At 42.1% G+C, this 120720-nt stretch overlaps 2 protein-coding genes across 3 annotated transcripts; both read right to left on the reverse strand.

Annotated features, from left to right (window-relative positions):
• Positions 1 to 9764: 9764 nt before the first annotated feature.
• On the reverse strand, positions 9765 to 24195 carry LOC310932629 (protein kinase C and casein kinase substrate in neurons protein 3). 2 transcript variants are annotated; one of them, XM_083895959.1, is made up of 10 exons: positions 24018 to 24195; positions 21179 to 21246; positions 15579 to 15735; positions 14721 to 14956; positions 14477 to 14632; positions 13851 to 14026; positions 13007 to 13127; positions 12836 to 12906; positions 12645 to 12724; positions 9765 to 11507 (listed from the first exon to the last, which is right to left on the reverse strand). In XM_083895959.1, exons 2-10 carry the CDS (start codon positions 21236 to 21238, stop codon positions 11398 to 11400), a joined length of 1167 nt encoding a protein of 388 aa, XP_083752085.1. In that variant the 5' UTR covers positions 21239 to 21246; positions 24018 to 24195; the 3' UTR covers positions 9765 to 11397. The 2 variants fall into 2 exon arrangements, with proteins under 2 accessions (XP_083752085.1, XP_083752084.1); XM_083895958.1 differs by lacking the exon at positions 24018 to 24195 and adding an exon at positions 23539 to 23787.
• Positions 24196 to 32868: 8673 nt separating this feature from the next.
• shank1 (SH3 and multiple ankyrin repeat domains 1) lies at positions 32869 to 89794 on the reverse strand (the record flags this gene model as incomplete). Its single annotated transcript, XM_083896853.1, has 26 exons — positions 32869 to 32956; positions 35246 to 36136; positions 36409 to 36420; positions 36658 to 40168; positions 40760 to 40883; positions 41269 to 41384; positions 41569 to 41625; positions 41720 to 41746; positions 44703 to 44783; positions 44880 to 45015; positions 45295 to 45419; positions 45550 to 45632; positions 61565 to 61640; positions 63058 to 63171; positions 64293 to 64441; positions 65065 to 65186; positions 67490 to 67659; positions 67849 to 67915; positions 68862 to 68939; positions 69161 to 69277; positions 71696 to 71863; positions 72489 to 72643; positions 75083 to 75191; positions 75395 to 75466; positions 77895 to 78098; positions 89294 to 89794. The coding sequence occupies 26 exons, from the start codon at positions 89792 to 89794 to the stop codon at positions 32869 to 32871; spliced, it is 7353 nt and encodes a 2450-aa protein (XP_083752979.1).
• Between the last annotated feature and the right edge of the window lie 30926 nt (positions 89795 to 120720).

Genomic DNA, 120720 nt, shown 5'->3' on the forward strand with positions numbered 1-120720 from the left:
TCCGTATACATCAACATTTAAGCTTCATTCAAACTTCAAAGTGTTCACAAAAAGTGTCACTTTCATCCCTTCAATTCAGCTCTTTCATTAATGACCTTCACATATTTGTTGTAATTACAGTTAAAAATGCATGACATTTTCAGCCTTTTTCAGAATTTTACATTAATGTGTATTGTGTGGAAGGTTCAGAGTGGATAACACCACACGAGCGTAGCATTGAATGTCACAAATGACATGTATTTCCACCACAATGTAGAAAAACTCTCTAGTTTCACACAACGTGACTACCAAAGCACAGTGACTCTCAGAGTGAGAGAAGTACCAACCAACTTCTCCATAGAGTGCAATATAAACAAACTTCTCCCACTCTTGGGCAAAAAAATCCCCAATTTTAAAACCATTCTTGACTCTATCTTCACAAAACTCAGCATCTTCAGCCAAGTTTTGCGACACTTGCGGTGAAAACATTTTATCAACACAACACTGCTCTTTGCTTTACATTGAGTAATTAGGAAGGTGCATCAGTGGTACTCTCTGTGTATTATGAATGGACCTGCACTGTATCTCAACAGGTGCCGTTGCTATAGCAACCATTGCCTGCAAAGTGCCACACATCTCATTCAGATCAGCAGATTAGACTGCACACAGGTAAACACACACACACACACACAGTGACAGAAGGCAGAAGTTTTCTTCTCTAGTTGTCTTTCGTATTGGTAGTATTACTTCTTTATCATAGTTACTAGCATATTTTTCATTTTTATTAACTTTTTTAGGATTGCATTTAAAGGTGCATTATGTAATAAAACTAGGGCATTGGTTCTCAAAGTGCGGCCAATGGCGGCCCACAGAAACATTTCTGGTGGCCCGCAATGAATTACAGTTGATAGTTTTAATCCAGGAGCTACAAAGCTTGTTAAATGTTTATTGGACAATACTGGATACAGACCAATAAGTGTAAACAAAAATACTGGGTATTTACCTGGTTTCTATATGGTGAATTTTATTGTATTATTGGGTTATAAGCTGGTAATAAGCAGGTAGCTACAGCCCCCAATTACTAGCTATTTACCCAGTAAAAAGATGGCAACAGAAATGTGTTACTTGGTATTAACCTGTAATTAGAAGGTAAGAACAATGGCCAAAATACTGGGTAATTACCCAGTAAATTATAAAGCGTTATTATATTAATAACTTTGGCGGCCCTCAGTCCAATGTTGGGTTCCTAAATTGGCCCTCAGCTATCAAAACTTTGAGAACCCCTGATCTAGAGCAACTAGCCACAAAATCCTCCTAATATGTCACAGACTCAGGAATAATATTCATATAACAAACTGAACTCACCAACAACAACAGTACAGACAAAATATTTGCATTAAAAACGTTTTTTTGCAGACTGCAAATCATGTTTATGTTTTGAAATCATGTTTTGGCATGTGGCCCACCTATCACCGTCTACCAATCATTGCAGTCAGTAGAGTCTCAGCTGCCGAGCAACCACGGGTTGCCAGTTACGTCAGAAAAACAAAACCTAAAAGACTTTGGTATTTTGAATTTGAATGTAGTTACCGTTTTTGGCCACATTCTTACATATGGCACCTTTAATGTCCAGCCAATTGAACTACTCTGAACAAAATTTCTCTGGTACTTATCTTGATGGATGATTAAGATGAGACGAGGTCTCTGTGTCCTCTGACCGTATGATGTACTGTATTGTATTTTGTTTGACTAAATATTTAGTCAGTTATGGTTAGTTCATGGCTCTGAAAGGTAGTTTAGAAGAAAAATGTCTGACTCGCTGTGTTGAGATTCTGTTTTGAAAAGGAAGTCCTGCTCATTTCTTACTTATTTTTAATGTTTGGTCATTCCTCGTGTTGTATCTCCAACATTTGTCATGTCTCATCCGTCCTGTCTCTTTGTGCTACAGGAGCCAGGAGACTAATCTAATCATTTAGGGGCCTGCTCTTGTGTAGTAAATATTTTTCTTGGCATATCACTTGGTTTGTGAGTGAGTGAGTGAGTGAGTGAGTGTGTGTTTGTTTGTGTGTGCACTGTTTTGAATATTTTATATTCCATCACATACTGATTTCTTACCACAGTCCTCCACAGGAGAGCAACAGCGGCCCCAGACCAGTTTTTGTTTTTTGTTTTTCTGTTCTACAGTGACACACTATGCTCTATATTTCATGTCACTCTGACTAAACTGCTCTGCTGTTTAGATGTCCACTTTAAAGCTTGATGCACTCCTTGTGTATGGATTTGGCAGCCATGCCAGCAATGCACTTTGCCTTGAGAGAGAAATTAAACCCCCAAGGTTTTTCTCTGATAGATTAAATAGGGAGGGGAGCTGAGAGGGCCGGGCTCCTGGGAGGGGCATTACCCAAATATAGAGAACCTGCCAAATGCCAACAGGGTGTGGGCGAGGAGGTTGGCCTTTCTGCTGTGCGTCTCTGTACATGTGGGTGTGTGTTGGCATGCATCTCAATGATCTCTACGATGTGGGTTAAACAATATATGTGCTCATTCTTGTTTGTGTTTGTTTATGTTAATCGTGTGCACGTTATAACTTGGACTCACTTGTGCCATTTCACAGCAGAGACAAAGACAGTGAATCATCACCGGAGCGATCAGAGTCAGACGATCTTCAAACATGGACAGAAAAGTAATAAAATAAGTGTGTTAGTTAAAGGTGTTCTTGTGCTAGAGATTTATTATATTCAGACGTAAAATGACCATGATCTGTCGTCAGACGTTAAGCAAACATGAAATACTCGGGTCACTAATAGCAACAGAGCAGACAGTAAATTTTCATTTGCAGTCACAAACTCGGTTTATGCTGTTGTTTGGTGTTTTGATCTGCCGGCCTCTTTCCAGCCAATAACTCAGTAACACTCAGTGTATAAGTTTATCATCATGTCTAAGTGCAGCATCTTATTTATGTATTATGGAAAATCTGGCAACCACACCTTGCAATGTTTTCAAGTGGGATTGGAGTAACTATTGTAAACACTAAAGGTTGCTGTTGTACCTATTTTACATAATGTCACCTTTATCTACAACAAAAAGAAATCCATCTGTCTGTCTTCTACTGCTTTATCCTCCTCATGAGGGGCCCTGGTGCCAATCCCTGACATTGGGCAAAAGGTGGACAGGTCGCCAGTCCATCACAGGGCCTGAGAAATACAAAGTAAATTATTTTTTAAAAAGTGTGCAGAAGTGAAACATGAAAAACATGAAAATACAAAGTTGAAACGCAGATAACGGGCAATTTTCAATACACATCATAATATACAGTTAATCTCGTGTTCATTTTATTTGGCATTAAAGCAGACCGGAAGTTCCAATTAACGCTGTTTTTTAGTGTGTCTCTGCGTCCTTACCTTGTTTAAGAAGCCATGAAGGTTCTAAACAAACAGTTCAGCCATTGCTGAGAACGCTGTGTTGTATTGTAATCTCAGGCTCAGTGAGATCTCTGAAAACGGTTACGAAAACACCGGTTCACCGGAACAGCGGACTGTCCTGCTCCGGGGCACTAGTCCGGGCACATCCGGTTGTGTACATTGAACCGCAGAAGAAGAATAACGTCCGTTGTGGAGGTGTTTCACTAGCGACAGTGTCTTCTGACTCTGGGTCTGACTCTTGGTCAAAGTCATAAGTCGTGACGAAGCTATTTTTAAACATTGTTAAAACAATGTTTTGATAATGAGTAGCAGTGCATCCACAATTCCAGAGGGGGGAGCTGCGCTTCTGAGAGCGGGTGTGCTGAATATGTCACTTCCGGGTACTGGCCAATCACAAGACTCTGTCTTCTGGGTGTGAGAGTTGAGTCTCAAATCTCGCAGCTGGGAAACACCGTCAGAAAAGAGGATTTCTATCGGCTCGTTTACAGCAACTAGGAGGTTTTTGACCATAAAAACAAGTTAATGTATGTAAGTAGACCTCCATAACTAACATATATGTGCAACAGGACCACTCTATGTGAGCTTTAAACTTTGTCCTCTCTGTCTTTCACACACGTTCAGGGTGAGTGAAGTGAAAAAACAAACAACAAGCAGCACGCACGATGCCATTACAGGGAGGAGGACGAGGACGACTCGGAATGGGATTTAGAGACACAGCGCAGAGCCAGTGGAAGGTTTTGTTTGCTATGTCTCACATGTTTGGTTACTCAAACTAATGAGCAGCAATTAGACAGCAGCCAATTAACTCTGGCCATCAGACTGAGACCGAGGGAAATGGAAAGAAGAGGAACAAGGAAGTGAGTGAGGAGAGACAGGAGCTGAAGACGGGGAGGGAAGTAGATGGGTAAATGACCTGGGAATCACAAGTGCTCTTATCTGTCAGAGATATTCATGTGCGTGTTTGCATGCAAATGAGCTCTGTGTGTATATACTTGTATTTGTTAGCCCTTAAGGTGCTTTTTGAGCATAAACTCTGACTTTGTCAGGTCCAGTAGTCTTCATGGAGACCAACACCTGGTCCTATATTATTATGTTTAGGGATTTGAATTGTGGTAAGCTTTGTTATGCTGTTCAAATGAATTAAAGTCAATGCAGTGAAGTATAGCTGTGCAAAATATGTGTGAGTGTGTGTGTACTCCAGGTATTACTCATGGTGTGGGGACCTAAATCTGTATAAACTACAGTCAAATTATGGGAACAGACATTATCTACAAAAAGCAGGTGTTGTCATGTTGTCTGGTCAGGATTAGGATTAGGATTAGGATTAGACTAGGTTAAGGTTAAGGTTAAGGTTAAGGTTAAGGTTAAGGTTAAGGTTAAGGTTAAGGTTAAGGTTAGGATTAGGCCAGTAGTAGTTAGTTGGGTAAGTAAGTCCCCAGGAAACTAATCTAAGTCCTCTGAAATCATGGAAACCAGCGCGAGTGTGTGCATGCATGCATGTGTGCGGTGTGTGTGTGTGTGTGTGTCTGTCTGTGTGTGTGTGTGTGTGTGTTCCAGCAGGGGAAGCTGTGTATGCTCATGTCACAGAAGTGCTCTACATGACCATCTGGCCCTCACTGTCAGATTGAATGCCGAACTTACATTAACTCTCTCGCTGCCAGCATCAGCATCTCCTGTACATGCCCCCCAAGATACAACACACACGTGACTCACATTGTTGACCTGTGTCATTACACTGATCGTATTCCGATAGGACCCTTCAGACATTTTCAGAGCCCAGAATCAGAGATATAAATGATTAATGATACATTGATGGAGATGCTGTGTGTTTCTGAATCTCCTCTGGCAGGTTGTTCGCTGACCAGACTTTATATCTGCCTCTGGCTGCAGATAAGAAAGCAAATGGTTAATTTCTCATTCTGACTGCTGATGCAGTCTTCCAGCTGAACCCCTTGGAGGGTCTTTCTCTCTCGTTCTCTCTCTTCCTCACACACATGCACTCGTACAAAAATGCACTCTTCTGTAGTGCTTGCCATTCTTCTGAGTAGCCTGCTGCCCCTCTTTAATTAGGCTAATTGAAATGCGAGAATAACCATTTCCTTGATTGCTCATTATTTTTGGGCAGTTTAAGATAAAAAGCTTGCTTACACATGCCGGTGCCAAGAGAGGCCAAGATGCATCTCTGCCTGGATGACTCTGTTGTCTTATGCAGAACCAGGCGGCCTCATATCCACCCGCTTACTGCGCCCTTTTCTGCTCTTGTGACTTCTTGAACCTTTGGCATCCGAACCGCGAGCTTACCTTTGCCCCCGCCTGCCAGTGGCCATAGTGTTGTTTAAGCAAGAGAGCCAAGTGGGATTTTCCAGAGGTCTTTGAGACCAATGGTGAGAGAGGGTTTTACGCTTCAGTGCACTTGGCAGGTCTACAGGTGGCTGGATGGCTTTTCCTGTGTCCGTGGCCACTCTGTAAGCCCCCGAGCGGGCCCGCTGTTGGCCCTTAGCTGTGACAGGAGCCTCCCCAGGGCAGCCTGAGCTTATGAAGAGCAAGAGGGAGAGAGACATGGCAAACGTAGCAAGTGAGAGAGAGGGAGAGAAAGAGATTTAAGGCAGAAAGGGAAAACGACCACAGCACATCTGGTACAGGGAACTGAGGAGAGTGTGTGCGTGCGTGCGTGTGCATGTCTTGAATAGGTTAGGTGGACCTGACCAAACAAACCTATCTTTGTGAGGACATTTTGGCTCATCCACACTACTTTAAAAGGCAGGGGATTGAAATGAGGATTAAAAGACCTGGTTTTAGGGTTAAGGTTAGGGTAAGGGGTTAGGGAATGCATTATGTCTGTGAGTGTCCACACAAAGACTGTGTGTGTGTGTGTGTGTGTGTGTGTGTGTGTGTGTGTGTGTGTGTGTGTGTGTGTGTGTGTGTGTGTGTGTGTGTGTGTGTGTGTGTGTGTGTGTGTGTGTGTGAGTGTGTGTGTATGTACATGTGTCTAGAGGAGGCTGTGAGGACCAGTTTTCATGCAAACCTATCCTTCTGAGGACCCTTTAAAACCCTTTAAAGGGTTTTACGGGGGGTTAAGACTTGGTTTTATGGTTAAAATTAGGTTTGGGTTTGAGCTAGGTTAGGGTTAAGCATTTAATTATGATGGTTAAGATGAGAGTATGGTGCTAAGGAATAAGGAACGTCTGAGTGTCCACACAAATAATGTAGCGCCAACGTCTTTGAGTGTTTGTGAGTGAGACAGCCGGAGAAAATGTTCATATGTTTTGTTTCTCCTTGACAAGGAGGTGAGTCATTCCAAGAACACACTCATGTACACACATGCTCACTCACTCACACACACACACACACACACACACACACACACACACACACACACACACACAGTTCTAGTCTAGTCTGCATGGGGGCAGGTCACATGCTCGTCATTACCCCACAGTAGCGGCTGCAGCAGTGTGCAGTAATATTCGCCTCACGATGTTTCTTCAAACATTTATCATATGTACACATTGTACGCATATGGAGTCATTTGCCTTGGAGGAGCTGTGTGATTTCCTCATTAACTTCTCCAAACGTAATGAGTCATTGAACCGAGTTCTGTGCCGCTGTTAATTATGGCCCCCGTTCGACAGCGCTCTCCATGGCAACCTAAAGTTCTGCCTGTCACCGCATGAGAGATGAGGGAATAAAGACGTTTTCCCCGTTATGCTGTCAAACCAGTGTGAACAGATGCATTTTCTCCTACACATGCTTTCTGAGGGCTGGGGCTTGCTGTTCTGTCAGCACCCTCTGCTGGACATTTCAATCTCAAGCCTGCTTTGCTCACGATCAGGATTCAGAACATGTAGACTTGACCCGAGCAGTGACTGAGCAACATCAGCATAAACATGAACATGTTCGGGTTCATGAATGACAACAAAGAGGAGTCGTGCGGTGATTAAAGCCGAGACCTTGTTGACATCAGAGTTCCATTAAAGTGAACGCTGTAGTTTAATTATCATGCAAATGAGCTGTTTCTATAGTCATTACTTCAGTGTATGTGTTACAGTTTGAAGTGATGTGTAAAGTTAAGGGTGAGGTTTGGTTTGGGGCAGTCTGCACTTTGCTCTGAAAGTATTGATGTAGCCTGTGAGTGATGAAGTCAAAGTCACAATGAATGTTAGCTGAGAAGCCCTGGAGTAAAGGAGGCTGAGTAAAGTTCCTTTCTTTCATTATTGCGGTTTATTTGTTTCCTTTTAAGGCAACAGAAGCCTTTTCCTGTAATGAGACCGAAAAGATGCAGGTCAACTTCCTCCTATTGTGAGTCTGAGGGGATTTAGAGGGTGAAGCTGCGCATGAAATGTATGCTTTTATTGCAATACGTAATAATGAGGGACAAGTCAATGTTGATAGGCTCCTCTCCCAAATATAATAAAGAAATACTGTTTTTGAAGATGAGTGCACGCATACTCACTCTGGATGGCAATGCATTTAATGATCTTTTTCTTAAAGGGTTCTGTGGAGCAACGCCAAGATAATATACAGTCGACACCTTAACAGCGCTGGCAGAACACTCCACTGTGGGAAACAAACACTCGGGTCATGGACTCGGTTTGTCATCCCTCATAAATGTGCTCCTCTGCCTGTTGAAAACGAGATGAAGGATGACTCTTGAAAAAGTGACTTTTTTCCCTCACTTGCCAGTGGAACAGTGCCTGTGGCCTTTGTGCCACTTTCTTCCACCCAAGTGCATTTTGAGGTGTCGTGAGAGGTTTATTCATAGGTGAAAACCTTTTGATAGATTGTTGTGGTGGAAACTGCCTCTTTATTATTTCGTAAGGTGCGGCTATCACTCAGTGTAAGCGAAACCATCTCCGAAAGGACGTGTTGTCCTTTCTTTTGCACATTTAATTCTATTCTAAGCAGCACGAGTTTCCTCCCTCTCACTCACTCATTGTCTACTGCTTTGTCCTCCACGTGAGGACGAGTCAATTAGTGATGGGACAATATACAATATTATCACACATAAAAAACACTTAAATAAATGAAGCGTGGTCAGTTTCTATTATCATGTGATCATGAGTGGAGAGAAAACAGTAATATTAAACGCCTTCATACATTACATCCTATTTAAAATAACTTTTTTTCACTAAAAGATAAATGTAGGTGCGATGTTAGTGACATTAAAACATATTTCTTCAGTCGTCACAGTAACATCGTGAACCACTATTATTTTGTTCAGGATAATGATGATGGGAAACTGTTATATTGTCTCAGGCTTAGAATCAATCCCAGCTGAGATGGAGGAAAAGGCAGGGTTAACTCTGCACAGGTCACCAGTCCATCACAGGGCCGACACATAGAGACGAACAAGCACTCACTCTCACACTCACAGTCAGTTTCACACCTCCAGTCAATCACCAAAAGTATCCACAAGCCTCACACACAACTGTGATTTGTGAGGCAACAATGTTACCCACTTGCAATTGTGATAAACTTCTCTTAACCTTATTGTATTTATATGATTTCTATGCAGTCCTGTATGACACCACCAGCTTTGTTGTTTTTGTATGTCAACTGTGCTCACTGGTTAGAACAGTGTGACTGAAAGTCTTTTATATAATCAAGCTGTCAGTGTTGCTAATATATTCATCTGGAGCAATAAACTTTAAGTTCAATTAATTAGGATTCCACTCCAGTTTTAAGAGCCAGGGTCATGCTATAAATTTGTTCCAATAAAGTGATTTGTTTTTCAATAATTATACATTTATGGTCATTACAGCCTGACCATAGAGCATACAACAACTCTCATGGTGGCTTAACTTTGCGCAGTACTTCTGTTTTATGAAGTTTCATCTAACTAACTAATCTAACTAATCCACTATATGTTCCGTCCATGATGAAACGCCATCACAGGGAAGATTTTCTCCGTTCGACATCGACATCATCATCATCTTCTCCATTACTGCTGTGGAAAACAGCAGAGAATTCCCGCATACTGGAGAGTGTAGCATGTGTGAGGAGAATGTAAAACGGCGAGAACACTGAGATTTATCGTTGCAGTCATTAAACACGACTGTGGGCTGCTCTGCATGGCTGCTTTGTGGCGGCATCATCGAGCGAGAGAGCTGCATTTGACTTGGACACAGCTCCGTTGACACGAACATAAGAGCTTAAAGTGAGTGTTTTGTGTGCGTGTGTGTGTGTACAGTGTGTGCGTGTACAGTGTGTGCGTGTCGCCTCTATACATATAAATATCCAGAGGCAGAACATGATGACATGGTGATTCAACAACTCGCTCTTTGTCTCTTTCAAATAAACACACACATGCATTATCATTCTTTCCGCCACAAATCCAATAACAGTCATTCCAATGGTGGTTCACTTTAGAATTGTATTTTCTGAAGACAAACACGGACCATTTGCTAAAAAGTGTTTCTCGTGGGGCATATGCATCGTTTTTACATGACAAACACATACACGGATACAGAAGAAGACGAAGGGCAAAGGCAAATCCAGCATTTTCTTACTTTGGTAAAGCAACACATGATTAGATATGACACACACACACAGACAAACAGACGCACACGGACAGGAAAACTATTTGTTCCCCAGTGTGTATCTTTAAGGAACAGCCTGACGAGGAGAGAAATGTGAATGTTTGTTGTCACACATGGGAATCTGATGAAAAGAAGTGATCAGTTTCATCTCTAAACATTTAGAGAACATGTTTAAACCTGGACCTTTTGGATGTGGAAGCAGTTGGTCTACCGTGCTTTTGTTAGCTCCAAAAATAAATCGATTGATGAATATAAAGCATTTTTTTTATTCGAAGGAGTTGTCCTTAGGGGGCCACCATTCAGGTGGGGTCGGGTCAAATGTGCTTTATCTCTTTTATTTTTAGCTCTGCTTCACTCCACCGTCTCTCAATTGGCAACGTCTGTTCCTTCTTTATCTGCTTAATTCTCCCCTTTGTTCACCCACTGTGCCACAACGTCCTGCTTGTTGCTAAGAATGAAGTGTGCGGTGGCATTTTTAGAGCTCTCTTAATGAAATCAGCTGCCTGCTACAGACGACATCAAGGCCACGAGAGCAGTGGGAGCGAGGCCAAATAACAGCTGCGGGGCAGGAAATCCAAAACAATGCATCGACATATCCAATCAGGCTCCACCGAGCTGAAAGCAAACACAGAGGTGAGTGATAACTCTTCACTTGCCTCTGTGATTACCCCCCCCTTTCACCCCTTTCACATACAAGTAGTCAAGTAATTCATAATTGATCAGGACAAACGACAAACTACGACAGCATTTGAGCTCCTGGAATGTGTGTTGATGCTGTTTGGGAATCGGTGACCCCTCACTGCACTGGACACACAAAGATAACGTCGATCTTTTTTGCTTTACTGAGACTGAGAAAGCAAATAAACACATTCCTCTACATTTGCAGCCTGTTCCTACAGAAACACAGGCACATTAAGCTGCATCAATCATGCTCCCTCTCCTCGCTTCAGATTAATTATGATCACAGTCGTGGCATCACTTTCTTCATATGCTGTGAGGCCTTTTTGTGAGAATCTTAATAGAAATATGATGAGGTGCAAAAAAAAAAAAAGAAAAAAAAAAAAAAAGGAATAATAAAAACAGCTAAAGTAGCAGTCCTGTAATGCAATTTCAGCACCATAATGGTTAGTTATAATGTACCTTAAAAACCCAGCATATGTAACGTAACGTGTTTTTATATCAAAGCATTGCTTAATCACGTGGCTTCAATACAAGTGGTCAATGCACACTGTATATATTAAGATATTTGTCAGTTATCCTTCAAGAGATTTCACAACCTGGGCACCGTGTGAGCAAATCTCTATAAGATGAAATATCCGCCTGTACATGCGCGGTCACCTCCTAACAGACCACGTCTTTGACTAACAGCTGCTCGGTGGCTTTATGTGTCCAGGACTGTGACTTCCACAGTGAAATAAACCATGTGATGTTTCATTCTCGGTGCACACGTGACAAATTTACACCACCTCCACGTAGTTGGCTGGGTAAAGCCCCTCCCACCCTCCATCCTTCATGCCCCGACACCAGCCTTGATCGTCCTCGTCCTCGATCTTCAAAAACTCCTCACCTGCAGTGACACACATTTCATCATCCTTGTGATTATCATTATTATTATTATTTTATTTATTTATTATTATTATTTTTTAAATAAGAGCTGCAACCAATGTTTTTTTGACAAAACTAAATTCTTTCTTGGTACGTACTGAATTTACTGGTGCCAAACCATGCATTTAAACCAACTATAGACAGATATTCGGTTTCTAATCAATTCGAGGTCAGAAAACCTTCTCTTATTTGCGAAGAAAAAATATAAGTGTTCTGCTGGATTGCAGTTTCAGAGACTTCAATTGACTTCAATATACTGTGTTGTGCAGCTGAATTTGCCGTTTTGGCATCGCTTTAATAACATTAATAATCATTAGATAACCAGCAAATACAGGAAATATGTGTTAAAGGTGCATTATGTAATAAATCTAAAGCAACTGGCCCTAAAATCCTCCTAATATGTCACAGAGACTCAGGAATAATATTCATATAACAAACTGAACAGTACAGACAAAATATTTGCATACTAAGTTTTTTTTGCAGACTGCAAATCTTGTTTATGTTTTAAAATCATGTTTTGGCATGTGGCGCCACCTATCGCCGTCTACCAATCATTGCAGTCAGTAGAGTCTCAGCTGCCGAGCAACCACGGGTTGCCAGTTACGTCAGAAAACGAAACCTAAAAGACCTCGGTATTTTGAATTTGAATGTAGTGACTGTTTTTTGGCCACATTCTTACATATGGCACCTTTAAGTTTTGAAATCACTTTTTCTTTCAGGAGAAAACAGCATCTATAGGCTAAAATGTATGACTGTGAAATCCCTTCCACATGAAAACACTACGACCCTGACTCTCTCTGCAGTGGAAATGTTGTAATATGTCATGGCTGCTGTCACAAAAGAACTATTACAGCAGTTTCCTTCATGACGTGCTTGAAAACACCTTTCAATAACAACATTCCATTTAAAATACCAAAAATCACAGAATTCTGCATCCGCAAGCCTTATAACAAAGTTAGATTTTTTTGCACAGTAATGTTTATTATATTATTGAATTATTGTCGTGCACTTATTTAAACAATGCTGTTTACTGTGTCTGACTAAATCTATACACACCGGTGCAGCTCAGTACATTCCACAAGTCCGACGTTGTGTTTACCTGCTTTAAAGGACAGCTCATCTGTCTCCTGGCCAACGTAATCATACAGAGCTCTGACTCTCACTCCTCCAATCATCACACTGACACCAAGAAAAAGAGAGAGACAGGAAGATCGACACAGCACGGCATCACATGAGTGAAACAAACATAGACACGTGTCATCTTTCTTTTATTTCCTACAGTAAACTCACCCCTTCTCTAGTGTTCCTTTCTTTTCCACATCCTTTTTCCCTTTTTTGTTCTTCTTATCAGGGATCCAATCCTATTGACATGAAATGAATAGGAAATGTTTAAATGCACCCAAAAAACAAGATACTTGACGACAAATGATGCAAAAAATCCAAAAAAAACAAAAAACAAACCTGGAAGTGAGGCCAGTCTGTGGGCATTCCAGGCCCGTGGGTGTTTTTCCACCAGCGAAGGTCCTCTTGCTCATCGATGGCCATCAGTGTGTTGTGCAGATCATTGTACACAGCTAACGCACTACGCCAGCAGGAGACATTCAAAACTGTATTTTAACCCTTTAACCATTTCAACTTTTAAAAAGGATGGTGACCTTTCCTACAAAGTAGCTACTGTAGAAGACGTTCTCTTGTGAGGTACAGTATATAGTCTGACAGGTTTATGTTGGGCATAATAAACACGTTGCACACGGATAAGCAGTGTATTGGGTGACAGCTGGATAATTAATGGTATGGCATACATTTCTCTAATGATCATACTGTAATAAAGCATTTTCAGTCCATGATGACAAGAGTATTGTCCGAGTATATTCTCTGCAAAACAAATTGCCCCTCTGAGATAAGTTACTGTATTCCATTCTTCTTCTCTACAAACCTCTACTTCAGTCACACGCAGCTTGTACTGCATCCAAGTCTTAACATTAAGCAGTTTATATAATATTTGCTCTCATTAACCCAAAATGGTTCCTGAAGATTTGATAAAATAATTAAACTGTTGTCTTGCTTCCTTTATCAGAATCGAAAGGAGTCAGTGAGAAACGCTGTGATAATCTGTGGAGAAAATGGCTTTTAATTAGCACTAAACTCACTCCAGCTATTGATTTTAACACCCTCGGCGCTAAAGACACAGCAAGACACGAGAGGCAAAGAAACCACAAATTTAAATTTGGTTCCAGTCACTTAACTAACAAACACACCAATCTCCACCTCGGCGTCTCGAGGATCCCGTGGCCGTGTGTCTCACCTCTCATTGTTGGTGATGTCCAGATGTGTGTGGATGGAGAGGAAGGCCTGTTTGAGGAAGACGATCCTTTTCCGCTCCTCTTCCTGGGACTGGTCAAAGATGGACTCCATCTCCTCCATGTAGCGAGGAGCATAGCGGTTCACCTCCTCGAGGACTTTCTCGTAGCGGGAACGAACCTGCGACACAGTAAAATATAGTTAATACCAGATATGGACACTATTACTCACTCAAAAAAGTGTTCTTTTTTTTGTTGTTTTTTTAAATGTTGTGTCACTGGCCAGTATAACCTAATTTAGTCCAATAAAACAAAACATTTAATATTCTATATATTTGAAAAGATGGAAAAAATTCAATAATTTCATAAAAAACAGTTCAAGCACATTAACTTTGGTGGATGTTTTCGAGACATCTGCAAATCACATGGTACCATAGGCTCCTGATCTTCCCCGCCATTGTCAACATTAGGCTACTAGATTTTTTTCACACCTCCAAATGCTGACCTGTGGAAAGTGTTTGGACTCGCTCTTCATTGCGCTTCTACTGGTAAAAACTGGACACCATTTATAATTGATGACTGATACTGTAGTTACAGAACAAATCACACTTCAGTGAAAAGTGTTAGCTACCTTCTCAGCCTCTTGTTGAGCGATCTCTCTCTCCTCCTGGATCTTCTTTTGTTTGTCGATGGAGACGTCTGGGTTTCCCTGAGCGTGTGAATCTCGCTCCCTGGCTATGTGCTCTTTACGGCTCACCTTATGGTACGCCCTCCTGGCTTTATCCAACTGAAGAAGAACCAAAATGACCTGTTACTATATCGTCATCAAACTGTGCACTCAAAAACAATACAGCAGAAAAACTGTGAAGACAGACCTTCTTAAGGCGTTTGGCCCACGGCTTCTGAGCTCGTGTGAAGCCCGTCTCGGTGTCCTGAGACTCCTTGAATCCTCCAAATAACTTCTTGTGGAAAGTGTCCTTCTGCCAGGTCCTGACCTTGTCTCCGTCCTCTGACACCAGCGAACGGCAGATGGAGGCGTGTAAGGAAGCCAGTCGATCAGCAGAGGACAAAAAACACTGCCAGGCCTTCAGAAGAGAGCCGTATAGAGGAGCTGATGGAGGAAGAAGAAAGAAAAACCATTTGATTCTTTTTTTACTTTGAAAATATGGCCATTAAATATTTATAATTTCTTATCACTATATGGACAAGAGGATTTGGTGATTCAGGTGTTTCAATCAGGCTTTAGGTTTGACCTTTGGACAATGTTATGCTTCCAATTTTGTGGTAACAGACAAGATTGTCCCCCAGTGCACAAAGCAAGGACTATAAAGACATGGTTTGACCAATTTGATGTGGAAGAACTTGACTGTTCCGCATAGAACCCCTGACCTCAACCACATCGACCACCTTTGGGATGAACTGGAACAGAGGTTGCGAGTCAGGTCTTCTCATCTATCATCAGTGCCTGACCTCATCGATGCTCTACAGAATGAACGGGCATATATCCCCATAGAAACACTTAAAAATCTTGAGGAACGTCTTCCAAGAAGTGTGGAAGCTGTTATCGCTGCAAAAGGACGACCAACTCCATATAAAAGTACTGAATACGTCATTACAGCCCTTGTTGGTGTAATGGTCAGGTGTCAAAATACTTTTGTCCATTATAGTGTATGTTTTATATTCGCTTTATGTCGTCACCGTAAGTGACCTGAGGTGGCGGTTACTGTACTTACTGGAGTCCACCACTGGCTTCCATTTGTTGCTCCATTCACTAAGTTGCTGGGCGTACTGTCTCTCCACCCGAGCTCTCTCTTGAAAACATGCCACTATGTCATTACAGGCCTGGAAAGCGTCTTCTGTCCGCTTCACCGTGCGCTGATAGTTCCCAGGCTGCCAGGACACAAAGAGAGAGAGAGAGAGCGAGAGAGAGAGAGAGAGAGGTGTGAGATCTCCTGTTCACACTAGATAAACAGCAGGAGGAGGACGGTGAAACCTCAAGCTATATGGACAGCGTGTTTAAATGGTGTTCGATACAAACTGTTAGTGTCTTCTTTTTGGATGCACCGTTGCGAATTAAAAACAGTACAGGCTACACACAGCTGCTCACAGTTTATTTCTGGCAGAGTAGAAACGGCATCTGCAACATTAACCGGTTTAGTACATGAAACTAAATATATAACCTTTTCAGTCAACATGACTCTCCCCTCTTCTACTATCTTACACTCAGTCATCATTATCATTCAATTTACTACCGTTACTACTACTACGATCATCTCTTCATCTCTGCTTCTAATAATATTCTATAATAATAATTCCTTTAAAGCAAGGCTATTCAACTTAAGGCCCGGGGGCCAGAACCGGCCCTTCAAGCAATTTGGACTGGCCCGTGGCCCATTAACCCATAAATGATGAGTTTACTTTTGGCAATCACTAGTACAGCTGTAATTGTAGGCAGCCTGTGTCCCAGAATATTTTGCACTATGAGCCAACTGTAGCAATTGTACCTGAATATTATCGGTACTGTTACTTATATTACTGCAAATATAGCCTTTTGTGGCCATTGCACCTTAATGTTGTTTATATTGTTACCTCTAATTTTGTAAGATCCAATTGTGACTGTTATACCCAAAAGTTGGTGGTACTGTAACTGTAACCTTGTTCTGTACCTGGATGTTGGTGGTTTTGTTACTTACCTTTTTTGCACAAAACTAGCAGCCATTTCAATAAATAAGTGCTAAATAATTTATAACATTTTGTATCTATTTGTATCCGTTTACTGTACATGCAACACAAAATAGGAGTACAGGGGTTGACCGGCCCACTGGCTGGACAGCCTTCTGAAAAGCTGGCCCTCCGGACATTTTAGTTGAATAGCCCTGCTTTAAGGGTTGCAGAAGGTGATGGAGCCAAAATTAAAAGCTTAGCTTTGCTTATTTTAGCTTAGCATATACATCCAAAATATTCAAGTTCAACTGTTCCTGTTTTAAAATCTCTTTCTTTGTTTTCATTAGCTTTCACCACAATGTGAATTGAACTAGTGTGTGTTGTGTTATTGTATGCTTTTATGTCTGTTGTATGCATGTACGACATATATATTTAGACTGTACAGCACTTTGGTGAAACTCTGTTGTTTTAATGTGCTTTATAAATAAAGGATTGGAATTTTTTTTACAGGCCATCCATTTTACAACCAGTGCATCTGAAGCAGTAAAAACTCATCTTTATGCTAAGCTAACTGTATTTCCTAAAATGTTGACTCAGCTCAGCTCCATGTGTCCTAAGTTGTGCCAGCTAACAAGTATATGCATAAAACCATGAGCTGGAATAAGAACAACTAAATGGAATGAAGCAGTTCCATATTAAACATATCTGTTTTATCTTATACAACTATCATTTCTACTTTGACAAAAAGAGACACTCCACTTTTAACAGTCATTGCTGGTCTGCGGATCATCCCCGGCTCAGTTTGTCATAACAAGGTCCAGGTTGCACCCACATCTCCTTTCACAGCTGTGACACTGCTGTAGCCGCCTTAAGGTCAACCCCCACGTGCCACAAGTGACACTTTACTGGCATCGAGTTTCCTGTGGTAAACTGTGACGGCGGCGGCGGCAGTGTGGGGTGTGGTGAGTGGACATGAGGACAAGGCCCCGACCATAAAAAAAAAGCCAGATGGAAGACAGGAGGGCAGCGACGGCAAGATCCTGAGTGTAATAACATATCTGAAGCAAGTGTGTTGTTTGTGGATGTGGAATCTGGAAATCTCTCTGCAATTTTCCTGGCAGCCGCCGTCAGCTCCGACTCAACACTCACTCCTACTCTCTTCTTCACTTTCTGTCAGACCTCTTGTTCATTAGCCTCTGACGGATTTGCGCAGCTGCTGCTGGTTGAATGAACCTGTTGTCACGTTGTGTTAAATCATCTGAGGTAATGCACTTATTGTAAATACTATAAAATGACTTTTATATCACGGATGACATTTTCCCTTCTTAAACACGTTAGCTGTGGAGCTCCAGTTACTGCACGTTGGCTCATTCAGATGGTTTAGGAACTCTAAACACCAGCTGTAATGTCACTCGTTACACCCACACGCTGTATGTCCACTTCATAATCCATGCAATGACTGTTGGCATACACTAAATAATTACACAGTGCATAGCGGTGCTTTTTTTATTCCCCTGAGTAACATCAACTGTCTTTCTCATGCACAGACCACAGTGACCTCCATGTTTGCATTTTTACTTACAACTGAAGGGCATTTGTCTCCAGTGCAACTCTTAATTAGTGGATAATGAAATGAAAGTGCACCGTAAAGGTCAGTCACTTAAGTCTTTACATGTGAAATGAAGATAGTAATGCTGGTGGCACTTGGACTAAATTAGCAGTTTTTTTCAAATGAATTCAATTTAAGCACAGATATTCCTTTTCTGACCTTTCTCTAAAGCATCCAGCTTCACGCTGTATGCATCATTTAAGGCATTTGACATTATGTATCTGCCTATTATTTCACACACAAGCATACACTGTATTAAGCTGGAAGCGTCACACATGGTAAGGTGCTTAAGAGTAAAAATGTAAGCTGTACGTATATACAATCATCCAAAAGAATCAAAGACATTTAATTTTGCAGAAATTAAATGTCGACTGGGGGTACTTCTCATCCGTGCCTCCCCTGCGCCTCCTTTTTTTCCTTCCTTTCAGCCTCTGTTGTGGTTTTTTCACTGAATCTCCTTGGTCCTCGTCTGAGAGTTAAATGGAAACAGCTGAGGAATCCACTTTGAGGCCAGAAGCAACGCTGCAAAGACTCAGCGGGCCAATCTCTGAGGCAGATGCTAATCTGCTACCAGAAAATCTAGTAAAAATGTGTCGTCAAAGAAAATGGCCAACGGGCCTCTGCTGAAAAATCCCATTTCCCGAGTGTAACTGAATATAGCGCTGTGTTCGTCCTCAGAACCATGAGTAGAACGTCTTTTATTTTATTATTTCTCATGCCATTAAGTGTAACATGTTCAGGATCAGGCAGCTTTTTATCAGTTTTCCATATAAAACATGTGTGATCTTGTGTTAATCAGGAATGATGGGCACTGTGGTGAGACTTACGCATTTTTTTTCCATTTAATACAACATGTTCTTCTTAGTCTTTGTTCTGGCTTTGTACATAAAAGTCTAGGCCAGAGTTTCCCAAATGTTTTATTTGAGCAAAGGCGACAAAGTACAACGACCAAATTCACAATATAAATGATTCATGACAAGAGCAAATTGCCTGCAAAACTATTCCTGCCACATAATATATGGCACTATTAAAGGTGCCATATGTAAGAATGTGGCCAAAAACAGTTACTACATTCAAATTCAAAATACCGAGGTCCCTTAAGTTTCGTTTTCTGACATAACTGGCAACCCGTGGTTGCTCGGCAGCTGAGACTCTTGGTGAGTTCAGTTTGTTAAATTAACATTATTCCTGAGTCTCTGTGACATATTAGGAGGATTTTATGGCCAGTTGCTTTAGATTTATTACAAAATGCACCTTTAATTTATATGTGCTACTTAATAAACCTTCAGGAAAAAACTATTCATGTAGCAACTCCCGGCTTAAATAAATCGAAATAAAAGTGCTAAGTAGAACCATATAAGGTTCTTCGGCTTGTCCTCATAGGAGAACCCTTTTTGGCTCCAGGTAGAACCTTTTTATACAGGTTCCACCAAGAACCCTTTTAAAACCCTTTATTCAGGAAAGGAGTTTTAAAGGGTTCTCTAGATCAAAATGGTTCTTACTGGAACCATTAGTGTCACCGAGAACCCTTGGAAAAACCCTTTCTTGGGGAAAGGATTTTTCAGAAGCAAATGGTTCCAGGTAGAACCTCAGCCCTTGAAGAAGGATCCTTTTGGAACCCTTATTTCAAAGAATGTATATATGGTTTTAAACACCATTTTATGAGACACTGTGCTGCACTAAACAACAAAGATGTCCCCATAGAAATGTTTGTCTTAGTAAGATAAGATAAAGCGTCCTGCAGTGATGGAGTCTCCTGCAGGATAAAAAAACAATGATGTTCTGTTACAGCAGCTTAAAACCATCCATTCAGTCGATTCTGTCAGAGCTGAATATCCATAAATATCCATATGTGTCCTCTACGGCAGCGTCATTGTTATCATCGCGACAAACAAAAAGAGCTACACTTTGCAGTATAATGACAGACAGGAAAAGGCCTGGAAACACATGCAGCACAACATGAGGCTGCCAAAATTACAGGAGGGGGAGAGATGAAAGTTGGGAGCGGCACATCGAGGCCAACGGGAGACAAAGCCCGCATTAAAGCGGTGGCACACTCAAAAACGAGACGCTCCGGCACTTTGGATGTCGGAGGTGTTTACAGCTATAAAACATGATGGCTAAACAGAACCGTGTCTCGTAAACAGAGCACAGTGATCCTGTGTGTTTGTTACTGCTGCTGCTCAACCGGAGCAGGGAGATTCAGGACCATTGAAAACAGGAACTGGTAGATTTATGAGCAAAAATAACTGCATATGAGTTTGTCTTGTTGCTGTTAGTGTAATTCATCCTGTGTTATCACGCTCAGTCAAATCTCAATGAGCAGCCAGCATTTGCTGTTTCGTTGAATTATATACAACTCTGTCCGTTATTGGATGTTGTTGTTTGTTTTTCTGTACACATTTGTTGAGCTTGATTGTGGTTGATTGTTTACTACCACACACGGCAGCCAGCTTCGCTTATCACAGAGATGGCAAATGGTGAACAAAGCAGGCAAAAGCCTGTTCATCAGTTACACCAACTATGCACTTTTCTGATGAATCTGCAAGATAAACTTCATGTTTGGTCGATTTTAAACAGGATAGGAGAAGAAATCTCATCGTTTTTCCTTTATGCAGCAGCAAAAAATAAAATAAATACCAAGTGGTGCAATATAGCAGAAACACGTTCAACATCCCAAGAGACGTGACCCCCCCCCCCCCCCCCCCCCCGCGCGTGCAGCGCTCTTTGTAAAACAACGGCAAACAATCAAATACCTAATGAGCCGAAGACGATGCCAAAAACCTTCTCTGAGTGCAGTTAAGCCCGAGTGAGGGAATCCAGCGTGTGCATTAGTCACGATTCACTTTTTTTTTTTAAAAAGAAAGCACAGCCTTGTTTACACTGATGTGAAAGCCCGAGCGACTAAACTGTGAAGTCTGTTTTGACTGGAAGGTCACAGAGACTGGAGCGATGGAGGCAGAAGCTATCTCGTGTATCTCAGCCTCCAGACTGAATTCAGAGAGATAACTTGACAAGGACAGACACACACTATAAATGTGCTAGAACACATATTCTTACCATCCAGAAGCTGCGATTGCTGGCATCTTCAGAGCTGGATTCTGCAGACAGCGTCGACATCCTGTTCTCTGTGTGAGACGGTAAAGAATATGTGATTTCAAACTGTTACAAATAAGCTCAAAACATGTTCACGGTCTGACTTTAATAGGGTAAATAAGTGACATTATTCTGAGAGTTCTGCTCTCACACTATAAAAGGGAACTGGTCGTCACTGCTTTAGACATTAACATTCTTCCTTGCAACATGCGGCATTTTGACCGCTGCCACGACTGAACACACTGACCTTTGTATAATTGGTTTAGATGTGAGGCTTTGTAGATACAATATGCACAGAAATGTCATCTTGTTTGCACATTTTGAAGCAGATGAAGCTTTAACAGCTTCCAACATTGCTTATGATCCTGCAACTCGTTCTTAGTTAACTTAGGAAACAAATATTATACACGTTCAGAGCCAAATCACTACCAGAAATCCTTGTGCATGGGAATCGGTGACGAGCCACACGTCCATAACAGGAAGTCACTTCCTCTAAAAGTCCCAGAGGGTTTATTTAGTCAGACATATCCCACAGTCCTGTCAGGTCAACTCAGCATCGTTCATTAATCAAATGGAAAAAAAAACAAAAAAACATAGAGAACAATCTTATGTAGACTCTCTTATGTGAATGTTTTTGGGTCATGGCTATTCAAATGATGTGTTATCTTACAGTTGGTTTTTATAATCTGTTTAATCTGTGTTCATGTGTAACAGCTGACGTGATATTTTCAATAAAGTACAACAATATGTGATAAGAAAAGCTCAGTATTCCCTGAGATAAATGTGCTCTTGTCTATCCTTGGATTTATAGTGATGTGTTTCAGTGAGTGCATCATTTCGTGGAGGCTTTTGTGAAGCCATTAAAAGTGGAAGGTGACGTGCCCAATAAATTTGAAAGCAGGAGGTGTACAGTAAACGCAGGCAGCATCAGCCAGGAAGGCCTGTCCTGTCCTGTGCCGCACGAGCAAGCTTTGAAACATGAGCGATCCTAAAATTAACAGGGGCTAAAGGTCAACACACATCCTATAATTCACACTCAATTTCTTCCCATGCTGGTGTAACTCTCTCTCTCTCTTCCTCTCTATCTCTGCTTTTATTCTTGTAAAAAAAAAAGTCACACCTGCACATTCTGTTCAACAACCAGCAGACACGCGCTCACATGGTACGAGGTCACAGCCATAACACGCATCTGTGACGACGACGATGACGCTCGCTCAAGAAAAAAGTCAACTTTTCCAGTTAAATATCTGAGCACACAGCAGTTTTGTGTTCTGAACTCAGGTCAGACAAAGCCCTCATGTCTTGTCTGTTCTTCCTCCCTGCAGCCATTTCTCCTCATGCTCCACACAATTAGATTCAATGATTTTTTTTTCCCCCTCCACATCCTGCTGTTCATGGGGCATCACATGCTCGTGCCTCTCCCCTCCGCTCGACTCTTCTTCAGTTTTTCTTTCGGCTGCTGCGTCTCTGAAACTGAAGCCTCGGAGATTACACAACACGGAGATTCACAGGAGGTCACAAAAATAATGAGCAGCCCCCTTTGACCCTTGACCTCGACTTCCTGTCCCGTTGCTGACTGACTTTCCATGGGGTGCAACTGTGAAAGAGTTTTCACTGTGGGGGATTGTGCTGCTCTGCTGTCCAACCTTATTAAGAATAGTGATTTTACTTGTGTGTATTCGGTAAACGAAAGCGTTTGCTTGTAAATTAATCATTTGGTCCATCGTCCACCTCTTTAAAGGTGCCATATGTAAAAATGTGGCCAAAAACGGTTACTGCATTAAAATTCAAAATACCAAGGTCTTTTAGGTTTCGTTTTCTGACGTAACTGGCAACCTGTGGTTGCTCGGCAGCAGAGACTCTACTGACTGCAATGATTGGTAGACGGCGGTAGGTGGCGCCACATGCCAAAACATGATTTCAAAACATAAACATGATTTGCAGTCTGCAAAAACAAATTTTTAATGCAAATATTTTGTCTGTACTGTTGTTGTTGGTGAGTTCAGTTTGTTATATGAACATTATTCCTGAGTCTCTGTGACATATTAGGAGGATTTTATGGCCAGTTGCTTTAGATTTATTACATAATACACCTTTAATTACGATTGCATACCATTTATAAGCAAGAGAATGTATTATCAACAGGAATCACACTGTTGACCACATGAGCCTTTTTTTAAAAATATGATTTTAAAACTCCTCTAAAAATGTCTTTGAGGAATAGCTGTTTAAAGAAAGTGGTCAAATAGAAAGTATATCATGTGGATTACATTCCATACTTAACCGCCCGGTAAGAAGAGCAGAATTCACACTGTACAACTCACCACCAACAAGCACAGATTTAACTCCACCATGGGTCCTCCAGACTTTTTATGACCTCCTGTACGTCAGACAGGAAATTTGCTCCCCTGGCTTAAAAGAAGAAGAAAAAAAGGTCTCCTAGTTGCATTAATCCAGACTTTCTAAAACTTTGAATTCACCCTTAAGAGAGAAAGCAACGAAATAACTATGAGCAGCTAAAGCTGTAGCTCATCTGGGTTAAGAGAGCCCATCTGGAGCTTCCAGCCAACCAAACTCTTTCACCCCTCTAACTCTGCTCATTCCCTGGCACGGTCACTCACTCCTCCCCCTGTCCCCGTTTCATCTGTCACACATAACTCAACGCACGCACACATGACAGAGAGGAAATATATAGTAACAAATGAAGACAGGACGCAGAAATAGGAGCTCAATCATTCCACCCGATCTCTGTGTGTAATGCAACCATTCAGCAAAAAAAAGGCACAGCCTTATGAGTTCTTACCTCTCTGTGTAGCTGGGGCCTCTCTCTCTCAACTTCAACACACTTTTCCCTCTTTGGTTTGGTTGAAACTCCCTTTTGAAATCAAATCTCTGCGTAGACTTGCAGTCTGCTTTTCCCCCTCCTGACTTCTTTGTACTCCTCTTCACCCTCTCCAACTTTGATTTTTCCACTCGTTTCCAAACAGCAATGCTCCTGCTCTTCCCCTTTCTTTGGCCCACTGTTTGTGTCAGATGAGTTGGCTTCTTTTTTTCTCTCTCTCTTCTCCTTCTCCTCCTCCCTCACAGCCTCCCTCCCTCCTACTCTCTGTCTACCCCCCTCTCTCTCTCTCTCCCCCTCTCTTACTGTCTCCCTCTGTTTAAAACAGCTGCAGGAAACTTTGTCTCTTGTTCATTGTACTTCACCACTTGTTGGAAATCGTCTCTGGCGTCTCTGCGTTCATTCACCTCCCTCAGAGTGGTGTTAACAACGCAGACCACACTGTTTTTTTTTATTATGTGTGTGTGTGTGTTTAGATGTAAACAATAACTGAGTCACCCAAGAGGAGTCTGCATGTGGATGTGTGTGTACGGCTTAATAGGCCCATTAGCTCTGTTTTACTATTTCACAAAGACACTCAGAGCAGCATGACCAGATAAGGGGAACTCCATCCCTCCATACTTCTCTTCAAACCCATTTTCCGTCCCCACAACATTCCCCCTGGGACAGTTTGGTACGTCTGCCTCCACAGCTGGAGGAAATATCCGGTGTGGGTATATATATGGTGTGTGTGTGTGTGTGTACAGTCAGTGTGTGCTGCTTTGAAGTAAGTAGGCCCCCCCGAAGAAGAGTTGCTCAAACACAACACACTGTACCCGGCTCTTGGTGACATAATACTTTACGCTATGCTGAACTTGTGCAACTTTTGTCATGTCAGAACACGCTATTGTAAATAATGCTACGCCCAAACTACTGCAGCAGCCTACGCTCAGAAAACAACAATCCTGTGTTGGTAATCCTGTAATCAAACGTTGGAAGGAGAGTAGACGGATATCATGGCAACGCTGGGAGATCCTGTCATTAAAATGCTAATAAAAATTTTTTAATAAAGTATAGGAAAGGGTCTCTGTTAGGTCATATGTTTTAAGAAAATAATACATTTGAATCCCTTTTGATCACAAAATGTTTCAGTAAATCGCCAAAGGAACTGGAACAGAATGGAATGAGTGGTTGGTGCCTAACTGTGTGCTCCATAATGATGATGTTTTCCTCCAGGTGATTCAGACATGATGTCAGTGTCAGTGCAGCTGAGTTTTGAAGAAGGGAGAGACATAAAAAATGACAGACACAACCTGTCAGTGTGGTTGAACAAAATACTGTTTCTAGAGCTGAAAACGATTAATCGATTTTTAAATTAATTGGCAACTGTTTTGATAATCAATTAATCCGTTCTAAGATTTTTTTTCATTATTAAAACACCATTTCAGATTGATTTAGCTTCTTAAAATGTAAATATTATCTTTGTTACTTTGCTCTACATAAACAAATAAATCATTAAAAGCGAATCATTTTGGTTTGTGGACAAAATAAGACATTGGAGAACGTTGTCATTTCCAAACACTGATCAATGTTTTTCAACATTTTATGGACCGAACGATTCATCGATTCATTGACAGATTAATCAAAACAGATACGAAAATAATTGTTAGTTGCAGCTCTGTTTCAATGAAGGAACATGGTTGCTCAGATAAGTACATTATGGTGTTTTCTTACCCAGACCACCAGGGATCCCCCAATAGTGTGTGGAGAAAAAAATATTTTAACAAATTAAATAAATCTAGCTCTCTTTAGATCTATCTTTATATATCTAAATAGTGTTGTGCTTGAGTTATTTGGTTTTATCTTTGGTCTGTGTTTGTCATTAAACTGGTTTACTTGTTTAATTCAAGTTCAGCATAGCCACAATTAACTAAAGTGCAAATGAATACTCTGCCACATGCCTTGTAGTGTGGTTGTTGGTGTAAATAACACAACTATAATTAATGCAATTTATGAATGACATTAGTATCAATAATAGCTACTAGCTACTCTGAGGTGGTGGAAGAAGATTCAGCTTCGGGCCCCATAAAGGCTGGGGCCGGCACTGCAAAGATAACTGTAACTTCCACTCCGACCCTGTAGGTGGCGATAGTCTATATTAGTATATAATAGAATATAATAGATGAGCCGACGTTCAGAAGAAGAAGAAGCGCCAACAGCAGCAGTTTCTGGTCAGCTCGGTCATTGCTGTCTCTGCTACACGTTCTGACACCAGCTCAACATGGCTGCTGTTAATGGTAAGATCATTTTATAACTTAAGCTCATGTGAAAACTAATAATGTACGATTATATCAGTCGAGTGTTGTCGGAAGAACCGCTTAAACTAATACAGGCACCGCTTCCGCTGAGCGAACCGGCGATTTTAGCGCAGAATACTGCTGTTTCATACACATAATGTACATTTACATGTCTGTCTATCGTCAATTTCACATAACTACTGTGAAACCAGAGTAGACTTTATGATATTTTAGGGCGTTTTTCTTGTGTGTCGTGTGCGCCGAATTAAACACGGTGACGTAAAACTGCGTCCCGTAACACGTGGTCACCAATAGCACTCATGTTGTCTGATTTTTGAATGTGGCGAATATAAAAACACAAACTTTCATAACCAGGTTTGGTTTGGGCTATTTACTCTCGTTTGTCTGAACTCTTAAACAATATTTTCTGCTGATAGTTCTGATAAACGGCAGCTTTCAAGGCCTGTCTCCACGTGGGAAGCCTCGAGACCCTGTTAGCTTGATAGCCTACATTGTAATGATCTACAGAAGAGCTATCGATTTGAATATTTTAGAGTGAAATAATTGTGTATCAGACACTTTCACTGTAGTCCGGATTTTAACTGCTTCTCTCCCCTGATGACTTGCACTGGGCTCTGAGTTAATGTGGAGATAAAGTGCACCTTTGGCCCTGACAAGCCAGAGTTTCTGAGGAGACTATTATCTAACTGTGGATGTGGGTTTTATTTTTCTGGAGATCATCACAGTAACGTGTGCTCTGTTTAATTTGTCATTTCAGGTCACTTCAAGTCTACATCACCACCTCAGAACTGGAAATGTGTGTTTAAGAAAGGTATGTTTTAAGTAGAGATTTTGAAATCTAGACAGCCAATGAGTAAAATATAGCCTTTTGATAACGGTGCAATTATACAACCCAAAAACATAATATATTACCTCTTGTCATAAGGCAGTGTTGTCTCCAACACTTGCTCTGCCATCCGTGAAGGCAGCCAAAGTGTCTTACTGAACTATGACCACTGGGTGGCAGTGAATACTCACAACTGGTCTCTACAAGAGCATAGCTGGCTACAGAGCTGTGAATGCAGAAATAAGGGCAGATTTAGTTCAGGATGTATTGGACTTTTTGCTGTGTAATTATTGAGGACATTGCTCTAGGTCTCATGCGTTACTTGTGGTATTGTACACGACATTGCATTTTCTTGATATAGAGATAAGAGAACAGATACTTAACCTGCTGTGAGTGAACTTCTGCTGTTGTGGATTTGAACGTGGCTTCTCTCCCCTGATGACCTGCACTGGGCTCTGAGTTAATGTGGCGAAAACGTGCATCTTTGGCCCTGACAAGCCAGAGTTTCTGAGGAGAATCTTAACTAATGATGGCAAATGTGACAATTATTGCAACACATTAACTTAATTTGCTTTTCTATTTCAGGTCTTGCAAAGGAAGTTACTCCTACAGTGACGTGAATTAAGGTTTGTATCATACTGTGTCTGTGTATTTTAGTAGCGGATTCTCTGACTGCTCATCTCTTGTGATGTATTGCACTGGGCTCAGAAATGCAGTGTTGATAGAAGTGCACCTCTGCCCTTGACAAGGCAGAGTCTGAACAGACGAGTGCCAAAATGTTTGGTCTATGATTATGCCAGCGAGTTGTTTGCCTCACGACTGTGTATTTGTTTTTTTTTTTTACAGGTGCTGATCCTGACATGTAATCCTTGTTCAGAAGATGATCAGCAAAACCCTCAAGGAGGGTTAGCCACAGATGATCAGTGAAAGGGCAAAGTGAGCTATCCAGCTGTGGAAAGATCACTTTCAGGGAGAAAGTGTGGTTAGGAAAACCCTGCTCCTCAGAGAGTGGACTCAGGCTGGAGTTGACCTCAAGAGCCACAACGTACCGATGTCTACAGGAGATGGATCACGACTAATGTGTCCTGCTGCGATGCAGTTCCTGATCCAGAGACCGATGCGTCTTATCAGAGCGAAAGAGGAAAAAGACAGAAGACGAAGACACTGCTCACCTCTGTGCTGTGTTGCATTGATGTAGTAGTTTGTGCCAAAGGAGCTGCCTATTCAGTGAATTACTAAACTTTTTCTATGTATTACTTAAGATTTTTAACAATCTTTGGAAATATTGACTTTTTAATGTAAGAATGTTTGAAACATTTTGTCTATGACATATTTTCATTAAAGTTGAATATAACTCATCGTTCCTACTCGGTCTGTTAGTGTCAAAACATGCATCAATGTTTTTGTGTGCTAATAAAACACGGTGGCCTCTAGAGCTGACCCAGTTCCTGATATAAATATCATTCTGGGGTAATGGAAAAACAAATTATGCAACCAGTTGATTGTATATTTATAAGAAAGAAGTATGAGTATTTCATCAAATAACTTCTTACTTAGAACTTTACAACTCAAATGAGGTTGACCTGAAGCCATGTTCAGGTTTAAACCTACTGTTAAGAACAAAAATCACTCTATAATGGCCCTATTAATTATACAATTTCTGATCTGTTGGGGTTATTAAATAAAGAATGCATTAGGTGTGGCAAATAAACAACTGGACACCTTTTGATAGATTTGGAATAAATATACAAAAGCCAAATTATCAAATCTTCATTACTGGGCACTGAATTTGAACCACATGGAAATTGTATTCCCCATCATTATTTGACACAGGATTGTTTTTATCCTGTTAGACTATTGTCTGTCATTTGAGCCATTACCAAAACATCATTCTGTGGTAAAAGGAAGAGCAGAGAAGGATATACAGTAGAAGATGTGTGAGCAGCCACCAGAAAACCAGTAAGTGTTGTAAACAAAGAAACGTTTTTTAAAAATTTTGAAAAATGTGTGCTTTTTGTTGAGAGTGAGGCTTCATATCCAGAAATCACAATACATGAATTACAACTTTGTTTCTTTATCTTTATTATAATTCTAACAATTTATCTCTTAAAACATTTGAAATTCATATATGATTATATGAATGTGTGTATATGCATATAACATATACATATATATTTATATTTATATATATATATATATATTCTATAAGTTACCTTTCATCTGTTCATATTCTCGTTTTTTTAAAAGATCTCTTAAAGGAAAGGAAATGCTTTCTATAAAGTTGGACCGATTTCTTATCTCCCGACAGCAATGACAAACTGTCAAAACTACTGAGTGCAATGAAAGAATTAAAACACAATTCTCCAGTTTCTCACCAGTGACCTCAACGAGAACATCAGCCAGAGATGATTTCATTAAGTCTTTTCCAAAGATATTAATCTGCCCTATTTTAATTAGCAGACCTTGTTTTTTTTTTTAGATACCTGATGGAAAACAAGCAAAATCGTGGCTGAGGCTTTAGTTTGAACAGGAAGCCACGTTCTGCTTGTTTTATTCTTTCAGACACATCGTCCCCCCCCCCGCCCCCTTTTTGGACTGATCCACTGAGGAGAAATGTATAAAGTCAAGTCTGCTAATGGAAACGGGGGTGATTACATTAAATGCTGGTAGTTAATGAAGAGCTGTGAGCATACTGGCACATGTCAGCGACTTCAGAAGGTGCTTTGTACAAACAAGAGGATGCAAATAGAGCGGAGCTGTTAATAGTGTCAGGTCATTAACAGTGGAAGAGGGCCGACGTAGAGTCAAGGTCGAACTGTATAGAAAGCAGAGCAGTTAAATAAATACACTTTACCCTTTTCATGTTAAACATTATTTGGAAGACAGAGATTCTTTAGAACTTTTGAGACTTTTTTTTTTCTTTTTTTTTAAACATCTTAAACCATAATTAGATGACCATTATTTTCATCGTCCTTATTGCTATTTTCCCCTCGCATTCAAATATAATCGTCCCTTAACCACCAGCACGGAAAACAAGATCCCCTTTAGTGACCATTTTCCATTCACATTTATAGTGTATATGTGTGTGTGTGTTTATGTGCAATTTGAGTGACGTGATCTATGAAAAGCCGTTTATCTTCTTGCAAAAATAGACTGCGGGGGGTGGGGGCAGGGGGGTTGGGGTGCGATGAAACTCCGCGTCCATTTCCTCTGATGTAAAATGCACGTTCGATATGTGTCCAAGGACTTGAAAGCAGCAGGAGAGGTGAAGTGTTGTTCAAGGTAGAGAGGTCATGAAAGAGCCCTTATATTTGATCTCAGCAACAGTGAGAAAAGCAGGATTGAGGATATAATGGGATGTAAACGTGGCATGAAAGCTGATGGGGAAACCAATGAATGGTTCTCAGAACACAGACATATTTTTTTTAATAAGTGACCAATGAAGAGGAGGTGGCTATATTCTCTAAAATTAAGAAGTGGAAGTGTTTTAAATAAAAGGGATAAAACATTTTCACTTATGTGTCTTGGGCATCCCCAGAGTAACAGTTGCTACATGTTTAGCATCTGCATAATACTAAGTAGGTTTTAAACAGAGTGAGAAAATCATCTTTTAGGCCATAAAGATCAACATATAAATAATAATTTAAAAAAATGATCTTCACAATTCGACGACAGCATGAGGAAATGTGCTTCACATTAAGTTGCAATGCTTCTCATCACATAGATAGAAGCAATGTTAGGGGTACAATCCCAAATAATTATGCATCTCTCGTTTCAAAAAAATACCTACATATACATTTTCTATTTGAATATATAACACATTTTTCGCGGCACATTCCGGATATGCATCGCTATCTCCCAGAAGCAGGGACACTCTCTGAAGCTGCAATAACAGTAAGGACGATGAGAGTAATGATGTCGAGTAACAATAAATCTCTTCATATCAGTATTCCAGTGTTCCCATTCCCATTTAAAAATTGTAAGAACAATCATAGTATTAAAATTCGATATAAGTGTTACCCTCAGATCCCCCATTGGCCAGGTGGCTTCTTGTGTCCTCCTGGATTTCGTGGAGAGAGGGAGAGAGAGGAGGGCACGCAGGAGGAGCAGGGGAGATTGAGTGGGAAAGAGCAAGAAAATGGCAGTTTTTCCTCTTCCCCTCCCCGCTCCTGTCCAGTCTCCCTCGCTCAGGTCTGAATGGGTGCACAGCAGTTGCCTTTACCTTTCCAGGTAAATAAAATCCTCTGGTAGATTCCCACTTCACGTTGTCCCAAGTGAAAGCACCGTCTATCTCCTTTAACACATCTCGGATCCAAACGTATATTACTGTGTCTATAATATATAAGGTGTCCCATGAACTCGTAGCACAAACACAGGAGTGCTTGTGTGTGTCTGTGTGTGCGTGTGTGAATCTACATGTTGGTGGATACATGCAGCATGTTTAGTAGCATCGTGTGTGTGTGTGTGCGTGCGTGTGTATCAGTGTTTTTTTTTTGTTATGTTGTTGGTCCGGGCACTTATTTTTGCTACAAATTTGTGATACAGTGACCAGTCTGTATGTATGTTATTATAAGACTTAGGATGATAAAGAGCGATAGAGAAAACGCACTAAACGACAGGACCTGCGACGACGACAGAGTCCTATACCAGTGGTGAGGTAAAAAAAAAAAACAAGACGCGACCTATCGCAACCTCCGCCTGAAACAACAGCAAAGGATACACAACTTAACTGCGCGCGTCCTCACCACCTCCAACAACACGGGGAAGCTGTCATGGTATTCTGCCTTATATCATTTTGTGTTCACCACACACACACACACACACACACACACACACACACACACACACACACACACACACACACACACACACACACACACACACACACACACACACACACACACACACACACACACACACACACACACACACACACACACACACACACACACACACACACACACACACACACACACACACACACACACACACACACACACACACACACACACACACACACACACGGCCTCACTCCTGCAGACAATCACTCTCATTCGCCCTCAAACACTCATCATCCTCGATGATCTTCAGACTCTTAAAAAGTAGCATCCACTCGGCTTCTAATTGATTGCACTCTATATATACTTGATGGGTTTCACTCTTAAGATTTTAAACTGCTTGTCTGATGGGGAGGGGGTGAGATGACTTTTCAACAAGATGGCTTCACAGCGAGGGACACCTTTATCTAAAACTGGTCAACAACAACAAAAAAAACTACGAAAAAAACGTGGCCTCTCTTTGTTCCTCCAGGTTTTGGTATAATCTCTGTTCCTTCAGTGTAAGAACTGCTGCAGCCATAGTGTCTCCATAAGCATATTTGGATGAAGGGGTGTTTTTGTTTGTTGATTGTGACCGTGCATGCATGTGGGGAAGTGTCGGGGTGTAAATCAGCCTGCCACAACCAGGGAGCGCCAGCCGGTTTATTTATGGATCATCAGCCCTTTTTTCTCATCCCTGTGTTTCCATCTCCCTTCGGGGGAACTGACTCCCTCTTTCTTGCTCTCTGTGTGAGATCTGTTCCACTCTCATTTGTCGTGTGAATCCACCATGGACAGCAGCAGTTGTGTCTTCCTCCCTCATTGCACCCAATCCCTCCTTCCCCTCTCTCTTTCAATCTCTGCGTTTTGCAACCTCAGCTCTGGCTCACGTCATCTCTCCTCCTCTCACTCTGTCCATCCCGAGGTGAGAGAACAGAAATAGGAAATGGGCTGCTGGACAGCCTGAGGAGAGAAGAACAAACAGCTGCCTTAATATACAGTACGTCCCACACATTCTGCCTTACATGATATAAGGAAACAAATATTAACTTGTCAAAAAGGTAATGGTATATTAACGTCTTCAATAGAGATTGCTGTTATTCTCCTTCTCTGGGTGTGGTTATTGTGGATTCTGTTTTGGTGTCCGCTCCATTTGAGTCATATTCATGACCTGTTGAATTTTCTGAAAGCTCTGAGTTCAGGGTGTCAAAGTTGTACAAAGTTCCACTTCAGTAACAAGCTGCATAAGAGTGGCAAAAAGTAGGTCAAGGAAGGAGACTCACTGAATTGACTTCCAAAGGAGGTCGTTTTTTTGGGCTATAAAGGACAGAGGACAGAGATGAGACTACAGATATTATTGATCCATCATCTCCAAAGTAGAGAGCACTACACCTTTGTTTGCACAATAGCTTAATGCACATGTGTCAAACTCAAGGCCCTGGGGCCAGATGTGGCCCGCCACGTCATTTTATGTGGCCCTCGAGTGATTAATTGGTCTTAATAATCTGTGTTAAAATAGGTCTATGCTGCTTTAAGGCGTGGGTTGACCATGAACTACATTTCCCACAATGCATGGCGATTGCGTTACCCGCAAAGTGACGGCACCGCCACTAGATCGCAGTGTATCATTGTATACGCATCATGCAACGAGTGAAATTGAATAAGTAATAAATACAGAAAGTTATTTAGCAATATGTTACAGACTAGATAGCTTTATTTTACATTATATTTGGTTAAATTTATTCTGTATGACAGTTACATCTGGCTCTTTGAGGGTAACAATACTGCTGATGTGGCCCTCAGTGTAAATTAGTTTGACACCCCTGGCTTAGTGGAATTAACTCTCACAGTTGCTGCTGTTGTGGTCTACTGTTGGTGCGTAAATGTGTGTGTATTTGACAATTAAAGTTAAACCTTGTGGTGCAAGAGTGACTTTTCCATCATCACTGATTTATGTTAAGATATGATAAATATTATTTTCACTGCGATGTTTTGTCGTGATCTCCTGTGGCTTCGGCAGCTGCAGAGCAGTGAAGAAATAATGCTGTGACAGGCCCCAGATTTTGCACTTAATTACTATAATTTCCATTAGCATCAGTGTCATGCTCATAGCATGTTTCAAATTATGAAAGTGGATTCATATCAGATTCAGTCATTAGAAGTATGTATGCAGGAATCATAAATATATTACGTTACATGTTTCATTTGCATTTCATCACAGTTAATTAAAGCGATGTAATTCAAATTAAAGCATATAGGATTCCTATCTGTAACTCATACCAGATGATGGCAGGATTATAGTTGTAGACATAAATATAAGGCTGCTTCAGTGAGACATTAGTGCTACACTGTGCATTATAATGTTGAGTTCTGTCCACAAAGTACAGGTTAAATAGGAGATGAAGCGATTTGTTCAGCTGCATTGTGAAACATTATAAACATATAAACTCACAGATGTAGATGTACACATTAAAGTAGACATATTATATCCTATTTAAGTTAAACTAGTTCCCTGGTGTCCTAATGAACATGTCTGTGACATGCTTTGGTCAAAAATACCTGTGAATGAAGCACCACAGCAGTTTAATCACCCTGCCAAAACAGCCCTGTTCAGAACGCTCTCTTTTGAGTGCCTTTCTCTTTAAATGCAAATGACACAGGAAACTACTCAGTGTCACTGAGGCTCCAGGAGCTAACAGCAGTTAGCATTTGGAAGAGCGATCATTTGCCGACTCTAGCCAGCACATTGCCGTCATATATAAAAGGTATTCACTGGACACTTAAATCCTCAGAGGCTGGAAATTTGTGAAGAACTCTGTGATGCACTGTGGAGCCAAGAATAGAACACTTTATGGACTTCTGCTCTTCTGGATACTATTGCCCTCACCTGCACTCTCGTGTTTTTTAGGGACAAAGCGGAGGAGAAATTCCAGGAATGCCTCATTGTGATGTAGAAATGAGTGAGGAAGTTAAGTTATCTCCTGTACTTAGACTGAAGCAGACCACAAAAACATGAGTGAGTCATCTTCTTTCACACTTTGCCTACTCATAGGGCTGCCAGAGTCCCAAATATATGTATTAAAATTATTAAAAAGTTGATTTTGCATAATATGTCTCCTTTAAATGATCATTTAAAGGAGACATATTTAAATGGCGACCTTGAGTGTCTTGAAAGGCGCCTTAAATAAAATGTATTATTATTATTATTATTATTGTTATCTGATGCTTCAGTGGTGAACTGTGCAGCCATACCTATCAATTATGTTCCTCAGGGCCCGTTCTATGTTCATGCGATGGCCCACTCGTGTCACACCCAAGTCCAGATAATCATCCTTGGTTAGAGAGGGCAGATGGGTGCCGTCAATCTCGTTGTCCAAGAAACGCTCTCTGTGCTCGCCCAGGTTCAGGTATCCTAGCCAGTCTGCAACATCATACTTGGTCCAGTAGGGCAGCGGCTTGGAGGCAAATGGCTTTGTCGGGGATGGGGGCGGTAGATGGGGGTAACTCAGGCAAGTAGGTGGAGGGAGAGGATGCAGTGGTGGAGACGAGGTCCCAGACAGGAAATGTGTTGGTGAGAGGGATCGTGAAACAACCAAAGTGGAGTTTGGAGGTGGTGGGGCACCAGAGGGAGCAAACAGAGGAGGAGATGGTGAGAAATAAGGATCACCTAGAGGGTTCCCAGGTGATGGAGGGGTAATTGAACCTTGAAGGTCGTACATGGCACTGTATAGGGGCGAGGTGGGGAGTAGTGGAAGGGAGGATGGACGTGGTGGACCCAGTTTGGGCCTCTCTGATGGGGAGATGAGGGGGCTTGGTGCTCGCCTGCGCTGGAGCATGTGTGATTCTGCCTTACGGGACTCACGACTAGGAATGAATTTGAATTCTAGGGCTTTGGTCCGGTAGACAGGTCTGTGTTTGGGGGAGGTCGGGTAAGGGGAATAAGATGTCGGGGACAGTGGCGAATGGCAACGTGGAGGCTGCGGGACAGCCGGGGGCTGCGGGGACGTGGATCGTCCCCAGCTGGGATACTGGGAGGTAGGCGTGGGGGATGGGGACAGTGATGGCTGTGATAACGAGATTGGCGATGGGGACAGGGATCGAGCTGAAGGCGGACTCAGAGCTGAGACCGAATCTTCTGAAAACCTGTAAACAGAGGGTAAGAAAGAGAAGTTGTTAGAAACGTATAACAGAAACCAGAACACACAACAAGATGAACAAATATGCATGAACACCAAGGAAAACATTGCACAGCTATTTCTGGAACCTCTGGATTAAACATTTTTTATACAATTTATTTATTAAGATTGTGTATTTTAACGGTTTCCTCTGCTTTCACAACAGGCTGTAAAGTGAAGCAGATATTAAAGGTTTACTTTCTTCCATAAAGAAAACTGATGCGGAAGTGGCACCATTACCTGTTTCTGCTTCTGAGAGAAACACATGGAAAAAGCCAGAGAAACAAAACAGGTTTACATAGTGTAGACACAACACATGACATAAGCAGACAGTACAGACTTTTCTCACAAAAAAGCTTCAGTGTTGGTTACAAATGACAGAAACACAGACGAGGAACACAGTTACAAAAATGTTGTGTATCAACTACAACAAATGCAGTGGCTCATGCTCTGACATTAAAAATTATGAAGCCAAAACCTGGACCATACCTATGTCTGCTCAGTGTTCTCTGGCTGCTCCAGCTGTCCTTGGTTCTTTGTTGCAGTTTGCTGCTCAGCTCATTAATGATGCTGGGCTTCATACTGGATGCAGGTGGGTAAACCTTCTTCCCCTCTAAAAGTGACCCAGACTGGCCGCCTCCATCACCGCTCATCGGACCCTCACTCCAGTGAGGCTTTATCTCAGGAGTGCGTGGCCGATCGAAATATGGTGACGTGGCTCGCACCATAGACTGAATGTCCCTCATACCGTATCCATCATGGCCACTTTCATCTTCCAGCACTCCCTCCTCGACCTCGTCATCCGTCTGCTCATCTCTTCGTCTGTGGGAGTGAAAGGACGGAGGAGCAGTACTGGTCTGTCTGTGCAACTCCCCAGCACGACCTCCGTCTCTGAACCTGTTGGCCTTCGGGTAGGTGGAGGCTGCTGCTGTGGCATTCTGCATCTCAAATGTCTGTCCGTCCAAGTAACTCATGTAAGAATCTAGGAAATCTCCTCCCCTTTCTGATTCCCCCACCCCACTTCCCCCTGCCATACGTCCTCTCTCCCCTCTATCCAGCCTGTCACGCACACCAGCTCCACTGTGAGCTAGGATGCTATCCAGGTGGTGGTCACTGCTGCTGCGGCTATCCAGCTCCTCAATCCCAGAGTCCACTACTGTCTCCTGGGACTCCCCTTTCTTGGTAGCAGGGGGAGGCCGCTGGTGCTCCCCTGTCCTTCGACTGCCTATGATGGTGGTGGAGGATGTCGTATGTGTGGCATGTGTTCGCTCGTGGTAGAGCTGAGTGGAGGTGCTTGTTGTGGTGGCAGCAGTGGTGGTTGTAGTGGCACAGCTAGTGGTCATGGCATGGGAGGCAGTGCTCCTATGAGGAGTAGAGGTGGCAGCAGTGGAGTAGTGCGCTGGGGGGCCGCGGTAGGCTGGCGGAGGTGCAACTGTGTGCAGGGGAGGAGTGGGAGAAGAGCGCCCAGGGGTGTGAGTGCTGTTGTAAAGGTGGTGGGAGTGGGACATAGAGAATGGTCTGTGGTAGGATCCAGATGGAGGTGGTGGTGAGACTGAGGGGGGAGCAGAAGATCCTGCTACAGAGGTGGGCTGCAGAGTAGAGGGTGAGGGAGGGGGAAGGGGATTGGGTGATGTTTGGGAGGGGGAAGGAGCTGACTGAGTCAGGTTAGCCACCTCGCTATCATAAGATGTGAGGCTGGAGGCGGTGGAGTCCCCTGCCTGGGGTGAGGGCAGGGGTGTATGAGCAGGAAACCCGCTTGCAAATAGTTCTTTTTGAGGAGGTGGAGGCGGGGGTGGTGGGGGCGGAGGTGGCGGCGGTGGAGCGGGTGGTGCCTGCTGTTGGCGGAAGTTGAGGCTGTTAGGGCGAATCCCATGCTGTGCGTATCCCCTGTCAAAGCTGTTGGCAAACTCCAGTGGAGGAGGAAGAGGCTCTGCATAGACAAACTCATCGTCCGCATCAACAGAGGGGGCAGGGGGAGGAAGAACCATTATGCCGGTGCTCCCAGTGGTTTTCAATGTCTGCTGAGCACTGGTAGGTGGAGGAGAGGGAGGGGTGAGGGACAAGATATAGGCATCACTTTGACTTTCCATCCTGAGAAATGACGGCCTGCGAGGCTCCTGAGACTGTGTCCCCTGCTGGGCAGAGCTATCAGCAGCCTGTTCTGCCCTCCTCATGTAACCCTCTCGCTCCTTGTCTCTCTCTCTTTCTCTCGACAGCTCCCTCTCCCGCTCCCTCGACCTCTCCCGCTCCCTCTCCTTGTAAGACGGTTGATACGGCTGAGACTGGTAGTGGTGCGTGTGGACCGTTTTATCCTCAGAGAAGCGAACTCTTAGCCCCTCACGAGCCCCTCCTCCTTCCCGCTCCCTCTCACCTCCACTGCCCTCCTCACCCCACACACTACTGCCAACCCCTCTGAGGATTCTGGGTGAGGGAGGGCGACCGACTGTGGGTGTAGTGGCAGCCAGAGAAGATGAAGTAACCAGGTAAGAAGAGCTGGAGGACTGAGCGACAGATGACACTGGCTGAGAGGTGACAGCAGATGAAGGAAACACCACACTCGACATCTGGCGGGTAAAGTGGTGATCTGCTCCCCTTCTATACCTGCTGTCATCTCTCAGAGCACGCTCTCTGGCAGCAAGGGCAAGGCCTAATGGTGATGAGGGGTCAAGTGCCTTGCCTGTTAGCGGGTGAATAAATGTTGTGTTAGTAGAGGGTGCTGACTGCCTGCCTACTGCGTACAAGTCAGTTGGAACAGACTTGGGCTGATAGTCTGGAGCAGGTGAGGAGTACTCGGGTAGACCAAAGGCTGGAGGCATACTGCGGGTGTGATGGATAAAAGTGTCCCCAGAGAACATGCCCTCGTCAATTGACTTGGATGGGCGCAGCCGTGTGGATGATCCATCGGCCTGTATGCTAACCTGTTGCTGTGACACCTGAGTCCTACTTAATCCAACCCCGTCACTCACTCCCCCAACACTCACATCCTCCTCAGCAGACATAAACAAGGAGGCGCTCTTCCTGCGGGCCTCATGAAATCGTTCTCTGTCTCGGCGAGCTGCACCAACAATGGCAGCCCCAAACTGACTGGTAAAGTCCAGGTTTTCCTGGGCTCGCATAGAAGGCATGGATGGGGGTGGTGGTGCTGGGATGGAGGGCGGGGCTGGGGGTTGAGGAGCAGGAGTGGAGGGAGGAGGACCATGAGGTGTTTTTGTGTCATCTGTCTCCCCTGATGCAGGAGCATCAGCCTCCACACTGCTGCCCTGGCTGCTGCGTCCACTGCTGCTGGTTGAGGGAGCCTTGACAATTATAGTGGGGATGGGGATGGAACTTTTCTCCACCGAGCCTTTGCCCCCCAGTGTTCCTTGGCTCAAACGCAGGTCCTCTACCTTAGATTGCTTCACCAGGGGGCCCTTGCCTCTCCGGGCACCTCCTTTAGAACCTCCTGCTCCAGCCCCACCTGCACTGCGGTCTGTTCGCTGGGGTTGACTCTGGGTAGTCTGTTGTTGCTGGGGTATTACTGTGGCAATACTAGAAGGGGGAACAGCAGTGCTGTAGCCTCTCCTAAGACCTGCTGCCTTTGCCCCTCCACCAACTCCTATACCAGCTGCAAGAGGCTCCCCAGTATAGGCAACCTTTCGCGAAGCAGTCCTGCTTTGAGCAGTGTGGGCAGCAGCATGTGCATATGAGGTTGTGTGATCCACCGCTCCAATACCAGGGCCGGTGGCAGGACCCCCCGCCCTCTCCCTGCCTCCATGGGTGAAGTGGACTGACTGGGAGTAGGGCTGGTAGTGTGCAGAGGTGGATGTGGACTGGGACACAGAGACAGAGGGCTGCTGAGATGACTTGGCTCTCCAACCGAGGGGCGGCGCAGAGGAGAATGGAGGGTCCGGTGGAGCAGTGGTGGGAGGTGGGGGGATATCATCTGGTCCAGGCACCGACAGACTGCGTGCAAACTTCATGGCTGGAGGATGCAGGAACTGCTTCTCCTCCTCAGGAACTCCTGCAGTACAGCAATCAGACATGGAGAAAAACACAGGGTTGAAACATGACCACATACAGAACATACAGATACAGAGGAAAGAGAATAATGAACAAGGAAACAAGAGTAGAGAGAAAATTAAGCCAGAAAAGAGGAAAGCTGAGGATAATCTTTGAGACTGTCTGTATAAATCTGCCTGCCCATCTCCCTGCCACAGAGTCTGTCCTCAGTGCTTATGTCTGTTAGTTTGCAGCCTACACAGTATGCCACAAACAAATAGCAACCGGACAGCATTAAACACAGCGTTTGTTGTAGTGGTCACCAGAGAGAGAGAGTTAATAAAGTTTCAAGCTATGAATAAAATAGGAAAATTAGTGGCACTTATAACAAACATTAATAGGGTGAGTATAAGACAAACAGATCCCTTACTTCCACAGTACAGATATTATACACATACAGTTATCTACAGATATAAAGTGCACACATTTTGGCCACAGACAAGACATTGTTGGCCACAGATATAAGAAGTCAGCACAGAGTTGACCACTACTGTTTCAGAGGACAGACAGACATACAGGTGGACAGAGAGCCAGAAAAAACAGACAGCCTCACCGATGGACTTCTGCCGCAGCATACCATGCGGTGGAGCGTGACCTGAGGTGTACTGTCCACGGTCGTAGCCGAGTCCCAAACCAGACGACATCATCCCCACCCCGGTCTGATCCCCGTAATTTGGCTGAAAAAAAAAGTGACAAAGAGGTCAGAGATCAATGAGCTAAGAGGGACTAAAGGTCACAGTTTGGTGTTCAGTACAATTCATTAATTAAATGCTGATGCCAAAAATAACATACAATTCAATGGTTTAAATAAGTGAACAAATTCACACAATGTGTTCTTGCTGACATGATCACCGTTAGCATTAGCATCATGTTAGCATTGTAAACTCTGCATGCTGCATGCTGCATACAAATTAAACCAGAAATTAACAAAATTAATCTGAAAAGGGGCATATTGTCTGTGCATAGAGACGTAGCCGAGTGTGATGCCAGACCTTGTTATCGCAGGAATACACATACAGTAACTCAGGACTCATTAATTGCAGCATGTTTCTCCATACGCACCTCATTGCCATAGAAACTTCGCCCTCTGTCTCTTTTTGGCCCCTGTCCCCGAGTCCCTGGCGCCTCATTGGTGCTGATTGTCTGCTGAGCTGCTGCAAGAATTTCATCTAGTTTATCTGAGAGGAAAAAAAATGAGGAGAGAAAGCGACAGAAAGAGGGAGACAAAGGGACATCCAACAATGAAACAGAAAAATGGACAGCAACAACGTGACAAAGAAAACTGCGTGGAGAGGGACACATCGACGAGGGTGGATGAGACCAAAAGGTAGAGCTCCACTGAAGAGACATGAGCTGCCTTACTTAAAGCCATCTGATAGACTGTCCTCTTCTTCTCTGTAACTTGTGAGGATTCGAATTCTGAAGGGAAAGAGACAGAGAGTAAGAAAGTGGCCCATTGTCAACAGATGTACTGTAAATACAATGCCTTAAGCAACAGTGTACCAGTGCATACCTGATTTTTTTTTCCAAGGGGTAGCAGCTGGAAGGAGGACAAAAGGAGACTTAAGTTTTGGCAGGAGTGAAAGTGCGATACAGAGTTGTTACACTGAATACTAATCATAATCCCTTGAGCCTGACAAACTGAGTCACCCCACCAGGCTTTTCGATCTTTGATGTAAAAAGAACGTACATCGTGCCCACGCTTTAAAGACAAGTGAAGCATGCACACTTGCAATACAGTAAATATGCTGTTACACACACACATACATCACGCTGCCTGCTGTTACTCGCTATGACACACTTGAAGACGAACACACACACACAAATGTTGAATTAGACTCCCACCTCGCTCCACTGTTAAATGATTACGATCCCGTCCATGATGAAGTGTGGACAGAGGAGACAAAGAAATACAGAGTTAGTGGTTAAACCAGTGAACAGTGAAAGGACAAGTCCATAAGGGAGTAAGGAGTGGAAACCGAAGGTGACCCTTAAGTGTGTTCATCCATTGGTGCGAGTGTGTGTGTGTGTCTGTGTTTGCTGAACAGGGATGGCTGCCATATTCATGCTCAAGCCACTGTATTTATTAAGCTTAATTGAACAGAGGTTAAATCTTAATGTTTGATGGCTAAATGAGCCGTGAAGGTGTTTGTAAATTGTGTTTATTTGAAGTGCAGAAATACTTTGAGCCACAGTTTTGCGAAAACACATGTACAAACTCTGGTAAATAATGAAATTTGTCATCTTAAATTCACCGCACAGTTGTTTCCATTTTAACGCCCTTGTTATCTTGCAGTGTGACTTCTAGGTGAACTGGGACACTGCACCAATCACAGAGGTGAGACAGTTTAACAGGCGTCACAGCTAAATGGATTCTAACGCATTTGAATAAGCATATGGCCGTGGCTGACATGGCTTCATCGCACACTGTGCTCCTCTCACCTTGATCCAGAAGGAGGCACAAGCAAAGACGACCTCAGTAATAAGGCTCCTGACTACAAATGAAGCCGGCGCTGCTCGAGAAAACTTGAGATATGAATTGAGAAATGCACTTCCCTTTTCAGGATCAACTCTCATTCTAATATTTATGTTTTAAAAAGAAACTTTTTAGATTTTGTAGATGTTTTTGGGCAACATCTACAGACATATATTCGGTAAGCTCGTATCTGCCTCATGGACACTTAAAGGTGCCATATGTAAGAATGTGGCCAAAAACGGTTACTACATTCAAATTCAAAATACCGAGGTCTTTTAGGTTTCGTTTTCTGACGTAACTGGCAACTCGTGGTTACTCGGCAGCTGAGACTCTACTGACTGCAATGATTGGTAGACGGCGGTAGGTGGCGCCACATGCCAAAACATGATTTCAAAACACAAACATGATTTGCAGTCTGCAAAAAAATTTTTTAAATGCAAATATTTTGGCTGTACTGTTGTTGTTGGTGAGTTCAGTTTGTTATATGAACATTATTCCGCAGTCTTTGTGACATATTAAGAGGATTTTATGGCCAGTTGCTTTAGATTTATTACATAATGCACCTTTAAGGACACACGTGTAAGCATGTCAATGCGTGATGTAAACTCTAAAATCCTCAGCACCTGCTGGAGTGAATCTGTGAGTAGTAAGAAAAAGTTTGGCCTGTCCAGTATCACTGAATATACAGAGTGTGTAATGAGCACTGGTTTATGTGTTTCAGTGGGGAGGTGGGTTCAGATTTCAGGAAAACTGGTACCTGGTGTTTCAGACTGGGTGCTCATGCTTTGTGCTGGTCAGGTGAGGGCACGCCACACAGATAAGGCAGGTGAGGGAGGAGATTGGGAGTAGGGATGAAGCAAAGGCCTGATCTCTGCACTCAATTCAGTCAGAGTCTGACTGTCAACAACAGGGTTGGCGTCTCACATTGCTTCGTAAGAGAAAAGTACTGAAACTGGTCCCAGCAGCCTCACATGTCCCTGGTACTCATACATCACCAACCGCTCATTGTGCATGCTTAGAACCAGAGAGCAGCGGCAGGTACAGCAGCAGCAAGCATCATAAATGTTTAGAAGATAAAAACCCAGTCATCAATAAAACACTGGCCGACATTATGATCTGCAAATGGGGGCGTTGGCCCTCAACATGCACTCTCCTCCCACTGTTTTGCCTCAAATAGAGATGGCATAAACATAGCCACACATAATGCTGTTCCCATAGCAACATACCCAGAACAAAGTTGTCTTTTTTTGTCTAAGAAAATTACTCATCTCAATAATTCTAACCTGGGTGTGATTTCTTCCAAGTGAATCAGGGATATTTTCAACAAAAGATATACGGACAAAACGGGGACACACGTTTGTAACTTAAGATACATTAAGACCCAACACGGTGCACTGATGTTTGTGGCACCTGGAAACTCTTATCGTTCCCCTGCAGCGGTTACCCTGGAAACAAATGTGTGAGTGTGTGTTGAGCAGTGGTAGTTCTGCTCTGTGGATGCTGGGGTTAAAGCTGAGGGTGGGCCGGGGGAGCAGTGGTGGGGTCCAGAGGGAGTAAGAGGGAGGAATGGCGGGCAGTGAGAGGGGGGGATCACAGGGGTGGATGGCGACACTTTTTCTGGGTGGGGTTACCTGTCGTGTGGGTGCTGGAAGTGACAGTGTGGAACCTCTGAAAGAACAGTGAAATGCATTGAGAGTGTCATCCATGGCGGAGGCCAATCTTCTTTCTTTCCCTTTCATTTCTGTCACTGAGTGAATATACTTTATCCCTCTCTACTTCCTTGCTGTCTAAATTTAGCCCGTGCTCAACTCTCCGTCTCACTTTCAGCATCCTTTACAACCCCTAGCACTCTGGTTTCACACTGTTTCTATCATTCTTTATCACCTCCATCTATTTCTACTCACTAACTTTTTTTTTCCCTCCTCTTCAGCTTTATGGCTCTCACCTTCATCTCCTCATTCGTTGCCATCCACCCCTCCCCCATTGTCAGGAAAAAGTTGATCTAAAGCCTGTTTCTCACCCATCTCCTCCAGTTCTGAAGTCATGGATTTGGATCGTAGGGCGATGGCCGGCGTGTTGAGCCTCTTACTCTGCTGGGGAACTGGAGAGGAGGAAACAGACGGTGTGCGGCATTGGTCAGTCGAGCTGTTCTGGATCGAGGCTCAGTTACAGCCAGCATTCAACAACGCAGACTTACTTTTCTTTCTCGAACCATCCTCCATGTCAGGGTTGCGGGTGACCATGACAACCTTGACCATGAGGCTGTTGCCACCTTGCCTGATCATGTTGACAACCTGCCGGTGACCAACTTTCACCACATTCTGACCGTTGACCTGTAACAGAGATGCAGAGTGACGACAGAGGCTGTGGTTTGGTTTGGTTTTAACCACCTTAAAACAATGGAAACATCTGAAACGATGGCACTTCCAGTCATCAAAGTGTTCCTGTGTCTGCTTGCAGGCCAAATTTACTCGAGGACAATAGTAAATAACACTGAATGAATACAAGGAAAGTGAGGTCATGAGCTCTTCAGACAGTTCTCTAAATGTAACAGAAACCTGGGAGAGATTTCAATTACACTCTGATGATGCAGTGGTAAATCGTGGCAGTACCTCTATCAGGAAATCCCCCATCCTGAGACCGGCTCTCCAGGCCACACCTCCCTCATCCACTGACTCCAAGTACTGCAGGGCAGGAAAGGCCGGAGTGGGAGTGAACTCCTCAATAGGAGTCTGAGCTGGAGACGCACCATGAAAATATGGCAGGAGAGAGTGAATTAGTAACGCACATAAGACAGTATTCCATTTATTAATCCATATGTAAGGAGTGTGACTGCATGCCAGGGGGTTTGCTTTATATTGTCTTACCTTTGGCTCCTCTCAGCACAAAGCCAAAGCCCTCGCTGTCTTTTTTCTGCAGAAGTACAGTCTTTTCCTTGATTATGTAGTCACTTGAATAGAAGGCACAGAGGAGACAGATAGAGAGATTTTTAAATGACAGAGAGAACATGTGACTGCAGGACTGCATTCACCTTTATTGGAGAGGATAGTTGGACGATTATGAAACAATACATTCTGTTCTTGTTAACTTTTTTTAATTCTACCACTACTCCTCTACTCTCCTCTGCTCTGTCCCCTTCTGATGACATCACATCCAATTCAAGGTCGTGCCGAAAGAAATGCAACGTTTTATTAGACTGAAACTAGAATGAACGGACCGATGGTGCAGACGGGTGTATGGATAGATAGAGTGACAGGAGGACAGAAAGAGAGACAGAAAAAGAGACTTATGAATAGATAGATAGACCGATAGATAAATTGTGTAACACAAAAAAACTAAGTAATTAAGGGAAAACATTTACATAATGAGCATGGCTATGGTACTATTTTTCACTCAATAATTGTGCAAATAAGTGTCCCATGTTCAAAGCTTTACTGATTTGATGACAATAAACTTCTAAAACGGAGACAATAAATACCATATGTTAAAAATAAATACAGAGCCAGTTTCTACCAGAACCTTAGTAAGAGATGCTTTAGATGCTTTATACAGCATGATGCCAAGACTGGTTGCCTCAGCAACCACGAGAACCGGACGCAGAGACACTTGCTTGGTAGGTCCACACCAGAGCCAGTAATGTAATGGTGGGCCATTAGTCACTGACAGCAGAGAACTGTGTGCTCACAGGTGGAGCCCATACTATATTACTACAGTGTGTATTCTCGTCTGTGCTCTGGCACAATTTCTACTTCACAACGTTTCAGGATACAATAGATGACAATGGTAAATAAATGTAAATTTCAGATTATACAAATGTTCATAATAACATTTGATAGACTTGGTGAGGATTAAACCAGTGACTCCAAATCTTTTCAACATGTGAACTCCTCTTGTTACATTTCACATCTCTGAGCTCCCAGCATGTCCCCTCCCTCCCCTCTGAACTTCTCTTAAGATTTTATCAAAGAAAACGATGAATCCAATAAAAAGGATTACACAAAATTCAATTTCAATTTTCCTTTTCCTCTCCCATGGGACAGATCCCTAAAGATCAACTGGACTAAACAACAGAACTGCACATTGCACAAGCTATAGCAACTGCAATAATAAAAGGTTTTAACTCATGCTCTAATTATATAATGTTTAACAATACAACAGCAACAACATGAGCAGCATGAGCAATGTTAGTTTTGATAAATGCTGATAACACTTTTGTACATAAGTGTGATTCTGATTGTTTACACTGTTGTATTGATACGTTTTAAATGTTTTAAAAGCTGATTTATGCAACTGCACAAGACAAAGGAACGTGATATTTAACGACAGTTTTTACACATTTTTAATCAAATCATGATTTTTCTAAAAGCAAACATCAAAGTCATGCCTGATTAGAAGATGACTGATATGTCAATAATAATGGACGTTTGATGACGTGGACATAAGAGTTATTATGCTACAAACTAACTTCTGCAGACACCGACTGTCGAGCATCTCTGCATCGAAGGCTGACAGGAAACAGTCAGGCTGACTAGAGATTGTACATATAATCAAATGTGTCTCTCTGTTGCAGTTTGTTTTTTCTTTGTGCTTCTTTTCTGTCTCTTTGTGGTTGATTTTGTGTCTTTGTACTTGTTTCGTTTCATGTCGTGTGTTGCTAGACCCAGTCTGTTTCAGTCCCTCCACTAACATGAGATAATCATACACTTCCCACATGGACACTTAACTACTTTTACCAGTTGAGGGAACAGCACCACCTCCACCAGAGACTGGTGTCGTTATTGTCGTTATGAATGAAAAGCCAGTCAAACAATCAGTCAGTGGGTGAGTCACAGAAGTATACATGTTATGACAGCTGTAACATGCTGATAAAACCCATCGTGCAACAAAACAGTTCCAGCCCACTCCATCTGTTCTCTCTTCCCTCTCTCCCCCCCACTTTTCCATCCTCATGGCTCCACCTATTCCACACATTTATCAATGTCGCCTTTCACTTCTTCAAACTTTTAATCACTCACTCATTGTTTTATCTAATCACATTTTCCTCATGAACTTTTTCATCCAGTCCACCGAGTGCATCGCACACTCTCCACAGACTCTGATTTCCCCCTCTGCCTCTGCCAAGGCTCCGTCTCTTTTGTTATTCTCATTCTGTCCATTTCTGCTGCTCGGTCCAGACCCCAAACACTCCTGAGGTGTCAAGTGGATAAATGAACATAGAGAATACTAACAAATATTATGGCAGGAGAGAGCAGTGAACACAGATAAATAGATTACTCTTCTGTGTCTCTGAGTGTCTTCTCGTCATTTGACTGCTATCTGAGTGTCCCTTTCTAAAAACTGTGTGCATTTCTCCATGAATTGAGCATTTGAATAGTTAACCTGAATCTATATAAAACCTACACCTGCTCTTTAAAAAAAGAAAAAAAAGGTATTTTTAAACATTACAAATTTTCCCAAACTCTAAATTGTTGGATCTGTATTAGTAAAATCAGATATGAGTTCATACACACGCACACACACAATTCACCCTGCAGGGCTGCTCAGTCCCTGCAGGCAACACCAGCAACAGGTCACTAGAATTCATTCATTTATTGAGCTGAATGAAAATCCAGCTTGTGACAAGGCAATAAACATCAGTTCAGGACCATCAGAAGCAACAACAACAAATCGTATTTTTTACGCTCTTTGCCGTCGGGCCTCACTTCTATGATCAGTAGTACAGAAACATGCTGTTGGAAGTTTTCCTGTTTGGTGCAATTTTTATGCAACATGAATACCTCAAAAATTGCCCCTGAAGAACTCTTACATCTATCACTAGGGGGAGATAATATGGTGTGCAGTAATGGGCTTGATTTTTTTCTGGTTACTTTAAACTAATGGTGCCTGATCATAACATAACTGCTTGTTAGGCAGCACTGTTAATCCATCAGGATCATGAAGCATTGGGAGTTAAAAGCACAGTGTTGCAGTGTTAAAATGATGAGGACCACAGCATAAATGCAGTATGACGACACACAACTGGAGCAAAATGGTGATTTTTCAATGTGACCAAACACTTCTAAAGTGTTTTCTTTTTTTATATAAAACTTGTGTGCTTCAGAGCTGCTGTTGTCCATCCCATATACTCTCAGCCTCATCTTTTTGCATCCCATCCAACCAGCACTAACTGCTAACTCAGGCTCTGCCAGTCTTCACAGATAACATCAACTTAGAGTTTGACACTAGCGCTGTCCCACTTCAGTGGCCAGATCCTATTAAGTCCAAATTTCGACACCAGATACAAAAGGGGATAATGAGGCTCCTCCACGTACAGCTGGGAAAAGAATGCAGCCTGCTCACAACCAGTGTACCATCACGGACACTCACTCGTCCCCAAATCCAGTTAGAGCACACAGTTTGTCCTCTGTAAAAATCAGGGAACGTCGCATGACGCGGTCATATCTGTATTCAGCGATTTATGAAGTCAGACATGAATGCACTCCTCCTGTAAGCAGCTGGTTAACACTGTTTGTTAGCCGCCAACAGAGTGCTGAGTAAATGTGTAAATACAACTTTGGGCATCAATGAATGCAAACCCAGTTTATTGCTTGTCTTGTATTTAGCCTGTTTTTTTTGTTGACAGTTTGTGGGCAATTTATCATCGCAAACTGGCATCAACTTTTTTGTTTTCTGTTCAGGCTCCAGCTTTGTGCACTGCATCCTTCAGAAGAGCGCCTGTGAACTGAAACACAGCGATACTGTCACACAGTGTTGCTTCCTTTTAAGTATCCGCAGCCCAGCACAGTCTCAGTGACAAGTGACTGAGCTGGTCAATCCAGCAGCGCGGTGTACAATGCGACTCACACTACGCAAGTGAGTAGCCAGTGAATTATTCTGCTTTGGTCAAGTAGGTGTCCACTGAGGTGTCAAAAGAAATCTGTAACCTGTCATGCATTCTGCATCATTACAACTCAGTTTTCTATCCACGGCTTCTATTCTCTCTTCCCATACACACATGTAAACACACGCAAATGTGACACATGTCAGAGGACAGAAGTATGCATGCAATTAACCAGCCAAACAGGAGGAGGACAAATTTGCTATTTGCTTGCCAGATCATTCTGTTTGGATCAAGCACAGCATCCACACACAATCAAAGATAAATGCACACAAACAAACATGTAATCAATCTGCACATCGACAATAACAGCAAGCATCACTTCTGCCAGTGCAGCATTGCTGGAGGACATTTGTTCTCAGAGCGATACAAAGCAGAGAGACAAGAAAGCGCCACACACACACACGCACATACCATCAAACACAGAACGGCTGCACTGCTCATACAGCTGGGGTGTGCAGCAGCAGCAGCAGAAGCTCCCGTCCGTCTTCACACACACATGCATCACACACACACACGCACACACATAAAATGACACTGACTCAAACTCATCCATCTGCAAGCATGCGTTGCAACATCTGTCAGTCTATGTCATCGATCCTGTCCTGTCATCCATGGTGTCCACATGCATCCCTCCCTCCCTCCACCACCCTCATCTCCCCTGGCAACTAAGGGAGAGAGGGAGGGGAGTATTAAAAGCCATGGCAGGTACCTGTAAATGAACCAGACGCTCCTATTCACAGGGCCGAGCGACGGCCAGGAAGAAGAGAGGGAGAGGGAGAGGGAGAGATCCTCTTCGCCGCATGCCCCCATCGCCATTTCCTCCCCTCCCTCTCCTCCTCCTCCTTCTCGTCTCCCAGCCAGACGGCAGCAAGCACAAGCCGCGAGAGAGGAGGAGGAGGAGGACGAGGAGAAGAGGAGGAAGAGGAGGAGGAGAGCGAGATGGAAGAAGGGAAAGGGAGAGGGCCGAGCTCTCCCAGCCCCTTCATACTTAAGACAGAGAGAGGAGGAATGGCAGAGAGAGTGTGTGAGAGAGAGAGAGAGAGAGAGAGAGAGAGAGAGAGAGAGAGAGAGAGAGAGAGAGAGAGAGAGAGAGAGAGAGAGAGAGAGAGAGAGAGAGAGAGAGAGAGAGAGAGAGAGAGAGAGAGATGGAGATGGTTTTCTGTGACTGCGACACAGAGAAAGGGAGAGCGAAGAGGAGCAGGGAGAGAGGGATGAGGTGGATTAAACGGAGAGAGAGAAATTGGGTAATTTGGAGAGAGAGAGAGGTGACAGGGTTTCCTTGAAGGGGGATTCATGCAAACACACACACACACACACACACAGTCCAAACATTTGTGCATTTATGCAGTCAACTCGCACTCCTTCTCCCCTTCACCCATTCATCGCCTCACTTCACCACTTCACCTATAGTTTACACTGTATACGTGTAGTATTGACTCTGCAAATCAATCACTGTCATGATTTCCATTCATAAAAACGGCAGATAAATCTCTGCGATACGGCAACTGGAATGATTTATTCAGCGGCGAATGATCGGAAGCTCTTAAAACTTGAGTATAATAATAATAACAATAACAACAATGTAATGGTGAAGTCTTAATATTACTATGACGATGTAATATTACATCGATTAGCTCTACATGGAAACATCAGCTGCATCTGGAGTCTCTGCTGCTGCTGGTTTTCTCCAGCTGTTATTGACCCCCGTGTGTCTTTAAATCACACTTAACTAATCTCACCCACCCAACCTCTTTTTTTCTTCCTTTACTTCCAACCTCTAGCAAACACGCACACAAATACACAAATACACAAATTCTCTCATTCATTCGCTGTCCCTCAACCCTCTCACATATTCCATCTACACACAAGCTGTAAACAAAGCATGAATGAGAGGGTAGACCAAGCAAAAAGGGGGTGGGGTGGGGGGGGGGGAGGTAGAGGAGGTAGAGGAGGAGGAGACGCATCGACGCAGACAGGAAGAGGCGAGAGGACAGAGAAACAGCTGGTGGGTAAGTGGCGGAAGGAGGAAGAGGAGAGTGAAAGAGAGAGGAGAGGGACAGATTCTCTCGAAAAGGCACTCACATCATCTCTAATTCAAAGCCTCCATCCACGAGTGTCGAAGTGGTCCTACGTCCTTCCTTCTAGGTTCCTCCGTCTCTCTCTCTCTCTTTCTCCCCACTGCCTCTCTCCTGTACTCGAGGACGATCACAACTCTTGTCCCCTCTCCTCCCTCTTCTCTGCCTTTTTGTTTCTGTGCCTGCATGTCAGGTTATACCGCTGTGAGTCTGCGAGTACAGTATGTCTGTGTGTGTGTGTGTGCGTGTGTGTGTGTGCGTGTGTGCAAGCATGTGTGATGAGGGGGAGAGAGAGGGTCATTTGTGTGTGTGTGTGTGTGTGTGTGTGTGTGTGTGTGTGTGTGTGTGTGTGTGTGTGTGTGTGTGTGTGTGTGTGTGTGCGAGAGTAAAAGATGTACGAGTTATGTTGCATATGCACAAGCAAGACGTGATGCACGCGTAACAAACCACTACAGCAGTGGTACTACAGCTCCACTGCTCTGCCACTCTCCCTCCAAAACCGCACGATCGCTCGTCCTTATTTGACCCACCGTTGGCCCAAAAATGGTCTCCTGTGGGCTGCCAGAGGAGCAGCAGCATGTACAGATTGTGTCGAGTCGCTTAATGCATCTGTGGCAAGGACAGAGAGAGCAGATGAACCACCCGTTCATCGCTTTTTATTCTTTTTTTATTCATAAAAGTGACGCCGAGTGTCATAATCTGGTTGAAATGCAGCTAAAACTGAAGCTGAACCAAAAAGTCTTACATGTCGTTAAGGTGTTATTTCATTATTAATCGTTATGAGTTGTCTTTTGCTGCAGTGTGTGGAGCCCACAGTAACCAATGAGTGACAACCTTCACTGACAATCACTACATTTAAACACAATAAAGTGGAAGATGACTCTGTCCATTTGAAATTAACCAATATTTAGGGCTAATGTGAGATTTATCAGAGAGTTCAGTCTACAATTCCGGCCAATAGAAATCACAGTCCAATTCGTAGACAATAAAAACAAACTGGTATATGACCAGTAGTCATAGTGGGCAAACATTATTCTGTTTTTTAAGAGGTGTTACTGAGCAAGTCACTTTTAGAGAGATTATTATAATCTTGCAGGGCATTTGTATTAGTGAATAATCTTGCATTTGAAACTACTTCCTTGTTGCCAAATGACAATAGTTTGGCCCAATCTGCATCACATTCGGTTGAAGTCCTTATATCATGTTACATGTGACAACAAGGGAGAAGTAAATCTTCAATAACAACAATGCTGCAGCATCAGTTGGATCAGAACTGGAAGAGGATATCTTCATTGAAAGACAAGATATTTATCCATGATGCAATGTTTCTGCTTTTATCTTCACTGGCTTTGGTAACTGTGATAGTCAGCAACAACAGACAGTCGGTTAATCCGATCCCCTGTCAAGTATTCCAATTTGAAAGAAGCTGCATTTTCCAAATAGTTTCAACAAAGCCTTCCCAGATGGTTCTGTATATATATATATATATATATATATAAAAAAAAGCATGTGATGCACCAGATTATGATAACTACAGCTGCTAATCTACGAAAATGCCATGACCTCACTTTAAGAGATACACCAGGTTTCCTGTGAGAACTATACTCTTGTCACCTTGATTAATATATTGTTTTATTTGATTTTCTTTTTTTTCTTATCATGGCTAATATCCAATTACAGCTAAGGTTTAACAAGAAAACATTGACATCTACAGCAGCTAAAAAACCTCAGAAATTTAGGCCATTTGTTAAGTGAAATAAATAGTTATACAAGACATAAAAGTGTCACACAATGAATGTCTTATCATTATCTGCCAGGTGTTACCTGACCTCTGATAAAGGTTTGTCTGTGATCCCTCCTCTTAAAAGAAGAGAAAAGTCTCAAAAACTAAAAACTAAATGTGACATACATTAACAAAAACTGAAAAATGGAATTTCAGAACAAATGTACAGGCAGTAGCAGCACAGTTGTTTGGAGCTTAATGTTAAATGAAACAGGACAACACACAAATACTTCTAATACATTTGGTCCAATTTTATACACATTAACAACCTTGGCTGTTGAAATGGAAAGGAAGTCATTCAACAGAGTATATTTTCCATGGGTTTGAAGTTTGCTTAGGTTATTGGACTCAGTTGATGTTAAACGGTGTAACCATGGTAATAGCAAGTGCTGAGAGATATAAAAAGTGAAGGTTAAATTGATGCCATATTGTCTGTTATGAGTTGAGCTGTGCAGTCAAAATCAGAGATTTGTTTGCAGCGACTCGGACAAGCCGGGCGATAGACCAGGCTTGTCCGGATGGGCCCGGTGGAATTCCCTCAACAGGTCTTTGTCGAGGATGAAGTGGCGTCTCTTCCGGACCGCACCCCTCCCAGTCGACGAGGTACTGGTGGCCACGACCCCTGCGTCGGCTGTCCAGGATGCGCCTGACGGTGTAGGCCTCTCCTCCGTCGATGAACCTGGGTGGAGGAGGAGGGTTGGAGGGCGGGACCAGGTCCGATTCCTCCACCGGTTTCAGGAGGGAGACGTGGAAGGTCGGGTGGATCTTTAAGGACCTGGGGAGTCTCAGGCGGGCGGCGGAGGCGATGACCATCCTCTCCACGACAAACGGACCAATGAACCGGGGCGCCAACTTCCGGGACTCGACCTGTAAGGGGAGGTCTTTAGAGGAAAGCCATACCTTTTGGCCGGGTCTGTAGTCGGGAGCCGGGGCGCGGTGGCGATTGGCCTGTCTCTGGCTTCGGTTGGAAGATCGTTGGAGAGAAGACCGGACCTGTCTCCAAACCGCGTGGCACCGTCGGAGGTAAGTCTGGACGGACGGGACGGCCACCTCTTCTTCCTGGAAGTCGAAGAGCGGCGGTTGATAGCCCAGAGTAGCCATGAAGGGGGAGACGCCCGTGGAAGCAGAGACCAGGGAGTTATGGGCGTATTCCACCCACGGCAGCATGGAGCTCCAGGAGGCGGGGTGACGGGCAGCGACACAGCGGAGGGCACTTTCCATGCTTTGGTTAGCACGTTCAGTTTGGCCGTTGGACTGTGGATGGTACCCTGAAGTGAGGCTGGAGGATGCTCCGATCGCCGAGCAGAATGCCTTCCAGACCTGGGAGGTGAATTGGGGGCCCCTGTCGGAAACGATGTCCAGTGGGAATCCGTGGAGCCGGAAGACGTGTTCGACCAAGAGTTCCCCCGTCTCGATGGCCGTAGGAAGCTTGGGGAGTGGCACATAGTGTACAGACTTCGAAAACCGGTCCACCACCGTCAGGACCGTGGTGTTGAGGCGAGACGGCGGTAGACCGGTCACGAAGTCCACTGCTATGTGGGACCAGGGGCGACGAGGAATGGAGAGTGGCTGGAGAAGACCTGCAGGAGGATGGTTAGAGGTCTTACCCCGGGCGCAGATGGGACAGGCACAGATGAACTCGGTCGTGTCCTGGATCATGGAGGGCCACCAAAACCGCTGACGGAGGAATTGGAGGGTGCGGTTGTTGCCGGGGTGACAGGTGAGCTTGGAGTTGTGTGCCCACTGTAGGACCTCCGAGCGAGCCGCACCGGGCACGAAGAGTCGATTGGCCGGACCGTTCCCCGGGTCCGGTTCCTCCCGTTGAGCCCGCCGAACCCTCTCCTCCACTGGCCAGGAAGCAGCCCCCACGATACAGGAAGGAGACATAATGGGCTCAGGGGATAGAGAAGGTGGATCAGGTGAGAATATTCTAGACAGTGCATCAGGTTTAACGTTCCGGGACCCAGGTCGAAAAGTGAGGGTAAACGAGAATCGCCCCAGAAACAGGGCCCAACGTGCCTGCCTAGAATTTAGGCGTTTAGCGTCTCTTAGGTAGGCTAAATTCTTATGATCGGTCCAGATAATAAAAGGAAGGGACGCACCTTCGAGCCAGTGTCTCCACTCTTGAAGGGCCAGAATGACCGCCAATAGCTCCCTGTTGCCCACGTCATAGTTGACTTCAGCAGGGGATAGGCGACGACTGAAGAAGGCGCATGGGTGAAGCTTCTGGTCGGTAGTGGAGCGTTGTGAGAGGACAGCTCCAACTCCAGTGTCGGAGGCGTCGACCTCAACGACGAACTGTAGAGAGGGGTCAGGGTGTGAAAGGATAGGTGCGGAAGTAAAGCGTACCTTGAGGTCTTGGAAGGCTGCGTCGGCTTGGCAGGACCAGAGGAAGGGTTGCCGGGGGGAGGTGAGTTGGGTGAGAGGGTTAGCCACCTTGCTGTAGTCTCTCACGAAACGACGGTAGAAGTTGGCGAACCCCAGGAACCGTTGTAACTGTTTGCGGTTGGTAGGTGTGGGCCAGTCCCTCACCGCGCTGATCTTGGCTGGGTCCGGTGATAATTTTCCTCGGTCGACTATGAACCCCAGGAAGGGTACCGAGGAAGCGTGGAAGGTGCATTTTTCCGCTTTAGCATAGAGTCTGTTCTCCAGCAGTCTTTGCAGCACCATGCGGACATGCTGGACGTGTTCCTCCTCGGATTCGGAAAATATGAGGATATCGTCCAAATACACAAAGAGAAATTTGTCGAGCATGTCACGCAGAACGTCATTAACTAGGTGCTGAAAGACTGCTGGAGCATTAGTTAGACCAAAGGGCATGACCATATACTCAAAATGTCCGACAGGGGTGTTGAAGGCCGTCTTCCACTCGTCCCCCTCCTTTATACGAACCAAGTGATATGCGTTGCGTAGGTCGAGTTTGGTGAAGATTCTAGCCTTACAAAGCGGACTGAATGCGGCGTCCATGAGTGGTAGGGCAAACTTATTATGTACGGTGATCTCGTTGAGACCCCGGTAGTCAATGCAAGGACGCAGGGAGCCATCCTTTTTCCCAACGAAGAAAAACCCCGCGCCGACAGGGGATGAAGAGGGGCGGATGAGACCAGCGGCCAGAGACTGGTTGATGTAGTCCTCCATGCAGGTACGTTCGGTCTGGGAAAGATTGTAGAGGCGTCAAGATGGTAGAGTAGCCCCCGGAAGGAGGTCGATGCCACAATCATAGGGACGATGAGGAGGAAGGGAGAGAGCCAAGTCTTTAGAGAAGATCTCTCCGAGGTCGTGGTAGGTGGCAGGAACTGAGGAGAGATCCGGCGGCTGGGGACTCGGGACAGGAACCATCGACGGAGCCGGCAGGGCGGAACGGAGACAGCGAGAATGGCACGGGACGCTCCAACTGGATAGCTGTCCAGACGACCAGTCGAACCGCGGGTTGTGGAGCGACAACCAAGGCAGGCCCAGCACGACCGGAGACGATGAAGACGGGATCAGGAAGAGTTGGATCAGTTCGTGGTGATTACCAGATAACACCAAGGCGATGGGTTAGGTTTGGTGGGTAACTGTTGCCAGGATTCTGCCGTCGAGGTCGTGGATCTCCGGTCGGCACCGGAGTCCACCAGGCAGGAAAGTGGAATTGACTGCTGGTCCCACCGGAGTTGCCCAGGGAGGATCACACGCTTCTGGGAGGCACAGGAAACGGCACCGCCCGCCAACACCCTGCGTGCGTTGGCGGGCTTAGTCCCTTTGGGCGAACTGGGCAGGTGGCACGGAGGTGGCCCAGTTCGCCGCAGTAGAGACAGGCTCCGCTCCGGACTCTCACCGTCCGTTCTGCGGAGGTGAGTCGAGTGCGCCCCAGCTGCATAGGTTCAGGTGAACCAGGAGAAGTAGGAAGAAAAGGGTGAAGAGAATGAACCGGATTAGCGGGGCGTGAGTGATTAGTGGGGTGACGGGCATGAGCTGCTCTTTCGCGGTCTCGTTCCTGAATGCGGTTATCCAAGAGAATACAAAGCTCAATCAGGGAATCGAGATCGTAAGCGTTATTTCGCGCCGCTAACTCATCCCGTATCTCCAGGTTGCGTGTGAACATCGCACGTAACGCCGAATCATTCCAGGAACTTTGTGCCGCGTGAATACGAAATTGAATGGAGAAGTCAGCCACTGATTAACGGCCCTGTTCGGTGTTAATTAGTTCAGTGGAGATATCTGATTCTTGGGGCGAATGGTCGAAGACCTTACATAAATCATTGGTGAAGGATGCGTAGCTAACGGAGCCGGGTGCCGCATTGGCGAGAGACGCCGTGGCCCACAGAGCGGCTCGTCCAGACAACAGATTCACAACGAATGCGATTTTAGCGTGATCATCCGGGTACGTGCGTGGTTGTAAGTTGAAGACTAGAGAGCATTGAAAAAGGAAGCTCGAACACCGCCCTATTTCACCCGAGAAACGCTCGGGAATCGGGACGAACGGCTCCCGTGGCATGCTAGTGGGGGAAGCTAACTGACTAAGGTTAGCAGTAGTAGCCTGTTCGGGAATAGCGGAAGCGGAAGCGGAAGCAGCTACCAGGGAATTAGCCGACCTAGCGGCGTTAGCAGTTAGCTCTCGGAGGGATTGAGTGATCTCCGAGAGGGCCTGACTATGGCGCCCGATTAAAACGCCTTGAGCGAAAATGGCCTGTTTTAAAGTGTCAAAGTCCGCCGGGTCCATTTTGGTCAGATCGTTATGTTAAGGTTGGTGGCGTGGACCCGAAAGCAGACTGATTGCTCATCCGGAGCAGGTGAGGCGGAGCCGCGCAGGTGTAGACGATCACCGGTGTCTGGCAGTAATCAGTCACGCCTCCTGCAGAGTCAGAGTGGGAAGGAGAGCAGCAGCCAACAATACAACAATAATAATAAAAATGAGAGGAAGGTGCAGGTGAGATCGTGAAAGCTTATTTATTTTTGCACAATAAATGTATTTTATATCTGCTGCGACATGTCTATGAAAAATAGTGTGTTCATTTCAACTACAGAAGAGACTAAATGACCTCTGCATTTGGACAAAAGGAAAGACGTATACTGTAAATCGGTATCAGTTATCAGCCCAAGAACTCCACATATCAGCATATCAGATATCGGCAAAAAGTCCAAGCCTTCAAAATGAATTACTGTCTTACTTTGGTGTCCACATACGAATGAAGCACTAACGAACAAAAAAAAACCACAAAGCATCTTCTGCATTTCTTCTTTCACCCATGCTCCTTCATCCCACTCCTCAACCCTCATCTCCCTGTGGAGTGCCCTTCAGCTCCTGACCTCCAGATGGAGACACCACAGGGGAGGGAGGGCGATGGGAAGAAAATTAAAAAAGTAAAGGGGGGGCTAGCAAAGCAGCGATGAATCGAGAGCGAGGGAGGGATGCAGAGACGGTCAAGAGATGCAGCCAAGTATAGAGGGATGAAAGGAGGGATAGGTGAGATATTACATGAAGAGATAAAGGCTGCACAAGTGGGCCCATGTGAGGGCGGCTCTGAGTCAGATTTGCCTGTTTAGCCAAATAAACAGTCTTGGGCTCCGTCTATGCTGCAGTACACATGGCTTTAATTATCCATTATTGTGTGTGTGTACGTGTGTGTGAGAGTGTGTAAACATAGTAAGTGAGTGTAGAGTTTGCATGACTGAGTGTGTCGCATGCATGACAATGTCACAGTTGATGAAAAGCGTGTTAATAATGAATGATTCCATGATAGAGAAACGCTGGTCAATGTGGGGACGAAGAGAAAATAAATCATTGTAAAAAGGCTTTACCGAGGCAAATGAGGAATGCTGAAGAATGATGATGATGATGATGATGATGATGACTGATAAACGAGGGAAAGAGAGAGGCAGAGATTTCATATGAATAATACATGTGATTGACAAAGGCTTTATTTCTATGTAAATATTTCTCTCTTTGCTCAGCTCAACTCCTGCACACAAAAGTGAGTGAGTTTGGCTTAAAGTGACAAAAAGAGCGGGAAGAAGTCACAAGCCCAAAGTCAATCAACACAGGAGAGTCTTCACCGCTTGTTTTCTGGGTCTATGTTCACAAAAATTAAAACAATATGAAGATGTATGTTTCTCATGTCTGCTTAAGAGAGAAATGTAGTTGAGCGGTGTATGAAAAAATGCTGATTAAGTGGCAACTGGGCAGGACATACACCATAGAATCTGAATTCTAGCTTTTGCTTTATCGACACAGGAACATAAATCACAAAAATCAGAAACTAGAGCATGAGACCATGAACTCTCGAGGTAAACATTAATGACTCTTTTTTTTTCCGGAATTTTCCCATAGAGAGAGATCTTTTTGCAACTAATGGAGTTACCCCCCTGATGGCAATATAGTATATTCTTACTTCCTGTTTGGCGTCACTAAGCAAACTGTTACTATTTCCACTTGTTATATACAGTCTATGATTAAGGCACTGTAGGTGGATGTCTATCTGATTTTCTGTTGTTTCTGTAGGCATTCTGATATTTTAATATTATTGGATATGATGTGGTTAATCCCATGTGCAGTCAGATAGGGTGGGCATAAAGGGCAGCAATGATCATCTGATGAGATCATCATACTTGTGAACACAAAGAAATTGCAGACTTAGTCATCATGGTGGTATGAAGGCACCTTTGACACCACTGACGAGTTCCCTCCACCTACAAAGTGCATCCTGACAGCATGGCTCTGCACTTGAGGACCAAAAGGCCAGACACACAGAGGACAGATTAGAACACATTCTAAAAATCCCCCACGTGACAACAAATCTGCCTGTGTGCTCAGGCGACATTCAGCGAAAACAATGAGTCAAAACACAGCTGATCAACCTCGGAATTTAACGATGTAGCAACTGCTAGACCTGAGGCAGAGAATCCTCACACATCGTCGTCCTCCCGCATGAATCACCCACAATACATCACACACACTGGTGATGGCTGAAGTGCCCACTGGAACCTATGAATCAGTATGTTAGCATGCAAACAATTCTGCTGCCATGTGCTGTATGTCAAAAACTAGGAAGCTGTAGAAACATGTTCACTCACTCATTCACTCTCATACTGCTCTATCCTCCACATGAGAGTTGTGGTTGACAGTTCAACAGTCCATCACAGGGCCACAGAGAGACAAACAACCATCCACTCTCACATTTGTGTCCAATTTGCCTAATCCCCAAATCTGCATGTTTCTGGACTGTGGCAGGAAACTGGAGAACCCAGAGAAAGCCCACACAGACACAGGGAGAGCATGCAAACTCTATTCTGACCGGGTCATGAACCCAGGTCTTCTTGCTACAAAGGTTGTAAGTGCTTGTAGAAGAGGTTGTTGCTTTGAATTCTGTGAGATGAGTTACAGTACATCACGTTACCATTTATTGTATTTAAAAATGGATGTAGTCTTTCATTTGCAAAACAAATTGAAGCCAATATTTGAAGCCTCAGGATTCACAGTTTGGCCAGTGCCATGTCAGTTTTTGCAACCAGAAACCACTTATTGGATGATACCAGGTGTCATTAACACTGGTGCACACTCCATTCAATTACAGCCAAAGTTTAGTAAGAAAATCTACATCTACAGAAGCTAAGAACTTCAACAAATCGAGTCCATTTTGTTATGTGAAATAAATGTAGTTATATCAGACCTTTAAGTGTCACACGTCTTGTCATTATCTGCCAGGTGTTACATGACCTCTAATTCGGGTATATTTGCAATCTCTCCTCTCAAAAGAAGAGAAAATTCTGTTGAAAACCTCAAACTGACGTACTTACTCACAGTCGTCCATTCAAATGGAGTTTGTTTTGCAACCAGCAGAGTGGCCCCTTGGTGGCTAACTGCGACTCATTTTCAATTTGCAAGATACAGTCTATGCACGCGACTAAGAGAAGTACGGAACCCCATCATTTCCTCTATTAAAACTGCATGTGAAGCAATGATGACAAAAGTGCGCTACAAGGCCTTTGGCGTTCACCACAAACACCTCTCTGGTGATCAGTCTGGTGTCACCTTGCCCTGAATGAACCGCGCCAATCGACATGTGAGCGAACAGCGCCAATTACTCTCAGACCGTGTTCACACCACACACTGCATCTTTGGATCAAACGAAGGTGCTGGATTACAGCAGAGAAAAGGCTCTTACCTGGGCGCATCGAAGCTGTCATAGGATCCCACTGTGTAATGGCGGAACAGTCTTTTTGCTCGTTCCCCACGGCTCTCTGAAAAAAATTATATATATATCACAGCAGCATCAGCACAATGGTACTAGAACTAGAACCTTACTGCTGTCGGTGTTAACGAGTGGTGTCCAAACGTTTTTAAGGGGGGCAAATTTGATAATGTGAACATTCCCAGGGGCCAATGGTCCCTTCAGACATTTTTGTAACAGTAAAAGTTACAGACAAATGCACCGTTTTATAAAAATCTTATTTTCATTGCCACAAATATAATTTTTAAGTGGCAATGTAACCAAACCTAAGCCATACTCTTTGTCACTGCTGGGATGCTGCAAACCCTGGACTTTGGTTTCAGGGCAAAAACTCCTTAGCAGCTGAGCGAATGGTGTTTAAAATGTGTGTGTGAGTGTGTGTGTGAGATTATATGTAGAAAAATGCCAAAATTCCAGGGCTGATTTTCTGTCCCAGTCCATCCCTGACCATGAATAATACATTATAAAACTGAACCGCAGCTGCAGGCCGTATAAAATCTGATCCAGGACGGACTTTGGACACGTCTGGTGTAAACCCATCATCTTTGATCACAGGAACTTCAACATACAGTTCTGTGCATACGTCTCCGCAAGCTTTGCTGTTTTTATGTCCGACAAACTCTGTGATGATTGGAATTTGGATTGGAAGGATGTGAACGTTGCTCTTGTATTCTTATATATATATAGTATAGCATAGTATAGTATATATATAAGCTGTCAATGAGTTTAACTCATACACGTGTATTAACGCTCAGGCATGTCTTGAATATACCTTTTTCACACTTTTGTTCAAGTGTAAGAGTAAGTCACACTGAATACTTGACACTTTAACCTGTGGGAGCAATTTGAAAAAAAAATACATATATTCATACACATTATTATACATATGTTCCAGTGAAATGATAGATAAATAATTATAATGGATGGTCATTATAGTGTTGCCAAAACAACAAATATAATGGACTTTTGCACAGTACTACATAGAGAAAGCTATAATGAGTGTGTATAAGTGTATATACAGTATAAACTCTCAACATACTTCCTTAAGGGACAAAAATCAAGTCCCCATAATGCAAATGTAAACTAAATTTTAAGGTGTTTTAAAGTTAGGTTAAGGTTAGGGACAGGGATAGGATTTGGCCAGTTGTAATTATGGCTAAGGTTAGAGTAAGTCTCCAGGAACGAATGTATGTCAATGCAATGTCCTCTGAAGTCATGGAAACCAGGGTCTGTGTCAGTAGTCCTCAGACCTGGTCCTAATGAGGCAGAACTGGATTTCTGGGGAACTGGTTGAGTTTAGGGCTAAGATTTGAATTGTGGTTATGGTTAAGTAAAGGGATAAGGCTTTGTTAAGGCTGTCCAAATGGATGGATGGAGTGTCCTAAGGTGAATAGCTGCGCTGTGTGTGTAAGAATGGCGGTGATCACCTGATCGTGCGTCTTGGCTCCGATGCATCACTTCCTCCACACAGTCGGAGGGGAACCAGCCTGTGCGACCTCTGACCGTCCCCTCCCAGTAACCGCCCTCACCAACACTCAACACTAGAGGGGAGTGGAGAGACAAGCATGTCAGGGTGAAAAAAAAGCAAACTGCACACGCCAAGATGCACACACTCACTCACTCACACACTCAGACGTACAACAGTTAAATGAATACACAAAAAAAGACAATAACAGCATACACAGACGGAGAATAAATAATGCAGACACGCGCACACTGACATGCAAACCTCCTACATACTCACCAAGACATACATACCTGGCGACACCTTAGACTCACTCACAAACACACACATATTCATACCTGCAGACATTGAATACAGACATATATAGAGACCTTACACTCATATTAGGAAATGACATTTGAAGACAAGACTGGACACTGATCTGACGCCATGTAAACACACTTGACACATCAATATTGTTGACCTCAATCAGTAGTTCAGGAAATGCACTTATTCATAGTTGCGAAATGCCATATTTATGCCAATTTGCCATAATAACCACAACAGCTCTGCAACAACAAAGTGGATATACATATCTCAACATATCAACATATCTCTTCTTCCATCTGTATATTTAGTATCAAGCTTTTTTATAGCAACTTTCCATATCATGCTTTTTTAAGAAAAATTTGCTTTCTTGATGTGGTTTTCTGGTCTGACTGTGTCCCCAAAGACTGAATCTCCAACCACATGCTCACGTAACCTGTAGAGAAGCTGGAACCACATCTTAAAAGGACGGTGATTTATATTCGTCAGGTGAGGAGGAATAAAACATCACGTGGCGTTAGGGTAACTTGATATTTTTCTACTATTTCCCACTTAAATGTAAATTATCTCACCTGTGAAACTGTCCAACCCCATGCAGTCAACAGCTTATATATTATATTATATTTTAAGGAATAATTTGAGATGTGCCCTGCACTTATTTTTAAATGTGTAGTTGTCAAAACTGTCTGGCTGGAGTCATGCGGACATTCATTTAATTTACACAGTTCCTTTACAGGGGATATTTATTGATACACACACACTGTGTTTTCTTTACAACACAGACAGATACTTCTGGTTTGGGATCAGTTTTATGCCCCAGTACACAACCAAACAGTAGTACACCTACACAGTAGTTACAGACTGTGATATTGAAACATGTCGTATTTTCACCTTTGACCCTGTCTCCTTTATTGAAGCTGATCTCTCGCTCTCCTTGCGCAGAGTGGGCTCGAGTAGCAACAAAGCTTCGTCCTGGGACGGCGCTGTAGAGGCGCCGGCGCTGCCCAGCTGTTTGTATGGTGGTGCTGGTGGGGGCAGGCCTGGGTGGGAGGAGCCAAGAGTCAAGAAGACAATGTAACATAAATGGGAAACATGGGAACAAAAATAAAAGGCTCTATCAAACGAAATTCAACTGTATTACTCATAATTCACCGGTTGAGGTGAAGCTACATTGAACTACTTCATGTCATGAAGTTGTGTATATAATGTATTATATTTTATTAACTGATCAAATGCTTGCTGCAAAAAGTAATGAGTAGTGAGATATAATGAGATCTATAAAGTGGTGTAAAAATGTGTTATTAAAATTAAACTTTAGTAGAATTGTTGTTTCTTGCTTTTACCACAGGGGATTATTTTGTGACTCCCAATAGACAAAGAAAGTCTCATGAAACTGTAGTAAAAAATGTAACTTACTTAAGTAAATTATACTGAGATTATATTATATTATATTATAGTTTTTCAATAAAGGTTCTACTTAAATGCAAACATGGCTAATCTAAAACCAGGATTTAGAGAATAAAATGAGCTGAAATATGAACAATTTTTTTGACTTAGAAAACATACATTACATCACATTTAAAGACCTGTGCACATAGAATAATGCCATTATAACTATTCAACACATCATCATCGTGCAGCACCTGCAGCCTCCACCACTCACCCCTGTCTCCGACTCTGCCTGCTCCGGTCCTCCTTGTCTCCGATCCTCCCCCGGGACGGCGAGCGCGTCCTCGCTCCTCTTGGACTGCTGGAGCTTCGCAGGGTGCCAGTGTGTTTGTAGCCCTGAGAGAGAAAGACCGTTACAGATATTTATGTTTGTTAACGTCTTTAAGTTTATTAATTAAGTGTTTAAGGATTTCAGATTTTAATACAGATGAGAATAAAAAGAATATAGAGTGAGGATAGAACAAGGGTGAGGATAAAAGAATAAAGCTATAAATGAAGGACAACTTTGAGTTTAGATTTTCAGTTTTTTACAAGTGTTATCAACAAGTTTGAATTGTAGAGGGCAGCATAAACCTCTTCATGTACAGCCGGCTGGAAATTATTATTATTAGAAGAAGAAGAAGAAGAATTAGAGTTGTTACAGTTTACATCCATGCACGTGAAGTTTCATATTCCCTTCAAAATTGAATATGTTGAAAAAATGTAGTATTACCATTATTCTTTTGCATTTCTGTAAAAAAAAAATGGTGTAGCTGCACTTACACACCAACCACATTTCCATATCACGGTCAACAACATCAGTCCTTCTCTGTATGTTTTTAATTTTTCTGACTTTCTAACCTTACTTATTACATTTTTATTCCATAATTATTCTAGGTTAACTTCCATTTTATATTGATTTTATATTGATTTATGAGTCAACTCTTGCCATGGGCTCTAGAGATAAATAGTTTATATATCCTCCATCCACCCATGTCACAGTCAGCATGATTTAATATGAATAAAATTTAAAAAAAAAAGGAGTCTGTGATTCCAATATTGAGTGAAAAAGCAAGAAACAAGCAGTTGCAGTGTGTCACGTTCACCACTAGAGGAGCACAAAAAAAAACATCCATTATAATATCGTATTGTATTATGTCACTTAAATGGTTTCCTTTGTTTTTTAAATTATTGAAATGCAGCTGCTCCTGACTCCACATGTGCAGTGGAAATGTTAAATGTATAATTTATACAGAAAAAGGTGAATATATCTTTAGCTTTTATTTTGTTAGAAGGAAATAATCAGAAACTCATGGCATAAAGGTTTAAAAGCACCAAATATCGAACCCATTCTTGTCCAACCAAGCAGAAACAGAAGAGTCGGTGGATTAATGATTAAAACACAGAAGGTGAGCAGGTTGAGCCCATGACTCCACCTGCAGCACACAACTCGTTTTCATTTTACTGTGAAATTTCTCTTTACATAGTTAGGTGTCACGACAAAACAGTAGATCTGTCACTTATTTAACCTTGTGATTGTGAACTGAATCATGTGCTTTAATGCGTCAACTGTTGCATTCAGAACGAAAACTACTTTGCACAAATCCAGCACACTGTCCAACTCGCACTGGTAAACGAATAATGAAAGTAAGTCAGCACAATAAGTCTAAATGCATAAATATTAATACATTTTGTACAGTGCTTTATTGTTGACGCTTTGTATTGGGATGTGACGTATAAAATACACTGAGGTTTGGAACCTCCTCTCCATTGAAATCCACTTTGCATTTTGTAGTAGTTATACCTGTAAGCAGAACTGTAATGTAACAAAGTACAAATACTTAAGTACAACATTCAAGTTCATCTGTACTTTACTTTGTTATTTATGTTTGTAGCAACTTTTACTTTTACTCCACTACATTTCCTCTGGCTGTTTTTGTTACTCGTTACTACCAAATAAAACTATATCTAGTCTTGATGAGTTTTGCCTTTCACTCACTTCAACATGGGGTTAAGTGTCTTACTCAAGCACACATAGACTAGCAGAGCCAGGAATTGAACCCACAACTATACCACTGAGCTACCATGACTCAATCCTTACTCCTCATTTTTTTAATACTTCTACAACTAAAAAGTACATTTTATATCAGTAAAGTACAGTTAATGTCATATACTTTAAGATTTTTGCTTAAAGGTGCCGAGGTCTTTTAGGTTTCGTTTTCTGACCCAACTGGCAACCCATGGTTGCTCGGCAGCTGAGACTCTACTGACTGCAATGATTGGTAGACAGCGGTAGGTGGCGCCACATGCCAAAACATAAACAAGATTTGTAGTCTGCAAAATGTTTTTTTTAATGCAAATATTTTGGCTGTACTGTTGTTGTTGGCGAGTTCAGTTTGTTATATGAACATTATTCCTGAGTCTCTGTGACATATTAGGAGGATTTTATGACCAGTTGCTTTAGATTTATTACATAATGCACCTTTAAGTAATATTATAAAAAGAAAAGTGACTTCAAATTAATTGTCTGGTAAGATACTTGTACTTTTACTCAAGTATCAGTTTAAGGTACTTTATACAAGACTTCCTGTAGGTGTTCATTCAGAAGTCTAATGAGAGATAAAAGAATCTCCAGAATGGAGCCACAAACATGGACACACCTGCACAGAGACGATGTTGGTCCCCGGGGCGTTAGGCACTGCCATCCAGTCTGGCAGGTTCATGCTGCTGTCACTGTTGGCCCGCAGGAAGGGATGAGGGTGGGGTATCGTCAGGGTGCGGGTGCTCTCTCGCCGCTGAGGAGCATATTTTGGAGACTCCACAAAGGGAACTTGAAGGCAAAGGCGGGAAAGCGACAGAGAGAGAGAAAGAGAGAGAGTGTGTGTTATTTCTCCACACAACTGTGAATGCTTTCATCACCGTTCTTTATTATGTTATCCAAACTTTCCATGTGTGTCTTTTTTGGTCAACTTTCTCAACTGGAACATAACAGAGCGTCAAACAGACCTCGACCACTTACCCACATCTGTATCTCTGTGGTTTTTAATAATCTCTCCCAGCTCAAAATGGCCGGACATGACAGCCACCTGACAAAAAACACACGTATTAATTTTTTTTTGAATACAGTTACATCGCAAATGAATACACTAAATGTAAAAAGATGAAGATAAATGATTTGTTAGGAGCAACAATATGATTGTAGACTGTTCAGATTACAATGAGTTCCTTCTTCAGTCATTTATTTATCGATATTTACAGATGCAACTAACAATTATTTTCATAATCGATTAATCTGTCAATTATTTTCCTCAATTAATCCAGCCATTGTTTGGTCCAGAAAATGTTTTTCAAACCTGGAAATTATGATGTTCTCAATATGATTCAGTTTTAATGATTTCTTTGTCATATTGAGCAAATAAAAGCAGAACATATTCACATTTAAGAAGCTGATCAATCAGAAAACCTGTTTTAATTCTTTAAAAAAACACAGATTATTCGATTATCTTAATAGTGGACAATTCATTTAGTAATTGATTAAGAATCGCGGTATTGTTTCAGCCCTATTTATATTATAAAGAAAAGATTTTCACTCGTTCACATCATGAGTCTGAGTCAAAGCCAAACAGATTTCCTGTTTTCTTTAAAAAGGAAAATAATGTAACATATTTAACATTTTGTCCATTTATGCCCAAATAATGCTTTTATGATGCAGGTCAGTGCACAATATGGATGACAGATTTTTCTGTTTTCTTCCTGTTGCTCTCCTGTTTTCACTCTCTTTAAAACACACACACTCACTCACACACAAACAGCACTCTCAGTCTCAGCTGGCTTCTTCTGCACTAACAGAGATAATACAGATTACGGGGTCACAAACGCTCGTGCCACCTGGGACTTGCGCGTGCATAGCAGCACAGTAATGGTTTAAAGTGAAATCAGGCCCTGGCTCTTTCTGCTACATTAACTTAATAAAACACTAAAGCAGGCGTCCACCGACACACGTAATTACTCAGTCAGGAACACGACCATTACCTGAAACGGGGTCTGCCCACTGTTGTTCTTTGTGTCTTTATTTGCTCCCCTGTAGAGCAGAATTCGTGCACAGCTTTCCTGCAAGAAACATCATTATTACAGTAATGTACATTGTTTTCTTCTTAGGGTAGACGTGTCATATGTCACCAGGCTTTAAAGAGTATGGTACCTCTGTGCTACAGCGTTACAGTGCGCGAACATTTGGGGGAAATACATATTTAGGTGGTCGTTGTGGACATTTTCTCCACTATATCAACAGCGAAATATCATCTCTAGTGGGAAAAAAAAAACATGTGTACCTTGTTGTATAGAGCACAGATGTGCAAGGCAGTGTTTCCAGAGGCATTCTGGGAGGATGAGTCCGCCCCATAGAAAAGGAGGTGCTCCAGATGCTGCGAGTTGCCGTTCTGACAAGCCTGTTGATCGGAGACAGTAAACGGATACGACACAATGAGGCCAAATAATGACATTATCATCGTTAGAATCATTATTATAATATGGAGACAAAAAGGAACATTTTTGCAGCATCATTGGAGTCATGGAAATTTGTGACTTAACCCTTTAACACCAAGCATATCACAGATGACACGTTCAAGCAAGCACACTTTACATTACTGGAATTACGTAACGGTTTGTGCTACCGGAAAAATTCTAGTTAATTCAATTTCACTGCTGCAGGAAAAAACATTTCCAAAATTGTGTTTTTTTGGACATTGAGACATTTTATGTTTTATTTTAAATATGTTTTCTGCTGTTCAAATTTAACACGCAAAAACTACAGTGTTGTTTCTTTGTTTTTCCTCATTTTAAATTGTTAATACACTATTTTAACATGCAGTAAATTGAAAATAACTGCAAAAGTGCACAGGTACAGGATGTTTTCCGGCCCTTTCATGGTTAAAATATATTAAGAAAAAAAGTGTTTAAAAAGTGGTTTAAGTGTTAAAGGGTTAATTCATATTTTAAAACCTTTATAAATGTATTTGTGTTCTAAGGAAAAGCGTTTTAGCTTTTGTGTAGGAGGGACCTTCATGTCCCAGCTGTGGACTTTGAGATTCACCGCTCATCCTGACATGACTTATTTTAAAGCAATCTGTTGCCTTTTCTTTGATATAAACTCAAATCCTGGAACTGTTCGTCAATGTTTATTCAAATGGATCAAATTATTTTATTTATTATTATTTGACAGTTGTAAAAAGGTCCAGTCATTTCCATGATCATAATGTGCAGATTAAGGTTGTTGTTTTTTTAATTCTTCTAATCTAATTACACTGGATGTTACGGCCACATTACATGCTCATTTCTGACTGACGAGATGAGATCAACCATAAACACACTTGACATTTCATCCATGACCCAACTCCTTGTGTGAGGTTCTTGTGCTACATTCTCTGCTGCATCTAAATGCACAAAACGTTGGATGTGATGTTGATTTACAAGATCCCTGTCCTGATTGGACACGGTGGCACCTGATGTGGTATCCTTGTCCATGAAATCTTCATTTAGTCTGTCACTAATTTCCTCAGATAACGAGTTAATTGTCGAACCAACACTGAAGTCTGTGACTACATTTAAAAACTGATCACACTGACATGTCGGGAAAGAGAGAACATTTCCTTTGTGTCAAAACACGGGTTTTGTTCGTCGTTTCCATTGTTGACTGCTGCAGTGAGATCATTAGAGTGCTGTTTTGGTTGTATTAAGCTTTAAAAAGCATCTTGGAAAAAAAAAAAAACATTTGGTTTTTATGTTGCTTTTCTCTGTCAAGCTGGGTCATAATAGCTTGATAATAAACGTCAAACCGTCTCGGTGTAAGGAAATAAAAGCATCAGAGGATAGTACAGTGTTCACCTAAGTGGGCTGAGCTGATTACATCAGTGTCTGTAAGAAAGTAAAGACAATCTCTTGAGTTCAAATCAGTGGCTTTCTCTCTTCAGGGCCTCAGGCAAGAGAGTGTGTTTTTTATATAGAGTAGAGTATAGCAGTTATACAAAACATGTGGTTTGGTGATTTTTAAACACCACCAAACACAGAGACTACGATGACGAGACACGATGAATGAAAGGAGAGATGAACAGACAAAGGTGGATGAAGTGCGTCTGAGATGAAATGACTGATACCTTTATTGTCATTGTTGTTGTTGTTGTTGTTTTCTCCTGGACTCACCACTCCACGTCACAGCTGCAGGATGAGTGGATGAAAGGATGAGAGATGCAGTGTTTCATGGCATGAATGGTTTGACATAAGGAGACAACTGGAACACAGACAAACGACGAAGGATACGCACACGCTTGTGAAATACAAACAGCAGGAAATGTTTTTACCGAACACATGTTGCTTTTGGATCGACTTAAACGTATAGAGAGCACATTACTTGTGATAGTTTTACACAAAACACCACAAAAATCAACAAGACACTTTTAGGAATCTAAGGTAGGGTGGTTTTTCAAATAACTGCTGGTGGTGACCCAGTGTTTCAATTCTTACTGATGCACCTTCATATTAAAAGGTTAAGCTAAAGGAGCTTGATGTTTTCATCTCAGATGTGGCTCTTTTTATGAAGGCTGCTCTCTTTGTTACGCCTCATTATAGCATCTTTAAATGTTATGAATGTGGATAAAAAGAAGATGTGTGACCTTTCAAAACCCTGTGCTAAGGAGTGACATACTGTAAATATACAATGGTGCCTATGTTCTACAACTGAAAATGGCAACACATAAATGGGTCAAAGCACCATTTATTTATTATCCCTACTTATCTACGTCAATGTTCTCAGGAACAGACACAAAAAAAGCGACGGAGATAAACAAATGGAGACAAACACGCACACAAACCTGATGCGTCTCGTCCCAGCCATTCTCGTCCCTGATGCCCAGCTTGGCGTGGTGATACAGCAGTGTTTCGCAGCAGGAGGTGTCGCCCCCTGTCAGCACAGTGTGGTATAGCGGTGTCAGCCCTCGCCGGTCCTTGTAGTCTGGAGACGCACCCAGAGACAGCAGGACCTACAGGCGCAGGTAGAGACTTAGGTGTGTGTGGGTCTTTGGTAAAAGATTCTATTTCTAATAAATGAATATTTAATGACACACAAAAAAACACAACAATAGAGAAACAAAAGTGTTCCTACATTAGACATGTAATCTAAGCAGCTGGTTCTCTCCTTTAATTAAAGTTCTAATGTGTAACATTTAGGAGGATTTACTAGCAGTATCTATGTTTGTCAAGGTGCTGTGCTTCACAGAATATCTTGTGCCGACAGCAGCCCTTACAAAGTGTGAATTTTGAGGTGGAGGCTTACTACACAAAGAAAGAAGATGAACGACATCCTTTCTGGGATGCGAAGGCCGCCGTAGTTCCCCGACATGTGCGGGACAAGAGAGGGATGAGCGGAAGAGTCTGGAGTTTGTTAGGATCTGCACTCACACCAATGGATGTCACTTATTCTTACAGATTCAACCTTTTAAAAATGAGAGAACTTACTGTACAATCTGTTGACTCAGTCTATTTACTGACAAGGCCACACAAATGACAATAATACTTAATCAGATCCATCTCCTACGCTGCTTGTTAATCTCAGTGACTTGTGACGCCCGAGATGAAAGGACAGTGGTAACGCGTGTGAATGTTTACCAGCAGGGCCGTATGGCGGTGGCCTCGAACAGCTTTGTGTAGCGGCGTGAGTCCGTCTTTGGCGCGAAAGTCAATATGAGCCCCTCCCTCCACGAGGACCCGGATGGACTCACCTCCACCTGGTTCACACTGTACGGCCAGGGAGAGAGGAGTCTCTGGAGGAGGTGAGCAAACAGAAACACAGTCATTTCACAGTCACAGTTGCATACGTAGTATGGTTTTCTAGGGCATTACAGAATACGTCACAAAAATAATAATAATATTGTACATATAAATAATAAGTGGTTGGTCTTGACTGAAAGCTCCACATCAATAATTATGAAAAGAGATGTTTTGGTATCAAGTGGAGGATTTTGTTGTTGTTGTTGCTATTCTTAAAAAATATTCACATTTACCACAGTTACTTATAAAGTCCAAGTGACAGCAGTTCTTTTAATCCGACCAAACTCTATCAGAATCACATTTTAGAGGTTGATCCATGAAATGTTAAGGATTTCAAATCAGCTCAGAGGAAATGTTTAACGTTTAAATAAAAACAGCATTTAGAACAAACGTCAAGAAAAATTGTATGTCAGTTAAGGCTGTGGATCTGTGGAACAGCTGCACGGAGGAATTCAAACGATGTACACCACTATTTGAACTTTCAAAATGATGAATACGAAAATAAGAGTAATATTTTGTCCAGAGACAAATGTATTTTCTTGTTTTGATAACAAGGGTTTTTGTTTCATAAATCACACACCGACAGGTAACAAGTACTTAGGGTAGAGGCAAAATAATCTTGAGTTTGCGTGCTTAATATGTGTCAACTCTCATGTACCTGCATTTATTTGTGAATACCTGTGACCTAAATAAACTAAGTAACCAAAAAGAAATGAAAACAAAGGTTTGAATTCTCCAAAAGTCATTGAATGAGTCACAGCTTGTATAGCCAATAGCTTGAAAAACAGGGGATGGAGCAATTGGACAAACTCTTAACATTGTTCCATCCCATCATTCCAGTTCCGGATCAGACAAATAGGCTTCAGTCAGGTCCAGTGGCTCAATGACAGCAATTAGAAATAGTAGTTCTGTGAGCTAAACACTTCGTGTTTCACTCCCGTGATGACAGGCTGTGTTTATGTGTTGACACTTTGCTCCCACAGTGTCTGCAGTGACACAGAACAGAACACCCCAAACTGTAACCGAACCATCTGCTGCGAGCCCCCTCGGCATCGTCGGAATCTGAGAAAAGCCACCAATAATGAGCACAGCACTGGCTGAGCTCCCTGATACGGTGACAGAGTGCGAGGCCAACATGCTGCTGAGCTGAGGGCAAAACATGGAGCGGGGAGGGAGAGAGGGAGGGACGAGTTTGTGGATTGCGGGGAGTTTAAAGGTCGAGTTTGCACAGCAGAGGAGCGGAGATCTCAAATACACATTTACACTGTGTGTTTGCTGTCACTCTTATCTGACATGTCACCATCGATGGGACGGCACGGCTCAATAAACCAACAGAGAACGAGTGCGTGTCGTATATGGGTCAGGGTCTGTCAACCCAGATGTTTTGTTTCTGTTTGTTCATTTTAAGTTCCACCTGTGTGCTGGCTTGTTTTTGCTCTGTGTTTCGATGGTAGTTTGATCTACCATGTTCTGAATTTGTTTTGTATTAAAGACCTTGAACGTTTAACGTGTTTTCTGTTTAGTCAGTCATTCAACCTGTGTGCACCTTCAGTGTTGAAGGAGACTTTAGACATACACTACCATTCAAAGGTTTGGGGTCACTTAGAAATGTCCTTATTTTTTGAAGGAAAGGCACCTTTTTTCAATGAATATAACATTAAATGAATCAGAAATACACTCTATACTATTCTAGCTGCAAACGTCTTGTTTTTAATGGAATATGTACATAGGTGTAGCCCATACCTATGTTCCCCGGGTCCTATGTTCCCCGCTTTGTATGCGACCGGGGAACATAGGACCCTTTCTCTTACCCTAACCCTAACCCTAACCCTACCCTTTTTCCAAAAAAGGGTCCTATGTTCCCCTGTCACATACAAAGTGGGGAACATAGGACCTTTTTTGGAAAAACGGGGAACATAGGACCCGGGGAACATAGGTACGACCCCTTCTAATGGTACATTGTGTTTGCTAATCGCGTTAGAAGGCTGTTGGATGGTTAGAGAACCCTATAAAACCCTTGTGCAACGATGTTAGCACAGCTGAAAACAGTTTAGCTGGTTCTTCAATGAAAGCTAAGTTTGAAGGGCAAAATTATTATTTTGAATAAAAATCATTATTTCTAATCTTGTCAATGTCTTGACTATATTTTCTATTCATTTTGGTGAATAAAAGTGTGACTTTTAATGGAAAACACAAAAAAATTGTATAGGTGAAAACTTTTAAACCGTAGTGTATATATTTTTCGTACCACCGTGCTGTAAATTTGTATGGCTTTTCTTCTTCAATGAATACAAACACAGTCTCTCATTGTTTTCATTATGGGTAGACGGAAGCCAGAAGAGGACAGTGTATAGGGAGATGAGTGGAATCGAGTAAAATCCGACAAAGCGACACGAAGTTAGCGTCGTCTCAGGCTCTGCTGCACTTCTTACCGCCGGTGTCACTGTCCTGAAAGTTTGGATCGAGGCCCTTGTCTAAGAACTTGACCATCTTGTCCACAGCACTGGTTTGGATATAATCCATGAATTTCTTCAGGCTGGCCTACATGTGAAGAGAAGAGTGCTGCTTTATTACAGACAAACTGAACCTAAGAAATAAGAGAGAGAAAAAAACACTGTACACAAGTACAGTATCATATACTGTACATGAAGTACAGTATGCTGCAGTACAGTCAACCTCACAGAGTGTGAATGAAAACTATAAACACTTAATTTAACATCATATCATGAATATTATCTTCAAACCTTTGTGTGCAGTTTGGCCAGCTGCTTCTCATCCAGATTGGTCTGTTTGTACACCCTGGTCTTGTATCGAAACTAAGAGAGAGACAAAACAGACAGAATGGAAACAAAGAGTTAATACGAACACAGGAGGGCCTTTATCCTCAATTCTCTTAGCTTTTGGCCTAGATCCACAAAATGGGGCCTGCAGATTTATTTCACACAGAAGCTTTATCTGGTTTGCTTCACAAACCTGCCCTTTAACTTCAATGATGACAGGGAATGTGGAGGGGATATGATCTGGTTTTAAAGCAGGCAGTGTAGAGAGCCTCTACTGAGTTGTAATGTAACATGAAAAGAAGGCGACAGAATATGTCGCCATAATCTGAAGATCAGAGGCCACATGGCTGCGTAGTGGCTAACACTGTTGCCTTACAGCCTCTAAAGGTCTCTGTGTGGAGTTTGTGTGTTCTCCTCATGAGCATGTGTGTTCTCCTCGTGGACTCGTGGATTTTCCTTCCACAGTCCAAAAACCTGTACGGTCAATTAAGACTGTACAAGTTAATGCGATGGTTGTTTGCCCCCTGTGTTGACCCTGTGATGGACAGGCAAACCAGGGTTGGCTCCAGCTCCCCCTGTGATCCTCATGTGGACGATAAAGTGTGGGTGAGAGAAGTTCAGAGGCGTCACCTGCAACCAGGCTCCTATTGGACAATATCAGCTGTAATTCACACTTCACATTAAATTCAATTCTGTGCTATTGAAGACCTGAAACTAGCGAATGAGACCGAGAATGAAGTCTGAATCTGGTAAAACTGCTTTCTCCTTCTATGAATGAGCTATAAAATCTACTTTCACTGCAGACGCTGCTTTCTTTAAACACCTTCAAAGGCGTTTTATGGACCATCCTGAAAGAAACATGTTGTTTTTCATAGCATTTTTTAGAGGTTTCGGATTAAGGATCTTGTTGGTATGGCCTTGTATACTTCTGCACTTTACTTTATAACGTCTCTCATATTTAATCTCCTTTAACTGCTTCCCTTTAGCTTGTATATTCTGTTGAAATGGTTTTGATCAACATTTCAATTTAACCCTAAATTGTAAATGCACCAGAGTTAGCAGTTGAGCTCTGTAGGTCAACATTTAACATACAATACAATATAATACAATAGGTGTCACAATGCTATAGCAACACAATTCCAAGTATTATCATGATTAGGTAGGTTATTGAAAGAGGTGGAAAGAAACAAAATACATTTACTCAAGTTACTGTATTGAATACTTTTTTTGTGTATTTTGTATTTTTTTAAGTACAATTTAAAATCAGGATTTAGTATTTTACTTGAGTACGTATTGACTCAAGTATTGTACTTAGTTACTTTATAAATCCTATCCGTTACTGAGTATAAATAAAAATTCAGCACAATGAAGATCTACAGGGGGAAAATATACACCAGAACCAGATGAATGATGATGTGATTAGCACCAGCACTGGCACGTGAACATAGAGGGCACGCGCCAAAAGTGACATAATATCCTGTGTCGCGCCGGGCGCGTGAGCTCCAAAATAGTTTTGGATTTCTGACCCCTTGTCATATATCTACTACCCTCACACCCCACGCAAAGTAACTAAGTAACTTTTACTTAAAGTACATTTCAAATGAACTACTTTTTACTTCTTCTTTAGTACATTTTCAGATGACTACTTTTACTTCTACTTGAGTAATATTTTATCAAAGTATTGGTACTTTTACTTGAGTACAATATTTTAGTACATTTCCACCTCTGGTTATTGATGATTGCAAGTTTGGTTCATTTTAATCCATCTTTTAAGTTTAGTTTTAAAAAACTGAATAGTTTGTACTTTCTCTTATATCAACAGGAAGATTTCCAATAGTTCGAGGCTCTTACCGAGAAGACTCAGAACTCACTCAGTGGAGGAGGAGGAGGTGCAAGCCCATTTAATATTTTAAAAACAAGACATACATCCAAGAAGATGTATGAAAAACTATCAGAATGTAAATAAATCTTGACCAGGACTCCCTGGAAGAAGAGATCTTGTTGATCTTAATAGGACCGTCCTTAATAAATAAAGGATAAATACAATAAATAAATATAAATGAGGAGAGAAGTAGTCTAATTTTCCATCCAACTTCCATTCAAATGGCATTCTTTCTGCCACCAGTGGAGTCGCCCCCCAGCTATTCAGTATATTCTTATTTCATGGTCCACTTTAGGAGGAACGCCTACATCCATGTTTTATACACAGTCTATAGGTGTAACACAGAACCAGGTCCTCGCAGGACAAATGATTGACATTTCAGTGTGATTCAAACATTATAATTAAACATGTGTAATGTCCCTCAAATATATATATTAGATTTTAAACTTCTTGAGGAGGAAGTCATCCTGCAGCTCTCCTTTAAACTGGTGCATGGATGAATAATGGTCGGAGAAATCTTGAGGAAATTCAGGCCACATCACTTCTGTCTTACAACTGTGTCAGGAAAGACTGAAATAGTACCTCCAAATATGGCACCCCTTTCTCAAAGGACTGTGGGTACTCTTTGAGCAGCCTCTCCTCTTCCAAGAACTTGGCATCATGGCCGTCGGTGGCTGGCTGGAACAGACCATAGTTGAGGACGTCTCGCAACGACTCGGTGAGGGAGCACAGCACCTGCTGCTTGGCCTTCCACACCGTGGCATCTGGGTTGAACCGCAAACATTTCTGCAGGGCAAACAGGAAGAGGCAGACGTGAGCTCAGCTTTCAGCTTCAAGGAATAAAAAATGACTTACTTTAAATCAATAAACAGCTTACAATGTGAACAGCCTTTTAATCACATGCGGTGTCAGGAAGACACTGCATGTGCTTAAATTTAAAAGTACTAAAAGTACTTTTATTGACTGATGTTATCAATAAAACGCCAGCACAAAAATATCACATTGATGAACAGGTTGCTACTAAAAGATGAGACAGTAAAACTGTCAGTGCTGTCAAAGAATGTGTGTTAAGCAACAGTATGCAAGTTCTGTCTTGTGTGTCCGCAACATATCTTAAACTTTAAATTAACATTCAGTTCAAATCCCATTTAAAGTTCCATCATTTGTCTTCAGTTTGTGTTGAAGTGAAGAAAAAGTGTCATCAGTGGGTTAAATCCACTTTGCTGAAAGGCGACTTGAGTGATGAACAAGGATTCATAACTCAATCGTTGAATGATGCACAATGATTCTGGTTAATACCTCCGGAGTAACACACTTATAATTTTACTGACCGCAGAGCTTTGTGGTGCATATTTGTTGGAGTTTGTGGTGCCCCCTATGGGTCAGAATATAAACTTCTGAGATTTATGATGATCAGACACATCATAAGACGAGGCTGTGATCATGAACGATGAAGTGCACGCTGTAAAAAATCATATCCCACAAACGACTTGCCATGTTTATTTCAAACATTAGATGTTTCAGATTCTTTGGAGTTCCTAGTTAACATACTTTAAAAACCGACTGCTTGACTCGCTACAACCTGAAAATGTCATATTTATATGTCAGTGTGCCGGGATAAACAACCTAATCATGTTATTTACAGTCAAAGAAGCACATTTTTTTCTGCAGAATAAGAACAATCACCTTCAATTGAGGATTTGTATGTGTTGGTACCTTTAGTGATTTTGACATTCGACACACTGCACGTGCACTATGGAATATAAGTACTTATATGAATCTAAGGGTTACATCACATTCACTCTTCATATTCTTACATTGTTCGGGTCTGTTGTTATTTTTTATTTATTCTTTTTTGTTTTTTGAATTTATTTTATTGTTCTTTATTTATTGTTCTGTCTATTATCCTTGTGTACATTGCACTGCGTCTCATCTCACTTTGTACAAGTACCTGCTGTAGCTGTTGAGGACAATATAGAAACTTAAAGCTTGATGATAAATAAACATAAGTCAAAGTTTCTTTTAATGAGGCCAATCCAAATCTTCCCTAATGTCTGAGATCATCTACCTGCATGTATAACTTAGCTATATTTTTTTGTCCCAGACTGTGGAGCTGTGTGTGTGAATGTGACAGTGGACACTCTGGACAGACTGCAGTAAACTGAGGCGGTGCTGTCTTTTAGCCAGCAGGGGGAGACAACATCAGAGTTTAAAAAAAGAAAAGAAGAGGGTGATTCCCGGTGGCCTGTGACAGCAGCCAGGATATTAATGGGGGTTTGGTGCAGCTTTAAGTGTTTCTGATGGGGGTCATGAATGCCCGGATTCATAAGGACGCAGAGGCAGAGTCAGCAAAGTGGAGCATAACTCACCACACAGATGGCTGACATAAGGTGTTTGGCACTGTGCTCTCTCTCTTTCACACACACACTCTCTCACTGTGTGTGTGTGTGTGTGTGTCTAAAGTGGAGTTGGGATGTTCTCTGACCTTGAGGCAGCAGCAGCAGCACAACTGGTCAATACAGAGAACAGCCAGCAGCAGGGAATCCTCCCTCTCACTGCATTAATGCACACTCTCTTCCTACTCACCCAGAACATTCACTCAGTGATTGTTATTCATTTAATCTCGTGTGTGTCGATGTGTGTGTATTTGTGTGTCTATGTGTGTGCGCCACACATATACAGATAAAACCCTGCACGAGGGTTTTGTGCAGAGGAGTAACATTACATTCTCTTCTTTCTTTCTTTTTTTTTTTTATTCACCGTCTCCATTCGCGCACAGCCAACCCAGTCACCATGGCAACCAAGTTCATTAGTGGAGCAAGCTGCTTGTTGCCATAGAGACATCCCTGTGTTCCCTAGGAGATGGGGTACTGGGAGGGTGTACGAGTGCTTGTGTGTGTGAGTCCAAGTGTGCTTTTCTTTCCGTGTGTGTGTGTGTGTTGTACAGCAGAGTGGAGAGAAAATGTGGATGAAAGTGAAAGAGGATAAAGAGGTGTGCGTGTTTTTAGTTGATTAGCTTTCACACCGACAGGAAAATCTACACGTGCACACACACACACACTAATGCACGTACAGTCCTATCAAAGGCTGCAAGTAAGAACTCCAAGAATGACGTACAGCAGAAGAGAATGAGGGTTAAGGGTTGAGTTTTCCTGCTGCAGCAGCACCTACAGTCAGACTGCATTATTAAACACTGATGACTATCGTGCATATTCTGTTTGCTCGCAGCATAAGATGCTTCTAGAGATGTGAAGAGTTTACCGAGGCGGCCATGCATGCAGCGTATTGATCCTTTACCTCCAGGAATATGACTAATCCCCCCAGATTCAAATTGGCCAATTAGGTGCTCATCACAGATTTATCATTCTGATCAGGAAGTCTGAATAAAATGAGCAGAGCGCCATCACGACAGATACTGGAGCCTCCAGTGGTTCAACCACACAAACTGTATGAATATGAAGATACACATGTCATTAGTCTTTTTTTTTTTCCTCTTGATTATGCTCGTCCGGCTTAAATTCGGTCTAATCCTCGTTCCCTTCGCCACGTATCAAATCTATAAATACACATTTTTAGCTCCGTATTTCAGTCACTCTTTACTCGAGAGGAACACGGTTTGCTTTCTGCCTGTCAGAAGCCACACGTGTATATTTACTGCACCGCATGACTCCACACAAATCCCTTGGTTTGAAGTATTAAGTGTTCCTTCATTCACGTTCTTGACTCACTGTGACTGAACATTTTAACAAAGTCATTTTAAAAATAGATAAACTAGCTCAGTGCAGTATTTAATATGCTGAAGTTTTTACGGTTTTAAGATTGTAATAATACACAATACTGCTTTATATTCTAACGCTCAATCAATATATTGTTGGCGATACTGATGTTTATGTCAAAATCTTTTAAATAACTTTTCAAATCCACAGGCAGCATTAAGCTCTTCACTTTCTCTGGTGGTTTCATTCCTATGCAGACCAAATAAATGTGTCTTGTCTCATAAAGCCGTGATCACACTTTCCCACTCGCACACGCCCCCTCACTTTGTCCATGCTGCTCTTTATCTTCCTCTGCCCGTCTCTACCTTGTTCCCACTCCTCCTTCCTGCTCTCACTCCATTCCCGCTGTCACTTATCTATGTAGAAAGCAAAAGTCTCCGTCTCCGTCTCTGTCCGTCTGGCCTTTCTCTGCAGGCCGAGAGCACGGGGACGAGGAGCCTTTAATGAGATCTGTGGGGAAATAACCCCCTTCACACACACACACAGTCACATACAATGGTGTCAGCCATGTCACCATTTAAGTCAACTTCTCTACATACCTCTCTCTCGCTCTCTCTCTCTCTCTCTCTCTCTCTCTAGTGCAGTTCATATGAAAAGCAAATTAATTTCATTTAAGCGTTCCTGTCATTTGTCTTTGCTTTGTGCGCTCTCTCCCTCCCTCCACTGCCTCCATCGTCTCTATCGCTCTCTCATTCTCTGGTGCAACCCTCCCTCCTCTCATCCTCTCATGCTTCCCACTCTCAATCCCTCTGTTAAACTTTGGGGGCTCACCCTTTCATTGACATACATGCAACCTTCACACGGCTGCAAACAGGCAGGGTGGACTGTTTGTCTTACACTCCTAGAACATAAAAGTGTGTGTCTGCTGTGTGTATTTCAGCTTGGATTTCAGAGTTTGCACTAGTTCAGCTCAAAGTAAAAACAGCGGAGGAAAACTCATTTGTTCCATGCTGCTTAATGCGCTCGGCGCGAAAAAATGCCAACCCGACTGCGTGTGTGCACGTCTGACAATATAATAAACCTGCACAACAAAAGTGCCTCAACGGTTCCCGCTGCGACGACATCACATCAGCATCTTGTGACACACTGATCGCACCGTCGCTGTGCACATAAATGACTTAATGGACTGTTTCCTTCCTCATCAACCACCGGTGTCAGAGCAGGGATCAGCGCACAGACAGCATCATAACAAACCCAGGGATTTACACTGATCACTGTCACCAGTGATGGAAACATGGACACGGATACTTGATTTAAACACAGGGGACAAATCTACATTTACTGCATTTAGCTGACAAATCATACAAACTAGTACACTGAGAATGGACAGGTAGACAAGACAGAAAGGACAGAGAGACAGAATATGGAAAGGACAGAAAGACTGGACAGACAGAACGGACAGAAAAGACAGACCAGACAGAAAGGCAGACAGAAAGGACAGGACAGAAAGGACAGACAGAACAAACAGACAGACAGATGGAAAGGGACAGACAGAATGGACAGAAAAGACCAACCGGATAGAAAGGACAGACATAGACAGAACAGACAGACAGGAAAGGACAGACAGAACGGACAGGTAAACAAACCGGACATAAAGGAAAGACAGAACAAACAAACAAACAGACAGATAGAAAATACAGACAGACCAGACAGACATAATGGACAGAAGGACAGACAGATTAGCAGGAAAGGCAGACAGGAAAGGACAAACAGACAAACAGACACATTGAATTAGGAAGACTGAAATGGTGATGTATACACAATGAGTAAAATATCTGGTAATAAAATATTAGACACATAATAAATAAATCTACATTGTTGCACCATAGGTCAATCTAAGTGTGTGAGTGAACAGCGTATTTATAATGTGTGAAACTGTGACCCACGTAGATCTGTGTGTATATATACACACATGACATACACATCTGTCAATACTAGGGTTAGAGTCTGAGAGAAGAAATCTGACCTTCAGAAGATTAAAAAAAATGGGATGAGACATAAATTCCTGTGTTAAAAAAAAAAAGTACCTTGGTGTGTTCATCACTTTTCTCCCCAACAAGAGGTTATAGAAATAAATCCAACTAAACTTCTCCTTGAACAGCTAAAGACTATAAAGCCCAGATTGTGTCTTGGTATCGCTCCCTGACGGTACAGATCTTTCACCCTGTCACGCCGTCAGAGACGGTGCACTCTTCAACATCTGCCACCGACTCAGTTTTAACTCAGCAGATACGTAAATACCGGACTATTCCTCACAAACAGGAAATTGGCACCTTACCACAAAATAATAAGAAGTCTGTTCTGTTCAATAGAGTATACACAGCATATATATGTGCACAAATGACGGAACATAATGGCACGAGGAACAAAGGGAAAAGCTTGAGGGCATAGAATATGCTTTTTTCTGCATTTAATCCTGCATGAGTGTGATTTAATTGTACTCTAAAATATAATTTTAGCCAACATGAACACGATAACAGGCTTTGCTTGCTGCAGCCTGGTCCTCAGTTCATAGTGACCTTTAAAACTGCATCCCAAAGTTAATCTGAAGTTAATAAGGATGTCTTTGAAAGATACAGCCTTTACTTTTACTTTTCCTGTCCTTGGCAAATAAACACTGTGCTGCAAAGACAACAATTATATTGGATTATTATTACGTTCTGAACAGGTTCTTGCAGCAAATGTCGCTCCCCATCGTGTACATTTGAGATCCAGTGTGGAAAAATTACTTTTTACATTAATTGATTATTGTTATTACCGAGGAGATGTTGGATTTTATGCTCTGTCTATTATTTAATATATGTTTTAGTTCATGAATGGTAGGAGTATACACTTCTTTTGGGTAGCGTAAGAATGTAATAATATATTATTATTATTATCATAGAATGATCAAGTGTTTACAGAAAGCCCATTATTGTTGTAAGACACACTTAAAAATGCCACAGCTGCCCTAAATGAACACCATTGCTATTTTTTTTTTTTTTTTTTTATGTTTCTGTTATGGTTAATACACCAGTATGCAAATATAATTATTAATAACAATTATTTGTTTCACTAAATTAAAACAGAAGAAGAATTTAAAGCACATTATTATTTCTTGATTAAGATGCCACATGTGGGTATAAAAGGGTGAATTTGGAATATACTGAAATATTCTATTCAAATAAAAGTACCACTATTTTTCACATTTTACTTAAGTACAACTAAAGGCACTGGTCAAAAAATTTACTCAAATTAAAGTTAAAAAGTAGCTTGTTTAAAGCATACTCGGAGTAAAAGGTTGGCGTTCTTTCTTTTGTCGTACAAAAAAAAATAAAGTCAAACCTTTACAAATTAAAGTGCTGCTTTATTAGCACAAATTCATCTGCCCTCGTCATTCAACTGTCCTCATCATTCAACTGTCCTCATCATTCACTGCCAAAGTACAGTACTACAAAAAAATATGGTTAAGTAAAAGTAAAATCTTTAAAAGTACAAAATCAACTGACTTACAGTAACTGGAGTAAATGGAATGTATCTCTGTATAAATGACTGATATCAAGGTTGAACTGTAAATCATTCAGCTTTAAAATAAATGATTTCGGAGTCCAACAGAGTTCTGTCACAGGTAGATCTCCACCTTCTGTGCATATGGATCCTCTGCATCACCGTGTGTGCGAGAACTCTTTCGTCACGACAAAAAACATTCGCCCGTCAATTCATAACATTTGCATTTGTGTGCTACAGTCACTCCCTCATCTCATTACAAAGCAATTAACAAGCAATTAGAGTTTATTGAGGGTGAATTAGCCGACATGTAGAACAGGCCTAATGTGCTGGGAGAGTAAAGGGATATTACCCAACACCGGAGAGTGACGGAGGGCGAGGAGAGCGGGCGGGAGATGAGGCAGAGAAGAAGAAGTGATTTATTCTGAAAGTGCAGGGTGCAAACGAGAGAAGGACGAGGTTGAGTCAGGCGAGGATGAGAGAGAGACAGATGCCAGAGTGATTTCAGGACGTAACTCTCGTGACCTTGAAGAGCAACATGTGTCAATATGTGAGTGAGAGCAACTCCGCGGCAAGAATAAGGCCATAAATTGCTTCTCTGAGCACGAGAGTGCAAGGAAAAAAGAGAATATGAACACAATCTCAAGACGCTGCACAGTAAGACGTCGTCATTACTACATGTTGTGAGCGTCATCAGTGTCGTCCTCATCTGAAGAGGATGATTATAATGCGCCCGTCAATCTCGAGCCTATAAATAGAGGCGCAGAGAGTCTGCACCTGAGAACACGTGACGTGTGAGACTCTGTGCACATTAAACTCGTTTAGTTAAACGCATTAACACATTTTCTCCTAAAAGAGAAAGGTACATTTGTCTTGGAATTCTGACTGAAGTTAATCATTTATATTATGCGAGTAAGAGGAATCAACACTGTGCTCAAGGGACACTTCTTGAATTAGTTTTGTTCATTTTTGTCAACATTAGCCACAGTATTTAGGATTTATATTGGGATTTTAACTGTACTGTGTTGTAAATGTATTTTTCACCCAGGCAAGGATCAATATTTACATCACAACCATGAGCATTAAATGTCTAATGTTATTTTTCTATTAAAATTGGTAAATTATCCAATTTTAATAGAAAAATAACATTAGACTCGACCCTAAATGCAACTTTAAACTCATCAACATCAACGAGCAACAAGCTGCTTTATTTAAATCACATTATTCTGTCTCCTTTATTTCTCATCCATCTCTTAGTCACGTACCCTCTATCCTCTTCTATCAGTCTCTATTTCCATCTTCATTCAACCGGTTTCTCTTTTCTTTTCTTTGCTTCTTTCATCGCCATCTTTGTGGTTCTGTCAAACCATTCCTGAGCTTTTAACCCCATTCCCGTCTTTCTGCAACTGAAGTTTGATGCCGTTTTGTTCGAGTAAATAGAGAAGCAGTGAATTATACATGGCTGGATTGAAAAACACACACACACACACACACACGCTGCTGAAAACAGCCATGCATAGATCAATAATAAATCACACAGCAGCAAAGGGGAGGAACGAGCATTGAGTGAGGCATTTATAGTCCAACTGGGATGGAGGTAAATATAAAACATGTACATGCATACACAGGCACACACGGATACATTTATAACATTTGCAGGTTTTTCTTTCTGCTGATGATCTATCAAGCTGACGTATCACAGAGGCATGGATCACTCGATAGAAATGAGAAAAGAGGGGAGACGGCTAATGTCTGCAGAGCTCTGCCTCATCTCTGTCAAATCCAAAAGCAGTCGGTCAGGTTTCTGGCAAAGATGCACACACTCTCTTCTTCTTCTTCTTCGTCCTCTCTCTCTGTTTCTTATCTCTTCTCTCCTCAGTCCCACATACTGCAGCCCTGATCCTCTGCTCCTCATGATCCACTTACATCAGTACATTGAGTTACAACTCAAAAGATCACTCAACAAGAGATAGCGGCTACAGCGACTGACCATTTCCAGTGAACGACAGAAGTTAAAAACCACGTTATACATGTCTGTACAGGGAAAAGTACCACAAACTAATGAACTTTCATTACAACGTACCCGTCTGTGAATGATAAACTGAAGGTTTATACTTCCTGTAACTACGGCACTTCTCAGAGCCACACTGAACGTTACAGCAAATCTTTCCTTCAAACATGAGCTCTCACTGACACGGAACACTCTGAACATTCGCCTACTTAACAATAAACTGCACATAACTCTGCGCCAATCCACCTTCAGAACACGGCACAAACTGCTCAATTGCCTCGTGTATGATATCATAAGTTGTTATTCCATTTTTCTGCTGTATTTTAATATTTTAATATCTTTATTTGTTGTGTTTCTGCCTGATATCCGTCCATCTTCTACTGCTGCTTTATCCTCCATGTGATCCTGAACAATCCCACACTCACACTTACTGTTTGGTTAATTTAGTCTCCCATTGGCTAACCCTCAAATCAGCTTGTTTTTGGACTGTGGGAGGAAACCAGAGAACACGGAGAACATGGAGAACACGGGAAGAACGTGTAAACTCCGCGCAGAAAGGCTCGTCATATCAAATACATAAAATAAATTCAGATTCATTGCTCCCACTGTATGTGACCACTTGCCATTGTGCAACTCATAGCAGCAAAACAAGCAAATGTTTATGTTTGATGATCAGATCTGTAGCTGCAGGTGAGCCGGGGCTGTTAGACTTTGATACTATGAGTAAGGAAATCAAAGAAAAAGGTTTGGGGTTTTCTTTTATCTCGTGGAAGAAATTGAAATGTGCCATTTGAAGGAAAAGAGACAGAGGCAGATGCTGAATGTTGACAAAGATGGTGGATCTTTTCTTGGTCTTGATTCTTGATTGACTTTATCTGGCACATTTTTCATAAATAAAATATATCCACTGGACACAAATCCTCTGAGGCTGGAAGTGTGTGTAAAACACTTTGCTCCGCTGTGCAGCCACTCTTCTTCCCTCGCCTGCACTCTCGTATTTCACAGGGACAAGGAGGAGCTACGGTGGAGCTCTGAAGTACTCTGCCTGGCGGGGTGCCAACATTCACGGTGAAATGTTCGCTATGTCGTAACTGTGCGGGAGGTTTAAATATTGCATGTTTTATCGCCTATACTTACACTAAGTGGAACCACTAAAACATGACTGAGTCTTGTTTTTTCACATTTTGGGGACTGGTATGACCCCCTGAGTCCCAAATATAAGTACTAAAATGATTAAAAAGTTGATTTTGCACAATATGGGCCCTTTAGACCAGTCACACTGAAAAGTGCGTTCCATCGCACCATTTTTATATGCTCTTTGCGACACAGAACTAGTCGCAATGGTTCCCCTCCTTCTCTTCACTTCTCTCAAAATAATTTCTTGCTTGTAGTGTTTTTCGAAAATCTAATTCCTGGTCTCTGTCCCTCGCTGTCCTGCTCTTTCCCTCAGGAGCTGGGTCACCTTGAAAAGCCTCGCTCAGCCTCTCAGAACAGTCACTTTGCTGATGAGCACTTGCGTTCCCCTCTCAGTTTCCCGCTCGTCAGTAGTGCAGTGGCAGAGTGAGAGAGTAAGGGAGAGAGAGTCTCGTTGATGTAATCAGTCAAATCCTCGGAGATTTGTAGTGTTCCTGGAGCACAGCGTTTGACTGAAGTGACCACACATACTTGTGGACAGATGATGAGATGATTAATGGGCCCCAGGACTCGGGGCCGCACACGTGGCTCCTGCCCACCTGACATCACTCTTCCTCGTCTGGCAGCACTCGTGTCGTCCTCGCAGAGTGTCGTGATATTTTTCGTGCTGTGACACGAGTGAAGGTTAAAGAGTCTCCTTCAGTGTTTTAATGTCTGACTGAGACTTTTATCGCGCTGCTTGAAACCGTTTAAAAAAAAAAAAACAAGGTCAATGACATTTTTTTCAAAGTGCTTTTTCCACTTTGGTGCAAATAAATGAACTAATAGCAAAGATCATCCTGTGTGTAATATATTTTATTTATGCAGGGACCTGCATTCATTTAAAGGTAATTGCTCCAGGTTCGCTAGGAGCTAATTAGTTAGGAATGCTGATTCAGCATTTCTATGGTTTTCCTGTTTTCTTCATTATTATTTGCATATAAACATAAATTTATATGAAACAGACTCTGTTCTTAGTTTTTATTAGACTAAGCTAATCAGGTGTTAATGTTGTCCTTATTCTAAACTTTCCGTATCAGACATTAATAAACATTCACCAGAATGTCAAAAATCTAACGCATGATCGTCGATGTAGTTGCTATAATAACAACTAATCTTGCAGTGTGTAAGTGTAAATGTCTTTATAAAAAATAGTTTAAATTATTGCAGTTATACTAAATGTAAGCTGGTCAAACTCAGTAAAGTGGGACAATAGACTTTATATAACAATGGACATGGCCAGACATAACACGTGACAGAAGTAGCAATTAGCCACCAGGGGGCGACTGCACTGGCTGAAAAAAAACTTCAAAAATCTTATTGAATTAAAATTAGTTACTTTAACTAGTCACAAAATGAGTGGACACTACAGTGTGATTGACAGCTGACATCATGTGACATCTGTAAAAACTGTTATGGCTTCATTTTGAAACCGGAACACTTTCATACAAAGTCTTTGAGATTGTTTGAGCCTTTTATGTTTGTGTGTCATCCAGGTGTTTTGGGTGCGTGTGTGTGTGCGCGTGTGCACTGACCGTTTGCTTAATGTCAGGGATCCCAATGCGAAACACCATCATGGCGATGTGAGCGTCCTCAGGTGGCACGGAGCCGGAGCCCTTCAGCCTCCTCTGCTGCTGCTGCTGTATCTGATTGGTCTGCTGTTGGTGTGTGGCTCCAGGGTTAGAGGAATAAGGGTTCGCAGTCTGACCAGGATTCCCTGTCCGGATCTGTCTGTCCCCGCTGGACCGCACGGACATTTTGCCCGACTGCCTGTGACCTTCACCTCTGCCCCCCCTGGACAGGCCTCCACGCCTGACCTCCTCCACCATCTCCTCCTCCTCGTCTTCCTCCTCCCCTTCCAGCTCACCGTTCTCCTCCTCCTCGCCGTCCTCATCGCGCTCGTCCTCTTCCATTTCCTCCTCCTCTTCCTCCTCCTCCTCCTCCTCGTCCTCTGCCCCAGGATAGAGATGGCGATTGTTTCCCAGCATCCTTTGTTGCTCCTCGTCGCTGGACAGGGGGCTGAATGGCATCGTCATGGCGACAGAGAGGGGCGCACCAGTGACAACACCATCATTCCCAGAGAGTCACTGCAAGAGAAGAGAAGACTCGATCAGAACAGAGCCAAAGAAAAACCCTAGAAGACGTTTTGTTACTCATAAGTTTCACAATGTTTTCTTCTGCTTTAATCAACTATTGTACTTTTTGTAACTCCCGTTATTTGCAGTTAATGCAGTTGTCCTTTAAAAAGTTAGAACACTTTTGTAAATAGAATCAAAAAGTGATGAAGTACAACAAGTTTTTTCTGCAACCACTCCAACAAATGACATACTGTGAAACCAGAATAAATCGATCTCTCACAACTTCCTCATAAAACAGTCTCGCAATCAAACACAGTTCAGCATTACTTTCCTTGTTATTACTTTTTATGTAAATTGTAATCTCAGTCCTACAATCGTACAGTCTAAGAAACGTGTTACTGCACATGGCTGCTGCCTTGGCCAAATTTCACTTGCAAACGAGATTTCAAACTCACTGCGACTTTCTAGTAAAATAAAGAGTGAATAAACACTGGTTAACCCTCAGCCTCTGAATGATGAGATACTGCTCACACCTCATGCATAAATGAACACACATTTGTGGGTTCCCCCCCGACTTTCAGCAGACATTCAGACATTCTGCTTTCACGCTCTTAAAAACTGGCCTGCAGATAAGTGAAGCCTCAGACTCGTAAAGAACATCAGCGTTTGACGGAGAGAGGATTATATTGACTATTAAATATGCTCCTGAGAAAAGTAACACTGTGACATGCATCCAGTCCAATCCGACTTTATTTATAAAGCACTTTAGAAACAACAGCAGTCAAAACAAAGTGCTGTACTTTCGAGATAAATAAATCAAATCAAATATAAAAACATAAGACCTAATAGACCTAAGAACGAACCATAAAACAATAAAATACTGTAGAAAGTATAAAAACACAAATGAACCAATTAAGAAAAGATAAAATCAACGTCTCATGCAGGGGGTAAAAATAAATAAATAAATAAATAAAAAGTATAAGTTATTGAGGATACAACAAGAAGGTCCTTCTTGTATGCTCACAGAATGTGCACAATGCAGGTGTCCATTAATTGTTTACAGGACGTGTTTCCATATATATCACACATATCTGCTAAAAACTCATATTCAATCAATATTAAATATAACATTGTCAAACAACCACTTAAATACAACAAGTGTCTATGAGCCATCTCTCATTTTTAAAGAAAAAAAATCAATTGAACTAAATATCATAACATGTTTTTTTTGTTTGGTTTTTTTTAAAGGTAGGATAAAATGAAATGTCAGATTTTGCTCATTCAGACCCTTGAAGCTGAAGCGACTTTACACGTCCGGCCCTGCACAGCAAATTGTGAATCAATGCACATGTGCAGTTCAGACCCTCCCAGTGGATAACTGCTCTTCATGTGATAAACTGTACACTCTTGACATTGCCCCAGAGGAAGCCAAGAGAAGCCACTTCAGAGAAACACACCGACACAGTGCTGTGTTCAAGCACAGGCTGAGCAGGATATCAGATCTGCCCCTGGCGGCTCCTGCACTTGGCTCGCTGCATTGTTTCAGGATTTTCAGCACCACCACGCTCTGGACAGCTCCACACAGAGAGCAAACAAACTGGGTGTGCAGTAAAAAAAAAACTGCTTCATTACTTACTTTTGCTCTGTGGCCTCACAAACAAAAAAAAAAAACACAAAACCAACTGGGTTATATTCTTCCTCAAGTGTAGGTTATGCTGCCAAATAAATGGAATACACTGCAGGAAAAATGGAAAGTGAAATCTCCACTTAATTGCAATTTCACATGCATTTTCCACAAGAGTTTTACCCTCTCATGACCATCATGATAATCAAGCTGCCTGGATTTATTTAGATTTTATGGCTGCAGTATTGACTTCTGACTCTTTTTTCAAGTTACCTCACTTTCAATATCTGGCAGTTATTCAACCGTTGAGGAATGACGGTACAGAGAAGCTGGCGTGACAAACGTTACACGCTGGTCCAATCCCTTCTCTATGATTGGACGACCATGTTTTTTACTTCTCTTATTCTAGACCGTGTCTTTTAGCGCCCCCTGCCTTTATGCTGGTTTTTATTAATCTCATCGTAATCATTTAAAACTTGTCTCTTTGTCTCTCAAGGCTTCGACTGTTTTGATAATCAATTATTCTAGAGGTTTTTTAAATTTTATTTTCCAGCCTCTTAAATGTGAATATTTTCCCGTTTCTTTGCTCCATATAACAAGGAAATCATTAAAACTGAATAATTTTGGTTTGTGGGCAAAAAAGACTTTGTGCGAGGTTTGACAAACACTGATCAACATTTTTACACATTTTCCGACATTATATGGACCAAATCACTCATAGATTATTAACCGTAATGACACAAAGTACATGGGTACACATCTCTATCTATCTCTGTCTCTGTGCTTTCTGGTAGTTTTTGAATATTCTAGATATCACAAACGGTCTAGGAGTTAAAATACATTTGCTTACACGTTCACATTTCCAGACATTTTACTTCACTGCATCTCTGTTATCGCAGCTGTTCACACACTGATTTAATATGTCTGACATCACTGATGTGTGAAAACTAAGCTGGACAAAACTTCAGTCGGCCTCTCGCATTGAACCATTCATGCGGATAAAAAACTGTATCAAGATGCTGTTTGTTTTCATTTCAGTTCAAATGAATCTCAGCTGCAAGAATAATGAGGGAACTTTGAATTGTAAATTAGCTTGTGTGTCGTGTGTGTGTGTGTGTCGTGTGAGTGTGTGTGTGTGCCGTGGCAGCTGTAAGACATGAGGGACCAAGAGCCCTGTTGCGAGAGTGAAAATATGATTCAGACTTATTTCAGACTTATAATATCAAGGTTTCTCCACGAGGGACACTGAGTGAGAGCTGAAAGCACCAGTCCTTGAAAATGAATGGAAACAGAAATGAGAATTTATAAAAAAAAATGAAAATAAAAATCACTCAGTGCAGCAGTACAGTATTTATTTCAACCCGTCCCTCAGGCTGGTGCAAAGACAGACTTCTACAAGTGCAGTACCTGAAATAAATGAAACTTTGTTCTTTAGAAAATCGGGTTTTCCTGCCGCAGCCCTTCACTCAATGTGACAGGTGTGTCTGGCTAAATGATCGTCTCACAACGCACTGACTGTAGGACTGGTTGTGAAAGAAAACGCTGCCTCAGTGACAGGTTGCCTTGCTTTTCCAACTTCCAAAGGCTCATTAGCAGCCGAGCGAACGTCTGTTCTACAGTCAAGTTTGCCAGGCAGAACATCCAGACAACATCACCCACTAATGCAGACAAGAAGCTTAGACACATGATAACTTCATACCCGGTGAGAAATATTATAAATTACTTATATCACTGTAATTATTACTGCATAAATGTGTGAGTCACACATTTTTGAATATCCGTCTGCTCTGTTTCCCACATATTTTATGGAATAAGCTTTGTTTGTTTTTAGAATGGTTCACGTCTACAACAGTAAATAAAAACAAGGCACAGCAACTGAGAATCACGTGGGAAAGAAATCACTGTTGCAAAGACTTTCCAGTTATTGCATTTTTAAAGCTTTGAAAGAACGTCAGGAAGCCTCCCTTAAATGTAGACGAGAATAAATGAGGCTGAAGCTGTTTCTGACAATTTAGAGAAGAGCTGGAAACGAAGCAAAGGATGAACACAAGGGCAAAGCTGACCCAACCAGAGAGCTGTGCCTACAGAAGATATGATAATAAATGGAAATGAACAATTCCTGTTGTTACGTTTAGTGCTGAGTAATCAAAGATAGCAGAGAGGCCAGGAGAAGAGGTAGGAGGACAACGAGGCAGTAAGGTAAGAAAAGAGAGAAGAGGAGTGAAAGAGGGAATAAAACACAACGACTGAGCTCAGAGCTCTTTGACTGAAGGCACATTAATTTTTGCACACAGAAGTCTCTGCAGTGTTATCTGTCCACGTCCACAAAGGTCTGCCAAAAAATCTGTGACGTGGACACGTGTTTACTGTGCTGTTGGGATTAAATGAACACATTTTTCTCACTTAAATGTAATCACAAATTACATCTACGGCGAAAGGAAACGTGTGTTTGGTCACAACACGGAAAAGGAAATGGTGCTGAAATAACATGACGATATGAATCTGTCTTACTAAAGTGTTCAAGGGAAAGCACGTCACGAGGAAACATAAGTGACATGTTTTAGTTGTTTGGGACATGATATCAAGCATGGGTGTCAAATTCATTTTCACTTAGGGCCACATCAGCATAATGGTTACCCTCAAAGGGCCAGATGTAACTGTCATAGAGAATAAATGCAACTAAATATCATGTAAAATAAAGGTAACTATGTAACGTATTGCTAAATAACTTTCTGTATTTATTACTTATTCAAGTAACATATATGATGCATTATAGATGTAACCCGGTCCGCAATCGTGTTTCTTGACAAACAGTTTTAATCAATCTCAATTTCACTCGTCGCATTATGCATATACAATGATACACTGCGATCTAGTGGCAGTATGCCGTCACTTTGGGGGTAACGCAATCGCCATGCATTGTGGGGAATGTAGTTTCTGGTCAACGCACGCCTTAAAGCAGCATAGACCTATTTTAAAAGATTTTTAAGACCAATGAATCACTCTCGGACCACATAAATGACGTGGCGGGCCACATCTGGCCCCCGAGCCTTGAGTTTGACACGTGACATAAAGAGTTGTCACGATCTTTATATCGCATCTTCTGCACTGCATAGATATCTGCTGTGAATTATCATGGCAGTTGATTTTTTTCACATACCAGCAAAATTTTGTGCGTTTTGCTGGTATGATTCATCCTCTGTGGATTGTACAAATGCACAGAATTTGATGAAAACCTTCTGAACACAGTGTTGAGAAGAACCAAAACAACCTGACAGGCCAGCGCTGTCATCCAAGGATCCATGTCGGAGATGCAGAGATATTTTGACAGAGGAGGGAAACAGAAGAAATCAGGACTGAACTTGCAGGGCTGGATGTTTGAGATGTCATTTTTTTCAAATTGTTGTGCCAAAATGGGATGAATTTCATTTAGAAAAAGTTGTGAAACATCATTTAGAGCCTTGTGGGATGCAAAAACGATCGAGTTAAATCCATAATACAATGATTTTATGGTCCTTTAAATCAGGCAGAGGCGGATTTTATCGGCAGAATTTTTACTGACTGACACCTTGAAGCTGTTGAGTAAAATCCACCCACATCGCGCGCCGTGATCATCATTCCTCCACAATAATAATTTGAAAGTGGAGGTCGTGACAGATCTGTTTGTTAGGTACGAATTCAAATGGTGGATAGAGTTTGGCAGATAAAATGAAAGTGGAGCTAAAAGGCTGAATCTAAACTTTTTTGCGGGAACCATTCATCCTCAATTAAGCTGGAACAGGTCAGGACAGAGAGAAAATTATGAGAGAAAGTGATAATCAGTTCCCAAGAGTAATGTCATGACTCACACACAAAAAAGGATTTGTGTGTGTGTGCGTGTGAAAAGGACGATGGAGCGATTAGATTTTGCCTAATGCTAACAAGTGATAATCATCTCCTCTGCTTCATATCTCTCCGTCATAAATCTTTGTCTGGCACACTATTCTTTTTTTGGAGAGCTGTTGGAGCTCCAGGTCACATTATTAACACTTTGAGTCAGCTTGGAAATGTAAAACTGTTTTAACCCCATCGTGGCCTCACAGAGCTATTACTGATGCTGGCTATACATGCTGGTGAAAAGCAAAGTCAAAGCAAACCAGTGAATCAAGCAAGAAAAAGCACAGAAGACGTTTTATAGGCGATATTAAAGGGGACATATCATCCCCTATTTCTCCAAGTTAACCTAGTTCCCCGGTGTCCTAATGAACATGTCTGTGACATGCTTTGGTCAAAATACCATAAGGATGAAGCACCACAGCAGTTCAATCACCCTGCCAAAACAGCCCTGTTCAGCACGCTCTGTTTAGTAGTATCTCTTTAGGTCCACCTTAAAAGTCCACCTTAAAGGTCACATAGAGTGGTCCTGTTGCACATAAATGTTAGTTATAGAGGTCTACTTACATATATTAACTTGTTTTTATGGTCAAAAACCTCCTAGTTGCTGTGAACTAGCCGATAGAAATCCTCTTTTCTGACAGTGTTTTTCTGCTGCGAGATTTCAGAGTGAACTTTCACCCCCAGAAGACAGAGTCTTGTGATTGGCCAGTACTATCCAGCACATCCGTTCTCAGAAGCGCAGCGTCCCCCTCTGGAACAGTGGATGCACTGCTCCTCATTATCAAAACATTGTTTTAACAGTGTTTAAAAATAGCTTCGTCACGACTCCCCGCCACAGTCCCTTTTATGACTTTGACCCGGAGTCAGACCCAGAGTCAGAAGACACTGTTGCTCGTGAAACACCTCCACAAAGGACATTATTCTTCTTCTGCAGTTCAATGTACGTAACCGGATGTGGCCGGACTACCGCCCGGAGCAGGACGATCGGTTGTTCAGGAGAACCGCTGCTTACGTAACTATTACGGGATTTTCAGTGATCTCGTTGAGCCCCGAGATTACAATAAAACACAACGTTCTCAGCAATGGCTGAACTGTTTGTTTCGAACCGTCAGGGCTTCATAAACAAGGTAATGATGCAGATACACACCAAAAAAACAGCAATAATAGGAACTTCCGGTCTAGTTCCGCTTTAAAAAAAAGTAAAACGAAACTTAAGGGACAGGAAATTACACATTTTATCAGCCACAGAGGCTACTGGGAGCTAACAGCAGTTAGCATTTGGAAAAGTGATCATTTGCAGGTTCTAGCAGGCACATTGCTGTCATATATAACATGTATCCACTGGACAGATAAATCCTGTGAGGCTGGAAGTTTGTGTAGAACTCTGTGCTGCACTGTGGAGCCAAGAATATAACTTTTCGCGGACTTTAGCGAATTGTGACATCCCAGTGAGTGCGTAAGTCAACATTGCATGTTTTATATCCTGTACTTAGACTGAGGAGGACCACAAAAACATGAGTGAGTCATCTTTTTTCACACTTTGCCAACTGATCGGACCTCCAGAGTGCCAAATATAAGGATTTAAATGATTAAAAAGTTGATTTTGCATAATATGTCTCCTTTAAGAGGAGAGTGGTACAGCAGATTAATATTCTGCTTTTGTTCCTTTCAATCTGATTCATTTACTAAGTCTATGTTTTATTTAGCATTCGTTTTTTTTCTCGTTGCTGTAGAAAAGTTCAGGGACGGAATGTTTACGGATTGAGGTTACAAATGAAAATGGCTACAGACTGCATTTTGTCTTATAAATGTAATTTCCAAGTAAGGAAATATGAAGCATTACTAGCATTACCAATGTTGCCCTTTGACCTTTTAAAATGATTCAGATAAACAACATTGTGCATACAAAGGCTTTCCTCTACCTAAAGGTTGTGTGAAACTAATGAGGCAACACGTCAAAACAAAAACATCTCACTGACTGACACTGACCTGATTAAAGTATGAATTTGAAAGAAAAAATAAAAGTAAATGCTTTATTTTTAACCCCATTAAGCAAATAAAAATAAATTTTTAACAAAGCTCAGATGCGGCTAAATTCACAGAAACAGGTAGACATGTTTCTAAACATTATTAATTGACAAACTCCAGCTTGTTGGCAGAATCTCTGCTGCTTTAAATAATGTCAGATGAGAAACTTTACTGATTTGTTTGTACCATTGTGTGTTTGATTGCGCGTTCCCTGCTCTGACACATTTACTGTACGCGCTGTACCGACGTCTGACAGCTTTAGTATTTATCTGCACCGTCAACAGTGTCACTCGCACTAAAGTGTTTGTTGTCAAATCTCAGTCTGAAGACGCGGCAGTGTGTTATATTTCATACTCGCTTTGGATAATGTGTTGATGTGCAGCTGCGTGTGTGTGCGTGCGTCATGTTGTTTCTCAGTTTAATCACCTACTGGTCGCCTCTTACGATATGTGAAGAAACAGTTTGATTACTCATTGCTGCCCTTAATGCAAACTGTAGAAATCTATGATACATGTGGTTTGTTTTAACCGTAAAATTGCCATAAAAGCGATTTCTGCACATTTTTTTCCTCTCAATATCTGGCAGTAATTGTCAATTTACTTGCTAAAATAATGTATTAACAATTTAAAATGAAGAAAAACAAAAAAACACTGTAGTTGTACATAAACTCGCCCGTACAATGGAAACTATGTATGGGCGTTTTTCCCACTTTTTCAATCTCTGGCAATAAAGATGCTGATTTGCTGAAATTACCGTAATAACCACATGATGGCTTTGACGTGCAACTTCCCAGCTTTCAGAAACCACTGGAATTTTTCCGATAGCACAAACCGTTGCGTAATTGTGGTAATGCGCTTGCGCGAATGTATCTTATGTGACATGCTTGGTATTAAAAGGGTTGTTTGTGACAGAAACGTGAAGTTTAAAGCAACAGCATGCAAATGTATTTCCAATGAAATAAGAATAATGGCCCTGAACCTCCGTCCTTGCTCTGTAGTTAACTGATTAAGTGGGAACACTGTGCTCAGGAGGGTAAACGGCAAAAATCTGCTTTTGTCGCAGTGTTTTCAGCGACGACGTAAAGCAACAGTTACATATGGTTGCGTTACGACAATTCACCTGAGCTGGACGTTAATTCATTTACATTTGGTCAGCCCCTCTGAGAGGATGAGACAACAACAACAACAGCAACACCAAAAACTATAACCCAGATGTGAGAGACGCTGCATCACCTGCTGGTGTTCGTCTTCCTTGTAGCAGCAGGCAGTTGGTGCATTTAAAATCATTAGTAAAACAGGACCTCCAGCTGTCCCTTAGAGCACATTAGCATATGAGACAGTTGGCTACAGCGCAGGTAGCAGCACACTGAAGCTATTATTAAATGAATGGGGGAACAAGTGAGCTGAGCATTTAACATCTGTTTCAGAAGCTACTGTAAGTTCACAAGTGGCATGTTTGTCAAATCTGGGGAGATCTGGGTATTTAATCTGTGTGTGTGTTGGCTCACAGTCGCCAGATGTAAACATAATCCAAGTAAATCCCACCGCAGAGATATAACTGCACACCTGTGCCTGAGTCGGATCCTCAGACACTAAAGGCAACGAGTAGAGGCAAATAAGGTTACGAGGCAGAATGTGTGTGTGTCGTGTTTTGTCGTGACTTTATGTGACGGAGGAGGAGAAGGAGGTGGACGTCTTTTTGCCGGGTCAGTTGCTGGAGTCTTGACCTGGTTCCACTAAATTTCAAATCAACCAGAGTTTTGTGTGGCAGCATCAAAAGACTGTTATCCCAGCAGCATGGTGACATTTAACCTCCCTCCCTTCCTCCTTTTATCTCCCTGTATCCTCATGTGCTCTCTCTCTTTTTTTCCTCCGATTCATTCTCTTTTATGTAGGACAAACCGTGTATATAGATAGATATTTTCAGTGTCTCGGTCCCCAGGAAATTTCACTGGGAAACTTCCAAAGAACAGATCGCCCCACTTTCCTGCCGCTAAACTGGAACGGCCAATTTCCCTCCCGCCTTGTTTGACATCGACTCACAAAATGGCACACTGATGTGCACAAGTGGACATGAATGCATTGTGTGTCTGCACATCAACAGGGACCTACGCTCACATACACCGTGACCCTTGTAGCAGTGGACAGAGATGGATACAAGCTAATAACGCGTGTAAACCTTGACCTTCTGGTCGATTGAGTGCACATATAATCGCGCTCCAGCACCAAACATCCACGTGGGAGTTGTACGTCAAAGAAAATTTCAATCTGATCTGCTAGAACCCAGGGGGCGCTCGAGTGAAGGATGATGACGTCATATTTTGTCCCCTGTGTGGACAAACTAGGGTGAGCACTGAGTGAAGTTATTTGAGCTTAGGAAGAAAAGGGACGAAGAGTACAAAAGCATCACTCGTGTTATCATGGACAGTTTGTCGAATTAGGGCCGGGACAACTCCGAAAAAGACCACCAGCACATCTTGGTGTCCCAGAATCTCCCATCTGCTCTCGCTCATGTTGTTATTTTTACACTCACTATGCCAACAGCAGTTCTTAAAGTGGCCTTCAGGCCAGTACATCCTCAGAACTGCCTGTCATACTCAGGTGCAGTTTAACACTATGAACGTTATCCAAGAGAAACAGTTTTATAACCACAACAACGAGCCATTTGAGAGCCACAGAATGTGATGATGAGGTTGTTGTGGCACTCACCATTAATGAAGATGACGCAGCTTTCCTCTTCCTCATAAAGGGGAATATGAATTAACCCTTAGCGGACTTCCGCTCTTCCGGATACTATTGCCCCCGCCTGCACTCTCGCGTTGTTACGGACAAAGCTGCGCTCCGCGAGACAACAATTCCAGGAATGTCTCATTGTGACGTAGCAATGAGTGTTTTATCTCCTGTACTTAGAGGCGGACCACAAAAACAATCTTTTTTCACACTTTGCCTACACGTATGGCCTCCAGAGTCCCAAATATAAGTATTAAAATGATTAAAAAGTTGATTTTGCATAATATTTCTCCTTTAATGATCTTTTCCTAACACTAACCAGGTGCTTTTTGTGCCTAAAACAAATTACAGGTGCCAAATCTAACCACATTTATCACCAGGAAACGGTTATCATCATCCTCCTCATTGATATGCACATGCACATATGAGATATGAAAATAAGTCACATACTTTTGTATCACGAATGTTAGCTTACACGTGTGACTGCGTTGCACCATGAAAGCTCTGCACAAACCGCCACCAAAAAGCTAAAGATAAAAGTTGATGTGTTTCAGTCTGTACTTGTTGCTCGACTCCATCCTGTGATGTAAACCAAGGCTAAAACACTCAAACACACATATTTCATGCCGACAACATAAAAACTTCAAATCCATTTCTGCCTCTGATTTTTGAGCATCAAAAGAAATCAGTGGTGTAGTACAAGAAGGGGATTTAGAGACACATTGGGGGAAAGCAATAAACCAAACTCCCCCTGAAGGGATTACTATATATAGAAAACAGTGGTATAGTGAAGATGTGAGTGGGTGTACAAAAGTACACGATGAAAGAAATGAGCGAGTGAGCTCATCCTGAGGGGTAAGACTGACCTTGTAGCCCATTTCCCTGTGGTTCAAAACTGTGTTTACCTGAGGCTCTTAAATGTTACCTCAAAACACTGATTGTAAATGTATTATCCAATAAAGATCATGTTTTCCAGTCTATTAAGCTCACTTAAATAAATGATAGCTAGAAGGTGAGCAAGGAAAAACAGACAAAACATATTCAGCAGCCTAATTTATCAGGATCTGTCCCCTTAGGTCACCTGCTGTATCCATCTATAAAAGCAAGGAATGTCTCAACTGTTATCCTTTAATTTTGGGGGGGATTTTGAAAAAACATGCCGTTTCCACCAAAATTACCAGGGGAAAAAACCTTCCCTTGACCCCAAACTTTCACCCAAAGAAGTACCTGCTCACAACTTTTCAGATTACCAGGGAACTCTAGAGGGGCGGAGCCATGTGCTGAAGAACACTGATTGGTGGAACACATTTAAACCAGTGAGGCTGCAACCAATTTTTAAACAAGACCTTCAAAAGATGACAAAGAAAAGCTTATTCACTTTGCTATCATCATTTCAGAAATATGAAGCAAAAGATGAGGACGGTGGACAAGTGGACAGACGACGAGGTCCAGGCGCTTTTGAAGGTATTTGCTGTTGCGTTCGAGTTCCTTACACCACTGACCCCGACAATATCGGCCTGATTTGAATACATTAGTCAGAACTTTGACTACTGGGAATTCTTTTCCCCAGGTAAATAAGTTCCTGGTAAAAGTTCCTGGAAATGGTGACGAGTCTGTGCAGTGCAGACTTTGACTTTATCACTAAAAAAGCAGTTTCCGCAACACAAAAATACACAAAGAAGTCGTACAAGTCCATTTACTGCACTGGTTATCTTAAATGAGTGGTACTATTCCAAGGTTTCTCATTTGCTAAAACTTTCAGGCTCAGATTTGAGGCTCAGTGTATATGAACTTTTCAAATGTTGACAGCTAATAAAGGTCAGAAACACACCGGAAGTCTGACTGAGCAACAAGCTCTCAGATTCTATTTCAACATAAAGTCTGATTCATTTATTTTAAAATATAAATGCAGGAATGAGAAACTCAAGTGGAAAAGTGGTGATTCAGATACAAGTGCTGCATTTCCCTGAGATCAAGTGTTTATCCAACAACCTTTGTCTTTCTCTCTGAGTTGGTGTTCTTTCTTTGTCTGTTCTGAGTCACGACTGCCTCGGCTTAATCCAGACGCACTGAAATGAAAATGCTTCATTTACTGGCCCTGAAACAGATTTTCAAAACAGAACACTTCAAAATCAAAATGTTTGTGCAATAAAATATTAGTCAGTGCTTTAGGTAAAATAGCTGCGGTATGTTGTGTACAGATGTGTGTGTGAACCTAAGAATGACGCAGGTTGTAGCACATTTCAAAGCAATCCTCTTTTTGGATGCAAATATTAATATTCAAATGAATATGTCACATCCAACCTTGACTTCTGACAGGTGTCATGTGACCAGGATCAAAAGAGATTTAATTACATGAAAAAAAGAACTGATCCCTGCAGTTGTGAAGCTGAAACCAGCATTGACTGGCGTTATTGTTTTCTGACGACCAACTCCAAATCATTTTGTGTCTGTTGTATAATAAATAAATAAATGAGTCTTATACAAGCACAAAGGGTATTTCTCCGCATACTGAATAAGGATGGGAGGGCTGGGGGGTGTATAATGTTAGTTTAAGCTTCTCTATTCTCCACAGAAGAGATGAAGACAGTCAATCAGCCAGGGAGCCAGAGAGCTGAGATCTCATTCAAATACCCTGCTAATTAATTCGCTTTATTCGTCAATGGCAGTAAATCTCTGTGGGACTGCAACAGAAACAGCGCTTGCTCTCCGGTCGCAGCCATACAGTGTTTGCTATCTGTTTCAGAGTAGCTGAGTAATATCCTAAATCACACAGACTCATCTCTCTTGACTGGCTGAAGGGTTGAAGAGGGGGCTCGTGGAGCAGCGGGGCCCACTTGCTGTTATCTAGGGCCACACTGAGGGCCTATTAGTTGGCGGCACACGAGAAGCTCATGAATTAATGAGCCACAATGGTGGTAGCCGTGAGGCGGAGACTGCCTGAACATATGACGGGCTGTGAAATATTAAAGTCAGATACTGCTCCACGACTGCAGGCGCCAAACGGGAGCCTGACCATGTGGCAACCTCCAGGTCGTCCCTCTTTGTTTTTCTACAGGCAAACTGAAAACAAATCACCCCGTCCAACTTCACATGTCTCACTGTTGCTCACTGTCTGATTTCTGATTCCTGTTTTTCTGTCGTCAGCAAGGTGAGTTTTGAACTTGACCAAATGGGCTTTGACCAGATCTAGAGTTGTGACGTTCATGCAGCTGCGACAGGACTTGAAATACGTGAAACTAGTGGTGCATTCCATGGGGCGTTCCTTAGACCCGAACACCCCCTGAACTCGAAAACCCGTAGTATTTTATTTTTATTATTTTAATAATACACGCTGTTTGTGTGTGATGACATAGGGCCAATTCCAATTCCTATCTTAACCCTCAATCTTAACCCTCAAGCTCAACCCTTAATCTTAACCTATACACATTTACACATTTATGTCACGATTATTTATTACGATCCGTTTGTCAGTCAAGTTATTAGGTTGTCAGTTAGTTATAAGATGATACTCATACAAATACCACAACCACGGACATATTCAGCTGACAGTTACCACACACCACGGCTTATTGAAAAGTAAACATAGCAAACGATCGCTTGTCCTCACCGGCCGGCTATTGACAAAAGATCGTAAAACAAAAATAAATGTTGCGCAACAATGGCGTCAGTAATCCTATAATATGGGCCTAAACGAAGATAATACAATGGTTTTCATAATTTTTATATCTCTATTAACAAAGAAAATACTTAATTTGTAGCGAAACCTGGTGACCTGTCCAGGGCGTACCCCGCCTTTTGCCTTATGTCAGCTGGGATTGGCACCAGTGACCCTCTTGTGGAGGATAAAGCGGTAGAAGATGGATTGATGGATGAAATTATTGTGTAAGTCCAACTAAAACCAGCCTATTAAACTGACATTGAACTGAAATTGCACTAAACTGAAGTTGACACCCAGATAATGTGCTTTGGATTCTTATTACTAATGCATGTATATTATGTTCATTCAGACTCAAGCTTGCTTGGGCACATGATCCACAGCTCCCACTGCTCGACTTTGACCAAGTAATAAAAAAACAGAGAAAGCTCGTACACAGAAGAAGACGACAACAGCAAGAAAAGCATTGTAAAGGAGACTGAATGCATGCTCTGTTAGCTAAAAGAATTGAATATTTTGAAATTAATGGATGGTAGAAAAACAGAATGGCACTCAGAATGCTACCAACTAAAGCTGTTGTCATCTGAGTCCGGGAAACACCAAATAGTGAAAGGGGTCACAGAACAAGGACAATAGCCCAATTAAACAGTGTATTCAAACACATACTGTCTAATGAGACAGGGCTGTGATACACACACTCATTTATACTTGCATGAAATTATTTAGGACAGGAGCACAGAGGAAAAGCTGCACAGAGCTTTAACAAAGCCGTTTTATGACCAAGTAAAGGCACATCTTTTTTTAGCAGATCCTGAATCAGCACTTCTTCCATGAGGATCAATGGTTTCATAAGGTTTGAATGGAAAATCAAGCTCCTCACACAGACACAGCAGCAACATCGCAGAAGCACTTCAGTGCTGTGGGATTTTTCTATGAAGACTCATCAAATGCAATTAAAACACTCAACAGTAATGACAATTTTACATCAACTAATAATTTCCATAACAATGGGCATTAACATGACAATCAAATGTTACTACAGGCTTACATTTTGAATGAGGCACTTTCACTGATTGCATTAGAGAGTCGTTTTTTCAATTTGGGATTTTTCTGCATCAAATTCCCATCAACAGTTTGATGACATTGCCACTGCTGTGACATGAGGCAGTATCAATGCAAACACAGGTTTACCTCTGTGCCTTCAACTATCACACAGGACTTGTTGGACTATCTTCTCTGTTTTGCGCTATCTCGCTGGAAAGTGACAGATAAGTGACAAAAGAGAAGAGGAGCTGGACGACTTTGAGCCAAAGATGCAATCAGACATTAGAAACTGCAGCTACAGAGGGGAAAGCTGGCACATGTCAGCTGTTTTAATCTAAGCTATGTAGGCCAATCAATATAGCTTTACATCAAATGATCCTATGGGCTATATCCCCTTTGTATCTATCTTTTTGCTCCCTCATCCATCCATCCATCCATCCATCCTCTACCGCTTTATCCTCCACATGAGGGTCACGGGGAGCGCTGGTGCCAATCCCAGATCCTCCATCCATTTCAGCTTCTACACTTCTCTCGCTGATCTACTCATTCTCAGGCTATAGCTTGGACTGACGAGCTTAAAATATTTCTGATTATGATCGTATGTCATGTGTTTCTACTGTAGTAACAGGCTCCACTTTATTCTCTCAGCCAGATTCACATCCAGCTACGTCTACCGTGAGACTGTGAAACTGTCTGCTGCCCTGGCGAGCTGGCAGGAGCTGCATCTCATATATCACCCCCCATTCAGGCTGCCATGGCCCCATTCCTCTGTTACTATAAATACTGCCAGCTGTGCTTCCATTATTAATGCAGCAAGACGCCCAAACCTTCCCTGGCCCGAACATCACCGATTCATCATCTCCCATAAACTTTAAAACACCTACTGCTGCCTACTGCTGATGCAAACTCACACACATAACCCAGCAGATATGGTGTACACACACGCACACACACACACACACCAACACACACACTTCTGTCCAGGACAAGTTCATTGGTGGAGGAGGCGGCAGGCAGTGAGGGAGAATCAGCATGGAAAACCAAAAATAACACATTGCACCTTGATGACAGATCAGTTACCGTTTGAAAAAGCAGTATGGAGTCAGTTTTTAAATAGCGGAGGTGATCTGATACTTGTATAACATCCACTCACCGAGCACTTTATAAAAGCTGCACCTGTTCAACTGCTTTTTACAGCAAATATTTACTCAGCCAATCATACTGCAGCCACTCAGGTAAGTGCACACAGTCAAGAAAAGCCACTGACAATCAAATTGAATAGTGAAGAACGGTGATTTCTGAGAGTTTGAACATGGCACGTTGTTGGTGCCACACAGGCTGGTCTGGCTAGGGACAGAGTGGGAAGAAAATAAAAAATTGGCTCCAGTCACGGCATCCCCATTAGCTCAGCTGGTAGTGCTTTGACAACAGAGTCCCAGGCTTGCAACCCAGCCATGACAGACAGATTCATGCATTCATCACCTAGTTTTATGTCATATGCATGAAAGGATTTGTATGTAACTTTAACCGTTAAAAAATGTCTGAAGGGATCATTGGTTTGGACATCCCTGTTCTAGGGTTTACAGACAATGGTCAGAAGAAGACAAAATAAACAGTGAGTTACATCCCTCTTAGCACAAATGCCTTCAGACTGGTTCAAAAATAACAGAAAGGAAACCGTAACTCAAGGGTATGCAGAAGATCATCTCTGAATGCACAACACGTCAAACCTGCTGCTTCTGCACATCGAGGGCCACTCATGCCACTTTATATTGTCCTGTGTACCCAATAAAGTGGCCACTGTCACTGCTTCTCTGTAATGCTTTCGCTGTAATGCTGTTCGACACCTTTCAATCATAAGTAATAAACCCGACACTAGTGAATTCTGCACAAACCAATGAGTCACACACAGGGACAGCAGCACCAGCCAAAGGCTTCACAACAATAACTCCAATAATACTGACTAAAATATATATAAAAACCTTGTATTCAATATGTGCAGTAATCACCTGCCAGTCAGAAACGACTTGACAACATATCAACAATTATAGATCAGTGCACATTTCAGTGCTGCTGGTGTTGGTTACTCAGAACACAGCTCACGATCTTATCAGGCCGTGGTGCTGCACTCAGGGCGTGTGGGGAATAACTGTAATAACAAATTCAGGACTTCCAGCAGCAGCAACAATGACGTGGGAGTGTTTGTGTGTTCAAACTCATTTGAGGTTTAAAACAAGAGTGGAATTTCACTCTTTTTCTTGGCGTGAAAGTAAATTGGGTTGTGCAGTTAAAACACTTGTAATTGGTGAGTGACACGGGTGGAATACAGAAAATTAGCAATTACAATTGTTAAAAAAAAAAATATGCACCCTGTGTCGTAATTAAATGGAAATAATTATAGTAATGCACTTGAAATAATTTATTGTGTTTCTTTCAGTGCAATTTCCTTTTGTGTAGGTGACGCTGCACCACCTTTAAATTTGCAAGAGACACCGTCTGAAAGCTGCTGTGAAGTGTTTTCAAGTAAGAACATGTCTGCTGTCTTTCCCACAGGAGCTGAATGCAGTATCAGATCCTGCAGCTGATGCTTATACTGACATGCGTGCGCACACACAGACACACAGACACACACACACACACACACACACACACACACACAAGCCCCACCTTACACTCTAATCATCATACTGGGCCACCACTGCTACTCTACCACCATGCATCTGCTGCTGCTAAAAATAGCATCACCACTTTGATGATGCAGCGGTGACTGGTGGGAGAAGTCATCCTCCACTCTGCCTCTCAATGGCGCAATTAGCCCTAATAAACTGAGTGCATTCATGGTGCATGGAGGAGTCTGGCCAAAGGCCTCCACCCTGTCGCCTCTCCACCAGTCTCTCCTCTCATTACCATGAATGGAGCCTTTGCAGTGAGACAGATGTCATCTGTCTGATGAAGACAACGTGAGAGTGAGCAACAGTACTACAGAGTATGTGTGTGTACACTTGTATTTATATATCTGAGGGGACATTTTGTCTGGACTCCACATCTTTCAAGGGCCTTTACAGGGTTAAGACCTGGTTTTGGGGTTAGGGTTTACATGTAGGTTAGGGTTAGACACTTGGTTTTGATGGTTAACGTTAGGGTAAGGGGCTCGGGTCTATGATGTGTCCTCAGTAAGACATGAAAACAAGTTTGCGTGTGATTTCCAGGTATTACTCATGTTGTGGGTACCTCGTTTAAAAGTTGCACTATGGGGACATAAAGTTAGTCCACATAACATAAATTATTACATTTTAAGGTGAAGAAATGTTGTATGGTTAGTTAGGTGAAGTAAGTCTCCAGGAAATGTAATTATGTCATGGAATCCAGACTGAGAGTGTGTGAGTACTTGTATTTGTTTCCTCTTGAGGACATTTTCTGGTATATAACACTGACCTTGTCAAGACCACTAGCTAAGATATAAATACTAGTAAGGATACATTTAGGGTGAAGTATTAGCTGGAAATGAGTTACAGGTAGGTGAGAGATCATTTTCTGAAGCATTTTCATTTATTCAACGAGACACAAAAGGTGCCTACAACAGGTGTTGGTCACAAACAAAACACGTTTTTTTTGTCTTAGATTAACTTCAATTCTTTGTGATCTTTTTAGAGTATTTGTTTATTTTTTTCCTCAATCACGTTGTCATTTGAACAAGTATCCAAAAAAGTTAACATCGCCAAAATGTGTCGATAGTTAGTGATGATGCACAGTACTTGTGAATCCATGTGAGGCCAATTCTCTTTGTGAACAAGCATTCCTGTGATCTCCAACCCTACATTTAAGTTAGAGATACGACTTTGTTTAAGCTGTCCAAATAAGTGTGGGTCAATACAGTGTCCTAAAAACCTTTGTATGTGCGTTTTGGGAAAGTGGGGATATTTAATATTTAATATTTCACACTTTGAAGGACTTTTTTCAGGGTTAAATTAGTCTTATGTCAGAGTGAGGTTAACTGTCCCTTCCTTTGAGATTTAAGGCGAGGCGTTTCATGCAAACATCATTTCTGCATCACGCCATGTAAAGAAAAATGTACTCTTGGTTGTGATAGCGCCTCTGTCTCGACAGCCTATTTCCACCTGACAGACACATCACTCCGGTATGATGAAGGGTGAAATAAGTAATCGAGACTGAGGCAGACAGATTTGCCAAGGTAAAGCTGGACAAAAGTAAATGGCAAAGGGGAAGGAATAAGGAGAAACAAGTGAGAGGACAACGCTGAAGTAGGACAGAGCGCAGGGGAGGCCTGTCTGTCCCAGATCAGCCATTTACTGCCAGCAAGACATGGCGAAGGAATGAGAGAGATGAGACAAAGAGAAGAAGGAAAGAAGAGCGTAAACTAGTTGGCTCACTGTGGATATATGAACTATGCCCAATGTGCAGTGTGGAAGAGGACTTGAACAAATAAACCACGAGAGATATTGAAAAAAAAAAAAAAAGCCAGAGGCAAATCCTTAGAGAGAGAAAACAGCTCTGACAAGAGGACTTTGACAAGCTGTCAACACAGCACAAACTGAGCACAGGGATAATTAGCCTCAAAGTCACAGCATTTACCCCCTTTTCTTTCCTTCCCACAATCCAGAGGAGGAGGATTCTCAACAAAAACAAAGGTGGAAATGATCCAATTAATTCTACTTAATGAGCATTTATCTCCATTAAGGCCCGAGTTTCTCTTTGACTCAGGTAAGCACTGCTTTTCTTGTGCTCATGGACCTACTTTTAGTCAAGCTTTGTTGAACTGACTGAGTGTTGAGAAGAGATTTTGGTCCTCCCGTCCCCAGAGAGGCATCTGCACGGAGTGGAAATGTCAACTGTGTGCTGTGTCCTCTGAGCCTGTAGTGGAGTTTAAGTAGCTCCACAACATATTCTCGCCAACAAGGAATGAATGGAATTTCAGTAACATGGTCTGAATGTTAAATCATCATTTGACAGGACCACCTGACAGCCACTGAACCAGCCTGTTGAACCAGATCACATCGACTTCCACAGGACAAATTAATAGACTTCTGGAAAGAGAATGGCTTCTGTGACATTATTTGGCTCTCAGGGAGCATGTTTAGCAGTTTCAACAAAATATTATCCCACATCCTAAAAACAAACGACGCATGAAAAGGACTCGTCTAACCATGAACTTTAGATTTGTACTAATAACTGAGTTTTACTCATTTTGCTTGCTTCACATAACTATTTAATTAGATGGATAAAGATCTAATATCACTGATTGAGCATTCCGGTTTTATCTATCTTTAATTAACTACATTTCCCATAAACCCTGTTGATGATCGACCCCGTGTTAAAAGTCATGCGACAGAACAAAACCACAAATACATATTGTGTTTGTGATGACGGTGAAACAGTGGCTCACCCTTTTGTGATGCCATTTTTGTTTTGTGTCAATGTGAAAAAGGATAATGTGAGTTAGTTTAAAGTAAGTGTTCATCTTTTAAAGTTACACAACCAACTTGCGAGAGACTTTTATTACAAAGCAGTTATGTGTATGTCTTAATAGCATAGAAAGAAAGAAAGAAAGAAAGAAAGTTCTTAAAGGCTGTGGTGAAGGATGCGTACAACCTCAGGAACCACCTGTTTGGTTGCATCTGACAAAATCGATGCCCAAAGAGGAATTAGTAACACCTGTTCACTTCGCTGCTGTCATCCATAATTCTGCCTCAGTAACTGCTCAAAAAAGTCATTGAACTGTTTTGATCGGGTTAATATCCAATGGAATCAAACGCGTCTGGCAGACAAAGACTTTTAATCATTCCATCATATGAGTGAGTGAAGCGCCACAGAGACCGATCCATGGAGAGCTGGAAGCAGAGGCTGTTCCACATCATCATGTGCCGAGTATGTTTGAACTAAGAGCACCACTCAAAGCAGAGACTGAGTCACGTCCGTTCACCAGCACTTAACAGAACAGTCACTGTACATTGACAAAAAGCACTTCACTTTTGTGCATCAATACTGCGCACTTTTCCACGCCCACCGTTAATGCACCAAAGGTGGTGTTTCAAATTTGTCACTTTTACAGACTTTGCACGTTTGCCATCCTCTCTGACGATAAGTTCCCCATATCTTCTATTTGTCCAAAACACTGAACCAGCTCTCACACTAGAAGACTTCCATGAGCAAATTCAATTTTAAAGCTACAAGCTGTTACGTTAATGTTATTCTGCCTCTGTTTGGTCTTATTGAACGGAAATTCCATCCACCCATCGGTTTTATGTGGGAGGTTCTGTGCCTATCTCAGCTGACATATAGAGCGATAAGCGGGGTACACCCTGGACAGTTCACCAGTCCAGCACAGGGCCACATATAGAGACAAACAACCATTCACTCACACTCTCACACCTACGGTCAATTTAGTGTGACCATTTCACCTAATCCCCAAATCTTTTTGGATTGTAGGAGGAAGCCAGAGAACCCGGAGAAAACCCTCTCACACGGAGAGAACAGAGAGAGAACCCTTGCAGAAAGGCCCTTGTTCCAACCGGGGCCGGAAGTTGTTCCAACCGGGGCTCAAACCCAGGAACCCGGGTCTTCTTGCTGCAAAGGCAAGATCGCTAACCACTACACCAATCGCGGGCCCATGAACAGAAATGATGTAGCATTATTATTATTATACTGACAGACCTGACGCAAGGAGCGCTAGTATGTATACACCAGCAGCGCATGGGCGGGTGGGGCCAAGCATTTAGGCTGTCAAATCCCTGAACCAGGTTTTCTAAGCAGTAGATTTGACTTCTGAAACTTTTCACGGACATTTCTCAGTGTTTTCTGTCATTCTCTAACCTGTTTCACTGTCTCGCTTCACTTGCAATGGTTGCAGTCGCCTCCATCTGTCTCCAATGTTGCCGGGCGACACGACATCCAAGCGCTGCTACACTGAGAAACACAGAGTCTGTGGAGCCGATAGGCTAGTGTGAACTAATCTGACAGACATTTGTTTATACTCGAAAGTTGCACATTTCACTTTCAAGTTCTGCTACATTACTCATCCTCACTGCACTCTGTGCAGCATATTTCAACTCAGATGAAGCCCGTGTGTAATTATGTGTGACTGCCGTCACCTCACTGTGTGCTGTGTTCTGTTGAAAGACTCTATACTCAGGTGGAGACAGCCTGGCAGACCATACACTTGACAGCCTGACCTTTTTCTCTTCTACAGGCAGCCACTCAAGTGAGAGGACGACAGCTAAATGCATAGCCAAGCACCGACTTCACCTCCTGGAGTGAATCATTTCACATGTGTTTTAATGCCAAGGTGCATCCGTGTCCACGTTCACGTTCACCCGTGCACATGCAGCCTTCACGTGCCACAGTCCATATGTCAGCATAGACAAAGTGTGATTTACAGGGTGACTTTATGCACTGATTAGCCGTTGACTCTGTGCACCAGATTACGCACAATCCTCTGCATGCATGCAAAAATCCATGGATGGATTATAGGTCTACCCTTCTATGATGCTACACATTTGTAGATTTTTTTTCTTGTTTTCCCAATAAGGCAGGGGAAATGTACTCATCAGTTGGTATCAGGAAGTAATCCAGCGACCAGCTCACTTAGATTGCCTTTCTTGTGTATGTCCATCTCTCAACAGATCCTCTCATAGCTATTTGGCTTTTTTTTTTTTTTTTTTTTTCTCATTTCGGTTGTTTTATTTTGAGCGACTGCTGCAGATCATGTACATCCAGGACGTTGCATGCACAGACAAGCATGTGACAGACCGATAAACATCTCACATCAATGCAGTAAACTTGAACATACACCCTGCACCTCCTGGTGCACACACACACACACACACACACACACACACACACACACACACACACACACACACACACACACACACACACACACACACACACACACACACACACACACACACACACCCCTTTGACTCCCCCACCAATCTCCATTTCCATGCATGTCTCCTTGACAGAAGAGAAGAAAAGCACAAAACATTCTTACTGTCTTCTACAATCCCTGATGAAACACAGAAATCCCTCCTCGGGAAAGAGGACAGAAGTAGAAGAGAGAGGAGGGGGAGCCCAGCGCTTGCCAGTTGCAGAGGAATAAGGAGTGAGGAGGGGCGAGGGGGAAGATGATAAAGAAGACTGTGGTGAAAGGGGGAAAAAAGGAAAAGAAAAGAAAGGGGCGATCACTGCTGCAACAACGAAGACCCCCCTCCTCTACGGACGGTGCCACAACCACGAGTAAGGACAAGGTGTCCGGCGTACTGCTGCACTCTAAAGGGATGGAGCATTATCCTCGGCTCCCTGCTCATCCTCCAGCAGCAGCAGCAGCAGCAGCTCTGTAGTAACACTTCTATCAGCTCGGTCCAGCAATCTCCCCATCCCTCCCTCCCTCCCTCCCTGCCTGCCTCTCTCACTCGCTATCCTCCCCTCCTCGCTCCCTCACTTCACCATTTTCACCCTCTCTCTTTCTCTCTTTTCTTGTACTGGTTGGTTGGTTTCGCTACATCACCTCCCCCCCATAGCTCTCTCTCTCTCTTTTTTCCTCTCTCTCAGCCCCCCCTCCTCCCTCCATCTCTCTCTCCTCCACCATTACCCAGATACAGAGCATACCCCTCCCTCCCTCCTTCCTGCTCTCTCTCTCTCTTTGATGTTTTTGAAGTTAGACTCTTAGCAATGAAAAGAATGCCAGCATTTTCTCATCACAGAACTAAGAGCACCAAAAAACACTTTGGGATCCACCCAACAGTGCACATGCACACGCACACACACAAACAAACACTGGTTTCCATGACTTCAGAGGACATTACATTGACTGACATTTATTTCCTGGAGACTTACTCTAAACTTAAACATAATTACTACTGACCTAATGCCATCCCTATCCTTACTTTAAAAACAAATAGTCCCCAAGTCCCCATAATGTGATTTAGGACCCCACAATGTTAGGAACACACATACAGACAGGTCCATGCAGCTATCCTTTAGCCAGTTAATGCCTAACCTTAACCTTAACCTAACCACATGTCAAATCGTAGCCCTAAACTCAACCGGTTCCTCAAAAATCTGCCTCATTAGGACCAGGTTTTGATCTCCACGAGGACATGGTCATGAAAAAGTCCAAAAGAGGTAACAACTACAAGTCCACACACACACACACTAATATTCTATTATCACACAATATAACACCCAAGCAAAACCAAAGAAAACATAGTCATTTTAACATGTTTCAAATCTATCCGTCTGTTGTATCCATATCAAAGATACAGTGAAAATCACAAGTGAAAGAGACGAGTATATACATGGATGAAGGAAGCCACTGCTGCTGCAATGCTTATTACCATACATACAGTGGAGGTGGGTGAGGGAGGAGAGGACTGTGGGTGGAGAGGGAGCTTCCGACTGACGAGCTGGACTGAATAGTAAGTAGAAATCAACTCTATTATGCCAATCAGTGGTGAGTGAAGCTTGTCAAACATGTCTCACAGGCATTGATGAGCTGACAGCCCTTTAATACTCAGCAGTGAGGAGGAGGAGGTGGATGGTCGTGATGGTTGTGCGCGTGTGTGTGTGTGTGTGTGTGTGTGTGTGTGTGTGCGCGCGTGTGTGTGAGCACAATTATTGGAGAAACAAACCAATGCTTCTCAGTGGTCAAATCTGTGTGTGTGTGTGTGTGTCCTGTTGCTTAGTGATGATCAATACACAGCTCGTGCTGCGGTTTTACTTGACACTCGCTTATAAGCAGAAGCTCCTGTGGAAATGGCAGTGATATATGACAGAGCCTGGAAAAAGAAAACAAATGCTGGAGGAGACATTCCCCGACTGGAAAACTGTCTGGTAACAGTTGATGTTGGCAAGTGTCACATATTGACAAACCATCACTGAACTACATCCAGCAACGAATCAAAGGGAACAAGCTCTTCTTCATCAGACTGTTTCACACATTATTATTTCAGGACTGTGCTGTTCTACTATTCAGTCTTGCAGGTACATCAGTCTTGTCACGGCGATGTAGTAGTATCACTTTTCCCAGTTATGGATTCTCCTCACCTCTGTTATAGTTTCCATTTTCCAGATAAAACCTCCGCAGGGTTAAAACATGAAATTGCACAAGCTATTTGGCTGATATTATGTCTGCAAGTAACTTATTATTGTTTAATTTATTACTTTTTCATGGTTATTTCCTCCAGCAATCAAAATGTGTGTTCTGAGCAGACCTATCACAGTCCAGATGCTGCAGCTAATATTGAAAACAAACAAAATTGACTTACACCAGAATCACACACAAAGGTTTGATGCATTCAATATGTCAGGTGAAAATCTTAACTGATATAAACTGTACAATAGTTTGACAGCAAAATAATGGAACATCCATAAATGGAAACCACAATCACCAACCAGCTGAGGGTTAGACTCAAAATCGCTGAGTAAATCAAAGACTGTGATGATTATATTTACATACATCATCTTAAATACAGATATAAGTGTCCTTCAATGATTATTTTTATTCCACTTATCATTATATCATAAATTATAGCTCTACAGAGACAGATGTAAATGAAATGCAGCCTCACAGCAGGGCCTGTCCACCTCTTCACTTAGCCAGTGACTCATGTGGAGGGAACTTTCTCACACGAGAATAAAAGTATTAAACTCTATTGGTGTCGCTGTCGCTGAATGAATGGAGCACACACACACTGATAGAGACATACACGAGTATACAACTACAGTGGCCCTTTAAGAAAACAAACACATTACAAAAACACAACAATATTAAGAAAACACAGCATTACGGAAACGCCACAACATTAGCACTTTCCTAATGATTCTGACCTTTGCAGTTTTGTGTACAATGACAATGAAGTTGATTTCCTCTCCTTTCCTTCCTAATGTTTTAGTGTTTATGTGTGTTTATTATGTAATTTTTTTTAAATGTTTTATAATGTTGTGTTTTCTTGCTGTTTTATCATTTTTGCAATGTTGTTTATTCTCAATACTGTAGTGTTCTCTTCTCAAAGTTCTAACCTGTTCTCAATGTTTCAGTGTTTTGTTAATGTTGTGTTTTCTTAAACGTAGAGTGGCACTCCAGGGCTACCGTACACACCTGCTCGTAGAGCGCGCGTGCACACACACACCCGCACCACATGTCCTCCTCTCTCTCTCTCTCTCTCTCTCTTCCTCCTTTTCTCTGTCACGTAACAGGTATCACAACACACTCTTCTCAATAATTATCAGGACAACAAAGGACGCTTTGGGGCTCAGCCTTTCAACAAGTTCAGACATTTTTCACTCACCATTCCATTCCACCTGCTCCCGTCAGTCAGACTCTGACAGTCTGTCAAAACAAGCGGGATCCTTTTCACTTCCGCCTTAAAATAGTGTCGATTCGCGGGGTTTTTGTAGTCAGGTGACTAGCGTTTGTTTGTTTTTTTGGTCATTTCACAAAGCCACAACAAAGATGTATAGAGAGGGCAAAATTAAAGGTTCTTTATATTATTTAATTTTAGTCCGAGTATTGTATTGTATTGAGCAATTTGCCTCAAACTATATGAAATTCTGTTTTTTATTTATTTATTTTTAAGCCTGATGGGCGGGGCAAAATATTTAAAAGGGGCTGCTTTTGTTTGTCTTTTACATTTTGTAACATTTAGCCACGGTTTTGCTTGTAAACATTTTTGTAAATAGCCTTTTTGAGTATTTATTTCCTAATTTTTGTGTATTTTTACCACCTGTAAATATCGTTTTCGCTGTGTCCACCTTTGGAAGTTGGGATATTAAAAGACCTTTAACTCAAGTAAAGTCAGTCAGTCTATAATAATAGATGCTCATCGCGTTCTTCTAATAACTATTATATGACCGTGTGTTATTATAGATCTATTGGTTTCTTTAAATTAGGTTTGCATTGATTGGTCAGCTCGCATTACGCCAGTGCCACTCCTTTGACCGAGTCTATAAGCTACAGAGAGCATGTTTAACAGCTTAAAATGAAGCCATAGTATTAATTGGATGACAGTGGATAAGCAGTGGCAGAGACAAAAATGATCACTGTGCTGTGCTTCATCATGGACGAGGAGACGGGGGAGAGTCGCCTTTATATCAGACAATCAGACTTAATAAGGAAATATAGCCACGATAATGATACAATAGAAACACAATATATTTTCCACTTTGAAAACACTTTGATGAGGGCCCTTCTTTATTCTGACATGACTGTGTCCCACTGCACAAAGCAAGCAATAAAGACGAGTTTGATGTGGAAGAACTTGATCTCATCGAGCACCAACTGGAACAGAGACTGTGAGCCAGGTCTTCTCGTACAACAGCACATGGCCTCATAAATGCTCTACGGAAAGAATGGACACATATTCACATAGTACGTCTTCCTGTTATAGCTGCAAAAGAGGGACAACTTGTATGTGAATACGTTGTTACAGTCTCTGTTAGTGTAACGGTCAGGTGTCAGATTACTTGTTGTTCACACGGTGTATTTATTCATCCCTCTCTGCCAGACACACAGGTTTTTGTTGCTGTCATGATTTACATAAACACTGATATCTCAGCCAGTAGCCACTCATTTGAAACCTCTGCCACCTGTCACCTGAGAAATAATGGGCAATACCAGTGCACCTTTCTAACACTCTCTGTCCTCATCCTCAGCCTGTTTCTCTGGCCTCCAGACTGACTGCTTCACTGCTTCATGCACTGCACCACCCAACAGACTGACAGTCAGCCATTTCACAGAGCCACAGTTGCTGTGCAACACTCCTATCCCTCGAGTGATTATAATCCCATGAGTGGTGAACATGGTGAACATGGAGTCACGCGATTACAAACATACATGCATGCATTTAAGGGTTTAATGGAGTTATGATTGTGAAGATGAAGTTGAAGTTAATTAAGATGTGGAAAACGATTAAAATATTTCATGCAGCACCAAATGGAATCCTACCGTATCTTGTGTGACAGTGTTTTACTTCCAGGTTAAAAGCATGAAGTACAAGTGCTTTAGTTACATTTCAAGTTAATTATACTTGTCACCATTTTATTTATACACTATCTCATTTATTCATTATGTGAGATCTGTATATTTTTCAAGATTAAAAAAAAATTAATCAGCTTAACCAGGGGTTTGTAAACTTTTTGACATGTGAGATTTCCCCAATAAACTGCTCAGGTGATTTAAATTGAACTACACATTTGAAACATTGCATGCAGAATTGAAAAAGAAGAGTAAATGTTAGGAGGGACCCCTGCATTAATCCATTAAAATGTATATCAAATGTGCAAAACCATAGCCAGTAAATCTTGACTAAATCCAAGTGATTATACATCTTTAAGTCAGTATAAACCAAAATAAAATAAAATCAAGAAGAAAGTCACAAAAAGTGTCAATTGAACCAGTAATTCTGTTTTCTTTTTTAATAAATATATTGGTACTTCTATTTCAGTATTTTTTTTTTCCACCCTGTATAAAATAAACAGTCTCTTTTTTCACTGACATTTGTCACTGTTACCAGGCTTTTGCTGCCACTTTAACTGCACCATGTCCAATACATCCATTCCCTTTCAGCTATAACGGATTATCTCTCCATCTGTCTCTTTTCATCCTCATTATGAAAAACTGTTATACTTGGCATCGGAATTAACAGCACGGCTGCCAGAGAAGAGCTAGAAAGAAAGGGAGAAGTGGGTCATGTGCTGGAAGAAGGAAGAAGAAGATGATCAGAAATGCTGCTGCTTCCTGATGAAAGCACAGGTACAGTGGAGAGAACGCAGGTAAAGGTTGAGGACGAAACCAGGAGGATGAACATTTTGTTTCGGAGCTTTGAAATGAAGCAGACCAAAGAGTTAAGAGCAAGGGATGACTGGAAACAAAACTCTCTGCAAGTTTATAACAATGTTTTCAGCATTATAATGTATTATTCTAATTTGCTGTAATGGAAACATTACATAAAAAAACTGCTAAAATATTAACACTACTCCACATTGGTGGTATGAGTACTGGAGAAACTATATAACACAAAAACAAAGTAAAAATCAAACATTCAAAATAAAAGTACACATTATGGTCAGAACGCCCAATAACATTAGAATATGATTCTGCATTATAGCTATGGATGTATTTGAGCATAAATGTAATCCTACAACTTGTTAAAGTGAAATTTAGCAGGTTATCTACATTATTTCATGATAATTTACCAGTAGAATACATTTTTGCAAACATAAATCTACATATTAGGCAGCAAAGAAGCTTTATTTACTAATTTAAGTTGATTTTTAAATTAAAAGTAAGGGTTCTTAAATGCCAACATTCAATATTAATTGTCAACCTTATTTATATTTACTGGACTTTGGATTGGATAGTAAATGCTATTTGAGTGTACAAGTTATTTTCAATTATAATGAAACTGAATCCACTCTATTCTAAATGTCATGTAAAAAAACAAACAAAAACAAAAAAAAACCCTGCCATTCTGCTCTTAATTTGAATATCTTTGGTTTGTGGACAAAACACAAGACATATGTTTGAGGTTTGTGAAATACAACTAATTTATTCTACCATTTTCTGTCATTTTCTAGTAATTATCTGAAAACATATTAGAAGTCTTAAGGATTGAGGTTCTAAATTTAAAGAATCAGATTTGTTATTAGTGATGGAAGAATGACTTCCAGACAATAGAAATAACAGTGATTAAACATCCATAATGTCAGTGGTGAGGAGATGTTTTTGTCATTTGCATCGCTTTGTAGACATTTTAAAAACGAGTCACAAAGAGAAAATACAAAAAAAGAATTAAGTGTCTTTAATGATATAGGCTACATTTGTACATTTCTACAGCAGACGTTCAGTGAGACTAAATGCCAATTAGAAAAGACAGAGGAAGTTTCACCTGTAACAACTGAAAACAAAAAACAAAAATGGATGACAAAAGCTTTGAAATTAAATAGATGTACATATTTAGTTCAGTAATTTGTCCCATTAAATAATAATAAAAAACATTTAATAGTTTGAACAATCAATGTGAAATATAAATTACATTAAAGCACCATTTCAAGAATGAGGATATTAAAATAAATAATTGGCCTTTTCATATCAAGACGGTACATTTTCATGGTAATGTAAGGCTGCAGTCACACTGAACACTCCTGCCCGATGATGTCACATCAGGTCAATGCACAGGACATCATGACATGAGGGAAGTGTCCATGTGACTTCTACAATAAACCGCAAATAACTATAATTACATTATAAACACCAACAGATGTGTAGCTCCATTATCATTAATAACTGCTCTAAGTGTTGTACAACTAACCCTTCTGTTATTTCCTCAAGCGAGTTTTCTCTGCGAGAAGATTGTCACTCTCTGTGATGTAACATGAAAACACTTAAATGCTTCAAATTTCCAACAAAGATCTAATTGTGTGTTATTTCATTAAGCACAACTGGCCTGGAAAAAAAACAACCCAAATCATTCCTTGCAGTCACTCCACTCACATGGTGCCAGACAAAGCAGCTGTGAAAAGTCCTGTCACACATCTTCACCCAGAATACTCTAAGAATATATTGTTTCAGACCTGGAAGTCATTGTACTTTACATTGTTCATGCATAAAACCTTTCATATATGCACTAATGACTAATGAGCTTACTAAAATCTGGCAGAACAATCGAGTACGACAACACATCTCACTTTGATCCCTCAAGACCTCTCTGCCAAATGCATGCACACACTCGCACGGCGTTACACACACACGCGCACGCAAAGTGAGAAAAGAGCTTAATGTGAGTATCAAAAAGAGGGTGGACTGTTTCAACAGCTACTTTAAAAAGTCACAAGAACATATGAAAAACTGAGGCACAAAGCTGCCTTTTTAAAACCCACCAACACAAGTACCAGCAGCCAATGACGG

Source organism: Microchirus variegatus (assembly GCF_963457635.1).
Source record: "Microchirus variegatus genome assembly, chromosome: 10".
Classification (NCBI taxonomy): domain Eukaryota; kingdom Metazoa; phylum Chordata; class Actinopteri; order Pleuronectiformes; family Soleidae; genus Microchirus; species Microchirus variegatus.

Excerpts from the sequence above, each read along its gene's own strand:
- LOC310932629 (XM_083895959.1), bottom strand. The coding sequence starts at position 21,238 with ATGTCGACGCTGTCTGCAGAATCCAGCTCTGAAGATGCCAGCAATCGC. Across the intron at positions 14,027-14,476 it reads CTCAACAAGAGGCTGAGAAG|GTTCGTTCCCGCTACGAGAA; the intron begins GTAGCTAACACT and ends ACTGTGTCGCAG. Across the intron at positions 12,907-13,006 it reads CAGACTGGCCTCACTTCCAG|GATTGGATCCCTGATAAGAA; the intron begins GTTTGTTTTTTG and ends TCATGTCAATAG.